The following is a 141,048-nucleotide window of genomic DNA, read 5'->3' as shown; positions in this document are numbered from 1 at the left end:
GTGACAGCTGCCAGCTGAATGTGGCACCATTCACCACCACTCTCTGGGCTTGTCCCTCCAGCCAGTTCCTAACCCAGCACAGAGTGTTGCCATCCAAGCCATGGGCTGACAGCTTAGCCAGCAGTTTGCTGTGGGGGACAGTGTCAAAGGCCTTGCTGAAGTCCAGACAGACCACATCCACAGGCCTCCCCACATCCACCAAGCAGTCACCTGATCATAGAAGGAGATCAGGTTGGAGAGGCAGGATCTGCCCTTCCTAAACCCATGCTGGCTGGACCTGAGCCCTTGGCCATCCCTCAGGTGCGCTCTTATTGGCAAGTATGGGCTGAGGAGCATTTCAATAACCTGCTATTCTGCTAGTGGAACATGGCAGAGGAGAAAACAGTGCTAGTGGTCTTGTCAACAAGCTTCTTAAAGCAGACACTAAATGACTTTGCTCTCAAGCCTCCCAAATTCGAGTGGCTCTCTTGGCCACCTGGGCACACTGCTGGCTCATGTCAATCATTATCTGAAATGAAAGAACTTCACTGATGAACAGCAATATTATTTTTTTCCTTCATTTTGCCATGGATTCAGTGTGTACTTCTGGAAGCCTCCATTAAAATATTACACTGTTAACATTGTCAGTTTGGCCATACATTGATATCCAAAGCTTCTGCTGGGGGGGACACAGGGGACCTTGCAGTAAGACCACTTTACCGTGCAATTACTGCTTGCTGTAGTCTGTGCCACCATAAAAAAGTACTTAATCTATTCACCATTAAAAAATGTACTTAATCTATTTATGTTCAGCTTCTTTTTAGGAGAGTTGGAGAAGTGCCTTGAAGATCCAGAAAAGCTGGGATCTCTGTTTGTTAAGCATGTAAGTCCAAGAGTCTTCATTGGCAACCTGCTATTGCTGCTACTGACCAACACGTTCGGTTATTGAGGATTTATCTGGGGTACAACATGGCTAAGAAAAGATTGTAACATACTCTTTGCTGTGAGGTGGAGAGATACCTTATAACAGCTTACAAACAGACTAAGATAATGTCTCATTTCTGTCCCAGATATCCTCCTGTACAGAGGAAACAGGAATGAGGATCTCCTTTTTCAGTCAGTCCCAGCTCAGTGAAAGGGAATTGCCATTTCATAGGACACCTGCCTTCTAATCCCAGGTATCCATGGAGTAGCATGGAACACACAAAGATAGGAAAGAAGCTCGGTTTTCTTTACAGTTGTAGTGCATTCCACTTCATGGAACACAGGAAACAAAGATAGAGGTAGGAAAGAGGCTCAGTTTTCTTTACAGTTGTAGTGCATTCCACTTCATGGAGCACATGAAACAAAGATAGGAAAGAGGCTCAGTTTTCTTTACAGTTGTAGTGCATTTCACTTCATGGAACACACAAAAGAAAGATAGGAAAGAGGCTCAGTTTTCTTTACAGTTGTAGTGCATTTCACTTCATGGAACACACAAAACAAAGATAGGAAAGAGGCTCAGTTTGATTTACATTTGTAGTGCATTCCACTTCATGGAACACACAAAACAAAGATAGGAAAGAGGCTCAGTTTGATTTACAGTTGTAGTACATTTCACTTCATGGAACACATAAAACAAAGATAGGAAAGAGGCTCAGTTTTCATTGCAGTTGTAGTACATTTCACTTCATGGAACACACGAAACAAAGACAGGAAAGAAGCTCAGTTTTCTTTACAGTTGTAATGCATTCCACTTCATGGAACACACAAAACAAAGATAGGAAAGAGGCTCAGTTTTCTTTACAGTTGTAGTGCATTCCACTTCATGGAACACAGGAAACAAAAATAGAGGTAGGAAAGAGGCTTGGTTTTCTTTACAGTTGTGGTGCAATCCACTTCATGGAACACACAAAACAAAGATAGGAAAGAGGCTTGGTTTTCTTTACAGTTGTAGTACATTCCACTTCATGGAACACACAAAACAAAGATAGGAAAGAGGCTCAGTTTTCATTACAGTTATAGTGCATTCCACTTCATGGAACACATAAAACAAAGATAGGAAAGAGGCTTGGTTTTCTTTACAGTTGTAGTGCATTTCACTTCATGGAACACATAAAACAAAGATAGGAAAGAGGCTCAGTTTTCATTACAGTTGTAGTGCATTCCACTTCATGGAACACACAAAACAAAGATAGGAAAGAAGCTCAGTTTTCTTTACAGTTGTAGTGCATTTCATTTCATGGAACACAGGAAACAAAGATAGAGGTAGGAAAGAGGCTTGGTTTTCTTTACAGTTGTAGTGCATTTCACTTCATGGAACACATAAAACAAAGATAGGAAAGATGCTCAGTTTGATTTACAGTTGTAGTACATTTCACTTCATGGAACACATAAAACAAAGATAGGAAAGAAGCTTGGTTTCCTTTATAGTTGTAGTGCATTTCACTTCATGGAACACACAAAACAAAGACAGGAAAGAGGCTTGGTTTTCTTTACAGTTTTAGTGCACTCCACTTCTGTGTCCTTTCTCCTTCTGAGAATCACAGTAATGGTTGAATTTCTCCCCTCTTCACTTGGAAGGAATTGAAAGTGCCAGAAATGTGTGGGGTTTAATTTTAGCCCAGCACAGTTACCTCTGATAGTTTTATTTGTCACATTTCTTTATTAGAAAGAATTGTCTGTGTGATACATGTGAATATTTAGCACTTCAGAAGGAAACCAAATTAACAAGTTCTCTAGAAACCAGGTTTTGAAATTCAAGGCACATTAGACATGCCACTAATCAGTCTACTCTTTGTGTAGAAGTACAAGCTAGTATTTGTTTGGCATGGTGTCTCAAGGTACTCCATGAAATGCAGCAGCAGGGAAACTTGCCTGCTGTGATGGCTTAGGTGTTCCCTGCCCTCTCACACTTAAGAAAATCACCCAGGCTAGACTCAGTAGCTCTAAAAAAACTGAATGAAGGTTCATATTTACAGCTCAGCACAATATCCAAGCAGGTATTTACAGTATCTACAGTTAGAGACAGAAATAAGTTAAAAAGTAATACAGAAACACAGCAGCCCTCCCAGAAACCAGAGTCCCCAGGAGGGGCTCCCAACCACCCTGCCACCTTCTCCCCACCCCTCTACCTTACCCTAGACTTTGCTTTATGATCAAAGTGAATTTGGAGGGTTGGCCAGGGGAGTTAGGAAGCAGATGGATTAGTCACACAGACAGCAGGTTAGGTTAGGTTAGGTTAGGTTAGGTTAGGTTAGGTTAGGTTAGGTTAGAGGGAAGTGCAGCCCCAAAGACAGAGAGCAATCAACTGCTTTATCTATGTTTGTGTTCTTGTTCTTATCCATCTCAGCAAGCCTATGAGTGCAGCAGACATCACCACTGTTTCCTTTTCACAAGATATCATCTGATTCTCCTCACCAAAATAACCCAGCTAGGCTCAAACTAGCACACCTGCTAAATATTATCATTTGCACAAGTGTGCAAGTAGATTTACTGGGTTTCAGGTTTTTCTCTGCAGCCTGTGTTTGAAATGAATACCAGGGTAGCAAAATAGCACAGAACCAAACAGTCATGGAACAGTAACACTGGAAGCCAGGCCTAAGTCCTGGACTAATGATGATGAATGAGGGGTTATTTAAAGGAAAAATAATCCAGAAGGCATGGAGGGGAGAATTCTGGCACTGGTAAAACAGGAAGCCTGGAGGAAGTGTCTTCTCTTCCTGCTGATTGCTGTTTTACTTTCTCCTGGTACCTTTGTGATTGAGTTGTCTGTGAAAGCCTTCCCTTACCACTCCAGATGGAAAGGCCAGCTGTGATGTTCTTGCAGCGTCTTCAACCACAACCCTGACTAGCAGCTAGAACATGATGACTCAGTTTCTGCTTTTAATCTGTGCTCCATGGCCTTCTGAATCTCTGATTTCTGCCTTTTTAGTTTGCATTTGTCTTTAATGATCAGTCCTTCCTAAGTCTGAGCAGCAAAGGCTCTTATGGAAAACTGATCTTAGCTAAACGCCAACATTTTTGGAGCAGGTAAGAGACTCAACTGTGCTGTTCTTCTTAACCAGCAGGGTCAGTAGTAAAGTTATCTTAGGCTGAAGTTACGTTCTCTCTCTTTTCTTGGTTATCTTGGCATTGAAAGCATATGCACAAAATGCAGAATCAGAGTTAAAAATACCAGAGCCACCATTTCCAGGCTGCAGCACCTGCATCTACACGACACGAGGACAGCAAGTCCTGAACAGAAGGCTTGCAGGATTCCTCCTAACTCCTGTGCACTTAAACAGGAGGAGGTTGCTTTTCTTATGTATTAGAGCACTAAACAGATTATTACATTAGTAATAGACTCTTTAGGCTCTCAGGGAGTGACAGGACTGGGGGGAATGGAGCAAAGCTGGAGGTGAGGAGCTTGACCCTAAATGTGAGGAGGAAGTTGTTGAGCATGAGAGTGGTGAGAGGCTGGAATGGGTTGCCCAGGGAGGTGGTTGAGGCCCCATGGCTGGAGGTGTTTAAGGCCAGGCTGGCTGAGGCTGTGTGCAGCCTGCTCTAGGGTAGGGTGTCCCTGGCCATGGCAGAGGGGTTGAAGCTGGCTGCTCCTTGTGGTCCCTTCCAACCCTGACTGATTCTATGATTCTAGTACATTTCAGTTCTCTGTTTGCTGCTTTTTGATTTGTGTTGCCTTTCTAAAACCTTTTCCCAAATCTTTCTCAAATCTATTCCCAAATAAACCTATTTTCAGGTCTGTCATTTCTGCATATGTAGCTGCTTTTTGTCCTCAGAAGTACATTCTAAAGTTCATGCTTTTGAACAGCTGTACTGCTTTGTACTTCACTTCAGACTGGATTGTTTTTTCCTTGCTGATGATGTATCTATCATTCTGTGTCTTTGTCCTTCTAGGAGAGAAGGTTGCACATGTACATAGTTTACTGCCAAAACAAACCAAAGTCTGAGCACATTGTCTCGGAATACATTGATACATTTTTTGAGGTAAGTTCCCGAGGGAGGATATGAGCAAAATGAAGGGTGGGTACTACTCATAAGCATCATCAGACCTGTGCAGCAAAACAAACACACACACACACCCTGAGGGAGCTGGGGGTGTTTAGCCTGGAGAACAGAAAGCTCAGGGCAGACCTCATTGCTGTCTACAACTCCCTGAAGGGAGGCTGTAGCCAGGTGGGGTTGGGCTCTTTTGCCAGGCAAGCAGCAACAGAAGAAGGGGACACAGTCTCAGGTTGTGCCAGGGCAGGTCTAGGCTGGATGTTAGGAGGAAGTTGTTGGCAGAGAGGATGATTGGCATTGGAATGGGCTGCCCAGGGAGGTGGTGGAGTCACCGTGCCTGGAGGTGTTGAAGCAAAGCCTGGATGAGGCACTTAGTGCCATGGTCTGGTTGATTAGATAGGGCTGGGTGCTAGGTTGGACTGGCTGAGCTTGGAGGTCTCTTCCAACCTGGTTGATTTGATAAATGTTCATAAACACCTGAGGGCTGCCAGGAGCAGGGGACAGGCTCTGCTGCAGCACAGGAGGTTCCACCTCAACACAAGGGGGAACTTCTTTCCTGTAAGGGTCCCAGAGCACTGGCACAGGCTCCCCAGAGAGGTTGTGGAGTCTCCTTCTCTGGAGCCTTTCCAGCCCTGTCTGGATGTGTTCCTCTGTGATCTGTGCTAGATTGTCTGGTCCTGCTCTGGCAGGAGGGTTGGACTCCATGATCTCCTTGGGTCCCTTTCAACTCCTAACATCCTGTGAGCCTGTGTGGTGAAAGATGTTTGGAGAGGGAATACTTTGGAAACAAAGCAGATGCAGATAAGAGGAAGGGGTCAAGCTTTTGTAAGCTGAAGATTAAATTCTATTCTGACTTTATTCAGTTTCTGCTCTGATAGCCATTAACAGTGATACATCCTACTTATATCCTCCTGCATTCCTAACTCAACAAAACAGAATTAACTAAAAAACCCTTGTTTTACTACCCTCAGGATCTAAAGCAACGCCTGGGCCACAGACTTCAGCTCACAGACTTGCTGATAAAGCCTGTGCAGAGAATTATGAAATACCAGCTGTTACTAAAGGTAAGGTGGCATCCATTTAACTGCTGAAATACAAAGCCTTTGACACCATCTGCCACAACAAGCTCCTGGCACAGCTGGCAGCTTGTGACTCAGACAGATTGACTCTGATATGGGCAAAGAACTGGCTGGAGGCCCCGGCCGAAAGAGAGTGGTGGTGAATGGTGCCACAGCCAGTTAGCACACACTGGTGGTGTGCCCCAGGGATCAGTGCTGGGCACAGTCCTGCTCAATACCTTTATTGATTATCTGGACCAGAGGATTGAGTTTGCAGATGACACCAATCTAGGAGCAGCTGTGGAGGTGTTGAAGGGTCAGAGAGCCCTGCAGGGGACCTTGCCAGGCTGGATGGGTGGGCAGAGGCCAATGGGATGAGATTGAACAAGGCCAAGTGCAGGGTTCTGCACTTTGGCCACAAGAACCCCAAGCAGCACTGCAGGCTGGGGACAGAGTGGCTGAGAGCAGCCAAGAAGAAAAGGACCTGGAGGTGCTGGTACATAGGAGCTGAAGATGAGCCAGCAGTGTGCCCAGGTGGCCAAGAGAGCCAATGGCATCCTGGCCTGCATCAGGAACAGTGTGGCCAGTAGGACAAGGGAAGTTATTGTTCCCCTGTACTCAGCACTGGTCAGGCCACACCTTGAGTGCTGTGTCCAGTTCTGGGCCTCTCAATTCAAGAGAGATGTTGAGATACTGGAAGGTGTCCAGAGAAGGGCAACAAAGCTGGTGAGGGGCCTGGAGCAGAGTCCTGTGAGGAGAGGCTGAGGGAGCTGGGGGTGTGCAGCCTGCAGAAGAGGAGGCTCAGGGCAGAGCTCACTGCTGTCTACAGCTACCTGAAGGGAGGTTGTAGCCAGGTGGGGTTGGGCTCTGCTGCCAGGCAAGCAGCAACAGAGCAAGAGGACACAGTCTCAAGTTGTGCATGGGGAGGTCTAGGCTGGATGTTAGGAGGAAGTTGTTGGCAGAGAGAGTGATTGGCATTGGAATGGGCTGCCCAGGGAGGTGGTGGAGGCACCGTCCCTGGAGGTGTTGAAGCAAAGCCTGGCTGAGGCACTTAGTGCCATGGTCTGGTTGATTGTTGAGGGCTGGGTGCTAGGTTGGACTGGCTGAGCTTGGAGGTCTCTTCCAAGCTGGTTGATTGTATGATTCTGTGTTTTCATGAATAGCTTTTCTAAGGATTCCTCGTTTTTTTCCATGCTTCTCCCAAACAGGACCCAGATTTGTAAGCAATGTCCTGTGATTGTTTTCCAAACTTGACTATAAAAATGGCAGTGCTGAGCTTGAGCAGAATTGTGCCTTTTCACTAAACAGTTAAAGACCCTGCTGAAGTCAGTGGCATGGAACAGTTTTGCACTTGTATCAATGTCACATGGCAGAGAGAAGGCTATCCCAACTGTCTTCAGATGCACATGTGATACGAGTTGTTTGGGTTCATCCCTGCTTTTCCATCTCTATCTGTGACTATTTTAGTATCACATAAGTGAGTGCTGAAGCACAACCCTGTGTACCACAGAGGTCATTGCCATAGGAGATGTTCTTTCCTGGGATAAACCAAGGAAAAGTGAATAGGCATTTAAAAGCCTTTTTTTTTCTTGTTGAGTCTGTGATGGTTTGGGTGTTCCCTACTCCCCCACACTTAAGAAAATCACCCAGACTAGTCTCAGCTTAGCATTGAGGAATGAAGCTTTATATTTACATCTCAGCACAATATCCAAGCAGGTATTTACAGCTAGAGACAGAAATAGACAAGTTAAAAAGTAATACAGAAACACAACAGCCCTCCCAGAAACAGAGTCCCCAGGAGGGGCTCCCAACCACCCTGCCACCTTCTTCTCACCCCTCTACTTTATCCCAGACTTTGCATGATGTTCAAGTGAGTTTGGAGGGGCGGCCAGGGGGGTTGGGAAGCAGAAGGGTTAGTCAGACAGGTTAGAGAGAGAAGTTCAAGGCAAGATTGGACGTGGCACTTGGTGCCTTGGTCTAGACTTGAGCTTGGTGGTAAAGGGTTGGACTTGATGATCTATGAAGTCTCTTCCAACCTTGATGATACTGTGATAGTGTAAATAATACTGTAAGTTCCTGCAGCCTCAGAGAGAGAGAGCAAACAACTCCCTTATCTATATTTATGTTCTTGTTCTTACCCATCTCAGCAAGCCTATGAGTGCAGCAGCCATCACCATTGTTTCCTTTTCACAGCCTATCAGCTAATTCCTCTCACCAAAATATCCCAGCTAGGCTCAGACTAGCACAGTGTCTTCTACAGGATATCATTCTCTGACAGAACATAGGAAATTCAGATGTTCTAAGCTGTCTCTTTTCTGATTACTGAGAAAATAACACATTATTTTATCTTTTCATTTTTCAGGACTTCCTCAAATATTCTAAGAAAGCAAATCTGGATACAACAGAACTAGAGGTATTTGACACAGCTTTTCTTGGGGACTTTCAAGCTCCCTTCTTTTTGAATGTCTCCTGTCTTCACAGGCACTTGCTCCTTCTAGTCTGCTAGAGAACTAGTTTTAAATTAATGAGATTCATTACTTACTTTAATTACATATTGGTGTTTAACCAGTGGAGCACCTGGGTCCAATGACTCTTTGCTCACCACTATGGTTAGATGGTCATAGTCCACTTTATTTCCGTGATGCAGAGACTTATATGCATTCTAGCAAGAGGCTGCTCCACCAAGATTGGTTACAGTCAGAGGGTACAGGGTTACCTGTGAGGCATGGATAGGTCAGCATACCATAACAATCTGAGGGTCAGCCTCTGGGGCTGGCTAAGCTCTGCCCACCTGCAGCTGTATTCCACCCCCTGCAGCTGCATGTGGGGGGAAGCTACCCTGTGCCTGGTATCTAACTCCCAAGCTTGCTCCCAGCATAGGTTGCTCATGTTTATAATGTCTGTGTCCTCAGCTGGCAAGAATTTATCCAACAATTAAATTAATTAACAGATTAATTACAACTACCTGAAGGGAGGGTGTAGTCAGGTGGGGTTGGGCTCCTCACCCAGGCAATCAGCAGCAGAAAAAGGGGACACAGTCTCAAGTTGTGCCAGGGGAGGTCTAGGCTGGATGTTAGGAGGAAGTTGTTGTCAGAGAGAGTGATTGGCATTGGAATGGGCTGCCCAGGGAGGTGGTGGAGCTGCAGTCTCTGGAGGTGTTGAAGCAAAGCCTGGCTGAGGCACTTAGTGCCATGGTCTGGTTGACTGGCTAGGGCTGGGTGCTAGGTTGGACTGGCTGAGCTTGGAGGTCTCTTCCAACCTGGCTGATTCTGTGATTAATTAATGTAATGTTAAACATTCACTTTTCACATTTCTGTTGTAACACAAACGTAGCAAATGAAGCAAAACTTTTTGCCACTGTCTCCTGTGGGAAATAAAGCTTTGACTTTTTCCTTGTCTTGAACAGAGAGCTGTAGAGGTCATGTGTATAGTACCAAAGCGGTGCAATGACATGATGAATGTTGGCCGCCTGCAAGGATTTGATGTAAGTTGGCTGCAGTAGTGCTTGGAGCTTTTGCCCTGTCCTCTAGACATTAACTGTTAACACTGTGGGGAGAAATGAGGTGTGGCCTTCACTTGCCATCTTGTTAGCTGCTGCAAAAAAAGCAGTGAATGAAAAATCAAATCTTAGCCATGCCAAAGACTTTTTGCTGGGAAATTCTACCTCCTGGGTCTGTCAGACTGCAGGCTCTGGGAAGAACTGGTGTGTTAGTACAGTGCTCTGATTGACAGGGGACGTGCAGAAAGCAGGGACAGAACCGTCTCTCAAAAGGCAACCAGATCTCTGTCACTACCATGGGCAGAGGCACTGAGTGCAGCCTCAGCAGGTTTGCTGCCCACACCAAGCTGTGTGGTGCAGCAGCCAGGCTGGAGGGCAGGGATCCATCCAGAGGGAGCTGGACAGGCTGCAGAGGTGGGCACAAGCCAAGCTCAGGAGGTTCAACAAGACCAAGTGCAAGGTCCTGCATCTGGCTAAAGGCAATGCCAAGCAGAAATGCAGGCTGGGCAGTGAGTGGCTGGAGAGCAGCCCTGAGGAGAGGGACTTGGTGGTGCTGGTGGACAAGAAGCTCAACAGGAGCCAGCAGTGTGCACTTGCAGACCAGAAAGCCAAGCAGAGCCTGGGCTGCAGCAGCAGGGGAACTGTGACCAGCAGGTGGAGGGAGGTGATTCTGCCCCTCTACTGCACTCTTCTGAGACCCCAGCTGGAGTACTGCATCCAGCTCTGGAGCCTCCATGACAAGAGGGATGTGGAGATGCTGGAGTGTGTCCAGAGCAGGGCCAGGAGGATGCTCAGAGGGCTGCAGCAGCTCTGCTGTGAGCACAGACTGAAAGAGTTGGGGCTGTTGAGTCTGGAGAAGAGGAGGCTCCCAGGTGACCTTCTTGTGGCCTTCCAGGATCTGAAGGGGGCTACAAAATAGCTTGGGAGGGACTTTTTAGGCTCTGAGGGAGTGACAGGACTGGGGGGAATGGAACAAAGCTGGAGGTGGGGACACTAAGACTGGCCATGAGGAGGAAGTTGTTGAGCATGAGAGTGGTGAGAGGCTGGAATGGGTTGCCCAGGGAGGTGGTTGAAACCCTGTCCCTGGAGGTGTTTAAGGCCAGGCTGGCTGAGGCTGTGTGCAGCCTGCTCTAGGGTAGGGTGTCCCTGGCCATGGCAGGGGATTTGGAGCTAGATCACCCTTGTGGATCCTTCCAACCCTGACTGATTCTATGATTCTATGATCTGACTTGTGTAAACAGAGGAGGAGTAAAAGGAGTAAAAGACCTGAGAGAACATTTAGCCCTACTTGTTATTTTGTGACCTCTAAGAGGTGGAAATTAGCTGTTAGAACAGAATGCATCAGGCTGAACTACAGTCACATGTTTTACTTGCAAAGCACTTTTTACTTTGTGATGCTGGTATAAGCTTGAATTCTTCCTGATTTTGGCACCCTGGAAGATGTTGGAAGGGTTGCCCAGGGAGGTGTGGTGGAGGCCCCATGGCTGGAGGTGTTTAAGGCCAGGCTGGCTGAGGCTGTGGGCAGCCTGCTCTAGGGTAGGGTGTCCCTGGCCATGGCAGGGGGGTTGGAATTAGATGATCCTTGTGGTCCCTTCCAACCCTGGCTGATTGTATGATTCTGTGAATATCTGAGTTACTGTGGGAGTTCCTGAGAAGGGAGCCAAGGCTCAGAACATTGCAGTGTGAGTTGCAGAGGCTGGCAGTGGATATTTTGAGGGATGTTTGTCAACTGTGTTTGTGTTTTTGAGAAAGGACACAACAATGTCTTGTGTCTGGTTGACTGGCTAGGGCTGGGTGCTAGGTTGGTCTGGATGAGCTTGGAGGTCTCTTCCAACCTGATTAATTCTATGATTCTATTCTATGATCAATGAATATGTAAGTTAGTGACACTCAGAAATTGGGAATCAGACCAAAGGAATTTTGGCACAAGCAGCTGGGGCAAGCAAGGAGGGCCCACCCTAACTGTGTTTCCATTTGCCTCTGTGTTCAGGGTAAAATTGTAGCCCAGGGTAAGCTCCTGCTGCAGGACACGTTCTTGGTTACGGACCAGGACACGGGACTTCTGCCGCGCTGCAAGGAGAGACGAGTCTTCCTCTTTGAGCAGATTGTCATTTTCAGTGAGCTGCTAGATAAAAAGAAAGGTTTCTCCATGCCTGGATTCTTGTTTAAAAACAGCATCAAGGTAACTGTTGTGTGAGTCTTCGTGTCCCCTGCACAAACGCGAAGGTAACGGCTGCGGGTTGAGTGTGGAGTGCCTGTTGCCATAATGCACAGTGAGGTGTCAGCCAGTTCCTGGCATGATGATTTCCTGCCAAATTTATGCTCACTCTGATGGTGAATTGAAATCTTTAGAGCTCAGTGCTCTGATGCTTCCCATGTGGAGCATACTAAAGAGGTGTCCTTGTACAAAGCTGGACAAGGACTCACAAATGTGCCGTGGTCTGGTTGATTGGATAGGGCTGGGTGCTAGGTTGGCCTGGATGATCTTGGAGCTGAAGACCAAATTCTCTGAATCATGGAATCAACCTGGTTGATTCCATGATTGAGAGAGTTTGGTCTTCATCTCTCCTGTGTGTACGCCAAATGGCAAAGTAAGTAGGAATGATGACTCTTTATGTATCGCTTCCTTTCCAGTTCAGCTGAAATTGGTCCAAATGTGTAGGTAACATTTTTGAGTAGTTCCACCTTCCTAGACATGTCAGTTCTTCCTCAAGCAGAAAGCATTCACCTTCCCTGGAAGCATTCTCCAAAAAGAGCCCTAATGATATTAATGCCCACCAGCCCTCCTCATGAAGTGTTTTAGGTGGACCCTGCTTCCATTAACTCACCTCAGTGCTGTCTGGAGAAGGGCCACGAGGATGCTCAGAGGGCTGGAGCACCTGTGCTATGAGGGCATGTGATGGTTTGGGCTCTTACCCGCCCCCCCACACTTTGTATTTGCCCCAGCTAACTCAGACGGACCCTGGGAATATAGATGAAGCAATTTATTTACAGCTAGCAGAATTTACAAGCAGCTATTTACAATCTATACAGTTATATACAATTATATACAGAAATATACAAAGGATAAACAATACAGAAGCACAACTCCCCTCCCAGAAACCTGAGTCCCCAGGAGGGGCTCTCAAACCACCCCAACACCTCCCCCGGCCCTCTCAACCTTACCCCAGTTATCAGGAAGAAGAGAGGTGCAGCCAAGAGGTTAGGGAGCAAGGTTAGTAGGAGCAAGGTTAATGAGATGTGACCAGGTCTGAAGGCAAAGGCAGAAGAGAAAAACAAAATGGAGAAAGTTTACTTCTTCTTCCCAGAGTTCTCAGCATGACTGTGAGAGAAGTTGACATCAATTGTTTTCATTTCACTGCCTGTTATCTAGTTCTGTTACCAAAACATTCTAGCTTGCTTCAAACTAGCACAGGGCAGACTGAAAGAGTTGGGGCTGTTGAGTCTGGAGAAGAGGAGGCTCCCAGGGGACCTTCTTGTGGCCTTCCAGGATCCAAAGGGGGCTACAAAATAGCTTGGGAGGGACTTTTTATGCTCTCAGGAAGTGACAGGACCGGGAGGAATGGAGCAAAGCTGGAGGTGGGGAGGTTCAGACTGGACATGAGGAGGGAGTTGTTGAGCATGAGAGTGGTGAGAGGCTGGAATGAGTTGCCCAGGGAGGTGGTTGAGGGCCCCTGGCTGGAGATGTTTAAGGCCAGGCTGGCTGAGGCTGTGGGCAGCCTGCTCTAGGGTAAGGTGTCCCTGGCCATGGCAGAGGGGTTGGAACTGGCTGATCCTTGTGGTCCCTTCCAACCCTGACTGATTCTATAATTCTGTGATATACAGCTCAGCACAATACACAAGCAGGTATTTACAATATCTGCAGCTATAGACAGAAATAGACAAGTGAAAAAGTACTGCAGAAACACAACAGCCCTGCCAGAAACCAGAGTCCCTAGGAGGGGCTCCCAACCACCCTGCCACCTCCTTCCCACCCCTCTACCTTACCCTAGACTTTGCCTTACGTTCAAGGTGAGTTTGTTGGCCTCTTCTCCCATGCAACCACCAATAGAACAAGGGGACACAGTCTCAGATTGTGCCAGGGCAGGTCTAGGCTGGATGATAGGAGGAAGTTGTTGTCAGAGAGAGTGATTGGCATTGGAATGGGCTGCCCAGGGAGGTGGTGGAGTTGTTGTCCCTGGAGGTGTTCAAGCAAAGCCTGGCTGGGGCACTTAGTGCCATGGTCTGGTTGATTGGCCAGGGCTGGGTGCTAGGTTGGACTGGATAAGCTTGGAGGTCTCTTCCAACCTGGCTAATTCTATTCTATTCTATCACTTGCAGACCACCTCTGAACTCCTCATCAAAATGCATGGAGTGCAGTGTCTTTTATTGATGTCTCTGTTTTGCCTCCACCCAGGTGAGTTGCCTTTCCCTGGAGGAGAACGTGGACAGCGACCCCTGTAAGTTTGCACTGACCTCTCGAGCGGGCGATGTCTCGGAGACCTTTGTGCTGCATTCTGCCAGCCCAGGAGTCCGCCAGTTGTGGATCCACGAAATCAACCAAATCCTAGAAAACCAGCGCAACTTTCTGAATGGTAACTCCTTTCCTCTCGCTCAAAGTCCCAAGGGAAGGACTGCTCTCTAAGCTCTTCTTAGCTTGGCTCTGATTTTTTTCCCTGCAAGTGTTGCTTGAGCTCACAGGGAACAGTTGGGGGATGTGTGCTGCGCTTCTGCTTCAGAACAGATGCTGCCGTTTGTTCTGGGAGTCGCACTCTGAGCTTACATGGTGTTCTCATGTGAAATGTCTCGTGGCTTGGTAGGAGTGAATCAGGACTGGCACCATCTGTTGACGTGGAGAGCTTGTGTGCTTCCTTTAATGCAATGGTTTGGGTGTTCCCCAACCCCCCCCACTTTAAAAATCACCCAGACTAGGCTCAGCAGCTCTGGAAACTGAATGAAGCTTTGTAGTCACTGCTCAGCACAATACACAAGCAGGTATTGACAGTATTTACAGCTAGAGACAGAAACAAGGTAAAAATTAATGCAGAAACACAACAGCCCTGCCAGAAACCAGAGTCCCCAGGAGGGTTTCTAACCACCATTCCACCTCCCTCCCACCCCTCTACCTTACCCTTGATCTTGCCTTATGTTTAAGGTAGTCTGGAGGGTCAGGCAGGGGGGTTAGGAAGCAGGTGGATTAGTCACACAGAAGGCAGGTTAGAGAAAGAGATGCAGCCCACAAAGCCCAGAGAGTGACTTTGTTATCTATATTTATGCTCTTGTTCTTACCCATCTCAGCAAGCCTATGAGTGCAGCAGCCATCACCATTGTTTCCTTTCCACAGCCTGTCATCTAGTTCTTCTCACCAAAACCTTCTTGCTAGCTTCAGACTACCACATTTAAACAAATGCAAGCCTCTAAAGGCTAAATTGATGTGGATTTGTAAACATGTATTCAGAAGGTGTTTTTGGCTTGTGTTATTTTGGTGTGTGCTGTTGTCACATCTTACTGTGGCAACAACCTGCAGGGAAAAGGGGGAAATGCAGCGTGGGTGGGAAGGGGGCAGATATGTTGGGAAAGGGGAGGTGGTGCTGAGAGGAGGGAGATGGAAAGGAAAATGGTGGAGATGAATTTGAGGGGAAAGGAGAGGTGGTGCTGAGAGGAGGGAGATGGAGAGGAAAGCAATGGAGATGAATCTGGGGGAAAGGGGAACATGCAGTGTGGGTGGGAAGGGGGCAGATAATGGTGGGAAGGGGGAGGTGGTGCTGAGAGGAGGGAGATGGAGAGGAGGGAAGAGGAAATGAGGGAGATGGAAGAGAAGTGTAAAAAAACCCTTGCCCTGGCAGGGGAGTTGGACTAGGTAATCTTTCAAGTTCCCTTCCAGCCCCTAACATTCTGTGATTCTGCAAGTAAAAAAGATTATGACATTAATGCCTACTGTGGCAGTAGAGTGTGTGATGTTTTGGGTGTTACCTACCCCACACACACTTAAGAAAATCACCCAGACTAGACTCAGTGGCTGGAAATAAAAGAAATGAAACTTTATTTACAGCTTAGCACAATATCCAAGCAGGTGTTTACAGTATCTACAGCTATGGACAGAAATAGATAAGTCAAAAAGTAATGCAGAAACACAACAGCCCTCCCAGAAACCAGAGTCCCCAGGAGGGGCTCCCAACCACCCTGCCACCTTCTTCCCACCCCTCTACCTTACCTCAGACTTTGCCTTACATTCAAGGTGAGTTTGGAGAATCAGCAAGGGGGGTTAGGAAGCAGATGAGATGAGTTACACAGACAGTAGGTTAGGGAGAGAAGTGCACGCAGGCAGAGCCCAAGAGCAACTCTGTTATCTCTGTTTGTGTTCTTGTTCTTACCCATCTCAGCAAGCCTATGAGTGCAGCAGACATCACCATTGTTTCCTTTTCACAGCCTGTCATGTAATTCTTCTCACCAAAATATGCCAGCTAGGCTCAAACTAGCACAGAAAGTTCTTGCCATATTTTAGTATCCACTGGTTCTGCCTCAGCCTAGATTATTCTTTTTTCCAAGAATTGTAATGGATGGAACAAGAAACTGAGAATTCAGTCACAGCTATCTTTTTTTCCCAGCTTGGCTCATGACTGACAGTGTGATCCTAGAGCAAAGCATTTCCTCTTGGATTCAGATTTTTCATCTTGAATGGAGATGTGTAAATAGCAGGTCATGAAGGTATGACATAGAAAAGTGATGATGAAAAGAAGAGTGGTATAGAAAAGAAGGGATTTACATCATGACCAGTATTGCTTAGGAAGACTAAGGCATGGCTAGAGCTGAACCTGGTGAGGGACACAAGGAATAACAAGAAGGGCTTCTATAGGTATGTCAATCAGCAAAGAAAGGTTAAAGAAAGCATTCCTCCCTCTGAGGAATGAGAATGGGGAGTTGGTGTCAGCAGATGAGGAGAAAGATGAGGTACTCAATGGTTTTTTGGCATCAGTCTTCACTGGTGGTTTTGTGCTGTCCCACTCCAAAGTCAATGCATCACCAGGTACAGGCCAGCAAGATAAAGTCCCTCCCACTATAAGGGAAGATCAAGTTCAGGACCACCTGAGGAACATACATAAATCTATGGGAGCTGATGAGATGCATCCCAGAGTTCTGAAGGAATTGTCTGATGTAGTTGCAAAACCACTCTGCATAGTATTTGAATGTGCTGGCAGCCAGGTGACGTGCCTGGAGATTAAAGAAGGGAAACATTTCATCCATTTTTAAAAAGGATAAAAAGAGGACCCTGGAAATGTCAGCCTCACCTCTGTGCCTAGGAGGGTCATGAAACAGATCCTCCTGGATGCTATACTGGAACACACGGAGGACAGGGAGGAGGCATCCAGTATGGCTTCACTAAGGGTTGGACTTGATGATCTGTGAGGTCTCTTCCAACCTTGGTGTTACTGTGATTACTGTGATACTGTGAATGTACTTTAACAGCACTCCCCTTTTGCCAGTAAATGTGTCTATTTTAAACTGTCCCCGTTCCCTTTCCTGCCCTCCTTTCCCTGATTGCCTCCCCTCCGACCCCCGTTGCAGCCTTGACGTCCCCAATTGAGTACCAGAGGAACCACGGTAGTGGTGGAGGCGGCACCGGGAGCAGCGGCGGTAACAGCAGTGGCCCCAGCAGCTGTAGCAGCATCCCCAGCTCCAGCCGCAGCCGGCCATCCCGGATCCCCCAGCCTGTCAGACACCATTCCCCAGTCCTGGTCTCCTCTGCAGCCTCGGCCCAAGCAGAGGGAGACAAGATGTCAGGTATGTCCATTCACAATCTCTCCCTGCCACACTACAACACCTCTTTAGAAACTGGCCTGAGCCAGCCAGACAGGCATCCTTCCAATGCAGAACTGGATGGTCCTCAGAGAGAAGCTGAGCAGATTCCCAAGATGAAAGTCATTGAAAGTCCCAGGAAGACAGCGGGAAACGTTTCTGGCTCAGCTGATGGAGCCCAGAAAGACTCACGTGGAATCTCAGAGGAGAGTCGGTCAAGGAACAGCGTAGCGTCGCTGACACTCGGAAAGCCAAGACCAGGAGCTGTCTCACCAATGAACTCTCCTCTCTCCACGACTTTCCCTTCTCCTTTTGGCAAAGAAGCCTTTCCTCCCAGCAGCCCCCTGCAGAAGGGCTCCTTTTGGAGCTCCATCCCAGCATCCCCTGCTAGCCGCCCTGGCTCCTTCACTTTCCCTGGGGACAGTGACTCCCTCCAGCGGCAGGTCCACCGCCACTCTTCACACAGCAAGGACACAGACCGCATGAGCACTTGCTCCTCGACCAGCGAGCAGTCAGTTCACTCCACCCAGAGTAATGGGGTAAGAGCGGAGCACCTCTGTCCTGCGAGCTCTTCTAAAACCTTCCCATGCTCCCTTTCTGTGCCTTACCATCACTCTCCGTACTAACTCCTGGCTCTCCGGTGCTGTACTGCTCTGAAATAATCAACTGTTTGAGTATCTTCTGCGTATTAAACAGCCCAAATTGCCTCCCTCTGTGTGTGTATACATAGGAAGGTGAGCATGTATACAGACACAAAAGCAGCTGCTAACACGCCGTTTCTGCCTCTGCTGAACACATAGATCACTAGGCTGCTACTAACTTGCTCTCCTTGCTCTTTTTTTTTTGTCTCTTAATTTGAAGGCACATAATTAACATGCTGAAGCGTGGCAGCCAGAGCACCTTGGGGTATGCATCGCAGCCAGCATTTAAATCTGACTTCAAGATTTTGGCAGATTGCCTTGGGGCTTTTTTTTCCCTTTCACGCACAAATCCGCCACTGTTGTCCTGTTGAGTGGAAACTTTGTGGAGACGTCTACAGAACTGTTCTCTGGGCTGCTTGATTTTTTTAATGATGATGATGATGATGATGATTAATTTATTATTCCCCTCCTCTTCTTTCAGCCTTAGTTGATGTACAACATTGTCTTTTTAAACCCTGTGTCTGACCGAGGAAGCTTCCTGCAACCCACTCAAAATAGACCGTAGCTAAAGTAATCCTCCTTTTTTACTACAACCCAAGCAAATAGTGGCTCCACTTGACTCTTCTGCCTTGCAAGAAGAACTGCTGTAGGGCATCTGGAGATTCAGCCTTTTAGTATGCACTCGATGAGCTTGTGCAGAAGCTGGGGTGTCATCAGAATCCACACTGCTCTGTCCTAACGTCCAGCAGGAAATGCAGTCGCAGCGGGCAGAAGGGGCATGTGCAAACAGAGCAAAGCAATGGCAGGCACTTGCCGTGGATGTGGCAGGCAGGCTACGGTGCCTTTCCTTTTAAACCTGCATTTGATTCTTCTCCTGAGGGTTGTGTCCACAGATGTGTGTCCTTCCACTCTCTCACAAAGAGTTTTCAGTGCCAGTTTTGCAAATCACTTCACCCTTGCCAGACTTTGTTGTCAGTGCATGCATTTCTTCGTAGGACTGTTTTAACACGCAGAGCTTTCTTTGACCTCTTAGTTCTTACACTTAACTTTTGTAGTAGTTTCAGAGGGAAAAAAAAAATTGAGCTTTGCATGTATTGTATTTATCTCGATATTCCTTCAGCTTTCCATTTGGTTTAGCTCTGTTGTGTTTATCTCCAGTCTGTCCAAATGTGATGATAATCTTGTATCTGTTACAACTTGAGTGATTAACGATTCCTACTCCTTTTATACACAGAGAAGGTTTGCAGAGTATTCACTGATGCCCTTCCAGTAAAAAAAAAGAGAGGAAAAATCAGATTATGGCACTGAGTTTTCAGAACATTTGAACTTTGATACTATCTCTGCAGAGACACCATGGCTTGTTTTTAATCTCATTGTAAACCAGTACCTGGATGCATGCCTTCTGTTCACAACTGTGTCCTTTTTGCAGAGATGGGTCATAGCTTTTCATTTGTCACCTCATTTATAGAACATACTTTAGCAGGGTTTCATACTACATTCAACAGGCTGGAGAAAATGGGTTGTGGAGGTTTATTTTAGCTTTACCATTTGGGGGGGTGGGTGAACTGTTTCTGGTTTGCCTGAGTCATGGAAAAGGCTTGCTAGTAATAAAGACCGTGCAAGCAGTCCTCCAAGCCAGACAAAATGAGTTCTTCCTCTGGAAGTATAGCATCTAGAATTGACATAAGTATCCTTTAGTAGAGGTACAATCCAGAGTGAGATCGTTCTGTGGTAGCATTTGCCTCATCACCCTCATGGGGGGGAAAAAAAAAGGCAGAATGCACTTGAACCACCCAGCTGAAGAAAATAGTCCAGTTAGAATAAAATACACAAACTCCCTGGAAGCTCAGGCATGGATGTGCAGAACATGCCATGAATGAGTCATCTGAGACTGCTCCTTTCTAAAGGGCAAGTTTCTCAGTCACAGCACTCACAGGCAAGCACAGGTGCCAAGAGATAGAGTGACTTGCCCCAGGCTGTTAGCAAATTGGAAGAGAATGTGCATTTCAGGGCTTCCAGTATACTGTGCTCTTCACTGACCCTTGCTGCATCACCACAGTGCTGAGGGGAGAAATATTTGACAGCTTTGAGAAGAAAGATGACACTGCATGCTAAGCTTTCCACTCCATACTAGCACACAGGTGGTTCCAAGGTGTGCTTATGCTATGTATACATAGATAGAGTGACCTGGAACAGTTTGAAGTAGGAGCAGAGATAAAGAACATCACACACAGAGAATATCACACACACATACATGCCTCATGCCATATCACTAATAAGCCATCCACCTTGGTTTTAACTTGTTTCAGGAAGGAGCAACTGATTCCAGGCAATAGGTTGTGTATTCTGATAACAGATTTCACACTTCCATTTATTAAACCTCATTGAGAAATGTGTGCAAAAGGACAAAATGAGTCCCACGTTAATAATTTTCAGCAGATTGATGATGATGATGATGATGATGATGATGAGAGAAGGTGGTTTTCTTCATAAAAGTAGTATGACTGTTAGTGTACACCTGGTCAGCCACAATTGGCTTTCTGCAAGTGCTCATCAGGGAAACTAAACATTCACGGGTGCTAACTGGAAGTGTCACCACTCAGCTGTCATAGTCACTCATCAGTTAGAAACGAGACTTGCAGCTTCATTCTCATAGTTCAGTGGCCCTGTTTTACCCAAGGAATGAGTCATGTCTTAGTTCAGTAATTGACCTCATCCTGTAGGTTGAAAGGACCCCATCATACAGCCAAAAAAGGGGCCAGGCCTCGTGGTTTTGAGACACACTGTCAAAAACTTCTTTTGTTCTTCTGTCCTTCATCATGTTTTGTGTGCAAAAGGCTGGTGTCTGATTTTAGTGTTTATGAGGTCATGATTATGGGTTTGAAGTCGCATCTCATAGACCACAAAAAACTGCCCTATGTACTGTGCTGCACTTTCATTGCCTGATCAAAATACAAGGTTCAGTGCATAAGCTTGAGAGAAGGACAACCTGAGATCTATGTCTAAGCCAACTAAGTTAAAGGAAGTAGTCCAAGTAAAATTAACAGCAATAAGTCTCTGCAGCATGTATATAGGAAGGTGTTAGAAGATCAGAGTGATTTGTACAAGCTAAGTAGACATAGACAGGGTGAAAAGGGAAATTGCAGCTCTTTTCTTTGGCTACAACTTAAGTTATGTGAATTAACCTACCAGTCCAAGACTGTCTTCATCATGATTTGTACAAGATGAGTAGACATAGACAGGGTAAAAAGGGAAATTGCAGCTCTCTTCTTTGACTACAACTTAAGTTATGTGAATTAATGGACCAGTCCAAGACTGTCTTCATCATGATTTGTACAAGATAAGTAGGCATAGACAGGGTGAAAAGGGAAATTGCAGCTCTCTTCTTTGACTACAACTTATGTGAATTAATGGACCAGTCCAAGAATGGCTTCATCATGATTTGTACAAGCTAAGTAGACATAGACAGGGTGAAAAGGGAAATTGCAGCTCTCTTCTTTGACTACAACTTAAGTTATGTGAATTAATGGACCAGTCCAAGACTGTCTTCATCATGATTTGTACAAGATGAGTAGACATAGACAGGGTGAAAAGGGAAATTGCAGCTCTCTTCTTTGACTACAACTTAAGTTATGTGAATTAATGGACCAGTCCAAGACTGTCTTCATCATGATTTGTACAAGATGAGTAGACATAGACAGGGTAAAAAGGGAAATTGCAGCTCTCTTCTTTGACTACAACTTAAGTTATGTGAATTAACCTACCAGTCCAAGACTGTCTTCATCGTGAGCTTTAAACTCTATTCTTTCCTCTCCCCATCTCTTTCTGCTTCCAACTGGCACTTGCAGAGTGAAAGTAGCAGCAGTAGCAATATCTCCACCATGCTGGTGACACACGATTACACGGCAGTGAAGGAGGATGAGATAAATGTCTACCAAGGAGAGGTCGTGCAGATTCTCGCCAGCAACCAACAGAACATGTTTTTGGTGTTCAGAGCCGCCACTGACCAGTGCCCCGCAGCTGAGGGCTGGATTCCCGGCTATGTCTTGGGGCATACCAGTGCAGTCATAATGGACAACCCTGATGGAACCATCAAGTGAGTGCCTGGGTGAATGTAGAAGGGGACTGGGAAGAAGAACTTCCAATTTAGGTAGGGCTTTGAGCATTTTAAACCGCCAGCTGAGGCAGGCTTTGAGAAACAGAGTTATAGAATGGTTTGGGTGAAGGGAAGATGGAGCAGAATGAGTACTTCAGAGGTCCCTTAGCAACTGCAAAATACATGCTAGTAAGAAAGAAGCAGATGCTCTTGATTTAAAAGCTGTAGTAGTGCATGCTTCTGAGTAAAGTTTATGAAGCAATACGTTGCTGTCTACAACTACCTGAGGGGTGGTTGTGGCCAGGAGGAGGTTGCTCTCTTCTCTCAGGTGGCCAGCACCAGAACAAGAGGACACAGCCTCAGGCTGTGCCAGGGGAGATTTAGGCTGGAGGTGAGGAGAAAGTTCTTCCCTGAGAGAGTCATTGGACACTGGAATGGGCTGCCCGGGGAGGTGGTGGAGTCGCCGTCCCTGGAGCTGTTCAAGGCAGGACTGGACGTGGCACTTGGTGCCATGGTCTGGCCTTGAGCTCTGTGGTAAAGGGTTGGTCTTGATGATCTGTGAGGTCTCTTCCAACCCTGATGATGCTGTGATACTGTGATCTAAGAGCAGCGACAGTTGCTGGTTTATTGAGCAGAAGGAGGTACCAGGCCAGACACCTTTCTTGAGGGAAACAGGAATTTCCTAAGTGAAAAAAAGATTTCAGAGTTCATGGAGATCTACTTTGAGTCCAGTGCCTATTGAAAATGACTGTGCTAGGAAGACCTTTCTCACACCTTCAGTGAGAGAACCTGACTACCTGAAGGGACACTGTAGCCAGGTGGGGTTGGTCTCTTCTGCCAGGCAACCAGCAACAGAACAAGGGGACACAGTCTCAAGTTGTGCCAGGGGAGGTCTGGGCTGGATGTTAGGAGGAAGTTGTTGTGATTGGCATTGGAACAGGCTGCCCAGGGAGGTGGTGGAGTCACCATCCCTGGGGGTGAGAGAAAGTGGATGTGGCACTTGAGGCTCTGGTCTAGTGATAAAAGATGTTGGGACAAAGGTTGGACTGGATGATCCTGGTGGTCCTTTCCAACCATAGTGATTTATAGTGATGAGATGTTGGGCGGAGGGATTTGGGTTAGTCAAGGACTTGTCAGGGTCAGTGCCTGACCACCTGCTCAGAAAAGAACTTCCTCACAACATCCAACTTAAACCTCCTCTGACGCAATTTGGGGCCATTTCCTCTTGTCCTAGCATTAGTAACTGGGGAGAAGAGACCAGCTGCAGCCTCACTACAACCTCCTTTTAGGTAGTTGTAGGGGACAGTAAGGTCCCCTCTCAGTCTCCTTCAGACTAAACCAGCCCAGCTCCCTCAGCTGCTCCTCACAGGCCATGTTTGCCAGACCTCTCCCCAGCCTCGTTGCCCTTCTCTGCACCTGCTCCAGCACCTCAGTGTCCCAAACTGACCCAAACTGGACACAGTACTCGAGGTGTGGGCTCACCAATGCTGAGTACAGGGGCATGAGCACCTCCCTGCTCCTGCTGCTCACACCATTGCTGATGCAGGCCAGGATGCAGTTTGCCTTCGTGGCCACCTGGGCACGCTGCTGGCTCATGTTCAGCCGGCTGAGTGCTGAGCGCAGGGACATGATCTCCTCCCAGCTCCTGCTGCTCACACCACTGCTGATGCTGTGAGACAATGAAATGACCTTTTGGCATACTTTTCCAGTGTCATTTTAAACTAGTGAGTATGACACAGTACCTGGAGTTGAAAAAAGCCAAAGAATGACCCAAGGTTCATATTCTGTGTTCAGGAAGTCAGCATCTTGGCACACAGCACTCCGTTTAAGGAAGAAATCTGAGAAAAAAGATAAAGACGGCAAAAGGGAAGGCAAGCTGGAGAATGGCTACCGCAAACCCCGAGAAGGACTTGCCAACAAGGTTTCTGTCAAGGTGAGTGTCACAAGGATGAAGCAGTTTCCAAAAGAAGTTGGGATGCTTTGGGTGTTCCCCACCCCCGCACACTTAGAAATAACCCAGACTAGACTCAGCCAAGCTGGAAATTGAAGAATGAAGCTTTACAGTCACAGCTCAGCACAATATCCAAGCAGGTGTTTGCAATAGCTACAGCTACAGACAGAAATAGACAAGTTCAAAAGTAATACAGGAACACAACAGCCCTGCCAGAAACCAGAGTCCCCAGGAGGGGCTCCCAACCACCCTGCCACCTTCTTCCCACCCCTCTACCTTACCCCAGACTCTGCCTTCCGTTCAATGTGAGTTTGGAGGGTCAGCCAGGGGGTCTAGGAAGCAGAAGGATTAGTCACACAGCAGGTTAGGTTAGAGAGAAGTGCAGCCCCAAAGACAGAGAGCAATCAACTCTGTTATCTATGTTTATGTTCTTGTTCTTACCCATCTCAGCAAGCCTATGAGTGCAGCAGCCATCACCATTGGTTCCTTTTCACAGCCCATCAGCTAATTCCTCTCACCAAAATATCCCAGCTAGGCTCAAACTGGCACATGCTGTCACTAAAGTTAATTACTGGTAAGGAGGGAACAACCACCCTCCCTTTCACCTTCTTCCCACCCCTGCTACCTAGGTTTGTGTTCTTGTTCTTATACCTCTCTGTGTTATCTGTGTTTGTGTTACTGTTTTTATACCTCTCAGCAAGCCTATGAGTGCAGCAGACATCACCACTGTTTCCTTTGCACAGCCTTTAATCTAATTCCTCTCACCAGAATATCCCAGCTAGGCTCAAACTAGCACAGAAGTTGTGTTGGGATTTCTTTAAAGATAGCTTCTGTCAGAATTTCACATGAAGCAATTAGAGGCAACAGTGGTTTTAACAGAGAGCATTTGCCAAATTATAAAACAGGAAGAAAATAATCTTTGAGCCTGCCAGCATGATGTGGCATAAGAATAGTGCAGAAGGAGTAGGGTGGTGCAGAAGTTCTGATGTTCAGATGTTTCTGGGATCTCTGTGGGTACAGCTAACTTCTGCTCATCACTGTGCTTTGTTTTCTGCAATGCTTTGAGTTGCTGCAAGGTTATTGTGGCATTAATTATTTATTTCCTCTTTTTTTCCCAGCTTCTCAACCCCAATTACATTTATGATGGTAAGTTGTCTGATCTTTTTGCAATAAGTATAATTTGATCAAAACAATATTTACCTGGTTTAAATTTGCCTGTTAGGAATTGTCAGGAACTGAGTGCTTCCTCTAAAGACATAGGTAGGCTCTTTTTGATACTGGTACTGGTAGACAGAAGGGTAAGCATGAGCCAGCAGTGTGCCCAGGTGGCCAGGAGAGCCAATGGCATCCTAGCCTGAATCAGAAGTAGTGTGGCCAGTGGGACAAGGGAGGTTATTCTTCCCCTGTGCTCAACACTGGTCAGGCCACACCTTGAGTGTGGGCTCCTCAATTCAAGAGAGATGTTGAGGTGCTGGAAGGTGTCCAGAGAAGGGCAATGAAGCTGGTGAGGGGCCTGGAGCACAGCCCTGTGAGGAGAGGCTGAGGGAGCTGGGGGTGTGCAGCCTGCAGCAGAGGAGGCTCAGGGCAGACCTCATTGCTGTCTGCAGCTCCCTGAAGGGAGGCTGTAGGCAGGTGGGGTTGGTCTCTTCTCCCAGGCAAGCAGCAACAGAACAAGGGGACACAGTCTCAAGTTGTGGCAGGGGAGGTCTAGGCTGGATGTTAGGAGGAAGTTGTTGTCAGAGAGAGTGATTGGCATTGGAATGGGCTGCCCAGGGAGGTGGTGGAGTCACTGTCCCTGGAAGTGTTCAAGCAAAGCCTGGATGAGGCACTTAGTGCCATGGTCTGGTTGATTGGCTAGGGCTGGGTGCTAGGTTGGCCTGGCTGAGCTTGGAGGTCTCTTCCAACCTGGTTGATTCTATGATTCCATGATTCTATGGTCTGGTTGATTGGACAGGGCTAGGGCTAGGTTGGACTGGCTGAGCTTGGAGGTCTCTTCCAACCTGGTTGATTCCATGATTCTATGAAAATGGAGACAGTTAATGCTCTATGTCACATTTATTTCTGTACTCATTTGTCTAATGGAAAGGAGAGAGTGCAAGAGAAACAGACAAACATGTTTATGAACTTCAAGTGACCCTAATGTCATTAATACTCTTTTCCAGTTCCCCCAGAGTTTCTAGTCCCATTGAGTGAGGTCACATGTGAGACAGGAGAGACCATCGTGCTCAAGTGTAAAGTCTGTGGTCGCCCCAAGGCGTCAGTGACTTGGAAGGGTCCGGATCACAGCACGCTGAGCAATGACGGTCATCACAGCATTTCCTACAGGTACGCTCCCTTGGCTGCCCTTTGGCAGCACCTGCTGCATGCTCTGCTTGCCCTCTTGCTCCTGCACAGCCTTGCTTTTCGAGCATGGAGGCCAGTTTGCTTTCTCTGTAATAGGTAGAAGACATCTTCTTAGAGGCCCAACTTACCTGCAAATGTGACTGCAGGTTTTAATATGAGTTTTAACCTTCTCCTGCTGCTGGTTTTTCTGAGTGTAATAATAATGCTTTTTCACTAAGTATAATTCTTTTCATATTCAGAGGAGACAGAGGCATTGTGGCACCTTTGCTACTGCATCCAGGACTGTTGAGAGATGCTTAAAGAGTTATTTTTGTTTAGTTGAATTCACTGTGATTCGTTGCTGGTAGAGAATTATATCCAGTAAATTGTTGTCTGTGTCTCACTGAGTTTTAGAAATCATAATCAGGACCTGTTCTTTGAGAGGAGGGAGGTCATAGAATCATAGAATCAGTCAGGGATGAAAGGAACCACAAGGATCATCTAATTCCAACCCCCCTGCCATGCCCAGGGACACCCTACCCTAGAGCAGGCTGGCCACAGCCTCAGCCAGCCTGGCCTCAAACACCTCCAGCCATGGGGCCTCAACCACCTCCCTGGGCAACCCATTCCAGCCTCTCACCACTCTCATGCTCAACAACTTCTTCCTCATGGCCAGTCTGACTCTCCCCTCCTCCAGCTTTGCTCCATTCCCCCCAGTCCTGGCACTCCCTGAGAGCCTATAAAGTCCCTCCCCAGCTTTTTTGGAGGCCCCTTTCAGATGCTGGAAGGCCACAAGAAGGTCACCTGGGAGCCTCCTCTTCTCCAGACTCAACAGCCACAACTCTTTCAGTCTGTGCTCACAGCAGAGCTGATGCAGCCTCTGAGCATCCTCATGGCCCTTTCTCTGGACACACTCCAGCATCTCCACATCCCTCTTGTAATAGGGGCTCCAGGCCTGGACGCAGTACTCAGGTGGGGTCTCAGCAGAGCAGAGCAGAGGGGGAGAGTCACCTCCCTCCATCTGCTGGCCACACTTCTGTTATGGTTCTAAAATTCCTTCTTCCTGTGTTCCTAAAATTTACATTCTTCTCTTTTTCTTTTCTGAAATGATGTGGAGGAGACAGCAGCAAATAGTTTTCAAGTCAGTCAAATAATTTGCAAGTGACTCAGATGAAGCCAATGGAAAGCAGGATAGAAAGTCTTGAAAACAACCATAATGTGAAAGAAGAACACAGTGTTAGGGTTGTTTTGAGCTCAGAATAGAAAAGCCTAGGAGAGGACTTGCCAAGTGTTCCAGTTTGTCGGAGACTTTTGTAAACAAAATGATCTACTGCTTATGTCTGTGGTGTAGGGTCAAAAAACACACTAGAATGGCACAGAGGAAGATTTAAGCAGACATTTAAAGAAATATTGCCAAAGAGAAAGGATGGTTGAGCAGGAAGAAAAAATAAGGAAGACAACAGAACCTTTTTTTTCTGGTCTTGCATAGTTTGTGCTGTTTCTGTCCTGGAGCAGAGGTAAAACTGAAGTCATTCTTAGTTTTCTCCCATCTTCATGTTTTCAGATTCTGAGGTTTGCAAAGCTGCAGTGATGTGTGCATTTTGTAGTGAAGAGGGGAAGCCCTCTTCACAGAATCACACAAGTTCTTAGATTGGCAAAGCCCTTCAGGCTCATCGAGTGCAATCATTGGTTTCACACTGACAAGTCCCTGACTAAACCAAAGCCCTCAGCACAACATCTCAGCACTGGGAATCACTATGGTTGCAAAGGAGCACCAGCATCAGCCAGTCCAACCTTCATCCCAGCAGCCTTCATCACCAGACCATAGCCTCAAGCACCACATCCACTCTCCCTTTAAACACCTCCAGGCATGGTGACTCCACCACCTCCCTGGGCAGCCTGTGCCAGTGCCTGAGCACCTGCTAAGGAAAGAACTTCCTCCCAACAGCCAACCTAAACCTCCCCTGTGCAACTTGAGGCCGTTTCCTCTTGTCCTATCATTAGTAACTGGGGAGAAGAGACCAGCTGCAGCCTCACTGCAACCTCCTTTTAGGTAGCTGTAGAGGGCAGTAAGGTCCCCTCTCAGCCTCCTCTTCTCCAGACTAAACCAGCCCAGCTCCCTCAGCTGCTCCTCACAGGCCATGTTTGCCAGACGTCCCCCCAGCCTTGTTGCCCTTCTCTGCACCTGCTCCAGCACCTCAGTGTCCCTCCTGTACTGTGCTGACCCAAACTGGACACAGTGCTCGAGGTGTGGGCTCATGAGTGCTGAGCAGAGGGGCATGAGCACCTCCCTGCTCCTGCTGCTTCTCCCTACCATTTGAAAGAGGCACTCCCTTAAAAATAAAGCAAGCTGTATTAGAAATACAGCAAACTGTATCATAAACAACAAAAGCTTGTGCATTTGATCACAGGCAGGGGTGAATTCTATGAAAGTACAAATGCTTCATCAAATTCTGCATGCTGGGAGTCAGCACTAGAATCTAGCACTGGAATCTCCTTAGTACTGGAAGCTAACCTTCCAGATAGAGAACAGTGATTGTCTTGATGTGGCTTTTCCTAGTGTGAAGGAATCAGAGGAGGCAGAAAGAAACCAGGGAAGCACTTGATTTCCAAGCACAGCTGAGCCTGGGGCGTGCTGAGACAGTGCCACTGAGGATGTTTTTCTAAGTCTGTAGGATATGCCAAGAAACTGAACGGACACAAAGTGCCCACATTCTGGTAGACCCTTCTGAAACGGCTGAGACAGGGTTTGTAATGTTTGTCCACAAAGAGATAGGGGCTAGAGAGTAAGAAACATTGACAGTATCAATCCAGCCTTATCCAATGTCCATAGCTTAAGGTTGTTGCAGAGGGGGATTCTGCCGCCTGCGCCAATTTTGGCGGAGGGGAGAAATTAATTGGGGTGAGATAATATTATATAACCATACATATTTATTAAACTCAATGTTCTGAACTCTGCCACCCCCCAACCACTGTATATTAATATTAAAATGGATTCTACACAGTTATGAAAACATTCTAGGATAAAATATGTACAGTGCCTTATCAATAACTAGCAAACATTCAAACTATGAACAGAGAGAGGAGTTTTCCCTGTGGCAAATTGTCTTGGGTTCAAATGCAGGTTCCCAGAGACTCTAATAAATTTAATAGACCCAATGACAATTTATAGAATTTATAGAGTGCCCTCCCCTCTTCCCCCTCCTTTTTCCCAAAAGACAGGGAGAGAGAGAAAGGTAGGGACATCCAAACAAATCAATCTCACTCGATTTGGAAGTAAAAAAGGAAAAGTTTAACAATAACTTAGAAAAGGTATTGGAGGTAGGGGAGTTTACAAAGGATAAGGAAGGGAAAAACAGCAAAATACAACAAGGGATAAAATACAACCTGAGCAATGTGATGGTGTCTCTGCCTCGTGGCTGCCACGTGGTGTGCTGGTATGCAGTGTGAGTGTGTGTGTCCAGAGGGAGCCAAGGCAAAAGAGGAAGAGACAGGGAGCTCCTGTCTCTTTTATAGCACAGGAAGTGGGGGGAGTGGGCTAACCATCACCTGGAGTGTGGCCCACCTCTGGGGAGAGGCCAAGACCCCTAGGGTCAGGTTCAGGGTTACTCCCCCTGGAGTGTTAACCCTATACACAAATACCACTTGGGGTCTATATGCTGTTTGCCCAGCAGAATGGGCTGGAAACTGTTTATATTACAGAGGCATCAAAACAATTACTCACAACTCTTATTAATCAATAATTACCCTCCGGGGCTACGTCACAGCATATGCTTAGTGTCCAAACTTCAGGGGATATCTGCCCATGGACTTTGAGGCTGGAATCCTCCCAGCTTGAGGGGAAAGGATGAATCTTCCCAGTTTCTGGGGAAATGATGGTCTCTGACCTAGTTCTCCTGGCGAAGAATGCAATCTCTGCCTTGGTGCTGCTGGCTTCTTCTGGATGCTCTGTCCAGGGATTCTTAGCAGGCAGAATCTCAGGTGCAGGAGGGGAATATTGTGCAGTCTCTGGCATGGTTCTCACACAGCTAGCAGGCCGATCGTGTGTGCAGACAATCCAGAGTCTGCTTCCTGGTTAACTCAGCAACAGTGGCACTTACCAGGCAATGATAGGCAGCAGGCATGCAGGATGTGCATGGCTGGCTTGGAGACTGTGAACTCCACATATATATATGGGCAGGCTTAAGTGAGCTCTGCAACTAAGGTACGCAGGCAGGCAATCAATTGCAGGGAGTCTGAGCTATGCAGGGGTTTGAGCATCTGAGCTGCAAGTGAGGCTGCGAGTGCGTGCAGTGGCGTCTGAGCAAGTTGTTTACCTGTGCACCCCCATCTATTGAATGTGGGCTGAGATTAATGGCCCCTTTGGCCACTAGAATGACCAATCAGGTTGGCAGTCAGCCAAACCTTACCACAACAGGCAAAAGCCACATGCCTGGACTTTCCCATCATCCCCTCTGACAGCAGAAGCTCTGCTCAAAATCCAGCATCCCCTTTACTTGTAGACCCCTTTTAGGCGCTGAAAGGCTGCCTAAGCTCTCCCTAATTATTAAGCCTAACTCCCTGATTATTAAGTCTAATTCCCTAAATGTTTAATCTAATTCCCTAATTATTTAGTCTAATCCTTTTCCACAAAATTCATGCCCGTGGCAGAGGGGTTAGAACTGGATGATCCTCTTGGTCCCTTCCAAACCTGACTGGTTCTATGATTCTACCTGAGAAGCCTTAAGCAGCAGTCATTTACAGCCCCAGGAAATGTCCCATGCCTGCACTTCAGCATAGGCTGGAAGTGGGAAGGAGGAGACTCATCTTGGACCAGATTGTTGAAGCTATTTCACTGCCATGATGCAAATGGGTTGTAGAGATGATGCAAATGAGTTTGGACTGGGTGATCTTGGAGGTTTCTTCCAACATGGCTGATTCTATGATTCTATGACCTCATTGCCATCTACAACTACCTGACAGGAGGCTGTAGCCAGGTGGGGTTGGGATCTTCTGCCAGGCACACAGCAGCAGAGGGAGGGGACACAGCCTCAAGCTGCGCCAGGGGAGGTCTAGGCTGGATGTTAGGAGGAAGCTGTTGTCAGAGAGAGTGGTTGGCATTGGAATGGGCTGCCCAGGGAGTTGGTGGAGTGCCCATGGCTGGAGGTGTTGAAGCCAAGTCTGGCTGAGGCACTTAGTGCAATGGCCTGGTTGATTGGGTAGGGCTGGCCTGGATGATCTTAGTTGGAGAGGTTGGACTGGATGATCTTGGAGGTCTCTTCCAATCTGATTGATTCTATGATTCTGTGATTCCCAAATATGGGGATCACATGGGCTTACCCCAGGGAGACACGAGCTGCGCGTGTGGGGGCTCACACAGCCTGCTTACAACCAGAGGTCCTGGCAGAAAAACATGTCCAGGCAGGGCAAGGCATAAATAAGCCTATTTTCAGGCCTACAGGCCCTCCACAACAAAGGTCTGTGAGGTGACTCTGCTGAAGTTAACAGGTGCCCTTGTGTTTTACAGTGACTTAGGAGAGGCTTCCCTGAAAATCATTGGCGTCACTGCGGAAGACGATGGTATCTACACGTGTACAGCTGCAAACGACATGGGTTCGGTTTCATCTTCGGCCAGTCTACGAGTTTTAGGTGGGTTGCACTCCAAGTGTCAGTTACCCATAGCACAAGAAGAACACCTCAGCTCTTGGGCATCTCTCTGTTGAGCAGTATCATAACAAATCTTTTCAGCTGCGTTATGTTATGTGGCTGAGTTGGAGGGCAGAAGGGCTCTGCAGCAGGACCTTGACCGCCTGGACAGATGGGCAGAGTCCAAGGGGATGGTGTTCAGTAGCTCCAAGTGCAGGGTGCTGCACTTTGGCCACAGCAACCCCATGCAGAGATACAGGGTGGGGTCGGAGTGGCTGGAGAGCAGCCAGACAGAGAGGGATCTGGGGGTGCTGATTGATACCCACCTGAACATGAGCCAGCAGTGTGCCCAGGTGGCCAAGAGAGCCAGTGGCATCCTGGCCTGCATCAGGAATGGTGTGGCCAGCAGGAGCAGGGAGGTCATTCTGCCCCAGTACTCTGCACTGGTTAGACCACACCTTGAGTGCTGTGTTCAGTTCTGGGCCCCCCAGTTTAGGAGGGACATTGAGATGCTTGAGCGTGTCCAGAGAAGGGCAACGAGGCTGGGGAGAGGCCTTGAGCACAGCCCTACGAGGAGAGGCTGAGGGAGCTGGGATTGGTTAGCCTGGAGAAGAGGAGGCTCAGGGGAGACCTCATTGCTGTCTACAACTACCTGAGGGGAGGTTGTGGCCAGGAGGAGGTTGCTCTCTTCTCTCAGGTGGCCAGCACCAGAACAAGAGGACACAGCCTCAGGCTGTGCCAGGGGAAATTTAGGCTGGAGGTGAGGAGAAAGTTCTTCCCTGAGAGAGTCATTGGACACTGGAATGGGCTGCCCGGGGAGGTGGTGGAGTCGCCATCCCTGGAGCTGTTCAAGGCAGGACTGGACGTGGCACTTGGTGCCATGGTCTGGCCTTGAGCTCTGTGGTAAAGGGTTGGACTTGATGATCTGTGAGGTCTCTTCCAACCTTGGTGATACTGTGATACTGTTACTTGCTGCAGCAGGAGTAGATGCTCTTTTAAGAGGTTCATGCAGACAAGATGCCTGTGCAGTGCTGTCCACGTGCATTTGCCTCATCTGTCAATGCTAGTCCAGACAATTTTAGTATCACATTTTGTCATCTGTACTTAGTTTAGTCTCAGTGGATGTTGCTGTGCTAAAATGTATGCTTTCCAAAGTGTGCAGATGGAATATTAACATTGCTCTCTATGTTCATGTGCCTCCATGCTAGAGTTGCAAAGCCACAGTGTTTAGGAGAATGTATAAACTATTACTTGTCTTTGCATCATGGCTCTACACTTCAATTACATTATTTCAGTGCTAAAAGTGAGACAACCTAAATCATAGAATGGTTTAGGTTGGAAGGGACCTCAAAGATCATTTGGTTCCAACCCCCTGCCATAGACAAGGACACCTCCCACAATGAACAGGTCGCTCAAGGACTCATCCAACCTGGCCTTAACACCTCCATTGAGGGAGCAGCCACAATCTCCCTGGGCAATCTGTGCCAGTGTCTCACCACCCTCACTGGAAAGAACTTCTTCCTAACATCTAGTTTGAATTTCCCCTCTGCCAGTTTAAACCCATTATGCTTGTGAGAGCAGAAGAAGGAAATCTGCAAATACAAACCGTGCCTGTGCTTTGAAGGCAAACAGGGTGGGGAAAAAGATTGTTTTTACTTGATGTATTTGACCTTATGTTAAGTTTCAGTGTGTTTGTGCATCCACTTACTTTCCTGGTAAGTATTCAGGATCCTCCATCTTTAGAAACAGGGAAAACACAAGGACACAGTGTCACAGAATCAAAACGTTAGGGATTGGAAGGGACCTCAGAACATCATCTAGTCCAGCCACCCTGCCAGGGCTAGACCACCTAGAGTACGTCACAGAGGAACGCGTCCAGGTGGGTTGTCAGTATCTCCAGAGAAGGAGACTGTACAACCTCTCTGGGCAGCTCATTCCAGCGTTTTGTCACCCTCACAGTGAATATTTTTTCCCTTGTGTTTACATGGAACCTCCTACGCTGCAGCTTACATTGCCCTGTCCTGTCATTGGACATCACTGAGTGGAGCCTGTCTCCGTCCTCCTGACACTCACCTTTCATGCAGTTATGAACATTCATAAAGTCACCCCTCAGTCTCCTCTTACAAGCATAGAATCAACCAGGTTGGAAGAGACCTCCAAGCTCAGCCAGTCCAACCTAGCACCCAGCCCTAGCCAATCAACCAGACCATGGCACTAAGTGCCCCAGCCAGGCTTTGCTTCAACACCTCCAGGGACAGCAACTCCACCACCTCCCTGGGCAGCCCATTCCAATGCCAATCACTCTCTCTGCCAACAACTTCCTCCTAACATCCAGCCTAGACCTCCCCTGCCACAACTTGAGACTGTGTCCCCTTGTTATGTTGCTTCCATCCATTGCTCCTTGTCCTGTCCCAGGAAGCAAGTGAGCAGTGCCTGTCCCACTCTTCTTTGAGCTTTATCAAAAGGCCCAGCTCCCTCAGGCTTTCCTCATAAGGGAGATGTTCCACTCCCTTAATCATCTGTGTGGCTTTGTGCCAGACTCTTTCAAGCAGTTCCTTGTGCTTCTTGAACTGAGGGTTCCAGAACTGAGCACAATATTCCAGAAGCAGCCTCACCAGGGCAGAGTACAGGGGGAGGAGAATGCCTCCACTAACCACACTCCTTCTAATCCACCCTGGATGCCACTGATCTTCTTGGACACAAGAGCATATTGCTGGCTCATGGTTATCCATCTGTCCACCAGGACCTCCATGTCCCTGTGCCTGTGCTGCTCTCCGCAGCAGGTCAGTCCCCAGCCTATACTGGTCCACAGGGTTGTTCTTTCACAGATGCAAGACTCTACACTTGTTGTATTTCATTAAATTTCTTCCCTCCAAACTCTCCAGCTTGTCTGGGTCTGGCTGATTTGGCAGCACAGCCTTCAGGTGTGTCAGCCACTCCTCCCAGTTTTGCATCATCACCAAACTTGGTGACAGTGCACTCCCTCTATTCCCTCATCCAGGTCATAGACTTTCTTACCTGCAGTTTGTAATCACTGATGCTATCTGGGTACTTCAGTCTGTTGAGAGGCCCATATGTTTATCCATTGATGAGAAGTCATTTCTAGATGTTAAGTGAATGGCTCTGCCTCAAACTGACTCACATAAAAGGAAATCAACTCTGAAGTGCTACTTTCTGTCTTCATATGTGGTTCCCAGCTGGAATTTGTACTGTTATTGTCCCTAACCACTCAAAATATGTTCTTCCTTCCTTTTCCCTCCCCCCACCCCCAAAAAAAAAAACCTTGCCATGTTCCTGGAATCCTGAAACCAGCCTCTGAAATAAATTTGGGGGCATTTTTAAGAGTGCTGCCACTTCCAAATTCTGCTTCTGGCCAATGGAATGAGATTGAACAAGGCCAAGTGCAGGATTCCCCACTTTGGCCACAACAACCCCAAGCAGCACTACAGGCTGGGGACAGAGTGGCTGAGAGCAGCCAGGCGGAAAGGGACCTGGGGGTACTGGTAGAGAGTAGCTGAAGATGAGGCAGCAGTGTGCCCAGGTGGGCAGCAGAGCCAATGGCATCCTGGGCTGCATCAGGAGCAGTGTGGCCAGCAGGATAAGGGAGGTTATTCTGCCCCTGTACTCAGCACTGCTCAGGCCACCCCTTGAGTGCTTGTCCAGTTCTGGGCCCCTCAATTCAAGAGAGATGTTGAGGTGCTGGAAGGTGTCCAGAGAAGGGCAATGAAGCTGGTGAGGGGCCTGGAGCAGAGCCCTGTGAGGAGAGGCTGAGGGAGCTGGGGGTGTGCAGCCTGGAGAAGAGGAGGCTCAGGGCAGAGCTCATTGCTTTCTACAACTACCTGAAGGGAGGCTGTAGGCAGGTGGGGTTTGGCTCTGCTGCCAGGCAAGCAGCAACAGAACAAGGGGACACAGTCTCAAGTTGTGGCAGGGCAGGTCTAGCAAAACAAAAACTCTGGAGCAGTAGCACAAAGTAAGGCTTCAACATAAAGCTATGAAGTCTACTCCAATTCTTTGAACTTTGGAGTTGAAATCCTTTGGACTTGAAGGACTTGCCACTTAATTCTAGGCAATTCTTGTGTGTTACCTTGTGCAAGGAGTAAATAGTACCTCTTACCTTCTCTTGCTGTCGTAGCCTTCAGAGACTATCAAGTAATTGCTTGGGCAATAAGAGGATGGGCAATAAGACACCCTGAGTCGTTTTTCAACACAGGCACATTCAGGTTCAAAAGAAAACCAGAGGAACCAGATGAAGTTCAACAAGGACAAGTGCAGAGTCCTGCATCTGGGGAGGAAGAATAAACTGCACCAGCACAGGCTGGGAGGTGACTGCTGGAGAGCAGCCCTGTGGAGAGGGACCTGGGGGTGCTGGTGGCTAACAAGTTACCCATGGCACAGCAATGTGCCCTGCTGGCCAAAGAGGCCAATGGGATCCTGGGGTGTATTAGGCAGAGTGTGTCCAGCAGATCAAGGGAGGTTCTCCTGCCCCTCTACTCTGCCCTGCTGAGACCTCATCTTGAATACTGTGTTCAGGTTTGGGCTGCCCCGTTTAAAAGGGACAGGGATCTGCTGGAGAGGGTCCAGCAGAGAGCTGTGAGGATGATGAGGGGACTGGAGGGCACTGCCTGATGAGGAGAGGCTGAGGGACCTGGGGCTGCTTAGTCTGGAGAAGAGAAGACTGAGAGGGGATTTGATAAGTGTTTATGAACACCTGAAGGCTGCCAGGAGCAGGGGACAGGCTCTGCTCACTGCTCCCTGGGATAGGACATGGAGCAATGGGGGTAAGCTGCAGCACAGGAGGTTCTGCCTCAACACAAGGGGGAACTTCTTGACTCTAAGGGTCCCAGAGCACTGGCACAGGCTGCCCAGAGAGGTTGTGGAGTCTCCTTCTGTACAGCCTTTCAAGGCCTGTGTGGATGTGTTCCTCTGTGATCTGTGCTAGATTGTGTGGTCCTGCTCTGGCAGGGGAGTTGGACTGGATGATCTCCTTGGGTCCCTTCCAGCCCCTGACATCCTGTGAGCCTGTGTGATGATAGGTTCCACTCTGGCTGAAGCAAATTCTTCCTGGAACCTATTCCCAAACTGAATGTGCAGTCTGAATGTTTCTTTCTGCAAACATCTGCAACAATACATTGGTTATAATTACAACAATTTAACTCTGAGGAGCATCTGAGTGTATTCAATGTTGGGCATACTCTCTTCTGATTTTTTGTAGGTCCTGGAAGTGATGGAGTCATTGTGATCTGGAAAGACAACTTTGATTCCCTCTACAGCGAAGTGGCTGAGCTTGGCAGGTGTGTTCCCATATGCTGATCTCCAGGCTATGTCAAAACTGTTTAACTTCTCTTCTGAAAACTGGAATTCTCTTGGAAAAATACTTCCATGTGCCTCAAAGTACCAGAATTGCACTGAATTAAATAGAAATGAGGAAGGGAACATGTGAGCAGCGCTAGAGGGCACTGCAAAACCAGGATGTATTTAGGCTGCAGTGGTCTCATGGACTCAGGGATTTATTTTAAGCATGCCTGAGGGTGACTTGGTGCTGCTTCTGTAGTGAAGCTCTCCTGAACTTTTTTAGAATCAGTCAGGTATCTGACAAGGAGCAGCCAGTTCCAACCCCCCTGCCATGCCCAGGGACACCCTACCCTAGAGCAGGCTGCACACAGCCTCAGTCAGCCTGGCCTTAAACACCTCCAGCCATGGGGCCTCAACCACCTCCCTGGGTAACCCATTCCAGCCTCTCACCACTCTCCTGCTCAACAATTTCCTTCTCATGGCCACTCTCAATCTCCCCATCTCCAGCTTTGCTTCATTCCCCCAAGTCCTGTCACTCCCTCAGAGCCTCAAAAGTCCCTCCCCAGCTTTTTTGTAGCCCCCTTCAGATCCTGGAAGGCCACAAGAAGGTCACCTGGGAGCCTCCTCTGCTCCAGCCTGCACAGCCCCAACTCTTTCAGTCTGTGCTCACAGCAGAGCTGCTGCAGCCTCTGAGCATCCTCCTGGCCCTTCTCTGGACACGCTCCAGCATCTCCACATCCTTCTTGTAATGGGGGCTCCAGAACTGGATGCAGTACTCCAGCTGGGGTCTCAGCAGAGCAGAGGGGCAGAATCACCTCCCTCCACCTGCTGGCCTCACTTCTGCTGCTGCAGCCCAGGCTCTGCTTGGCTTTCTGGGCTGCAAGTGCACACTGCTGGCTCCTGTTGAGCTTCTGGTCCACCAACACCCCCAAGTCCCTCTCCTCAGGGCAGCTCTCCAGCCACTCACTGCACAGCCTGGAGTTGTGCTTGGCCTTACCTTGATCCAGATGCAGGACTTTGCACTTGCTCTTGTTGAACCTCCTGAGCTTGGCTTGTGCCCACCTCTGCAGCCTGTTCAGCTCCCTCTGGGTGGATCCCTGCCCTCCAGCCTGGCTGCTGCACCACACAGCTTGGTGTGGGCAGCAAACTTGCTGAGGCTGCACTCAGTGCCTCTGTCCATGGCACCCACAAAGATGTGGAACAAGACTGGTGCCAGGACTGTTCCCTGAGGGACTCCACTTGTCACTGGCCTCCACTTGGCCATGGAGCCATTGACAGCCACTCAATGGGTGCTGCCATCAAGCCAGTTCTGTATCCACCCAGTGCTGCACCCATCAAACCCAAGTGTCACCAGCTTTTTTGTAGGGTACGAAAAGTACAGACAGGAAAAGTTCCAAAATTGACAACATGAAGTCACATGGGCTGGAAAGCTGGGTACTGCTGTGTCTGGGTACTGCTCTGACTGGGTACTGCTGTGTCTGGGTACTGCTGTGTCTGGGTACTGCTGTGTCTGGGTACTGCTCTGACTGGGTACTGCTGTGTCTGGGTACTGCTCTGACTGGGTACTGCTGTGTCTGGGTACTGCTGTGTCTGGGTACTGCTGTGTCTGGGTACTGCTCTGACTGGGTACTGCTGTGTCTGGGTACTGCTCTGACTGGGTACTGCTCTGACTGGGTACTGCTGTGTCTGGGTACTGCTGTGTCTGGGTACTGCTGTGTCTGGGTACTGCTCTGACTGGGTACTGCTGTGACTGGGTACTGCTGTGTCTGGGTACTGCTCTGACTGGGTACTGCTCTGACTGGGTACTGCTGTGTCTGGATACTGCTGTGACTGGGCACTGCTCTGACTGGGTACTGCTGTGACTGGGTACTGCTGTGTCTGGGTACTGCTGTGTCTGGGTACTGCTCTGACTGGGTACTGCTGTGACTGGGTACTGCTGTGTCTGGGTACTGCTCTGACTGGGTACTGCTGTGACTGGGTACTGCTGTGTCTGGGTACTGCTGTGACTGGGTACTGCTGTGACTGGGTACTGCTGTGTCTGGGTACTGGTGTGACTGGGTACTGATGTGTCTGGGTACTGCTCTGACTGGGTACTGCTGTGATTGGGTACAGCTGTGTCTGGGTACTGCTGTGACTGGGTACTGCTCTGACTGGGTACTGCTGTGATCGGGTACTGGTGTGACTGGGTACTGCTGTGTCTGGGTACTGCTGTGTCTGGGTACTGCTGTGATTGGGTACTGCTGTGTCTGGGTACTGCTGTGACTGGGTACTGCTCTGACTGGGTACTGCTGTGACTGGGTACTGCTGTGATCGGGTACTGGTGTGACTGGGTACTGCTCTGACTGGGTACTGCTCTGACTGGATACTGCTGTGTCTGGGTACTGCTGTGTCTGGGTACTGCTGTGTCTGGGTACTGCTGTGACTGGGTACTGCTGTGACTGGGTACTGCTGTGATCGGGTACTGCTGTGACTGGGTACTGCTGTGACTGGGTACTACTCTGACTGGGTACTGCTGTGACTGGGTACTGCTGTGACTGGGTACTGCTCTGACTGGGTACTGCTGTGTCTGGGTACTGCTGTGTCTGGGTACTGGTGTGACTGGGTACTGGTGTGACTGGGTACTGCTGTGTCTGGGTACTGCTGTGACTGGGTACTGCTGTGACTGGGTACTGCTGTGATTGGGTACTACTGTGACTGGGTACTACTGTGACTGCGTACTGCTCTGACTGGGTACTGCTGTGACTGGGTACTGCTGTGACTGGGTACTGCTCTGACTGGATACTACTGTGTCTGGGTACTGCTCTGACTGGATACTGCTCTGACTGGATACTACTGTGACTGGGTACTGCTGTGTCTGGGTACTGCTCTGACTGGGTACTACTCTGGCTGGGTACTGCTCTGACTGGGTACTACTGTGACTGGGTACTGCTGTGACTGGATACTACTGTGACTGGGTACTGCTCTGACTGGATACTGCTGTGACTGGATACTACTGTGGCTGGGTACTGCTGTGACTGGGTACTGCTGTGACTGGATACTACTGTGACTGGGTACTACTGTGACTGGGTACTGCTGTGTCTGGGTACTGCTCTGACTGGGTACTGCTCTGACTGGATACTACTGTGTCTGGGTACTGCTGTGACTGGGTACTGCTGTGACTGGATACTACTGTGACTGGGTACTGCTGTGACTGGGTACTACTGTGACTGGGTACTGCTGTGTCTGGGTACTGCTCTGACTGGGTACTACTCTGACTGGATACTACTGTGACTGGGTACTGCTGTGTCTGGGTACTGCTCTGACTGGGTACTGCTCTGACTGGATACTACTGTGACTGGGTACTGCTGTGTCTGGGTACTGCTGTGACTGGGTACTGCTGTGTCTGGGTACTGCTGTGACTGGGTACTGCTGTGACTGGGTACTGCTCTGACTGCGTACTACTGTGGCTGGGTACTGCTGTGTCTGGCTACTGCTCTGACTGGGTACTGCTCTGACTGGGTACTACTGTGACTGGGTACTACTCTGACTGGGTACTGCTCTGACTGGGTACTGCTGTGACTGGGTACTGCTGTGTCTGGGTACTGCTGTGACTGGGTACTGCTGTGTCTGGGTACTGCTGTGACTGGGTACTGCTGTGACTGGGTACTGCTCTGACTGGGTACTGCTGTGTCTGGGTACTGCTCTGACTGGGTACTGATGTGTCTGGGTACTGCTCTGACTGGGTACTACTGTGACTGGTCACTACTCTGACTGGGTACTGCTGTGACTGGGTACTGCTGTGACTGGGTACTGCTGTGACTGGGTACTGCTCTGACTGGATACTACTCTTTCTGGGTACTGCTGTGACTGGGTACTGCTGTGACTGGGTACTGCTCTGACTGGGTACTGCTCTGACTGGAGCCCTCTGCAGACACACTAAGGCAGATCTCTGTCGGGAGGCAGCTGTGTATACAAACACATTTTATAGAAGGTGCATGTGCTGGGAACTTGTTTATGTCCAGAGACTGCTCTGTGGGAGTAGCTTACTTGAGATCTAAAATGAGATCTCTCTCTGAAGTTATCTTTCAAGGTAAAAGTGTGTCCCTTCAGTTAACTCTTTCTTTTCAACTTTGCATTCCAGGGGCAGATTCTCTGTCGTTAAGAAGTGTGACCAGAAGGGAACCAAGCAAGCAGTAGCCACTAAATTTGTGAATAAGAAGTTGATGAAGCGAGACCAAGTTACCCATGAACTTGGAGTCATGCAGAATCTCCAGCATCCCCAGCTCATTGGCCTTCTTGATACCTTTGAGACCTCCACCAGCTACATAATAGTGTTAGAAATGTGTGTGGACTTCAGCAATATCTGTAAAATGCAATCTCTGCTGTGAACTTTCTGAGGCATTGATAGTGGTCCTATGAATAAGGAACTTCAAGATTTGATTGGAGTTTGAAAATACCTAAGTAAAATATTGCAGTTGTCTGATGCTGTTATGAAAATACTGAGCTGAATGCTCCTAAGGAAATAAGATGAGATGTTGAACTGTTGAGTGGATGATTAGCTGAGGTTGAAAGTCCAGCAGCTATTTTATACCGAGTGGTTGTACAAGTGAATTAGCAATGTTGTGTCCAGTTCTGGGCTCCTCAATTCAAGAGAGATGTTGAGGTGCTGGAAGGTGTCCAGAGAAGGGCAACAAAGCTGGGGAGGGGCCTGGAGCAGAGCCCTGTGAGGAGAGGCTGAGGGAGCTGGGGGTGTGCAGCCTGCAGAAGAGGAGGCTCAGGGCAGAGCTCATTGCTGCCTGCAGCTGCCTGAAGGGAGGCTGTAGCCAGGTGGGGTTGGGCTCTTCTGCCAGGCAAGCAGCAACAGAACAAGGGGACACAGTCTCAAGTTGTGCCAGGGGAGGTCTAGGCTGGATGTTAGGAGGAAGTTGTTGGCAGAGAGAGTGAATGGCATTGGAATGGGCTGCCCAGGGAGGTGGTGGAGTCACTGTCCCTGGAGGTGTTGAAGCAAAGCCTGGCTGAGGCACTTAGTGCCATGGTCTGGTTGACTGGATAGGGCTGGGTGCTAGGTTGGACTGGATGAGCCTGGAGGTCTCTTTCAACCTGCTTGATTCTATGATTCTATGATCTGGTAGCTTGATATCACATCTCCTCTTCCTACCTTAGTCCTGCCTTCTGGGTCCTGCAGGCTGCAGCTTTCCCTGTCATCTGTGGCCTGTTAGGTTTTTGCTCTCAGTTCTGGTGCATGAATTAACCCAAAGCACAACCCTTGTGATTCCCATAGGGCTGACCAGGGTCGCCTTCTAGACTACGTCGTGCGATGGGGAAACCTCACAGAAGGGAAGATTAGACTCTACCTGGGAGAGATTCTGGAAGCTGTGCAGTATCTTCACAACTGCAGAATAGCACATTTGGACCTAAAGGTGAGGAGTGAATGCAGTTCACCATTCCAGGCACAAAAAATGTCCACCTTCTGGGAATCTTGCAGCTGGGAACATAGAATTGTGAATTCTATGTTCACATTTGGACAGAATAGCACATTTGGACCTAAAGGTGAGGAGTGAATGCAATTCACCATTCCAGGCACAAAAAACGTCTACCTTCTGGGAATCTTGCAGCTGGGAACATAGAATTGTGAATTAGTTTGGGACCATAGGAATGTTATGGGTCAAGGCTCCATCCACAAATGCTTTAGTTCAGCCCTAGCCAGCAAAGCAGAAACTTCTAATTCCCTGTGCTTTCTCTTCAAAGCCTTGTGTGGTCCTTTGCACTGGAAATAGTTGCTGACAGGAACAGTTTTGGTTTATTTTGTATTTGTTTGTTTGATTTCCTTTCTGAGAAACTTGCAGCAGAAATCCAGCTCTTTCCCAAGAAGTTTAGAGTGTTGTGAAAGATGCTGCTGTTCCCCCATTCCTGCAGATCTGTTTCTCATCTTCACACTGGGGGGGTTATGCTATTAGGGCTGTTGTGGCCAAAGTGCAGAACCCTGCACTTGGCCTTGTTCAGTCTCATCCCAGTGGCCTCTGCCCACCCATCCAGCCTGGCCAGGTCCCTCTGCAGGGCTCTCCTACCCTCCAACAGCTCCACACCTGCTCCTAGCTTGGTGTCATCTGCAAACTTCCTGATGCTGGACTCAATCCTCTCAGTTGATTCTGTGATGATCAATGTGAATGGTACCTCTTTGGGCCTCTGTTCCACCCTTTGAATTTTGACATCCAGGATTTGGTGCATTCTCATAGGAAAAGCTCTGTAAGGTGGTCTTGATGTGAATAGTAATGTAAAACCTTTTTTTTCCCCACCTCTGTTTGAATAATAAGGAATTTTAGCACTGACACATCCTCTTTCTAGGCAGGGTCTCTTTAGCTGAACAGGTTCATAGTGAGGGAAGGCAAAAAGAACCTGCACATACTTCCATTTTCCAAGCAGAACCAGTCTGGTCTGCATATCATGGAGACCCAAAATGTCATTTTATTTCTTGTGGCATATGTACTTTTTTCAGTCTCAGGCTGCATGCAGATGAACTAGGTAAAAGCTTGATGCAGGTAAGTCTTTTTTATTGTGCTAATATCACAGTTGCAGCAGCAGGATCTTTGGAAATGAAGACATAAAAATGATTCCCTTTTCAGCTCACCAGTAGTGGAGTTTTGAAGCCCTTTGCATCCAATGGGATCTTCTGCTGCCATAGTCTTAGGACAGTGCTGGACTTCTTCACCTGTGCAGCTGCATTACATTAAACAATCAGCAACTAAAGCTGATCTCTGTTGAAAGCATAAAAGTTCTGACAAGATCTTTAAGTCTTCAAATAAAAGGGTTGTGTTGCCTCTGTCATCAAGCAACTAGAAGCATTGCTTTATTTACCCTCTATTTATAACTGCTGGTTTTTAAACTTCAGTTGCCAAATGCAGGTCCTTGGGAAACTTCACAGAGCTGCTGTTGTGAACATCTGCAGAGGATATTCCCTGCACAAACTATAGTGCCAGCAGCTGAAATACATTCAGAGCATACAGTAGTTCTAAGGGGGGAGCCTTGGCAGGACTGCTCCTAAACAGAGAGCCCTGCAGAGGGACCTTGGCAGGCTGGATGGGTGGGCAGAGACCAATAGGATGAGATCAGACAAGGCCAAGTGCAGGGTTCTACACTTTGGCCACAACAACCCCAAGCAGCACTACAGGCTGGGCACAGAGTGGCTGAGAGCAGCCAGGAAGAGAGGGACCTGGGGGTGCTGATAGATAGTAGCTGAAGATGAGGCAGCAGTGTGCCCAGGTGGCCAAGAGAGCCAATGGCATCCTGGCCTAGATCAGAAACAGTGTGGCCAGTAGGAGCAGGGAGGTTATTCTGGCCCTGTACTCAGCACTGCTCAGGCCACACCTTGAGTGCTGTGTCCAGTTCTGGGCCTCTAAATTCAAGAGAGATGTTGAGGTGCTGGAAGGTGTCCAGAGAAGGGCAACAAAGCTGGTGAGGGGCCTGGAACACAAACCCTATGGGGAGAGGCTGAGGGAGCTGGGGGTGTGCAGCCTAGAAAAGAGGAGGCTCAGGGCAGAGCTCATTACTGTCTACAACTACCTGAAGGGAGGCTGTAGCCAGGTAGGGGTTGGGCTCTTCTCCCAGGCAAGCATCAACAGAAGAAGGGGACACAGTCTCAAGTTGTGCCAGGGGAGGTCTAGGCTGGATGTTAGGAGGAAGTTGTTGTCAGAGAGAGTGATTGGCATTGGAATGGGCTACCCAGGGAGGTGATGGAGTGGCCATCTCTGGAGGTGTTGAAGAACAGACTGGCTGAGGCACTTAGTGCCATGGTCTGGTTGGCTGGCTAGGACTGGGTGCTAGGTTGGACTGGAGGATCTTGGAGGTGTGCAGGACTGCTCCTAAGAGCTTCACAGAGCTGGCCTTCAGCAGCAGTCCTGGTAGTTTTGAGCTGTTTGTTATACTCTTGAGCTGACAGTGCTCTCTGGGAAACAGCAGTGTCGAAATGTGTCTTAGACTGACTGGAAAAAAGCTAATTTTAACTTTTGCTTTTGTTTTCTAGCCTGAAAATATTTTGGTGGACCAGAGTTCCACCAAGCCAACCATAAAACTGGCTGACTTTGGAGATGCAGTCCAGCTCAATACCACTTACTACATCCATCAGCTACTTGGAAACCCAGAGTTTGCAGCTCCTGAAATTATTCTTGGAAATCCTGTTTCCCTCACTTCAGATGTTTGGAGCATTGGAGTGCTCACATATGTCCTTCTTAGTGGTGTCTCTCCTTTCCTGGACGAAAGCGTAGAGGAAACTTGCCTGAATATTTGCCGCTTAGACTTTAGTTTCCCAGATGACTACTTCAAAGGAGTTAGCCAGAAGGCCAAAGATTTTGTATGCTTCCTACTTCAGGATGACCCAACTAAGCGTCCCTCAGCTGCACTGGCCCTCCAGGAGCAATGGCTGCAGCTGGGGAACAGCAAAAGTGCTGACAGCATTGACATATCCAGACTGACTTCGTTCATTGAGCGGCGAAAACACCAGAATGATGTTCGACCCATCCGTAGCATTAAAAACTTCTTACAGAGCAGGCTCTTGCCACGAGTTTGACCTTGCTTGAAGTTCTCTCTCATTCTCTTTCACCTGCCAATCAGACTGGAGACGGACTCCTCCTGCCAATCAATCAGACTGGAGATAGACTCCTCCTGTTAATGAATCAGACTGGAGATAGACTCCTCCTAGGAATCAGCTGTTGACTTGAATTGCGAAGCGAGCGAGCCCCGAGCCAAGCAGCTGCTAGTGAATGTTCGTGTGCGAATGCATTCCAGGGTGCCCACACGGGGTGATGCGGGGGGGCTGGCGATGCAGGCTTCACTGGGGTGGAGGACAATAGCACTGTACTCTGCAGAAAGCAGTGGGGAGTGATACAGTAACAGTATTTTATTCAGGTTTCTGCAAAAAAACCCAACAAACAAAACCCAATTTTTTTTTAACAAGAGTTGAATTTTGCAAGTGAACTGAACCCATTTTCAAGATTTATTCAAGGAAGAAAATGCCTGTGTTCAAAGCACTGGTGTTTCAAAAAGAGACCATGGAAACCATGCCTGGAGAAGACTCAGCCAAAAGGCTGCCTGTTGATGCAGCCTCCATTTCTAACATCTGTTTTTCACTCGGTCCCAGAGCTTTCCGGTTGCCTCGCCTGTTGTACGTATCTCACATAGCAGTGCACTGAGATCAGACTCTGCTTTTAAGTGCATCCAACCTCAAGAGTTTTTGCATACAACTAGAATGAATCGTTTTGCTCTGATTAAAATGTAGGCCTTACTTGTACATAGACTGTTACCTTCCTTTGGTCTGTAATTTCCTCCTCCCCCCACCTCCCCCTGCTGCCCTTTTTTAACCCTCCTTCCTAACTGGTGGTACACCACTGTGCGGGTCTTCGGCGTGGGTCAGCACTCGCTGTCCCCTTGGGAGAGGAGTTGAGGTTGGTGCCCAGCTGGCTGACCCCCTCATCAGAGCAGTATACAACAGGATGGGATTCTGTAAATGCACTCATTTGGGGGTTGTTTTCTTTCATATCATGTGCAATGTCGTGGCTTTAACATTTTATGCAACTATTTATGAGAACCTCTGTTGTAACTGTAATAAATACATAGAAAAAGCACACAGGATGGAGAGCTTTATGGGTTGGGGGGTGGTGTTGGGGGAGAGGGGGGCTGGGTAGGCAGGGGTCGGGGGTGTGTTGTACCACTCTGTGTTGTACCACACTCTGTGTTGTACCACGCTCTGTGTTGTACCATGCTCTATTGTACCACAGTCTGTGTTGTACCACGCTCTGTGTTGTAACACACTCAGTTGTACCACACTCTGTGTTGTACCACACTCTATTGTACCACACTGTGTTGTACCACACTCTATTGTACCACACTCTATTGTACCACACTCTATTGTACTACACTCTGTGTTGTACCACACTCTATTGTACCACACTGTGTTGTACCACACTCTGTGTTGTACCACACTCTGTTGTACCACACTCTATTGTACCACACTCTGTGTTGTACCACACTCTATTGTACCACACTGTGTTGTACCAGGCTTTGTTGTACCACACTCTATTGTACCACACTCTGTGTTGTACCACACTCTATTGTACCACACTGTGTTGTACCAGGCTTTGTTGTACCACACTCTATTGTACCACACTCTGTGTTGTACCACACTCTATTGTACCACACTCTGTTGTACCACACTCTGTTGTACCACACTCTATTGTACCACACTCTGTGTTGTACCACACTCTGTTGTAACACACTCTGTGTTGTAACACACTCTGTGTTGTACCACACTCTGTGTTGTACCACGCTCTATTGTGCCACAGTCTGTGTTGTACCACACTCTGTTGTAACACACTCTGTGTTGTGCCACCCTCTATTGTACCACACTCTGTTGTACCACACTCTATTGTACCACACTCTGTGTTGTACCACACTCTATTGTACCACACTCTGTGTTGTACCACACTCTGTGTTGTACCACACTCTGTGTTGTACCACCCTCTGTTGTACCACCCTCTGTTGTACCACACTGTGTTGTACCACACTCTGTTGTACCACACTCAGTTGTACCACACTCTGTTGTACCACACTCTGTGTTGTACCACACTCTGTGTTGTACCACCCTCTATTGTACCACACTGTGTTGTACCACCCTCTATTGTACCACACTCTGTGTTGTACCACACTATTGTACCACACTGTGTTGTACCACACTCTGTGTTGTACCACCCTCTATTGTACCACACTGTGTTGTACCACACTCTGTTGTACCACACTGTGTTGTACCACACTCTGTTGTACCACACTCTGTTGTAACACACTCAGTTGTACCACACTCTGTTGTACCACACTCTGTGTCGTACCACCCTCTATTGTACCACACTGTGTTGTACCACACTCTGTTGTACCACACTCTTGTACCACTCTGTCATTATAAGTGTGGTTGATTGGCCAGGGCTGGGTGCTAGGTTGGACTGGATGAGCTTGGAGGTCTCTTCCAACCTGGTTGATTCTATGATGCTAAGGTTGAGAGTTAGCACAGGACTTACCCAAGTTTGAAGGATCATTGTGGGGGGGGGGAGGGGAGAAGAAAATATTTGTATCCCAAATCAGTTAAAAAAATAGGGTGACACTTTCAACAAGTGTATTATTACATTAAAAATAATGCCAAAGTCTGACTTCTCCTGAATCAGTCTCAACATGTTCTACCTTCTAGAGATTCAAAGATATGTTTTACTTCTTGCTGTGGAATGAACAAATGAGTTTTGTGCTCTTCGGTGAGGAGTGTTAGGAGAAGTTCTTCCCAGAGTGATTGGCATTGGAATGGGCTGCCCAGGGAGGTGATGGAGCTGCAGTCCCTGGAGGTGTTGAAGCAAAGCCTGGATAAGGCACTTGGTGCCATGGTCTGATTGACTGGCTAGGGCTGGGTGCTAGGTTGGACTGGCTGAGCTTGGAGGTCTCTTCCAACCTGGTTGATTGTATGACTATGATTCAGAAAGCAGTGGTCAGATGAGGAGAATCTGACAGGTGATCTAATGGTCTAGTAACTTTTTAAGATTGAAGTATTAGCATAAGCTGTTTGATGCTCAGAGGCTGCAGCAGCTCTGCTGTGAGCACAGACTGAAAGAGTTGGGGCTGTTGAGTCTGGAGCAGAGGAGGCTCCCAGGTGACCTTCTTGTGGCCTTCCAGGATCTGAAGGGAGCCTACAATAAAGCTGGGGAGGGACTTTTTAGGCTCTGAGGGAGTGACAGGACTGGGGGGAATGGAGCAAAGCTGGAGGTGAGGAGGTTCAGAGTGGCCATGAGGAGGAAGTTGTTGAGCAGGAGAGTGGTGAGAGGCTGGAATGGGTTGCCCAGGGAGGTGGTTGAGGCCCCATGGCTGGAGGTGTTTGAGGCCAGGCTGGCTGAGGCTGTGTGCAGCCTGCTCTAGGGTAGGGTGTCCCTGGGCACAGCAGGGGGGTTGGAACTGGCTGCTCCTTGTGGTCCCTTCCAACCCTGACTGGTTCTGTGATTCTCTGCCTGTCACCTGACTGTCCTGTTCAGTGCTGGCTACACAGCCAGTTCCAAGTCCAGGGCTGAATCTGCAGCAGAAACCTTCTCTGTGAGACAGTGTCAGACTGATTCTATGATTCTCTGCTTCTATTCAAAAAGGCAGAGATGGTTTTCCTGTGTCCTATGAGTGTGTTTCACCTTAATGTTTGAGTGAAAAACCATGTTTAAAGAACCCAAGCTGGCATCCCACAGCAGTTGGATAGATGGGTCCTAAGCTTGGGGTCGTTTTGACCTCTCTGTGGCTTTCACTGTATCCTGTTTATTCCTTTCTTTGATTTTTCTTTTGCTTGTTGTTGGTTTTTTTTTCATTTTTCTTTCTTTTCTTTTTCCTTTTCTTTTGTAAAGTTGTACAGAAACCTTTAAAAAGGAAACAACTGATGTCAAAACTGGCTGTGTATTCCTACCAACCTCATACCATTGTTTGTGCATCATTTCCTTTATTGTTTTAGGGTTTTTTTTCCCTTTATTTTGCATGTATATTTCCTTGTACAGTGACCTTTACAAGTTTGCACCCTGTGACATGATGTAAATTATTTCCTTTTGCCATCAGTTATTTTGAAGAGAATTAAACACATTTGACACATTTTGTCCCATCTCTTGCTTTAAATGAGTTTAAAAGGTTAGGATCTGTTGGAGTTTAATTGTTTAAGAAGAGGAAGAGAGTGTGTTGTTTTATTGCCATGAGATCAGTTTGGAGGTGCAGTGATGTGAGATTTAACAAGGCCAAGTGCATCAGTAAGTGTGCAGAGGACACCAAGCTAGGAGCAGCTGTGGAGCTGCTAGAAGGTAGGAGAGCCCTGCAGAGGAACCTGGCCAGGCTGGATGGGTGGGCAGAGGCCAATGGGATGAGACTGAACAAGGCCAAGTGCAGGGTTATGCACTTTGGCCACAACAACCTCAAGCAGCACTACAGGCTGGGGACAGAGTGGCTGAGAGCACCCAGACAGAGAGGGATCTGGGCATACTGGTAGACAGTAGCTGAAGAAGAGCCAGCAGCATGCCCAGGTGGCCAAGAGAGCCAATGGCATCCTGGCCTGCATCAGGAGCAGTGTGGCCAGCAGGACAAGGGAGGTTATTCTGCCCCTGTGCTCAGCACTGCTCAGGCAACACCTTGAGTGCTGTGTCCAGTTCTGGGCTGCTCAATTCAAGAGAGATGTTGAGGTGCTGGAAGGTGTCCAGAGAAGGGCAATGAAGCTGGTGAGGGGCCTGGAGCAGAGCCCTGTGAGGAGAGGCTGAGGGAGCTGGGGGTGTGCAGCCTGCAGAAGAGGAGGCTCAGGGCAGAGCTCATTGCTGTCTACAACTACCTGAAGGGAGGCTGTAGCCAGGTGGGGTTGGTCTCTTCTCCCAGGCAAGCAGCAACAGAAGCAGGGGACACAGTGTCAAGTTGTGGTAGGGGAGGTCTAGGCTGGATGTTAGGAGGAAGTTGTTGTCAGAGAGAGTGATTGGCATTGGAATGGGCTGCCCAGGGAGGTGGTGGAGGCACCATCCCTGGAGGTGTTGAAGCAAAGCCTGGCTGGGGCACTTAGTGCCATGGTCTGGTTGACTGGCCAGGACTGGGTGCTAGGTTGGACTGGATGATCTTGGAGGTCTCTTCCAACCTGGTTGATTCTATGATTCTATGATTCTATGAATGAGAGTGTAGGTCTGATGTAATTAACCAATGTATTTAGTATGCATGAGTTTTACTACCCATAGGTAGTAAAGGGTGCATATAGGGTGTGATCTGAAGACTATCTGTAGATTACCATGTGAATAGAACTGGAAGTGAATATAAGAAAAATAAGTTGAGCAAATAAATGTCTTCACAGGGGGGAAATGCTTTCTGAAGTCCATGCCTGATGCTGCCCCAACCAAATGCTACAGTTCTCCTTACAAGCTGAAGGAGAAACAACTGAATTCTGAGGCTTTACCCACTTGAGTTGTAAAGAAGAAGCAGCCACAATGTGGACTCTCATGCTAAGTATGAAGCATCTGATTTACAAAGAATTGTCCAGAAGCAAGGCCTGTCACAGACCTTGTAACAGGGACTCCAATTCCCAAAGATGTTGATCTCCTGTGCCCAAGCCCAGGTACTAGGAGGCAACTCTGCACTAACAATTTGCTTTATGCTTTCACAATCCTACTCTGTTCAGAAAGTAGATGGTATTGCTGCTAGTCCCCTTACTAGTCTTCAGAAGGAAAAAAAGATAACCCACTGAATCCCTGGTACACCTGCACAGGACAGCACCTCTCCTGCCATCAGCCTCTCCAGCTGCAGCAGAAGGCTGCCAACAGTAATTGTTCCTGAAAGGGCAACTTCCAGGAACCAACACACAAGGGTGGGACAACTTACAGCAGAATAGAAGTGACTACAGGCAACCAAAGGTCAGGGATGTTTGCAGATGACACCAAATGGAGCAGCAGTGTCAATCTGCTGGAGGGTAGGGAGGCCCTGCAGAGGGATTGAGACAGGATGGAGCCATGGGATGAGGCCAATGGCATGAGGTTTAACAAGGCCAAGTGCTGCTTTGGCCACAACAACCCCCAGCAGCCCTACAGGCTGGGGGAGCAGTGGCTGGAGAGCTGCCTGGCAGAAAAGGACCTGGGGGTGTTGGTGGCCAGCAGCTGAACATGAGCCAGCAGTGTGCCCATGTGGCCAAGAAGGCCAACAGCATCCTGGCCTGCATCAGCAGTGGTGTGAGCAGCAGGAGCAGGGAGGTGCTCATGCCCCTGTGCTCAGCACTTGTGAGCCCACACCTCGAGTACTGTGTCCAGTTTGGGTCAGCACAGTACAGGAGGGACATTGAGGTGCTGGAGTGGTGCAGAGAAGGGCAACGAGGCTGGGGAGAGGTCTGGCAAACATGACCTGTGAGGAGCAGCTGAGGGAGCTGGGGGTGTTTAGTCTGGAGAAGAGGAGGCTGAGAGGGGACCTTACTGCCCTCTACAGCTACCTAAAAGGAGGTTGTAGTGAGGCTGCAGCTGGTCTCTTCTCCCCAGTTACTAATGCTAGGACAAGAGGCAATGGCCTCAAGTTGCACAGGGGAGGTTTGGGTTGGCTGTTGGGGGGAAGTTCTTTGCTGAGCAGGTGCTCAGGCACTGGCACAGGCTGCCCAGGGAGGTGGTGGAGTCACCATGCCTGGAGGTGTTTAAAGGGAGAGTGGATGTGGTGCTTGAGGCTGTGGTCTGGTGATGAAGGCTGCTGGGATGAAGGTTGGACTGGCTGATGCTGGTGCTCCTTTGCAACCACAGCAACTCCTAGTGCTGAGATGTGCTGAGGGCTTTGGGTTAGTCAGGGACTTGTCAGTGTGAAACCAATGATTGGATCGATGAGCTTGAAGGGCTTTGCCAATGTAAGAGATTCTGTTCTTTTCCTCCTTCCTCCACAGTCAGTGGTGAAGTGCTTGCATGCTTGCTATCATGGGACCCAGTTTTTGAACTGGAGCTGGAAGAGCACATTTCACCTTTAAGTCCTGAGGGGCTGTTGTGGTAGGCCTGATAGGCCCCAAATAGTCTTACCTATGTCCTGCCTTGCCTAGGTGTCGGGGTACGGAGGCTGGCGAGAGGCGAGATCGGGGTACTGACGACTCGAGACAGCAGCTTCCAGGCATCTGTGCATCAGTACATCAGTACCACTTTATTAGGGTAGTGCAATGGCTTTTATAGGCCCCAGAGGGGGCGTCCACAACCAGCCTGGGGCTGGCAGAAGTGGACAGTACAGATTGGCCCCAAGTTAAGTGTAAGGCAGAGATAGGTTACCTGTGGTAAACAACCTGTGAGTACCACCCAGGGGGGCTGGCCAGAGTCAGCCCCCTGGACTGTGCCCGCCCCAGGGGCCGGCAGATTCCACCCCCTGACAGCTGTGCGTGGGTTGCTCATGGTTCCGTTAGGCCCCTGGGAATCAGTAAGACTCCAAGGACACTTCCCACCACAGGGCCTGATGTTTACATTCCATACCTCGTTGCAGGAGAAAGCTTCCCACACCTAGGCATGGTTTTCTGCTCCACCAGAGAGGCAAGCATGGGAAACAGACACAAAAGAACCTGTAGCCACTGAGTCTGGCCTGCCCAGGGCCCTGTGGTGTAAGGCACACACACTTAGCTTGTGCCTGCCTAGTGCACAGCCTGTGCTGTTCCCAAATTAGGGAAAAGTGAGCCTGTGGCTTTGGCTAATATGGTAAGGTTTGGCTAACTGCCATCCTGAGTGGCTGTGCTGTGTCCAAAGGGCAATGAATCTCAGCCCACATTGATAAAAGGAGATCGGCAGGTGAACAACCTGCTTTTGCTTCCCTGCTTAGCTCCCCTGCTCTGTGCCTGCTCTCTCTGCTGTGCCCAGCCCTGCTGCTGTTGCACACTGCCTTATTGCTGCCTGCTAAACTCCACTGCCGCCAGTTACCAGGAGCAGACCCTGGATGCCTGCACACAGTCAGCCTGTGTGGCCAGTGTGACACCGTGCTGAGACTGCACCACATCTGCCTCTGCACCTGAAGGTCCTGCTTAGAATTCCTGGACATAACAGATCACCCAGAAGAAGCAGGAGAACAAGGTCAGAGATTATCTGCCCCTTTCCCCAGAAGCCAGGAAGATTCAAGTCTCAATGTCCAACAAGACAGAGTCCTCTGAAAGCATCTGGGCACTGCCTGGACTGTGGCTAAGCCCCACAAGTGAGTAATAATATTTTGTGTGTAAATGCTTAAATGCCTCTCTGTAACTCTCCATTGCCTTCTGCCATAGCAGAAAGAGCTTCTTGAGCCCAGCTACTGGGCAAGTGGCACATTGACTGCAAGCAGTATTTGACCACGGGAATCTTCTCTTGCAGTTCAGTCCATGCTTATCTATTTTGCTGGTTATTACTAGAGCTAGATATTACCCACAGAATGTTTCCATGACTGTGTAAGAACTGAAATATTAATACAATTAGTGGTCAGGGGTTGCAGGGTTCTGAATATCAAAATTAATAATAGCCTTTGACACTGTCTGCCACAACAAGCTCCTGGCCAAGCTGGCAGCTCATGGCTTAGACAGATTCACTCTGATATGGGTCAGGAACTGGCTGGAATGCTGGGCCCACAGAGTGGTGAATGGTGCCACATGCAGTTGGCAGCTGTCACTAGTGGTGTGCCCCAGGGAACAGTGCTGGGCACAGTCCTGTTCAATATCTTTATTGATGGTCTGGACCAGGGGTTTGAGTCCAGCATCAGTAAGTTTGCAAATGACACCAAGCTAGGAGCAGCTGTGGAGCTGTTGGAGGGTAGGAGAGCCCTGCAGATGGACCTGGACAGGCTGGATGGGTGGGCAGAGGCCAATGGGATGAGATTGAACAAGGCCAAGTGCAGGGTTCTGCACTTTGGCCACAACAACCCCAAGCAGCACTACAGGCTGGGGACAGAGTGGCTGGAAAGCATCCAGGCAGAGAGGGACCTGGGGATACTAATAGACAGTAGACTGAAGATGAGCCAGCAGTGTGCCCAGGTGGGCAGCAGAGCCAATGGCATCCTGGCCTGGCTCAGGAACAGTGTGGCCAGCAGGACAAGGGAGGTTATTCTGCCCCTGTGCTCAGCACTGCTCAGGTGTGATGGTTTAGGCTGTTACCCGCCCCCCACACTTTTGAATTTGCCCCAGCTAACTCAGATGGACTCTGGGAATATGAATGAAGCTATTTATTTACAGCAGCACAATATACAAGCAGCTATTTACAATATATACAGTTATAGACAGAAATATACAAAGAAAAAGTAATACAGAAGCACAACTCCCCTCCCAGAAACCTGAGTCCCCAGGAGGGGTTCTCAAACCACCCCAACACCTCCCCCTGCCCCTCTCACCCTTACCCCCAATCCTGAGAAAGAATAGAGGTGCAGCCAAGAGCTTAAGAAGGAAGGTTAGTGGCAGTGGGGTTAGGAGATGTGGCTAGGTCTGAAGGCAAAAGCAAAGTGAGAAAATGGCGAATGTTATCTAATGTTTACCCTTCTTGTTCCCAGAGCTCTCAGCGAGACTGATGAGGGAAGGAGACACAACCATTGTTTTCCTTTTTCAGCCAATTATCTAGTTCTTTTCACCAAAAGATTCTAGTCTGCTTCAAACTAGCACATCAGGCCACACCTTGAGTGCTGTGTCCAGTTCTGCTCCCCTCAATTCAAGAGAGATGTTGAGGTGCTGGAAGGTGTCCAGAGAAGGGCAACAAGGCTGGTGAGGGGCCTGGAGCACAGCCCTGTGAGGAGAGGCTGAGGGAGCTGGGGGTGTGCAGCCTGCAGAAGAGGAGGCTCAGGGCAGAGCTCATTGCTGTCTACAACTACCTGAAGGGAGGTTGTAGCCAGGTGGGGTTGGCCTCTTCTGTCAGGAAAGCAGCAACAGAACAAGGGGACACAGCCTCAAGTTGTGACAGGGGAGGTCTAGGCTGGATGTTAGGAGGAAGTTGTTGTCAGAGAGAGTGATTGGCATTGGAATGGGCTGCCCAGGGAGGTGGTGGAGTCGCTGTCCCTGGAGGTGTTCAAGAAAAGCCTGGATGAGGCACTTAGTGCCATGGTCTGGTTGATTGGCTAGGGCTGGGTGCTAGGTTGGACTGGCTGAGCTTGGAGGTCTCTTCCAGCCTGGTTGCTTCTATGATTCTATGACTCTATGATAATGTTGGACATATATCATCTCACATCAGTTAATTTCCCCTCTGCAACAGGGGCCTATAAACAGAAAGCTATTGTAAAATAACTAATGGCTATCCCCCCAAACCCACCTTTCCAAATTTGGGTTGGTTTTTTCCTAGCAGCAGATGCTTCTGGTCCAAGGGTGGTGATGGAGAAATACAAATTTACACTAACTGATCAAAAATACTGTAATGAAAGACACAGGAATGGAGAGCAACACTTCAATGAAAGGGAAAATGTGACTCAGTGATCATACAAGTTCCAGTATGGTTTTTAAATCCATGTTTAAGGTGGAAGATGTATTTAGCAGGGCATGTGGCTGCTTCCACCTCTAAAACAAGAACTTGTGGGCATTTTTAGAGCATGAAACTGGATTTGAGGAACTTGTAAGCTATGGTATTGTGATATAGCTTCCAAGTGTGTCATTAAGAAGCAATTAGTAGCCTAAGAGAAATCACTGGTCTCATTTAACTTAAAATGATGAGTGATGGGGGGAGAGGAAAGAACCTCTTGAAGGACCCTTTGCTTAGTCTTCTTAAAAATCCTGAATCTATGAAGTAGATCCCATATTCTGTATCTGTTATTATATAAACTTTGCTTTCAGACAGCACAGTCTGGTTCTTAATAGAGAAGGGATGCTTGTGTGGACTACCTGGTTCCTCTTCAGGATCATAGAATCACAAAATCAACCAGGATGGAAGAGACAAAGCTGTGCTGAACTGGATGATACATGAGTTAACTGCCAACCTGTGGAACAACAAAGGTGCAGCACCTTCCTGTGTTTCATGAGCAGAGCAGCATTTTCCCAGCAACTGCAGCAGGCACTCCCAAACCTGCAGGCAAAATGGACTGCTTCATGCCAACAGTTGCTGGGGAAAGGCTGCTCTGCTCATGAACCATAGAATACAATCATAGAGTCAACCAGGTTGGAAGAGACCTCCAAGCTCATCCAGTCCAACCTAGCACCCAGCCCTGGCCAGTCAACCAGACCATGGCACTAAGTGCCTCATCCAGGCTTTGCTTGAACACCTCCAGGGACGGTGACTCCATCACCTCCCTGGGCAGCCCATTCCAATGCCAATCACTCTCTCTGACAACAACTTCCTCCTAACATCCAGCATAGACCTCCCCTGGCACAACTTAGAATTAGTCAGGGTTGGAAGGGACCACAAGGATCATCTAGTTCCAACCCCCCTGCCATGGGCAGGGACACTCTACCCTGGAGCAGGAGACTGTGTCCCCTTGTTCTATTGCTGGTTGCCTGGCAGAAGAGACCAACCCCCACCTGGCTACAGCCTCCCTTCAGGCAGTTCTAGACAGCAAGGAGGTCAGCCCTGAGTCTGCTCTTCTCCAGGCTAAACATAGTGTGTCTACAGGAAGAGCATGATAAGTAATGTCACACACTTAGCAATCAAATGTGATGTTGGAGTTGACAAGAGGAGGCTCCTATTCTCTGTGAGACTACTGGTAAGACAGAGCCCAAACATCACAGTTTGAAATTCAGCCTGCAATCTCCAGCCCTCAGCCAATTTGGAAGATGTGGATGGAGGTAGCAATGTGATGTTTATAAATACCTGAGTTATGCTTGATTCTTTTTTCTTCTCTTGTGGCTTGGATATGGAGAAGCATGCACAGCCTGTGTGACCTTATTGCTGTCTACAACTACCTGAAGGGTGGTTGTGGCCAGGAGGAGGTTGCTCTCTTCTCTCAGGTGGCCAGCACCAGAACGAGAGGACACAGCCTCAGGCTGCGCCAGGGGAAATTTAGGCTGGAGGTGAGGAGAAAGTTCTTCCCTGAGAGAGTCATTGGACACTGGAATGGGCTGCCCGGGGAGGTGGTGGAGTCGCCGTCCCTGGAGCTGTTCAAGGCAGGACTGGACGTGGCACTTGGTGCCATGGTCTAGCCTTGAGCTCTGTGCTAAAGGGTTGGACTTGATGATCTGTGAGGTCTCTTCCAACCTTGGTGATACTGTGATACTGTGATACTTCGAACACTTGGATGGAAATGAAACAGGAAGCCAGATCCTTTCACAGCTTGTTGATCTGTGAAGACAAGCAGAGCTGGAAAGACTCATTTTCTGTCCCCAGCAAAAGAAGTTAGGGGAGAGAAATCCTGTAGAGGAGACACACTGGAGAGGAGATGCAGAGGAAACATGACAGAAAGCCAAGTAAGAACAGAGACCAGTTCACAGAGCAAGGGGAAGAAAGCAGAACTAACCACTCAAAGAGAAGTGTTGGTAAGTTTGCAGAGCTGTGCTCTACATTTTATCATCTCACTCTAAGCTGCTGGTCAGCTATAGAAAGTTCCTGTGCTGCAGATCACAGGTTCATGGCCACTACTTTTATTGCATTGGACTAGACCTGACCTCGGTCATACTAATAAATGATGATAAACAGGGAAACGGTTCTTGGCTATTAATAATGGACCTGAAAACAGCAGGGTGATGCTTTCATCTGCCTTCTGCACCTGGGCTTCCTGCTTTTATTTTATTGGATGCTGCTGCCTTTGTCTCAACAGACACCTTTTGCACTGCTCTTAAAATGTTTACCTGCTTTGAGCTGTGGTTGTAGTCTTGCTGCTCACCTTCAGTGGGATGGAAGAACACAGTAGTTGCTTCTGCTGATGGTTTATGGGGTTGCACAGTCACTGTTTAAATGTCTTCACACTTGTTTACCAGCACAGCTTTCAGTACACACTTTTGCTGCTGTGGGTAGAAGTGGACAGAGGTAGCCAAAACTATGCCTGTAGCTTAAGATGCTGTGATCTGCAGAAAACCAAAACCAGGGGGATCGTGTTATAGACAAGTCCATCATGCTCCACTGAAGGAAGGAATATCCCTAGGCAGTAGAAGTTTGTCACCACTACATAGCCTTGTCTGAGTATCTCAAATATGCAAAATGCCTGGAGGACAAGAATCAAACCTGCTGCTTCTAGTCTGAGCTCTTGGGAGCTCTCCCCTCCTCTCCACAAACTGCTGGCTGCTTGGAGGCAAAGCAGGGGAGGCAGTACTTCTGCAGAAACATCTGAATGCACACTCCAAGCAAGGCTTTCTTGTTTCCCAAGATATTTTGGGGAAGTTCACATTTTCTGAAGCTTTCTGAACCCTTGCAGCAGCACATTTCCACTTCTGCAGAGCCTGTAACAAAACCTGCCTTCTAGTTAGCTATGGTTCCCCTTTGTGTGGTTGATCCCAGCTCAGACCTAGACCTTGACTGCTCTCTTTAAGATTATCTTAACTCATATTCAGCTAATAGGAATGCTATACCCAGAGCACATCAACACGGGGTGCAGGAGAGGTGTGTGTTACCTAGCTCCAGTCTCAGCAGAGCTATCTGCATCCCTGGCCAAAGAAGGGCTCACAGGAGAGAGAAGCAGGTACAAGCTGTCCCATCTCAGTGACTTGCGAGGAGGAGAGACAACATCTTCCTGATGAAAGCTCACTGATGGGAAAAGGTAGTTAGAGAGCATTTTGTATGTGTCTCAGGGAAGAGATCCAGCAAGAGATGAAGGGGGAAGAAAAGGCATATGGACAACGTTGGTTAAAACAATACAGCAAGTGACGTCAAGTAAGTGATCTCAGCTTGACTGATTGAGCCAAGGGGGGCCCAAGCTATTCTCTAGATTGCACTGGAGTGCTGAGTAAATGCTCTGAGAGCAGAGAGGAGAACCGGGAAGTGGGAAGGACTCTATGCATGTTTCGTCTCTGGTCTCTTAAGAGCCAGCAACCAAATAAATATTAACTTTCAGGGCTGTCTGCACAAACAAATTGCCTATTAAACCCTCAGACCTTACCACGGCTCAGAGACGGCAGAAACAGGCAGCTTCGGATTTGGCTGGAACATTAAACCATCAGGCAGCCCCAAAGCTGGTCTGGCCAAGGCATGGAGGAGGCTGGAAAGGGAAGCTGGAACATGTGTAGCTGCAGGCAAGATATGTCTCAGAAAGAAATCCCAAGTCGCTTGGAGACTTCACAGGTGGATGCTGTGGGAGCCAGAGCTGAACAGCGTCTCTGGGCTGTGCCTGCTGAGACATAGCTACGTTAAACCACAAACTGCATGTCCAAACAGAAAGCACCAGCTGGTGGGGCAGAAGACCACAGAGATGGCTCCTAGAAAACCCTTCCTTTTCAAAAATGGATTTCTTTGGTAGAGTAGCACACAGTGCTTCATAAGTGACAGCTTTAGGCCTCTTAAGTTAATGATTTACTTTTGCTGGGTTTAGATGGGTTTTAAGCCTAGATTTCCTTTAATGTGGGTAAGTGTGTTCATGGCTTTCTGTAGTGCACCTGAGCGAGTGCTTGGCACACAAATATAACAGGGGTGTCCCTTTCGTTCCTAGCCCAAATTAACTGAGATGGAGAGAAGAACTGGAGGGCAGGGATCCATCCAGAGGGAGCTGGACAGGCTGCAGAGGTGGGCACAAGCCAACCTCAGGAGGTTCAACAAGACCAAGTTCAAGGTCCTGCAGCTGGGTGGAGGCAATGCCAAGCACAACTCCAGGCTGGGCAGGGAGTGGCTGGAGAGCAGCCCTGAGCAGAGGGACTTGGGGGTGCTGGTGGACAAGAAGCTCAACAGGAGCCAGCAGTGTGCACTTGCAGCCCAGAAAGCCAAGCAGAGCCTGGGCTGCAGCAGGAGAAGTGTGGCCAGCAGGTGGAGGGAGGTGATTCTCCCCCTCTACTGTGCTCTGCTGAGACCCCACCTGGAGTACTGCATCCAGTTCTGGAGCCCCTGGGACAAGAGGGCTGTGGAGATGCTGGAGTGTGTCCAGAGCAGGGCCATGAGGATGCTCAGAGGGCTGCAGCAGCTCTGCTGTGAGCACAGACTGAAAGAGTTGGGGCTGTTGAGTCTGGAGCAGAGGAGGCTCCCAGGTGACCTTCTTGTGGCCTTCCAGCATCTGAAGGGACCCTCCAAAAAAAGCAGGGGAGGGACTTTTTAGGCTCTGAGGGAGTGACAGGACTGGGGGGAATGGAGCAAAGCTGGAGGTGGGGAGAGTGAGACTGGCCATGAGGAGGAAGTTGTTGAGCATAAGAGTGGTGAGAGGCTGGAATGGGTTGCCCAGGGAGGTGGTTGAGGCCCCATGGCTGGAGGTGTTTGAGGCCAGGCTGGCTGAGGCTGTGTGCAGCCTGCTCTAGGGTAGGGTGTCCCTGGGCATGGCAGGGGGGTTGGAACTGGCTGCTCCTTGTGGCCCCTTCCAACCCTGACTGATTCTATGATTCCATGATATTTAGTGCACATATAAATCTGGTTTAGAGGAGTTTACGATTCTGTTATTCTATTCTCTGGGTCTAAAAGCCACCCGTGTGACACCAAAGCACAGGCTGCCTCCAGTGCAGGCAGAGCTGCAGCGCCATGGCTAAGCCCGGCCGTTTCCTCAGCCGAAGACAGGTAACAGAGCGGGTTAGCCTTTCTCCCTGGAAAGGCACCAGCGAGCACCGCGCAGTGTGCGAGCTCAGCCGGGCTCTGGGGTCAAAGCAGGACGCCTGAGCCCTCCGCACCCCGCGCCGTGCTGCCCGGGCGGGCGAGGCGCGGGGCACGCCTCGGGGCGGCGCTGCAGGATGCCCGCCCCGGGCGGTGCGGGCGGTGCCGCTGTGCCGGGTCCGAGCCGCGGCCAGCGCAGCGGGGAGCGGCGGAGCGGGTGAGGCGCGGCGCGGTCCCTGCCTTCGCGGGCAGTGCCTGTGTTCGTTTCTGCTTTGTTTCTTAAGTCTTGTTTCTCACTTGCCGCTTCTGGGGCTTTCCTCGCCAAGCGGCAGTGCCCAGCAAGCTGCTCCGAAAGCCTTGGCAAAGGGGCTGCCGCGGGCGCCCACGCACCCGCACCCCCGCCCGCAGCCGTGCAACTGGCGGGGCCGGGCGGCTGTGGGGATGTCCTTGGGGAAAGCCCCGGGCGACGAGGCTCCCGGGAGGAGTTTTACCGGTGAGAGGGGGGTTTGGCCGTGTTCGGGACTGAGGCAGGCTGAGTGGTGCTCGCTGTGCCCCAGCCGCGGGTCGGGGCGGTGCGGGGGCGGCCAGGCGTGCCGCCGGCAGCTCCGGTGCTCGGGGACGGGAGCGGGGCCGAAGATGGGCTTGGGAGGGTTGGGTTTGGCGGGTTGGTTGGCTCGTTGGGCTGGGTTTTGTCGCGGTTTCCGTGTCGGGGGAGGGGGCTGTTGCTGGGTTGTTTGTTGAGGAGTGACTGTGGGATGCTTTGGGGTGGTGGTTTATTCGCTTTGGGTTTTTAACAGTGTGGAATCTGACGCTAAATGTTGCACCAGCTTCGGTTTCCATCTGAAAGGGGAAGGTTTCAGGAAGAAGGGGGTCAGAAGCCAGGGCATGATTCGGGAAGGTGCCCATGCCGTCCTCATGAGCTTTGCTTGCCACTTGCGCACAGTATTCTGCGTTCCCTAAGCCCCCCTCAAGTGGTCTTTGAGACTGAAGATGCTCTGCTCTCTTAGCTCGGTTTTCTGCTGTACATTTTAGGCTCCGAGTCTGATTTGATGCTTAGTGACCCACCTCTCATCAGGCAGTGCTTTTCCTGCTCACCAGCTGCGTTTTGGAGCAGCTGTATGAACCGTATTCGGGTTGTACTTTCATTTTCTGCAGCGGAGAAGGAGTCAGATGTCTCTGCTGCCTGCTGAGCTCTAGCAAGGTGGTGACAGGGCTGGGGGGAATGGAGCAAAGCTGGAGGTGGGGAGGTCCAGACTGGCTACGAGGAGGAAGTTGTTGAGCATGAGAGTGGTGAGAGGACGGAGTGGGTTACCCAGGGAGGTGGTTGAGGCCCCATGGCTGGAGGTGTTTAAGGCCAGGCTGGCTGAGGCTGTGTGCAGCCTGCTCTAGGGTAGGGTGTCCCTGGGCATGGCAGGGAGTTGGAACTGGCTGCTCCTTGTGGTCCCTTCCAACCCTGACTGATTCACAGTATCACAGTATCACAGTATCATCACCTCACAGATCAAGTCCAACCCTTTACCACAGAGCTCAAGGCTAGACCATGGCACCAAGTGCCACATCCAACCTTGCCTTGAACAGCTCTAATGGCTCTGTTGCCAATATGTGCAAACAGTGATTCCTGCTTCTGTCCTTTGGCCCACTCCAGTGTCTGCAAGAGATGAAACAAACAGGGGAAGTGTGTGGATGTGGTAGAAATGACCCATTTTGGGTTTAAGGCTCAGAAAACTTCGTAGTCACTGAAGTTTGTTTCTTTGAGCATTTTCTTTAGTGGTGGACAAATGATTTAATTACAAATTGCAGGGGCTGTGATACAGTAAGAGGAAAAGCAGCAGTTTTGCATTGCTGTGTGAAGTGCTAGGTGAAACAATCCTTGTGTTGGATTTTCAAGGGCAAAAGCAGCATTACAGTGCTGGTCAGCATATTAAATATGTGCTTTTATGTATAAGTATCTTCATTTGGGTTTGGAATTCTGAAAAAAATTATGTAATTTTTGCAGTTCTGAGTGGTTTTCCTATTGGAATATAAGGGTTTTTTTTTCATTATGTTGTCCTGCCTGAACATGAGCCAGCAGTGTGCCCAGGTGGCCAAGAGAGCCAGTGGCATCCTGGCCTGCATCAGGAATGGTGTGGTCAGCAGGAGCAGGGAGGTCATTCTGCCCCTGGACTCTGCACTGGTTAGACCACACCTTGAGTGCTGTGTTCAGTTCTGGGCCCCCCAGTTTAGGAGGGACATTGAGATGCTTGAGCGTGTCCAGAGAAGGGCGACGAGGCTGGGGAGAGGCCTTGAGCACAGCCCTACGAGGAGAGGCTGAGGGAGCTGGGATTGGTTAGCCTGGAGAAGAGGAGGCTCAGGGGAGACCTCATTGCTGTCTACAACTACCTGAGGGGAGGTTGTGGCCAGGAGGAGGTTGCTCTCTTCTCTCAGGTGGCCAGCACCAGAACAAGAGGACACAGCCTCAGGCTGTGCCAGGGGAAATTTAGGCTGGAGGTGAGGAGAAAGTTCTTCCCTGAGAGAGTCATTGGACACTGGAATGGGCTGCCCGGGGAGGTGGTGGAGTCGCTGTCCCTGGAGCTGTTCAAGGCAGGACTGGACGTGGCACTTGGTGCCATGGTCTGGCCTTGAGCTCTGTGGTAAAGGGTTGGACTTGATGATCTGTGAGGTCTCTTCCAACCCTGATGATACTGTGAGACTCTGACACTGTGATACTGGGATACTGTGAGACTGTGACTAGGTGGTGTGGATTTTTCTGTTCAGAAGTATGGCTTTTTGTCTACCTTGTTTTTAAATTACCCTGTCTGTGTTTCTTAAATGACCCTATCTAGCAAGCATATAGCAATGGACAATACAAGGGTTTTCAGTATTACCTGCAGTTTTTCTTAAGCTTAATCTCTATCTGAAAATGATTGACCTTGCATTGACCAAGGCAAAGGATGAGTGGTGGACAAGAAGCTCAACAGGAGCCAGCAGTGTGCACTTGCAGCCCACAAAGCCAAGCAGAGCCTGGGCTGCAGCAGGAGAAGTGTGGCCAGCAGGAGGAGGGAGGTGATTCTCCCCCTCTGCTGTGCTCGGCTGAGACCCCAGCTGGAGTACTGCATCCAGTTCTGGAGCCCCCATTACAAGAAGGATGTGGAGATGCTGGAGTGTGTCTAGAGCAGGGCCAGGAGGATGCTCTGAGGGCTGCAGCAGCTCTGCTGTGAGGACAGACTGAAAGAGTTGGGGCTGTGCAGGCTGGAGAAGAGGAGGCTCCCAGGTGACCTTCTTGTGGCCTTCCAGCATCTGAAGGGGGCTACAAAACAGCTGGGGAGGGACATTTGAGGCTGTGAGGGAGTGCCAGGAGTGGGGGGAATGGAACAAAGATGAAGGTGGAGAGACTGAGACTGGATGTGAGGAGGAAGTTGTTGGTGATGAGAGTGGTGAGAGGCTGGAATGGGTTGCCCAGGGAGGTGGTTGAGGCCCCATGGCTGGAGGTGTTTAAGGCCAGGCTGGATGAGGCTGTGGCCAGGATGATCCTAGGTTAGGATGTCCCTGGCTGTGGCAGGGGATTTGGAACTGGCTGTTCCTTGTGGTCCCTTCCACCCCTGACTGATTCTATGATTCTGTGAAAGGAGTTTGAGATTTCAGAACACCTCTGTGCTCTGCCTCCTCACCCTGTGCAGCTGAACAGTGGGAGCCACTGTGCCAAAATACATGTGGGGGAGAGGCAACTATGGTTATAATTCTGTTGTTTCAAACACGTAAAGGAAGAACTATTGCTTAGGAATCAAAACAGTTCATAATCAAAACACTTTTTAGGTATTCAGAGAAAGCCTGCATGAGGCACTTAGTGCCATGGTCTGGTTGATTGGACAGGGCTGGGTGCTAGGTTGGACTGGATGCTCTTGGAGGTCTCTTCCAACCTGGCTGATTCCATGATTCTATGATAATTATCACACAGTATCACAGTACCTCAGTATCATCAGGGTTGGAAGAGACCTCACAGATCATCAAGTCCAACCCTTTACCACAGAGCTCAAGGCCAGACCATGGCACCAAGTGCCACGTCCAGTCCTGCCTTGAACAGCTCCAGGGACGGCGACTCCACCACCTCCCCGGGCAGCCCATTCCAGTGTCCAATGACTCTCTCAGGGAAGAACTTTCTCCTCACCTCCAGCCTAAATCTCCCCTGGCGTAGCCTGAGGCTGTGTCCTCTTGTTCTGGTGCTGGCCACCTGAGAGAAGAGAGCAACCTCCTCCTGGCCACAACCACCCCTGAGGTAGTTGTAGACAGCAATGAGGTCTCCCCTGAGCCTCCTCTTCTCCAGGCTAACCAATCCCAGCTCCCTCAGCCTCTCCTCGTAGGGCTGTGCTCAAGGCCTCTCCCCAGCCTTGTCGCCCTTCTCTGGACACGCTCAAGCATCTCAATGTCCCTCCTAAACTGGGGGGCCCAGAACTGAACACAGCACTCAAGGTGTGGTCTAACCAGTGCAGAGTCCAGGGGCAGAATGACCTCCCTGCTCCTGCTGGCCACACCATTCCTGATGCAGGCCAGGATGCCACTGGCTCTCTTGGCCACCTGGGCACACTGCTGGCTCATGTTCAGGCAGGTATCAATCAGCACCCCCAGATCCCTCTCTGTCTGGCTGCTCTCAGCCACTCTGACCCCAGCCTGTATCTCTCCATGGGGTTGCTGTGGCCAAAGTGCAGCACCCTGCACTTGGAGCTATTGAAGCCATCCCCTTGGACTCTGCCCATCTGTCCAGGCGGTCAAGGTCCCACTGCAGAGCCCTTCTGCCCTCCAACTCAGTCACATCTGCCCCCAGCTTGGTGTCATCTGCAAACTTGCTGATGACTGACTCCATGCCCTCATCCAGATCATCTGTGAAGATGTTAAAGAGGATGGGGCCCAGCTGCTTCCATTACATTTGCTTAACTACATTTGTGGATGTGAATCGAATTGCTTTAAGTTTACCTTAAGGAGCTTCTCAATTTTTTCTTATTTTAGGCTGTGAAACATTAAAAAAAAAAAAATTACCATCAGGCTAAATTTGTCCAATCTTAATTAAGTTTTTACTCTTAATTAAGCTTTTACTCAGGCATTCTGACTTCTGAAGGAGATGTATTACTCTTTAACGCTAATCCGAGTCACTCTCTGAGTTGCTTCAGGATGTGTTTTCTGCTGTGAGGGAATTTTGGAAGGCATGGTGGATGCCCTGCATTCTTTCTGCAGATCCTGGACTGGTGGAGCTGGCATGGTGACAGCATGTAGCAGGAACAGGGAACTTTGCCCATTTGCTCCGTTGCTGGCATTCCTGGCATGGCAAGCACTGGTTCTTCTGTGCATGGTTGCCGCGACGGAGGGACGGGGAGGCAGCTTGATGCAAGCTAAGTTCCGACTTTATTAGGCAACATACAGGAATATTTATACTTGTCAGAAGGCTTAAGGCTTTTACCCATTGATTAGTCATTTCATCACATGCAAAATCATCTTTTCTTCCAATCTAAACTCTGTCTGCCACATCTGGTTCCCGGGGAGCAACAGACTTAGCATCTTCATCAGATGGCCGGACAGTCGTAGCATGTTCATCAGATGAGAAGGACAGGCATGTTCATCAGATGAGAAGGACAGGCATGTTCATCAGATGAGAAGGACAGGCATGTTCATCAGATGAGAAGGACAGGCATGTTCATCAGATGGCAGGACAGTCATAGCATGTTCATCAGATGAGAAGGACAGGCATGTTCATCAGATGGCAGGACAGTCATAGCATGTTCATCAGATGAGAAGGACAGGCATGTTCATCAGATGGCAGGACAGTTGTAGCATGTTCATCAGATGAGAAGGACAGGCATGTTCATCAGATGGCAGGACAGTTGTAGCATGTTCATCAGATGAGAAGGACAGGCATCTTCATCAGATGGCAGGACAGTCTCCTTGCTTCTTCTGATCAGATCACTCTGACTCAGACAGTCTGCTGCCATCTGATGAACATGCCTGTCCTTCTCATCTGATGAACATGCTACGACTGTCCGGCCATCTGATGAAGATGCTAAGTCAGTGTTGACACTGATGATTGACCATTGTTACATTAATGGCCTGTGATCCCACACATGGTTGCAGTGCTGGGATCAGACATGACAGTGTTGTGCCTTCCAGCAAGGTGCAGCTATTTACAAACTAAATTGTTGGTGTTTTCATGATATAAAATTGTCAGGACTTGTGTACTTCATTCACAGGCTGGTAGAATCTTAGAATCATAGAATCAACCAGGTTGGAAGAGATCTCCAAGATCATCCAGTCCAACCTAGCACCCAGAAGTGGTCAGTGACAGTATTCAAGAGTGAAGTTTGTAGCTATGGCTCCTATACCAGTTCTGAGGTAATAAAGAGTGTTCAATTTGTATATAACAAACTGAATGGAAAGTTTGCTGTTTTTCCCCCATGAACAGTCTGACATGGTTTGAGCTGGTACTTGCTGATGTAAACGATGTCAATGCCTCCACAGCAAAAGTGAGAGGGGAAAAAAAGAGATAAGGATGCTACTGTCATAGGATAAATCAGGTTGGAAAAGACCTCCAAGCTCATCCAGTCCAACCTATCCCCCAGCCCTATCCAGTCAACCAGACCATGGCACTAAGTGCCTCATCCAGGCTTTGCTTCAACACCTCCAGGGACAGTGACTCCACCTGGGCAGCCCATTCCAATGCCAATCACTCTCTCTGGCAAGAGCTTCCTCCTAACATCCAGCCTAGACCTCCCCTGGCACAACTTGAGACTGTGTCCCCTTGTTCTGTATCTGGTTGCCTGGCAGAAGAGCCCAACCCCACCTGGCTACAGCCTCACGAACTGAATGGAAAGTTTGTTGTTTTCCCCCATGAACAGTAAGTATGACATCATGTTTGAGCTGTTCCTCGCTGATGTCAATGATGTCAGTGCTGCCACAGCAAAAGTGAGAAGGAAAAAAAAGGAGGTAAGGGTGCTGCTGTCCATTTCTTCAGGAGGCTTTACACATGTTGTGCTATAAAATAGTCCCAACTGGCTGTAGATTGTACCATGAATTTTCTGAGAAAGTTTGAGGTCAGCAGCTTTTCATTTCTCTTCGGCCTTACTTTGTAGCTTCTTACTGGTATGGTCAGCAGGAGCAGGGAGGTCATTCTGCCCCTGTACTCTGCACTGGTTAGACCTCACCTTGAGTGCTGTGTTCAGTTCTGGGCCCCCCAGTTCAGGAGGGACATTGAGATGCTTGAGCGTGTCCAGAGAAGGGCGACGAGGCTGGGGAGAGGCCTTGAGCACAGCCCTACGAGGAGAGGCTGAGGGAGCTGGGATTGGTTAGCCTGGAGAAGAGGAGGCTCAGGGGAGACCTTATTGCTGTCTACAACTACCTGAGGAGAGGTTGTGGCCAGGAGGAGGTTGCTCTCTTCTCTCAGGTGGCCAGCACCAGAACAAGAGGACACAGCCTCAGGCTGTGCCAGGGGAGATTTAGGCTGGAGGTGAGGAGAAAGTTCTTCCCTGAGAGAGTCATTGGACACTGGAATGGGCTGCCCGGGGAGGTGGTGGAGTCGCCGTCCCTGGAGCTGTTCAAGGCAGGACTGGACGTGGCACTTGGTGCCATGGTCTGGCCTTGAGCTCTGTGGTAAAGGGTTGGACTTGAAGATCTGTGAGGTCTCTTCCAACCTTGGTGATACTGGGATACTGTGATACTGTTGCAGAGCAGCGATGCTGTACATTCATGGCATCCTCAGGCTCCAGGTCCCTGTACTTAGGATTTCTCTGTAGCCTGTGTGAAGATGCTGGAAGCTCCTTGGCAGAAGGAGATGTGTCTCTAGCACTTCTCCTGTGAGCACAGACTGAAGGAGTTGGGGCTGTGCAGGCTGGAGAAGAGGAGGCTGCGAGGTGACCTTCTTGTGGCCTTCCAGGATCTGAAGGGGGCTACAGAAAAGCTGGGGGGGGACTTTGAGGATATCAGGGAGTGATAGGACTAGTGGGAATGGAGCAAAGCTGGAGATGGGTAGGTTCAGAGTGGACATGAGGAGGAAGTTGCTGAGCATGAGAGTGGTGAGAGGCTGGAATGGGTTGCCCAGGGAGGTGGTTGAGGCCCCATGGCTGGAGGTGTTTAAGGCCAGGCTGGCTGAGGCTGTGGGCAGCCTGTTCTAGGGGAGCATGTCCCTGCCCATGGCAGGGAGGTGGAACTGGCTGCTCCTTGTGGTCCCTTCCAACCCTGACTGATTCAGTGATTCCTGTTCCCATGCCACTGGCAGGGACATGTGCCACTTGCACTGCATACCCACACAGAGATATGAGCAGCAAGGCAACTTGTCTATTGAAAGAAACGTTTGGGCAGCACATTTCCCTGGGGAGAGGGCTACTTACTGGCTTTTCCTGGTAGAAAGACATGCTGGATGTTAGGAGGAAGTTCTTGCCAGAGAGAGTGATTGGCATTGGAATGGGCTGCCCAGGGAGGTGGTGGAGTCCCTGTCCCTGGAGAAGTTCCAGAAAAGCCTGGCTGAGGCACTTAGTGCCATGGTCTGGTTGATTGGAAAGGGCTGGGTGCTAGGTTGGACTGGATGATCTTGGAGGTCTCTTCCAGCCTGGTTGATTCTATGATTCCATTGTGCAGTTATATATGATAAACACCCTGACAGGCCATGGCTGTGTGGAAGGGAGGCACCTCTCTCTCTCTCCACCTTCCAGTCAAGCTGCAATCTCCATGCCAAGAGTATAATCTATAGCTGCTTTTGAAATTTTACTCATTATGTGAGACAGTGTCAAGCCAATCTAATATAAACCCCAAGGATTCCTAAATCAACAATATATAAAGCCTGGCAGCAATAGAAAAGCTTCCATGACATGAAGAAAACCCCAAACAACAAAACAAACAGAACAACACACAAGCACCAAAAAAAAAACCCCCACCAAAAGTCTGGAGGAATCTTAATTTCAAAGAAGCAGTGTTTCTCTGAGTTGTCTGTTACTTAGACACCATTGCTTCTTCATGTGTGCAAGGCAGGCAGGGAGCCTGATTAGAAAGAAGCAGGCACAGTCAATAATGAAAGTGAGATTGACTCCTCTTTCCTTCCATCTCTGAGTTATATACCCAGTGTAAACTAACTGTGTTCCTGGGGAGATGTGACTTTGTTGGGATAGTATTCTGCATTTGGAGTACAACTGAGTGTGATGTTTCTTGTTCCTTTTTCTATAGAAATGAGGTTGCTTTATTTTATCATCACTTTCCATGCAAATGTTTGCCTCTCCTTGTGCATTGATGCCACTCCATGGCATCCTGGCCTGGATCAGGAATGGTGTGGCCAGTAGGACAAGAGAGGTTATTCTGCCCATGTGCTCAGCAGTGGTCAGGCCACACCTTGAGTGCTGTGTCCAGTTCTGGGCTCCTCAATTCAAGAGAGATGTTGAGGTGCTGGAAGGTGTCCAGAGAAGGGCAGCAAGGCTGGTGAGGGGCCTGGAGCACAGCCCTGTGAGGAGAGGCTGAGGGAGCTGGGGGTGTGCAGCCTGCAGCAGAGGAGGCTCAGGGCAGAGCTCATTGCTGTCTATAGCTACTTGAAGGGAGGCTGTAGCCAGGTGGGGTTGGGCTCTGCTGCCAGGCAATCAGCAACAGAACAAGGGGACACAGTCTCAAGCTGTGCCAGGGGAGGTCTGTGCTGGATGTTAGGAGGAAGTTGTTGTCAGAGAGAGTGATTGGCATTGGAATGGGCTGCCCAGGGAGGTGGTGGAGTCGCTGTGCCTGGAGGTGTTCAAGGAAGTCCTGGCTGAGGCACTTAGTGCCATGGTCTGGTTGACTGGCCAGGGCTGGGTGCTAGGTTGGACTGGCTGAGCTTGGAGGTCTCTTCCAAGCTGGTTGATTCTATGATAAATACCCTGCATTGTCTTGTCTGAGCTACATTATGTTAAGACAGAGGGCAAAAAATAGGGGCTGATGTGCTTGCATATGCTCAGTCTGTAGTCCAGCCACTAACTCTGCATGTGGGCTCGGGCAAGACCTCATCTCAGATTCTTTGTCCATAATCTGTTGCTGAGATTGTCCAGGTATTTTGCATGTTTAGCATTAATGTTTCCAGGGTGGCATGGCCATATTGAGTGAGTAGTGCTATGGAAATGGGGAACGTGTACCTGGCATCAGCCTAGTGCTTTGGTGTGTTGTGGTGTGCATGTGGCTTTGACTGTCATCAAGACTGGCCTAACATCTGTGCAGTGAAGAAGCACTGTGGTGCTCTGAGATGCTTGGCATTGGCCACAGGTCAGGTGCCACTGGGGAAATGCTGGCAGGGTTTTCATTGCTGAGTTTGTGCAAAATCAATCTTTTTGCTAACTTGCACTTGTTTCAGGTCTGTCTGTGTGAGACAGACTGGTTTCCCCCAGTTTTGCTCTGAGCACAACCCCATGCTGTGAGTTGTCTGCCCTCCTTGGGGAACACCACACACAAGTGGTGTTCCCCAAGGATCAGTGCTGGGTCCAGTCCTGTTCCATATCTTTGTTGATGAGAGAAGAGGTGTTCAAGAAGGTGTTCCTGCAGGTGTTCAAGAAAAGCCTGGATGGGGCACTTAGTGCCATGGTCTGGTTGATTGGACAGGGCTGGGTGCTAGGTTGGACTGGATGAGCTTGGAGGTCTCTTCCAGCCTGCTTGATTCTATGATTGACTAAGACTGGGTGCTAGGTTAGGCTGGCTGATCTTGGAGGTCTCTTCCAGCCTGCTTGATTCTGTGGTTGACTAGGACTGGGTGCTAGGTTGGGCTGGCTGATCTTGGAGGTCTCTTCCAGCCTGCTTGATTCTATGGTTGACTAGGACTGGGTGCTAGGTTGGACTGGATGAGCTTGGAGGTCTCTTCCAACCTGCTTGATTCTATGGTTGACTAGGACTGGGTGCTAGGTTGGGCTGGCTGCTCTTGGAGGTCTCTTCCAGCCTGCTTGATTCTTTGATTGACTAGGGCTGGGTGCTAGGTTGGGCTGGCTGATCTTGGAGGTCTCTTCCAGCCTGCTTGATTCTATGATTGGCCAGGGCTGGGTGCTAGGTTGGACTGGCTGAGCTTGGAGGTCTCTTCCAACCTGCTTGATTCTATGGTTGACTAGGACTGGGTGCTAGGTTGGGCTGGCTGATCTTGGAGGTCTCTTCTAGCCTGCTTGATTCTATGGTTGACTAGGACTGGGTGCTAGGTTGGGCTGGATGAGCTTGGAGGTCTCTTCCAGCCTGCTTGATTCTTTGATTGACTAGGGCTGGGTGCTAGGTTGGGCTGGATGAGCTTGTAGGTCTCTTCCAACCTGCTTGATTCTATGGTTGACTAGGACTGGGTGCTAGGTTGGGCTGGCTGATTCTAGAGGTCTCTTCCAGCCTGCTTGATTCATTGATTGACTAGGGCTGGGTGCTAGGTCGGGCTGGCTGAGCTTGGAGGTCTCTTCCAACCTGGTTGATTCTATGATTCTGTGATTTAGATGCAGCAAGGCATCAAGAATTGTCTGCTTGGGTTCTTTAAACTCGTAGAATAGAGTTGTGCCTTTGACAGTTCTGTTAACCCTCATTCAAAAAACACAACCAAGCAAAGCCCTACGATTCTGTGTTTGTCTGGAAGCAACCTGTGGCCGTGTTCAGCCTTCTGCAGTTCTGCTTTCGTTTCCTGTCACTTCCTGCGCACGAGTTTCAGCTGCCGCATGCTTAACAAAGGCTGAGGCTGTGAAAGTATTTCAGATCATGGCAGGTCTTTGCCAATGACATTGCTGGGTTCGAAGGTTAGAAGCAGTCCAGCACTCCATATTTAGTGTTCTTATTTCCCAAGTGAAACTCAGCCGTGCTTCTGCCAAGCGCTAGCTCCTCAAGAAGCGCCTGGTCTGCAGCTCCCACACACTGCTCTGGAGTCTCGACTCCCATTTTCATGAACCATTTGTCTTCTATTCCAGAAGCACTTCTGGTAGAGTCTGAGAAGCAGCTTGTTTTCCCCTGTGCTGCTCACATTTAGGTCTTTACCACAGATTTCCCCTCTTCCTTGACCCAGGTATGTGTCTCCCCTTCTCATGTGCAGCTTGGGGGCTCCTCTGCTTTGACACCTGCATTCCTCATCCAGGGCCAGCAGGGTGGCCACAGCTGTGGGGGGTGCTGGAGTTGCAGAGCCCCAGCAGACCATTCCTTTGGAGTAGTGGGCACCAGGCCAAAGAAGGTTCTGCTCTTCTGGGGTGGCAGTGACCCTGCTGCCAGTGCTGCCAGGTGTGTATTTGGGGAGGACTAGGAGTGCTTTCTCTGCTGGGGAGCCCCAAGGAGGGGACAGCTGCTGTTACAGCCTGCTGGATCTCTGGAGAGAGCTGGAAGGATGGTGCCTGTGCTATCACGAAGCTTCTGCAGTGCCTAATGAACACTTGTCATTAGAGGGTTGGGCTGCAGGTACAAGTCTTGTGCTGTCTAGCAAATGAGAACTGAAGAAATGAAGAGCAAGATAATTCTTACTGCTAAGTAGGGCTTCAGTGTTGTTTCCCATAACTAAAGCCTATCTAGAGGAATTGGCAGAAAATCCCAAGGTATTTAGCATAGAATCAACCAGGTTGGAAGAGACCTCCAAGCTCAGCCAGTCCAACCTGGCACCCAGCCCTGGCCAGTCAACCAGACCATGGCACTAAGTGCCTCAGCCAGGCTTTGCTTCAACACCTCCAGGCACAGCAACTCCACCACCTCCCTGGGCAGCCCATTCCAATGCCAATCACTCTCTATGCCAACAACTTCCTTCTAACATCCAGCCTAGACCTGCCCTGAACAGATTGAGACTGTGTCCCCTTGTTCTGTTGCTGGGTGCCTGGCAGAAGAGACCAACCCCACCTGGCTACAGCCTCCCTTCAGGTAGCTGTAGACAGCAATGAGGTCTGCCCTGAGCCTCCTCTGCTGCAGGCTGCACACCCCCAGCTCCCTCAGCCTCTCCTCACAGGGCTGTGCTCCAGGCCCCTCATCAGCTTTGTTGCCCTTCTCTGGACACCTTCCAGCACCTCAACATCTCTCTTGAATTGAGGAGCCCAGAACTGGACACAGCACTCAAGCTGTGGCCTGAGCAGTGCTGAGCACAGGGGAACAATAACCTCCCTTGTCCTGCTGGCCACACTGCTCCTGACACAAGCCATGATGCCATTGGCTCTCTTGGCCACCTGGGCACAAAGGTCACCCTTACAAAACTGATTTCATCTATGTAATCAAGGTGTTCACACACCCCTTAGCCTGCACGTTCAATTTCCTTGTCCCCAAATCCATACAAGGAGAAAAGGAAAATTCAGTTCTTGAGCTCCTGCATAATTCAGCTTCCTTTTCCTAAGGCCCAGGGTGCTTCACCCAGGACCTTCAGATTAATGAAGCTTGAGTACACTTCCATTTATGCAAGAAAAAAAAGGAGAGAAACCTTCACAGGTTTTTCAGTCCAGAACAATATGCAAAAACCAAGTGTCTCTTCAAAGATCTTATTCCTAAGCATGAGTGAACAACAATGAAAAACTAAAATAACCTCCTTTTAATGAAGGAGCCTCTGAAATTCCTCCTCCTGCGCTGGGTTGTTTCTTTTTTAATGTGGGGGGAAAAAAATCCACCCTCATCCAGAATTCATTTAATGCCTGTGCACTTCAAAAAGCCCATAGGTAAGTGCAGAGTATCTGTTACCTGAAGGAAGCCCACTCTAAGGGTTACGTTAGCTGTTGAGTTGCATGTTGAGTTGTCCCCAATACTGCTCATGTTTGCTCCTGGATTATTTATTTGCAAATGCAACTCTCAGAATGCCTGGTTGAAATTAGTTCTTTACAGACCAAGGAAATGTCCTTTGGGCTGAACGTTGTCTTACACTTAAATTTAGCTGACAGGCTAGGCAGTATAACTGCCTACAGCTCCCTGCAGGGAGGCTGCAGCCAGGTGGGGTTGGGCTCTTCTGCCAGGCATGCAGCAACAGCACAAGGGGACATAGTCTCAAGTTGTGCCAGGGGAGGTCTAGGCTGGATGTTAGGAGGAAGTTGTTGGCAGAGAGAGTGATTGGCATTGGAATGGGCTGCCCAGGGAGGTGGTGGAGTCCCTGTCCCTGGAGAAGTTCCAGAAAAGCCTGGCTGAGGCACTTAGTGCCATGGTCTGGTTGATTGGCCAGGGCTGGGTGCTAGGTTGGACTGGATGATCTTGGAGGTCTCTTCCAACCACAGTATCACACATTATCACAGTATCACAGTATCCCAGTACCACCAAGGTTGGAAGAGACCTCACAGATCATCCAGTCCAACCCTTTAGCACAGAGCTCAAGGCCAGACCATGGCACCAAGTGCCACGTCCAATCCTGCCTTGAACAGCTCCAGGGACGGCGACTCCACCACCTCCCCGGGCAGCCCATTCCAGTGTCCAATGACTCTCTCAGGGAAGAACTTTCTCCTCACCTCCAGCCTAAATCTCCCCTGGCACAGCCTGAGGCTGTGTCCTCTTGTTCTGGTGCTGGCCACCTGAGAGAAGAGAGCAACCTCCTCCTGGCCACAACCACCCCTCAGGTAGTTGCAGACAGCAATATGGCAATAGCCAGGCAGGTTCTGTCTCACCTGTGTTTGTGTCCTTGCTTTCATATGACCCAGCAGAGTGAATGGGTAATTTAGACATCACTACATTTTCTATTCACAGACAATAATCTGATTTCTCTCATTAAAATATTCCAAGTAGCCTCAAACCAGCACAGAGGGGTATGGGTGGGCAGCAGAAGGGTTGGAATAGAGGGATCCCAAATGACTGTCTTTGAAGGAGGGGATAACTGCTTTTCAGGAGCTAGGAACACAGTGTTTTATATGACAGGGGTGTGAAGCTTGGTGTGATGGCTTGGGTGCTCCCTGCCACCCCACACTTAAGAAAAATCACCCAGACTAGACTCAGCCCCTGGAAATTGAAGAATGAAGCTATATTTACAGCTTAGAATCTTAGAATCAGTCAGGTTGAAAGAGACCTCCAAACTCATCCAGTCCAACCTAGCACCCAGCCCTGGCCAATCAACCAGACCATGGCACTAAGTGCCTCAGCCAGGCTTTGCTTCAACACCTCCAGGCATGGTGACTCCACCACCTCCCTGGGCAGCCCATTCCAATGCCAATCACTCTCTCTGCCAACAACTTCCTCCTAACATCCAGCCTAGACCTGCCCTGGCACAACTTGAGACTCTGTCCCCTTGTTCTGTTGCTGCTTGTCTGGCAGAAGAGCCCAACCCCACCTGGCTACAGCCTCCCTTCAGGTAGTTGTAGACAGCAATGAGCTCTGCCCTGAGCCTCCTCTTCTGCAGACTGCACACCCCCAGCTCCCTCAGCCTCTCCTCACAGGGTTCGTGTTCCAGGCCTCAGCACAACACACAAGCAGATATTTACAATATCTACAGCTAGAGACAGAAACAGACAAGTTAAAAAGTAATACAGAAACACAGCAGCCCTCCCAGAAACCAGAGTCCCCAGGAGGGGCTCCCAACCACAGTTCCACCTTCTCCCACCCTTCTACCTTACCCCAGACTTTGCCTTATGTTCAAGGTGAGTTTGGAGGGTCAGGCAGGGGGGTTAGGAAGCAGATGGATTAATCAGGCAGCAAGTTAGGTTAGAGAGAGAGAAGTGCAGCCCAAAAGGCAGAGAGACTCCCTTATCTATGTTTGTGTTCTTGTTCTTACCCACCTCAGCAAGCCTATGAGTGCAGCAGCCATCACCATTGTTTCCTTTGCACAGCCTAATTCTTCTCACCAAAACATTCTGGCTAGCTTCAAACTAGCACACTTGGCCATTTCATGGTAGAAAGTACAGTGGCCTGCATTCAGTACCAGAAAGGCTGTGGAGAGGAATGTCCTGAAAAGAAGTCATGCAGGCAGCTTTTTCTTTTGAGAGACAGTCTGTTATCTTCCTGATGGCCTGGTTGCAGCAAGGGCAGAGAAGAACTGAACGGGTGAATGTGGCATTGGATACACTGGAATATTGGGTTGTCCTCCCCTGCTATGTACAGTGCTTCTAGCTAGTTCTGGAGCTGACCTCTTATATTTTATCTTAGAATCGTAGAATCAGCCAGGTTGGAAGAGAGCTCCAAGCTCAGCCAGTCCAACCTAGCACCCAGCCCTCAACAATCAACCAGACCATGGCACTAAGTGCCTCAGCCAGGCTTTGCTTCAACACCTCCAGGGACAGAGACTCCACCACCTCCCTGGGCAGCCCATTCCAATGCCAATCACCCTCTCTGCCCACAACTTCCTAACAACATCCAGCCTAGACCTACCCAGCACAACTTGAGGCTGTGTCCCCTTCTTCTGTTGCTGGCTGCCTGGCAGAAGAGCCCAACCCCACCTGGCTACAGCCTCCCTGCAGGTAGTTGTAGACAGCAGTTACACATTTGAGGTGGCAGCCTCCAAAAAGAGTGGCGAGGAACTCCAATGTGGAGCTAATCCTTCAGAGACCCTTGGTGAGTTACTCGTGAAAGAAGGAGATATTGCAGGTGTCTTACTCATCTGTTTTTCTGGTGTTTTTTTCAGCTGTCTCTCCTGCCAGCTTTGGGGTTGGAGGGTAAAAGCTGAAGGTTTGGCCCTAGCAGGAAGTTGATGTGGCATTAAAAAACCCTGGCATGTACTGCGTGCGCTGTAAGATAAACGCTGCTATCAGCTCCTGCTTCAGTGCTGTTCAGCCTCTCTTCATCCAGATTTCTGCCAGAAGCTGTGTGAGAAGTCTCAGGGCTCCCTTTCCCTGTGTGGGAGGGAATGCTTGCAGTAAGTCTTCAGAAAGATGCAATCAGAGCGGTTGTTCACAGCGCTCATGGATTGTCACCATCTACTGAGGAGCAGGATTAATTATGTCCATGGACTGTGGGTAATTTACTCCCACTGCCAGTGTGTTGTTAATTTAATTGCTCTTTGAGTTCTGAAGAATTTTGGAAGGGGGAGGGAGGGGGTGGAAAGGTCTATTTTGAGCTGCCTTCTTTAATTCACATCTTGTTCATCCTGTATTTTTACCATCAGCACTTTGTGATTCAGCTGCCACTTCGAAATGTCAATTACTTGGCTGGGGGGGAAAAAAAAAGGCAATTACATTTCTAAGTGTGGCATAAGCACTGAAAGTAGTAACTGAATGACAAAGTGCTGTTTGAACATCAGCTTTCCAGTGACTGGAGGGAAAATTTACCGAGCCTAGGGCATGCTGTAATACAAGTGTAGCAAAAGTACTCCAGAGGGCTTGTTTGCAGGTTTTCCTATTTCTCATTAGGCTTCTCTTAGGGAAATACCAACTGGTAAAGTCTCCCATATGAGGTAGAAATGGATGAACAATGTTTGGTTATCTCGTGTTCTCTGACAGCAGTTTCTGGTTCTGACTGAAATCAGTCAGTGCATCCCAGCACTCCTTGAAGAACTCTGCTCAGCAGGTTTGGTGACAACACGCAGCTGGGAGGCTTGGCTGAGACAGCCAAAGGCTGTGCTGCCATCCAGAGAGACCTGGGCAGGCTGAGAGCTGGGCACAGAGGAACCAGATGAGGTTCAACAAGGACAAGTGCAGAGTCCTGCACCTGGGGAGGAAGAATGAACTGCAACAGTACAGGCTGGGAGGTGACTGCTGGAGAGCAGCCCTGTGGAGAGGGACCTGGGGGTGCTGGTGGCTAACAAGTTACCCATGGCACAGCAATGTGCCCTTGTGGCCAAGAAGGCCAATGGGATCCTGGGCTGTATTAGGAGGAGTGTCCAGCAGATCAAGGGAGGTTCTCCTGCCCCTCTACTATGCCCTGCTGAGACCTCATCTTGAACCCTGTGTTCAGTTTTGGGCTGCCCAGTTGCAGAGGGACAGGGATCTGCTGGAGAGGGTCCAGCGGAGGGCCATGAGGATGATGAGGGGACTGGAGGGCACTGCCTGATGAGGAGAGGCTGAGGGACCTGGGGCTGCTTAGTCTGGAGAAGAGAAGACTGAGAGGGGATTGGATCAATATTTATAAACACCTGAGGGCTGCCAGGAGCAGGGGGACAGGCTCTGCTCACTGCTGCCTGGGATAGGACAAGGAGCAGTGGGTGTAAGCTGCAGCACAGGAGGTTCTGCCTCAACACAAGGGGGAACTTCTTTACTGTAAGGGTCCCAGAGCACTGGCACAGGCTGCCCAGAGAGGTTGTGGAGTCTCCTTCTCTGGAGCCTTTCAAAGCCTGTCTGGATGTGTTCCTCTGTGCTCTCTGTTAGATAGGATTGTCCTGCTCTGGCAGGGAGGTTGGACTCAATGATCTGCTTGGGTCCCTTCCAACCCCTAGCATCCTGTGAGCCTGTGAACAATTACAGGATCAAAGAATCACAGAAGGGCAGGGACTGGAAGGGACCTCGAAAGCTCATCCAGCCCAGCCCCCTGCCAGAGAAGGATCTCCTATACCAGATCACACAGGAAGGTGTCCAGGTGGGTTTTGAATATCTCTGGAGAGGGAGACTCCACAACCCCCCTGGGCAGCCTGTGCCAGGGTTCTGTCACCCTGACAAGGAAAAAATTCCTTCTCACATACAAATGAAACTTGTTGTGCCTCAGCTTCCACCCATTGCCCCTTGTCCTCTCATTGAGCATCACCCAGCAGAGCCTGGCTCCAGCCTTCTGGCACTCACCTTTTACATGTGTGCTGGTTTGAAGCAGGCTAGAGCCTTTTGGTGAGAGGAACTAGGTTACAGGCTGTGAAAGGAAACAGTGGTGATGGCTGCTTCGCTCATAGGCCTGCTGAGATCTATGGGAACAAGAAAAGCAAAACATAGGTAACCACTCTGGCTTGGGCTGCTGGCTGAGCTGCATCTCACTCTCTAACCTCACCCCTCATTTTGGGCTATCCCACTTTGCTTCCTAACTCCCTGGCTGAACCTCCATTCTGCCTTGGGACTGGGGTAAGGTTGAGAGGGGCAGGGGGAAGGTGCAGGGGTGGTTGAGAGCCCCTCCTGGGCACTCAGGTTTCTGGGAGGGGAGTTGTGTTTCTGTATCACCTTTTCCCTTGTCTATTTCTGTCTATAACTGTATATACTGTAAATAGCTGCTTGTATATTGTGCCAGCTGTAAATAAATAGCTTCATTCATATTTCCAGAGCTGTCTGAGTCTAGTCTGGGCGATTTCTAAAGTGTGGTGGTGTAGGGAACACCCAAACCATCACAACATTCATGAAGTCAGCCCTTAGTCTCCTCTTCTCCAAGCTAAAGAGCCCCAGCTCCCTCAGTCTCTCCTCAGAAGAGAGCTGTTCTTCTGTTCCATTCTCTTAATCATCTTTGTGGCTCTGCACTGGACTCTCTTAAGCAGTTCCACGTATCTCTTGAACCGGGGCTGGGGGGACAGAACTGGACTCCTATGCCTTGGCAGGGGGGTTGGTGGGATCCAGTAGATCTTTTTCTCAGGAATAATGCCACCAGAATATTTTTTTCCAGGAGATTACTTGTTCAGCTTAAGCTGATACACACCTCTGAACCCATTTGCCTGTAAATGGCCAAAGGGTGTGAGGAAGCAGTTTCGCATCCTCTTGTATTTCTGGTACTTTGTAAAGGAAAGGTTGTCACTGTAACAGATGGACAGGCTCTCAGTTTTAGTAGTCTTGGTCTGTTCAGAATCAGAAGAAGGGTCATGCATTCATTCTAACTTACAAAGTGAGTCTGCTGCATCTTCTTTTTGATACACTGTGTGCTCGTATTGCTGTTAGTGAATTTCATTTGAATAATCACTGATTTTCATGCAACAGCGTGACAGTGTAAATCCAGAATAGACACTGATGCACAGGTTGAACATCATTTGTAAGTGTTCAGGGTCTGTTCTAGTTAGCAGAGGCTTCAGTTATTTACAGTCTAGTGAAGGTTTTTCAGTGCTGATGCCTTTGTCTTAAGAGAAAAAATGAAGGTGGCTTGGTCCTGCCAGGACTGGAGAAGAGGAGGCTCAGGGGTGACCTCACTGCTGTCTACAACTACCTGAAGGGAGGCTGTAGCCAGGTGGGGTTGGTCTCTTCTGCCAGGCAAGCAGCAACAGAACAAGGGGACACAGTCTCAGGTTGTGCCAGGGGAGGTCTAGGCTGGATGTTAGGAGGAAGCTGTTGGCAGAGAGAGTGATTGGCATTGGAATGGGCTGCCCAGGGAGGTGGTGGAGTTGCTGTGCCTGGAGGTGTTGAAGCAAAGCCTGGCTGGGGCACTTAGTGCCATGGTCTGGTTGACTGGACAGGGCTGGGTGCTAGGTTGGACTGGCTGAGCTTGGAGGTCTCTTCCAACCTGGTTGGTTCTTTGATTCTGTGATTCTATGACTGTCATCTGTTACTCATTCTCCATTGTTGTTCTCTAGGTAGCAGCTTGGGTGCTTATTGAGACCGTGTCTATTGGTGTCCATCAGCCACAGGTGTGTGTGTGTGCTGTAATGGGAGTGTCATGGTGTTTCCATTGTCAAACCTTTGAGCTGCCTGCTGCTTGACATCACCCACAGATCTTTCCTGCAGCTTCAGATTATTGGTCTTTTTGGTTACATGTGAGTGCATGCCTTGTTTCTTTCCCACTCAGTGTGTGTCAGTGTATACATTAGTGCTGCCCACGAGCAGAAGGCTGGCAGAAGACCCATCTGTTGTCTTGCATGTCCACAGCATACAGGTTCTGTGTAAATGGGAACTAGCACCTCAAAAGCTTCTCTGATTACCTCTTTCAAGTCTATTAACACCTTTTCATTTACAGCTCTTGACTTGACTTTTGCTTGTGGGAGAGATGAGTTCTGGGTCTTGTCTCCAGACAATTTACATGTGACATCCTGTCATAACTATCTGAAGGGAGGTTGTGGCCAGGAGGAGGTTGCTCTCTTCTCTCAGGTGGCCAGCACCAGAACAAGAGGACACAGCCTCAGGCTGCGCCAGGGGAGATTTAGGCTGGAGGTGAGGAGAAAGTTCTTCCCTGAGAGAGTCATTGGACACTGGAATGGGCTGCCCGGGGAGGTGGTGGAGTCGCCGTCCCTGGAGCTGTTCAAGGCAGGACTGGACGTGGCACTTGGTGCCATGGTCTGGCCTTGAGCTCTGTGGTAAAGGGTTGGACTTGATGATCTGTGAGGTCTCTTCCAACCTTGGTGATACTGTGATAAAACTTTTTCAAACAATAGAGTATTGGAAAGGGCTAAATGTCAGCAGTGCTCTATATACATGCAGTGGTGGTTGTAAAAATGCAGGTGTAGCTGTTTATCTTGTTGCCAAGGTTGGGATTCATTTATAACTCTTAACTGCATAGTTGTCCACAGTGCACAGGCTTAACTTACTGGGAAACTTAAGCCTCTCTTACCTTTCCTGTTAAAGCCAGAAGGGGCAAAAGTTCACCTGCCATAAAGCTATGCTGGACTCTCTGGAGAAGCATCTCTGCAGCCTTCTCTGGGGATTCCTTTATAAAGAGTTGAATTCTCATACAGCTCTTACAAGTTTTGTACCAATTCAATAAATAAGTTAGTAATAGAGCAGCTGTTGATCACAGCCCATGGGAATTCCCATACTCAGATTTCAGCTGGAGGATAAATTTCTCACTTGGGGCACAGATGCTGCCTTTGCCAACTATTCAGTCTCCAAATCTAGGTTTTTCTGTCGACAAAGAACAACCAAAGCCTTCCCTATTGTGGTGGGTTAGGAACTTCCCCCCATTCCCTCCCCCCCCCCCATATTAATTAGCCTGGAGAAGAGGAGGCTCAGGGCAGACCTTATTGCTGCCTACAACTACCTGAGGGGAGGTTGTGGCCAGGAGGAGGTTGCTCTCTTCTCTCAGGTGGCCAGCACCAGAACGAGAGGACACAGCCTCAGGCTGTGCCAGGGGAGATTTAGGCTGGAGGTGAGGAGAAAGTTCTTCCCTGAGAGAGTCATTGGACACTGGAATGGGCTGCCCGGGGAGGTGGTGGAGTCGCCGTCCCTGGAGCTGTTCAAGGCAGGACTGGACGTGGCACTTGGTGCCATGGTCTGGCCTTGAGCTCTGTGGTAAAGGGTTGGACTTGATGATCTGTGAGGTCTCTTCCAACCTTGGTGATACTGGGATATTGTGATTCCAAGCTCAGATGACTTGGAAGTAAGATGAAGGTGTAATTACAGCAAAGCAAGATTTACAAGCATTTATACACAATATATTTACAATATATACAAATTAGAAGTAATTCAGAAATCCAAGCTCCTTCCCAGACAAATAAAGCTGCCCAGAAGGGCTCAAAGCTACCCTCTCTTTCTCCCTCTACTTTCCCAGACAGACAAACAAAACAACCAGCAAAGCTTAAGTTGTTTTCTGTTAGCCAAGATTAGTGGAAAGATATTAGAATGGAGTGAGGAGGAGGTGAGTAGTATCCCAGGCCAGAGTGGGCCAAACTGTTTGCATTTTGGGTTTTGTTATCCCTCTCAGCAAACCAATGAATGATGGAGACTTCAGCATTACTTTCACAACCAATGATCTAATATCTCTCATTAAAATATTCCCATTAGCCTCAGACCAGCACACCCATCTCTGCCTGTCATGACAAGAGAGTGACAGAAACATACCCTGATACATCACACAATCACAGAATGTCAGTGGCTGGAAGGGACCTTGAAAGCTGATCCAGTCCAACGCCCCTGCCAGAGCAGGATCACCTATACCAGATCACACAGGAAGGTGTCCAGGTGGGGTTTGATTATCTCCAGAGAGGGAGACTCCACACCCGCCCTGGGCAGCCTGTGCCAGGGTTCTGTATGTCTGTGAAGAAGAGTCAGAGGGCACTGCCTTTGTGATGATCTCCAGAGCTTTCTCTGAAGTTTTAAGTTGACCCTAAGCTTCACCCAAATTGAGGCAGGAATGTTCTGTTAATTCCCCAGGCAGCTGCATGATGCTTTGCCAATAATGCCTTAAATGACCTCTTTGTAAAGTACAGTATTGAAGAACCTGTGGTCTTTAAAACCTTGACTTAGTGACAAAGTAATGCTGGCAAAATAAAATAATAATAGAATAGAATCAACCAGGTTGGAAGAGAGCTCCAAGCTCATCCAGTCTAACCTAGCACCCAGCCCTACCCACTCAACTAGACCATGGCACTAAGTGCCCCAGCCAGGCTTTGCTTCAACACCTCCAAGGATGGCGACTCCACCACCTCCCTGGGCAGCCCATTCCAATGCCAATCAATCACCCTCTAAGTAACTATGACTCTCTAGTAGCTAGAGAGCAGGCTATAGTTACGTCTGGGGTCCATACAGCAATCAGACCTCCCAGCTGGTCCCATCGGATGCCCTGCCATGTACCTGAGCTGCTCCTCGCCCCAGCAGAAGTCATGCTTGCTCCTACCCTATCATAGGCCTCACCAACCCGTTGATACTAGGATTTGATGAAACAAATTAACAGTATCACAGGATCACAGTATCACAGTATCACCAAGGTTGGAAGAGACCTCATAGATCATCAAGTCCAACCACAGAGCTCAAGGCCAGACCATGGCACCAAGTGCCACGTCCAGTCCTGCCTTGAACAGCTCCAGGGACGGCGACTCCACCACCTCCCCGGGCAGCCCATTCCAGTGTCCAATGACTCTCTCAGGGAAGAACTTTCTCCTCACCTCCAGCCTAAATCTCCCCTGGTGCAGCCTGAGGCTGTGTCCTCTTGTTCTGGTGCTGGCCACCTGAGAGAAGAGAGCAGCCTCCTCCTGGCCACAACCTCCCCTCAGGTAGTTGTAGACAGCAATAAGGTCTCCCCTGAGCCTACTCTTCTGGACATGCCTTGGTCCTCCACCCACAGGAAGGTATAGTTGGGCCTGTGCATTGTTAGATGAAGGACCTGATGGACTTGGATGGGCCAGAGAGATTTACAAGAGAGTCATGATTGTGTAATCATTCCGAGATTCATCCCATTACAGTTCTGAACTGGGCCTTCCATCTGGTGCCTCCCCACCCACAGGAGTTCTCCTGGGCAAAGTTGATGCTTACCAGAGGGGGTTTGCCTTGGCTGAAGTCTGGCCCTCACATGGCTGTTGTGTGCTACTGATACTGCGTGCTACATGTGCTCTCTATCGCTGGTTAACCCCGGGACATAGACCACTTCGAGGGGATTAGGAAATCCCTGCTGGGCTTCTCAGCCCCGGAGACCCTGGCTACCAGCGTGGTTTAAATCCCGAGGAGACCGGAGTGGGGAGTGTTGATGCTGCTTTCACCTGCTCGTTCCATCCAGTGTCAACTCTTCATGCCCCCAAATTCTTCTCACGTGATTCATGGCTACTGGGGTGTACTGGAGGGGCTGCACCGCTGGAAGACTAGACATGTGCCTCCATGGGGTTATGCTGGGCATATCTTGGCTGTGTCTGGAGATGGTGGCCAATAGACCAGGCAGGCAGTGGGGTTAAAGTCTTGTAATGATTATGTGGGGGAGAATTCTCCCGCTAGCAGGACGTGAGCTGGTAAAGATGAGAACCCGTGCTGGGAAGTGTCCTTGGGGCTGCCTCTGGCTCAGGAAACCAAGCTGTAAACCATGAGAACCCCACACACAGCTGCGGGGGGCTGAGCCTGCCAGTTCCCTGGGGCGGACACAGCTGCAGGGGACTGAGCCTGCCAGCCCCTGGAGCAGACACAGCTGCAGGGGACTGAGCCTGCCAGCCCCCTGGGGCAGACACAGCTGCAGGGGACTGAGCCTGCCAGCCCCCTGGGGCGGACACAGCTGCAGGGGACTGAGCCTGCCAGCCCCCTGGGGTGGACACCGCAGGTTGGTTTGATACAGGGCAACCTATCTGCACCGTACACATAACTCTGAGCCAATCTGTACCATCCACTTGTGCCAACCCTAAACCAATTGTGCACGCCTCTTCTAAAGTAGTATATAAGGCATTGTGCTGCCTCAGTAAAGCATACTGCACTGCTAGCAGCTGAGTGAACTCGTCAGTACCCTGACCTCGCCTCCACCAGCTTCCCGCAGACCGCAGTTGTGTATCATGTAGCGGTCACAGGCTGCCATCTGATCGGTAGTGCCCCCTACCAAGTGGCAATGATGAGCAATGGGTGGACAGGCCACCCTCATCTAACCTGGAATGTGGCACACCTCGGTATGTCCCATGAGTAGCCAAATGCCTCGGCACCTCACTGGTGGCAGCGTTCTGTGGGTCAGGACGTGCTGGAGCAAAAGGAAAAGCCATGAACTTTATGTTTGTTGTTACTGAACGTTTGCTTTGATGTCGTTTTTGCTGTGGCTCCAATTTAATGGTGTGTCCAGCCTTTGCTTAGAAAAGTGACCTGTGTGCAGCAAAAAGCAGTGTATAAATACAGAAACATCACAGTACCACAGTATCATCAGGGTTGGAAGAGACCTCACAGATCATCAAGTCCAACCCTTTACCACAGAGCTCAAGGCCAGACCATGGCACCAAGTGCCACGTCCAGTCCTGCCTTGAACAGCTCCAGGGACGGCGACTCCACCACCTCCCCGGGCAGCCCATTCCAGTGTCCAATGACTCTCTCAGGGAAGAACTTTCTCCTCACCTCCAGCCTAAATTTCCCCTGGCACAGCCTGAGGCTGTGTCCTCTTGTTCTGGTGCTGGCCACCTGAGAGAAGAGAGCAACCTCCTCCTGGCCACAACCTCCCCTCAGGTAGTTGTAGACAGCAATGAGGTCTCCCCTGAGCCTCCTCTTCTCCAGGCTAACCAATCCCAGCTCCCTCAGCCTCTCCTCGTAGGGCTGTGCTCAAGGCCTCTCCCCAGCCTCGTTGCCCTTCTCTGGACACGCTCAAGCATCTCAATGTCCCTCCTAAACTGGGGGGCCTAGAACTGAACACAGTACTCAAGGGGTGGTCTAACCAGTGCAGAGTCCAGGGGCAGAATGACTTCCCTGCTCCTGCTGACCACACCATTCCTGATGCAGGCCAGGATGCCACTGGCTCTCTTGGCCACCTGGGCACACTGCTGGCTCATGTTCAGGTGGGTATCAATCAGTACCCCCAGATCCCTCTCTGTCTGGCTGCTCTCCAGCCACTCCGACCCCAGCCTGTATCTCTGCATGGGGTTGCTGTGGCCAAAGTGCAGCACCCTGCACTTGGAGCTATTGAACACCATCCCCTTGGACTCTGCCCATCTGTCCAGGCGGTCAAGGTCCTGCTGCAGAGCCCTTCTGCCCTCCAACCCAGCCACATCTGCCCCCAGCTTGGTGTCATCTGCAAACTTGCTGATGACTGACTTGATGCCCTCATCCAGATCATCAATGAAGATGTCAAAGAGGATGGAAACATATGCTTGCCTTTCACAGTCCTGCTCTCTGGTTTGTGTGAAGCAATGTGGTACTTGGATGATTTTTCTTTTTGCAAGAAAACAAACAGAAATAAGTAATATAAAGCAGTGATAAGATTCATTCTCTCTCTCTTTTTGTCCCTGTTTTAGGAAAGTATGAGGTGTGGTCCTGGGCAACAGCCACCAAGCAACTCGTGTGTCCTGTGTGGCAAAAAGTGAAAGCAAAGCTGCTGCAAAGCATGTCTTTCCTCGTTGTTGTTTTTGGCTACTGCAGAAGGCTATACTGCTTTTTAGCACAGCTAGTGAAACGGTAGGTTTGTGTGGTGCAGACTTGACCCTTCCATGCCTTCTCTTGTTTCAGTAAGTATTGTCCTCTGATCACTCCTCTTTGACCCCTGTTTTATCATTTGGATTTCAGGTGGAGCAACTACCTGCAGAGAAAACTCAGAAGTAATCTTTTGTTGTCTCTCTATATTCAGTAATTCCCACCCCCCCCCCCCAACCCTGCAACTACCTTTTAGACTCAGAACAGCAGAAGGTAACTAATCTGTGAATTGATCTCAATTTAGGGAATCTCAGTGTGCTGACAGAAGTTGATCTACTTGGTTATAGTGCAAGAGAATGGAAAGGAGAAACAAAGCAGGCCAAGCACATGAGGGAGGTAAGAACTAAATTTCAATCTCCCCATGAGGATGGGAAAGAAAAAGTACCTGGGAGTAGAAAAGCACTTCCAGTGCAAGCATCTGCCACAGCTCCCTGAGCCTGCTGCGCCAGCTGGTCGAATGGAAAGCAAAGTGGACAGCATGAGCATGGGTCTAAATAAAGACCACAGCAGGGCAGATCAAAATGTAGATCAGATTTTAGTCTTACTTCTCTGAATTCCCCCCCCATAGCACCAGTGACCTACACAACAGCTTTAATGGGAAAAAACATCCCCAGTGCTGCAGCCAAAATAACTTGGGCTTAGGTGCTGTCTTTTGGGCAGCCTTCTATTTAATGTAAACACTCTCATTCCAAGAGTAGATGAAACACACACATTTCTCTTCCAAGCTCTGAAGGTCCATGTGATAGCAGCCAGTGCCTGGCAGTCTCCCCAGCAGCTGCTGAATCCCTGTCTGGCTGCATCAGCTGCAGCTGGAGACAGTCAGGGAAGGAGATCTCCTCTGACCTGAGCCAGGTTAGAAAGTACTCAGTGGGTGTGAAGCCCATATGCTTGATAGTGGCCACCCCCTGCCTTTGCACAGCATCCATATGCTCCAGCTCTGTGTCTCAGTTGAGGCACTCTCGGACTGAGATGCTTCTGCTCTGGCATCTTCCCCTATGCAAGGTGCTGCAAGCAGGGCACACATAGACTAGCTACACCCAGCAATTCCTGCTGCCTCATACCACAGTAGCTAGGACTAACAAGCTACTGATCTCACAGTTTATGTCCTCATGTATCACAGTATCCCAGTATCACCAAGGCTGGAAGAGACCTCACAGATCATCAAGTCCAACCCTTTACCACAGAGCTCAAGGCCAGACCATGGCACCAAGTGCCACGTCCAATCCTGCCTTGAACAGCTCCAGGGATGGCGACTCCACCACCTCCCCGGGCAGCCCATTCCAGTGTCCAATGACTCTCTCAGGGAAGAACTTTCTCCTCACCTCCAGCCTAAATTTCCCCTGGCACAGCCTGAGGCTGTGTCCTCTTGTTCTGGTGCTGGCCACCTGAGAGAAGAGAGCAACCTCCTCCTGGCCACAACCACCCCTCAGGTAGTTGTAGACAGCAATGAGGTCTCCCCTGAGCCTCCTCTTCTCCAGGCTAACCAATCCCAGCTCCCTCAGCCTCTCCTCGTAGGGCTGTGCTCAAGGCCTCTCCCCAGCCTCGTCGCCCTTCTCTGGACACACTCAAGCATCTCAATGTCCCTCCTAAACTGGGGGGCCCAGAACTGAACACAGCACTCAAGGTGTGGTCTAACCAGTGCAGAGTACAGGGGCAGAATGACCTCCCTGCTCCTGCTGGCCACACCATTCCTGATGCAGGATGTGGTCTTCAGCACCCCAGTCAGCCACTGAAGGGTGGCTAGAGACAGCCCTGGGCTGCATGGGGAGGTGGCAGCCTCTGCTGCTTGTGCACATCAGGTAATCCTCAGTGCTGCTCTTTTCCAGTGTGGTTTTTTTGAGGTCTTTTTACTATGGTTTTTACTTATTTCCACATTAAGGCTTTTAAGGGTTTTTATGACAGGTCTCTTTCTTCCTTTTTGGGGTTCTTTTCCTCTTGTGTTTCTTTAAGTTGGTAGCTGTGACAAAGACCAACTTAATAATTACACTTCTCCCTGAATTTTTATTTCTCCTACCTTACATCATTTTACCTGAAATAGTTTGTCACAGCTTAGTGTGTTTTCTTTATAACTGTAAGCCAAGATGACAAGAGTTGTTCTGCATAAAACCAGGCTTTGGGTCATGGATAGCTGAGCCAAAGACCTCCTGAATTCCTGGTTCACTATGGCTCAGTACACTGTTTGCTGTTAGGTCACCAGTATGTGTTTCAGCTGCGTACATTGTGTGTGCATGCTTACACCTGGTCAGCAGAGCAGCTGCACTTCCCACAAAGACACATATTACTGCACATGCAGGGAGCTGCTAGCAGCTATATTATGGTGGCAATTAATGGAGGCAGCATGGCAAGAGACATGGTGGGACCAGTGATGCCCTCCAAAGGACTCTGGCTAGTGCTTGAATTTGGAGCAGTACTGTGATATCCTAAGCTGTGTTGAGGATGTGCCTTCAGGTACAAGACATGTTTTTGAATCATAGAATCATAGAATCAACCAGGTTGGAAGAGACCTCCAAGATCATCCAGGCCAACCTAGCACCCAGCCCTAGCCAGTCAACCAGACCATGGCACTAAGTACCTCAGCCAGGCTTTGCTTCAACACCTCCAGGGACGGTGCCTCCACCACCTCCCTGGGCAGCCCATTCCAATGGGAAATCACTCTCTCTGTGAAGAACTTCCTCCCATTCAACTGTGTTCAGCCTTAGTTAGCAGGGGAGGCTCAAAGACCACAGGCTGGATCTTTACTTTTCTCGTAACACAACTAAAGCTGATGGTAGAGTAGTAGTATCTGTTAAAGCAAGCTTAGGCTCAAATCCTATCAGTCAGCTAACTTAACTGTGACATTATGTCCTAGTGTCCTTGTGATGTGGAATTTCAGAGCAGCATAGGATGAATTTAGCAGCAAGCCCTTAGTTCTGATTATCTGATTATGGTGGAAACAGTTTCCATAATATGCTGAGAGAGATCAAAGAGGCATTGGGGGCAGGAAGTATAGCAGTAATGAGAGACACCAACTGGACAGAAGATGCTGTAGTAATGAGACCCCAACTAGCCATCTGCACTGTCAACAGCCATGGGGTTGGATGTCGTTGTGGTGCCCAGTGACTGTTTCCTGGATCAGCTTTGGGCAGGGAAGCAGCCCTTCTGGCCTTGGTCCTGTGTAGTGCACAGGACTTCATAGAATCATAGAATCAGTCAGGGTTGGAAGGGTCCACAAGGATCATCTAGTTCCAACCCGCATGCCATGGACAGGGACTCCTTACCTTAGATCAGGCTGGCCAGAGCCCCATCCAGCCTGGCTTTAAACACCTCTAGGGATGGGACCTCAACCACCTCCCTGGGCAACCCATTCCAGCCTCTCACCACTCTCATGCTCAACAACTTCATCCTCACCTCCAGCCTGAACCTATCCATCTCCAGCTTCTCTCCATTCCCCCCAGTCCTGTCACTACCTGATATCCTGAAAAGTCCCTCCCCAGCTTTTTTGTAGACCCCTTTCAGATCCTGGAAGGCCACAAGAAGGTCACCTTGCAGCCTCCTCTTCTCCAGATTCAGTAGCCCCAACTCTTTCAGTCTGTGCTCATAGAGGTGCTCCAGCCCTCTGATCAACCCAGTGGCCCTCCTCTGGGCATGCTTCAGCACATCCATATTCTTTAATGTCTCACACTTGCCTCAAATGTTGTTTCCTTCCAATTTCTGTCATCCTCTGGAGCAGGAGACAGCAGCCACTTGTATCCATGTGATGGTTTGGGTGTTCCCTACCCCCTCCACTTTGGAAAATCACCCAGACTGGACTCAGTGGCTCTGGAAATTGAATGAAGCTTTATAGTTACAGCTCAACACAATATACAGGCAGCTACAGACAGAAATAGACAAGTGAAAAAGTAATACAGAAACACAGCAGCCCTCCCAGAAACCAGAGTCCCCAGGAGGGGCTCTCAACCACCCTGCCACCTTCCTCCCACTCCTCTACCTTATCCTAGATCTTGCCTTATGTTTAAGGTAGTTTGGAGGGTCAGCCAGGGGAGTTAGGAAGCAGATGGATTAGTCACACAGATGGCAGGTTAGAGAGAGAGAGAGAAGTTTAGCTCAAAGCCCAGACAGCTACTCCTTTATCTATGTTTGTGTTCTTGTTCTTACCCATCTCAGCAAGCCTATGAGTGCAGCAGCCATCATCATTGTTTCCTTTTCACAGCCTGTAGTCTAATTCTTCTCATCAAAACATTCTAGCTAGCTTCAGACTAGCACATTAAGTTAGAGAAATCCATGCAGCCCCAGAGACAGAGAGCAACTCCCTTATCTATGTTTATGTTCTTGTTCTTACCCATCTCAGCAAGCCTATGAGTGCAGCAGCCATCACCACTGTTTCCTTTTCACAACCTGTCACCTAATTCTTCTCACCAAAATATCCCATCTAGGCTCAAATTAGCACAATGCAGCATCCTTGCAAAAGGATCAAGGGGGAAAAAATACAACTCTATCTACCTTTGGAAAGGGAAACTATATGAAAAGAAGGAAGCATGCTGAAAAGGAGCTAAAGACCAGCTAAGAGTCTTGAATGCTTATGGTCAGTGTATTTGACATGTATAGATTTAGGTCATGGCATTGCACTTAGGACAAAAGGAAGCTAATGAGGCTAAATGGCAGCGTAGGGGAGTTAGGAGAAAGAAGATCTTTTGTGTCCAAATGATGAACAGGGAAAGGATCCAGCTTTGCCATGAGAAATAGAGGAACACAGTAATGCCAAAAATATCCAGAAGAGGAAGGCCAAAAGTGTGTTGGAGGAGCAATTGAAAAAAGGTAGGAAAACTCTTGATACATTTGCAAATGCATACTGCACAACAAGCCTGTCAGAAAAACTCCTGAGCCTTCCAGGTGATCAGAGCTGCTCCTTTGTATGGAGCAGCCAATGCTTAGATCAGGCAGAAATTAGCAGAGTAAGGAGCACATTTTAGAATGAGATCTGCTGAGAGCCTGAACCAGGCTAACTTACTTGCTGTCCCCAGAAGGGGTAGGCATTTGCTTGTCTTGTCCCTCCCTTTTTCTCACCTCATTCAAGCTACACAGTCTCTTTTGTGCTGGCTCTTCTTATTCTTGGATGTGGTTCACCAAGAAGGTGAGCTGATAGAGCAGGCCATCTCAAATGCATCTACTCCAAGCCACCTGAGCTTGCTGAAGCAGCATGAAACTCCTCCAGGAGGTTGAGTTCAGTAAGATTACTATCACAACCAGACCAAAGTAAGAGTAGTGAAGGCTGTGCAGCTGAGAAGAGTGGGGTGGAATGAGGAAGCAACCATGATGAAAGTGGAACTCAGGAACTGAGTTTCAGGAAATAAACTGTAAGACTGATGCAGCAGCCTGTAGAACTGTGGAGTCACAGTATCACAGTATCACCAAGGTTGGAAGAGACCTCATAGATCACCAAGTCCAACCCTTTACCACAGAGCTCAAGGCTAGACCATGGCACCAAGTGCCATGGGTAGTTTATTGATCTGAATCATCTCAGCAAGGACTCAGAGGTAATGGAGAGGAAATGGAGCATGTAGGTGGAAGAGGGGATGGCCACTTCAGCACAGAGCTACCAGCTATGCTCAGTCTCACCTCACTGTTGCATGATGGACTCAGGCTGAGTGTAAGGAGATGGTTTCTGCCAAAAGGACTTATCTCCAGATGCCTGTTCCTGCCCTTTTGCTACTCCACGCTGTGTGTCAGCACAAGCTGTGAAGTGGTCGAGGCTAGAGCTGTTACATCAGAGAAGCCTTTGCTGACCTGCTCTGAAGCACTTGACCATGTGAATGTCTATGCTAGCAACAGTATGGACTTGAACAAGCCTTTGGGTTTGGAGAGAGGGTAGAATCATTTCTAAGAGGCAGTGCCATCTCTCAGCACCATGGTGGTGAAACTCTTCTGTGTCTATAAAACTCTAAAGTATTTTTCCCTTATTCACCTGGCTCCCTCTGCTATTTTGGAGTGTCCAGTAATGGGGCAGGGGGAATGATTTGAAGCTGAGGGAGAGCAGGGTTGGACTGGATCTTGGGAAGAAGTTGTTCAGTATGGGGGGTGTGTGTGTGTGAGGAACTCTAGGATGGGCTGCACAGGGAGGTTGTGAATGCCTCCTCCCTGGGGGTGTTCAGGGCTGGGCTAGATGAAACCTTGAGCAGCTGAGTCTGGTGTCCCTGCCCATGGCAGGGGGGTTGAAGCAGGTGATCTCGAGGGTCCCTTCTAGCCTGAGCCATTCTAGGAGAATTGGACTGCAATCAACCTGGGTTTTGTCAAAAAGTAAGATTTCTTATTGCTGAAGTTGTTTGGTCTCCCTAGGCATATGAAGAATTGTTTTGGAGCTGCCATATCAAATACCTGCGGCAAGTCAGGAAGGACAACTACTGTGTGCTAAGAGCAGTCCTTTTCCAGGTATTCAGTCAAGGCATTCCTTTTCCATCCTGGATGAAGGAGAGAGATATATTGAAGGTAAGACTGATTTCCTACATGAACACTGTTCAAGTAGCCTTGCACTTGTTGCAGAGGGGCGTTCTGCCTGTATGCCAGTTGTGGCAGAAGGGAGAAATTAATGAGTGCCAGAGGATATCTATAAATAGATCTATATTTATTAACTTCAATATTTCAACTCTCACCACCCCCAACCACTGAACTTTAATATTAATATTCATTCTACAGGGTTATGAAGACATTATGGGAATATATATCAAACATTAACTATTATCACAGTATCCCAGTATCACCAAGGTTGGAAGAGACCTCACAGATCATCAAGTCCAACCCTTTACCACAGAGCTCAAGGCCAGACCATGGCACCAAGTGCCACGTCCAGTCCTGCCTTGAACAGCTCCAGGGACGGCGACTCCACCACCTCCCCGGGCAGCCCATTCCAGTGTCCAATGACTCTCTCAGGGAAGAACTTTCTCCTCACCTCCAGCCTAAATCTCCCCTGGCACAGCCTGAGGCTGTGTCCTCTCGTTCTGGTTCTGGCCACCTGAGAGAAGAGAGCAACCTCCTCCTGGCCACAACCTCCCCTCAGGTAGTTGTAGACAGCAATGAGGTCTCCCCTGAGCCTCCTCTTCTCCAGGCTAACCAATCCCAGCTCCCTCAGCCTCTCCTCGTAGGGCTGTGCTCAAGGCCTCTCCCCAGCCTCGTTGCCCTTCTCTGGACACGCTCAAGCATCTCAATGTCCCTCCTAAACTGGGGGGCCCAGAACTGAACACAGCGCTCAAGGTGTGGTCTAACCAGTGCAGAGTCCAGGGGCAGAATGACCTCCCTGCTCCTGCTGGCCACACCATTCCTGATGCAGGCCAGGATGCCACTGGCTCTCTTGGCCACCTGGGCACACTGCTGGCTCATGTTCAGGTGGGTATCAATCAGCACCCCCAGATCCCTCTCTGTCTGGCTGCTCTCCAGCCACTCCGACCCCAGCCTGTATCTCTGCATGGGGTTGTTGTGGCCAAAGTGCAGCACCCTGCACTTGGAGCTATTGAACTCCATGCCCTTGGACTCTGCCCATCTGTCCAGGCGGTCAAGGTCCTGCTGCAGAGCCCTTCTGCCCTCCAACCCTGCCACATCTGCCCCCAGCTTGGTGTCATCTGCAAACTTGCTGATGACTGACTCCATGCCCTCATCCAGATCATCTATGAAGATGTTAAAGAGGATGGGGCCCAGCACTGATCCCTGAGGGACACCACTAGTGACAGCTGCCAGCTGGATGTGGCACCATTCACCACCACTCTCTGGGCTCAGCCCTCCAGCCAGTTCCTAACCCAGCACAGAGTGTTGCCATCCAAGCCATGGGCTGACAGCTTAGCCAGCAGTTTGCTGTGGGGGACAGTGTTATAACAACTTGCATACATTTAAACTATTAACAGAGAGAGTTCTCCCTGTGGCTTAATGCCGCTTGGGGTCTATTTTCCCAGCAAGAGTGAGCTGAAAGCTGCTTTCTGTTCTATGGCAGAGGTAATAGAAATTACAGAGGCATTCAAGTATTTACTCACAGTTCAGATTAATCAATAACCACCCTCCAGGGCTACATCACAGCCTATTGCAAGTGCCAGTTCTTCAGGGTCTCTGCCTGTGGATTTTAAGGCTGGAGTCCTCTGGCGTCAGGGGAAATGGCAGTCTCTGACCTTGTGCTGCTGATTTCTGCTGGCTGCTGTCTCCAGGGGTACATAGGCAGGATCTCAGGTGCAGAGGCAGGATTCTGTGCAGTCTGAGCACAGGTCTAATGCTGGCTCCTCAGGCCAGTCGAATGCAGACAAGTGGCTCTGCTCCTGGCAACTTGTGGCAATGGCACACACCAGGTCATCATACAAAGGCAGACATAAAGCTGCAAGGAAGCACACAGGCAGGCAGGCAATGTGGCAGAGCTGCAAGCAATGTGGGGCAGGCTGCACATGAGCCTGTGCACCCCTGTTTATTAACTGTGGGCCGAGAATTAATGATCTCATTGGCCACTGGAATGACCAATCAGGTTGGCAGTCAGCCAAACCTTACCATACTGGGCAAAAGGCACTTGCCTGGACTGTCCCAAATCTGGGGATCACATGGGCTTACACCAGGGAGACACGAGCTGGGCGTGTGGGGGTTACACAATCAGGTGTCCTGGGCAACTGACTTTATGGCCCTGGTCTGTTGTGTCTCTTTGTGCTCATTACCCCTGGTGCAGGCAGAGAAACATGTCCAGGCAGAGCAGGCATAAACAAGCCTGCTTTCAGGCCTACAGGCTCTCCATGAGAGCACTGCAGAAAGAAGCTTGGTGCAGTGATAAAACCGACATGCCTGCTGTGGAAGTAGAGTATAATCATTAGCAGAATTCCAAGAGTTTTTCAGTCTCTTTGAACTACACTTAGTGTCCCTGATTTAAGCATACTGATGTGAACAAGAGTCTAAATGGGCAATGTGTTTGAAGTTAAACTAAAATAAAAGGGCAGATGCCTATTGATTAAACTAGAATAATAGGCTGATGAATAAATGTTACTGCCACCCTCTATGTCACTCCCTGAATGCAGAAGGATATCTGAATTCTGGTCCACATCTCTCCAAAGTCCAGTGGCTCCCTTGAAAGTTGCTGAGCATGTTGCTAAAGCAGCAGGAAGGAGAGACCTGGACAGACTGAAGAGTAGGGCACAGAGGAACCAGATGAGGTTCAACAAGGACAAGTGCAGAGTCCTGTACCTGGGGAGGAATAACAAACTGCAGCAGCACAGGCTGGGAGGTGACTGCTGGAGAGCAGCCCTGTGGAGAGGGACCTGGGGGTGCTGGTGGCTAACAAGTTACCCATGGCACAGCAATGTGCCCTTGTGGCCAAGAAGGCCAATGGGATCCTGGGCTGTATTAGGAAGAGTGTGTCCAGCAGATCAAGGGAGGTTCTCCTGCCCCTCTACTCTGCCCTGCTGAGACCTCATCTTGAATACTGTGTTCAGTTTTGGGCTGCCAAGTTGCAGAGGGACAGGGATCTGCTGGAGAGGGTCCAACGGAGGGCTATGAGGATGATGAGGGGACTGGAGGGCACTGCCTAATGAGGAGAGGCTGAGGGACCTGGGGCTGCTTAGTCTGGAGAAGAGAAGACTGAGAGGGGATTTGATAAATGTTTATAAGTATCTGAGGGCTGCCAGGAGCAGGGGACAGGCTCTGCTCACTGCTCCCTGGGATAGGACAAGCAGCAATGGGGGTAAGTTGAAGCACAGGAGGTTCTGCCTCAACACAAGGGGGAACTTCTTTACTGTAAGGGTCCCAGAGCTCTGGCACAGGCTGCCCAGAGAGGCTGTGGAGTCTCCTTCCCTGTAGTCTTTCAAGGCCTGTCTGGATGTGTTCCTCTATGACCTGTGCTAGATTGTGTGGTCCTGCTGTGGCAGGAGGGTTGGACTCGATGATCTCCTTGGGTCCCTTCCATCCCCTAACATCCTGTGAGCCTTTCAATGCTAACCTGAGCTCCAAGAGCTCCAGCAGTAGGCAGCACAAGAAGTTGGGGGAATTGTGGCTGCTGCCTGTTGGTGTGCACACTGAAACGTGTCTCTAATCTTAAATCCCTCACTGAATTTGGATGTGTCTGGCTTTTCCAGAGTGTGGGTTATATATATATATATATGTCTCAGCAACTGACAGCATATTTTATTTTCTGGGTGACCCTAGTTTAGAAGTTTCTTAAGCACTTGTGGGTCAAAAGGAGCCTCCTTAATGTTTGTTAAGTCTGCTTGTTAGAATCATAGAATCAGTTAGGGTTGGAAGGATCCACAAGGATCATCTAGTTCCAATCCCCCTGCCATGGGCAGGGACACCCTGCCCTAGGATCAGGCTGCCCACAGCCTCAGCCAGCCTGGCCTGAAACACCTCCAGCCATGGGGCCTCAACCACCTCCCTGGGCAACCCATTCCAGCCTCTCACCACTCTCATGCTCAACAACTTCAGCCTAACATCCAGCCTGAACCTACCCACCTCCAGCTTTGCTCCATTCCCCCCAGTCCTGTCTCGCCCTGATAGCCTGAAAAGTCCCTCCCCAGCTTTTTTGGAGGCTCCCTTCAGATCCTGGAAGGCCACCAGAAGGTCACCTTGCAGCCTCCTCTTCTCCACACTGCACAGCCCCAACTCTTTCAGTCTGTCCTCACAGCAGAGCTGCTCCAGCCCTCTGATCAACCCAGTGGCCCTTCTCTGGACACTCTCCAGCATCTCCACATCCATCTTGTAATGGGGGCTCCAGAACTGGATGCAGTACTCCAGGTGGGGTCTCAGCAGAGCAGAGTAGAGGGGGAGAATCACCTCCCTCCACCTGCTGGCCACACTTCTCCTGATGCAGCCCAGGCTCTGCTTGGCTTTCTGGGCTGCAAGTGCACACTGCTGGCTCCTGTTGAGCTTCTCCTCCACCAGCACCCCCAAGTCCCTCTCCTCAGGGCTGCTCTCCAGCCACTCCCTGCCCAGCCTGGATTTGTGCTTGGCATTGCCTCCACCCAGATGCAGGACCCTGCACTTGGTCTTGTTAAACCTCCTGAGGTTGGCCTTTTGTTTGGCTGGGTTTGGTTTGGTTTGGTTTGAGTGGTTTGTTTGTTTGAGCTGTACAACCAGAGGGTAGGAATACATTATAAGTTAAAATGTGTGTTGTCAAAGTTTATCTAACTTTATCTTCTATTTCTTGTTGCAGTTATGATTTGCCTTTTTTTTTCCCTCTCTTCAGCTCCCTGAAAAGCTTTTGTATTCTCAAGGATGCAACTGGATTCAGCAATACAGTTTTGGGCCAGAGAGATACACAGGTCCTAATGCCTTTGGTAAACTGCGCAAGTGTATGGAGGCACTGAAGGCAAATGTGAGTACTTATGACAGGGCTGGCTGAGAGGAGAGCACTGAGAAAAGAGTTATGACAAGAGTTCTAGAACTGTGCTTGGCTCTGTGTTTCTGTGGCAGTCAGCATCCCTCTCAGGTTCAGAGTGCTGAGCTGCTGGGAAGTCCATCACCTCTCCTGCAGGGGAATGCAGCTTGTGAGGATACACTACGCTAAGTAAAGAAAAACAGCCTGATCTAGGGGAGGGTGTCCCTGCCCATGGCAGGGGGGTTGGAACTGGAGGATCCTTGTGGTCCCTTCCAACCCTGACTGATTTTTTGATTCTAATTTTAAGCACTTGAGTGTCCCTCTGCGAGTAAGGGAGGTTCTCCTCCCCACAGCTGCTGTTGGATGGCTAACTACCCTTGCTGTCAAGTGGCTCCTGCTGTATCAGGTCATTTCAATTGTAAGTAACAACATGCTGTATGAGATCTTCCTGGCTCATAGGATGGAAGTTAGGAGGATGTTCTTCACAGAGAGAGTGATTTGCCACTGGAATGGGCTGCCCAGGGAGGTGGTGGAGTCGCCACCCCTGGAGGTGTTCAAGAAAAGCCTGGATGAGGCACTTAGTGCCATGGTCTGGTTGACTAAACCAAAGCTCTCAGCACAACATCTCATCACTAGGAATCACTATGGTTGCAAAGGAGCACCAGCATCAGCCAGTCCAACCTTCATCCCAGCAGCCTTCATCACCAGACCATAGCCTCAAGCACCACATCCACTCTCCTTTTAAACACCTCCAGGGATGGTGACTCCACCACCTCCCTGGGCAGCCTGTGCCAGTGCCTGAGCACCTGCTCAGGAAAGAGCTTCCTCCCAACAGCCAACCTAAACCTCCCCTGTGCAACTTGAGGCCATTTCCTCTTGTCCTAGCATTAGTAACTGGGGAGAAGAGACCAGCTGCAGCCTCACTACAACCTCCTTTTAGGTAGCTGTAGAGGGCAGTAAGGTCCCCTCTCAGCCTCCTCCAGACTAAACCAGCCCAGCTCCCTCAGCTGCTCCTCACAGGCCATGTTTGCCAGACCTCTCCCCAGCCTCGTTGCCCTTCTCTGCACCTGCTCCAGCACCTCAGTGTCCCTCCTGTGCTGTGCTGACCCAAACTGGACACAGTACTCGAGGTGTGGTGTCAAGAATGGTGAGTACAGGGGCATGATGCCTTCTCTACTCCTGCTGCTCACACCATTTCTGAGACAGGCCAGGATGCTGTTGGCCTGCCATACAATTAATATCCTCTTGACACCTGCCATGCAATTAACTAGGTGTTGTGGACCAGGTGTCTGATGCATTATGCTGTTACTGGGCATGAGGTCCAGCTCCCAGCCTCTCTATTTTCAGAAACAGTGCTCTTTGGCCAGTGAAACAGATCTTTGCTTGCTTTCACTGACAGAGATCTCCACTGCCTTTCCCAACTCCATCAATCATTATCTCATGGGCTGCTGCCTGTGGGTGCTGTTCTACCAGACTCTGTTGGTTAATATGTGTTGAGGACAGGTTTTTACTTAGGTAGTAGAGATCCTGTAGCAAATGGATGTAAGTGATTTGTGCAGTTAATCTTGTTTTGAACTGGTAAGGAAAGTCTTCTGGAATGCTTAAGGAGAGGGGGGAACCTGTTTCTCATGAGTTGGATTCTTTTTTCCTGTTTCAGTTAACAGTTTATGGCCTCTTTGGCATATAAATGATACAATCACAGAATTAAATTCATTCACCCTCAGTAAATTTGCAGTTAACACCAAGTTAGGTGGGAATATTGATCTGCTGGACTTGGACCAACTGGATGGATGGGCTGAGGCCAGTGATTAATGGGCTTCATATGATCCAGGGACAATGCATCCTGACAAAGAGAAAAGTGGGCAAGAATGCCAGGAGGCCTGAAGGGATGAACAGGGAGCTCCTGGATTCTATGAGTTGCAAAAAGAAAGTCTGCAGATGGTGGAAAGAGGAACATATAACCAGGGAAGAATACAAAGAAGTCATCCAAGAAGCCAGGGATTGGATTAGGAAAGCTAAGGCCCAGGCAGAATTAAATCTGGGAGGTGACTGCTGGAGAGCAGCCCTGTGGAGAGGGAGCTGGGGGTGCTGGTGGCTAACAAGTTACCCATGGCACAGCAATGTGCCCTTGTGGCCAAGAAGGCCAATGGGATCCTGGGCTGTATGAAGAAGGGAATGTCCAGCAGATCAAGGGAGGTTCTCCTGCCCCTCTGCTATGCCCTGCTGAGACCTCATCTTGAATGCTGTGTTCAGTGTTGGGCTCCCCAGTTGAAGAGGAACAGGGATCTGCTGGAGAGGGTCCAGTGGAGGGCTACAAGGATTATTAGTAGACTGGAGGGCACTGCCTGATGAGGAGAGGCTGAAGGACCTGGGGCTGCTTAGTCTGGAGAACACTGAGAGGGGATTGGATAAATGTTTATAAGTAACTGAGGGCTGCCAGGAGCAGGGGACAGGCTCTGCTCACTGCTCCCTGGGATAGGACAAGGAGCAATGGGTGTAAGCTGCAGCACAGGAGGTTCTGCCTCAACACAAGGGGGAACTTCTTTACTGTAAGGGTCCCAGAGCCCTGGCACAGGCTGCCCAGAGAGGTTGTGGAGTCTCCTTCTCTGGAGCCTTTCAAGGCCTGTCTGGATGTGTTCCTCTGTGCTCTGTGTTAGATAGGATTGTCCTGCTCTGGCAGGGGGGTTGGACTGGATGATCTCCTTGGATCCCTTCCAGCCCCTAACATCCTGTGAGCCTGTGAAATCTGGGCACATGAAGGACAACAAGAAAAGGTTTTGTAAGTACATCAGTGAAAAAAGGAAGAGCAGGGGAAAACATGGGTCCTGTCTGGAAGGAAATGGTGGAGCTGGTCACACAATGTTTATCAAGGCTACTGTGCTCAGGACTTCATGACCCATTTTCTGTGTGTGAGTACTGCACTTTGACCCTACAGAGCAACAGAGATCTCAAGACCTCATTATCAACCCCAAGCACAATGAGAAACTCCTACCCAGTCCATGTCCCATGCATGTCTTTGTCTTGTTCCATCTTCTGCAGTCAACTTACCTTGACTTTACAAAGCAGAACACACTGAAGGCACCCATATGTGTTATTGTGCTGACTTGTCCAGATTCTGTAGTTTCCACTTAATTGATGCACTTCTGAGCTGGCCTCAGCATCTAAAGAATTCAAACTAGGATTGCTTTAGTATCAAGAGAACTACAAAGGAGAGTCACAGAATTTTGGAAGCTCTAAGTTAAAAAATCATCTTTAACTGAATGGTTTGGCTTGGGAGGGAAGGACTTCCAAAGGTCATCTAGTCCAACCCCTGCAGTCAGCAGGGATGTCCTCCACTAGATCACAGGCTCACAGGATGTTAGGGGGTGGAAGAGACCCAAGGAGATCATCAAATCCAACCCCCCCTGCAAGAGCAGGACCACACAATTTAGCACAGATCACAGAGGAACACATCCAGACAGCATAGGTTGCTCAAAGCCTTGTTGAGCCTGATCTTGAGTATCTCCAGGGATGGGGCCTCAACTGCTTTCCTGGGCAACCTGTTCCAGTGTTCCACCACCCTCACGGGAAAGAACTTGTTCCTAACATCCAACTTAAATCTACTTTTCTCTGCTTTAAAACTATTTCCCCTTGTTCTATCACTGCAGGCATTTGTAAACAGTCCCTTTTCAGCCTTTTGTAGGCTGTCTTCAGGTACAGGAAGTTCTCCTCAGAGCCTTCTCTTCTTCAGGCTGAACAACTCCAGGTCCCTCAGCCTGTCCTCACTGGACATGTGTTCTAGCCCCCTCATCATCTTCATGGCCTACTTCTGGACCTGCTCTATCAGCTCCATGTCCTTCCTGTGTTATCACAGTATCACCAAGGTTGGAAGAGACCTCCTAGATCATCAAGTCCAACCCTTTAGCACAGAGCTCAAGGCCAGACCATGGCACCAAGTGCCACGTCCAGTCCTGCCTTGAACAGCTCCAGGGACGGCGACTCCACCACCTCCCCGGGCAGCCCATTCCAGTGTCCAATGACTCTCTCAGGGAAGAACTTTCTCCTCACCTCCAGCCTAAATCTCCCCTGGCACAGCCTGAGGCTGTGTCCTCTTGTTCTGGTGCTGGCCACCTGAGAGAAGAGAGCAACCTCCTCCTGGCCACAACCTCCCCTCAGGTAGTTGTAGACAGCAATGAGGTCTCCCCTGAGCCTCCTCTTCTCCAGGCTAACCAATCCCAGCTCCCTCAGCCTCTCCTCGTAGGGCTGTGCTCAAGGCCTCTCCCCAGCCTCATTGCCCTTCTCTGGACACGCTCAAGCATCTCAATGTCCCTCCTAAACTGGGGGGCCCAGAACTGAACACAGGACTCAAGGTGTGGTCTAACCAGTGCAGCGTCCAGGGGCAGAATGACCTCCCTGCTCCTGCTGGCCACACCATTCCTGATGCAGGCCAGGATGCCACTGGCTCTCTTGGCCACCTGGGCACACTGCTGGTGTTGAGGGCTCCAGAGCTGGATGCAGTGCTCCAGGTGAGGTCTTACCAGAGCAAAGTGGCAGAATTGCCTCTCTCCATCTGCTGGCCACACTTTTGGTACAGCCCAGGAGGTAACTGGCTGCCTGGGCTGCAAGAGCATTGTTGGCTCGTGTCCAGCTTCTCATCCACCAAAACTCCCAAGTTCTTCTCCACAGGGCTACTTTCTGTCACCTCATCCCCCAGCCTGTATTGATAATGAGGATTGTATTGGCCCAGGTACAAGATCTTGCACTTGCTCTTGTTGAATCTCATAAGGTTCACCTGGGCCCACCTCTCCAGGTTGTCAAGGTTGTTCTGGATGACCTCACATCCATCTACCATATCAACAGCATCACTCAGTTTGGTGTCATCTGCAGACATACTGATGGTGCAATCAGTGCTGCTGTCTGTATCATTGATAAACATATTAAACAGTACTGGTCTCAGCACAGACCCCTGAGGGACACCAGTTGTCACCAGTCTCCATCTGGAGTTTGAGCCATTGGCTGCTACGCTCTGGATGTCACCATCCAGCCAATTCCTTATTCACTGAACAGTCCACCCATCAAATCCCTATCTCTCCAACATGGCAAGTAGGATGTTGTGGGGAACCATGTCAGAGGCTTTGCAGAAGTCCATAGGTTGTCCCTTGTCCACTGCCATAGTCACTCCATCAGAGAAGGCCACTGGGTCATCAGGCAGGATTTGCCCATAATGAAGCCCTGCTGGCTGTCTTTGATCACCTCCCTGGCCTCCATGTGCCTCCTAGGAGAATCTAGATTTCTTGCATTTCCTGGAACATGAAGATCTCCCAGCTCTGTTCTGCACCTTTTTTCCCTCAGGACTGTTCCCCAGGGTGTCCTACTGGCTCAGCCCATGAAGAGCTGGAAGTCTGCACATTCAGGGGCCTGACTATGCTCCTTGTCTGATTTGTGTCCTGCTTTGTGTACTGCAGCTTCCACCAGTGCATGGATCACTGCAGCCCAGACTAGCACCACTCTTGACATGCCTGATGAGCTTGCCTGCACTGCTGACCCACAGATCCAGTACTGCATCCCCTCAAGCAGGGGTGTGTCTGTTCCTTCTCTTCAGAGTTATCATCAAGGCACTCCAGGAGCCTTTGACCTTTGCTTATGACTTACTGTGTATGTCTGGTGCACCCACACAGTCTTGCTGTAACTTTCTGAGGTCCTCTGGGTGGTTCAGCACCTTTCAGGCAGACAGTCATTTCCTGCAGTGGTGGTAGGTGGGTTTTGTATAGGGAGTTGACATTTGCTTTCCCCAGACTAGCAATAACATTGCCTTGGTTCTAGTTTAGATTTCCCAGAGACTCAAATATAGTTAATAGAACCAATAAGAATTTCTAGGATGCTTTTCCCTCCTCTCCTTTTTTTTTCCAACTGAAAAGGAATTAGATGTAGAGAGGAAGAGATATAGCACAGCAAAATAAATGATCTCACTTCAATTGGGAAGTTAAAAGAGAAAACTTTAACAATAAATAAAAGATATTTGAGGTAGGGGAGTTACAATAAAGGTATAATCATAGAATCATAGAATCAGCCAGGTTGGAAGAGAGCTCCAAGCTCAGCCAGTCCAACCTAGTACCCAGCCCTGTCCAGTCAACCAGACCATGGCACTAAGTGCCTCATCCAGGCTTTTCTTGAACACCTCCAGGGACGGTGACTCCTCCACCTCCCTGGGCAGCCCATTCCAATGCCAATCACTCTCTCAGGCAGAAACTTCCTCCTAACATCCAGCCTAGACCTCCCCTGGCACAACTTGAGACTGTGTCCCCTTGTTCTATTGTTGGTTGCCTGGGAGAAGAGGACAACCTCCACCTGGCTACAGCCTCCCTTCAGGTAGTTGCATCAGGAGCAGTGTGGCCAGCAGGACAAGGGAGGTTATTCTGCCCCTGTACTCAGCACTGGTCAGGCCACACCTGGAGTACTGTGTCCAGTTCTGGGCCCCTCAATTCAGGAGGGATGTTGAGATACTGGACCATGTCCAGAGAAGGGCCTATGAGGAGAGGCTGAGGGAGCTGGGGTTGTTTAGCCTGGAGGAGGCTCAGGGCAGAGCTCATTGCTGTCTACAACTCCCTGAAGGGAGGCTGTAGCAAGGTGGGGTTGATCTCTTCTCCCAGGCAACCAGCAACAGAACAAGGGGACACAGTCCCCCTGCCAGGGGAGGTCTAGGCTGGATGTTAGGAGGAAGTTGTTGGCAGAGAGAGTGATTGGCATTGGAATGGGCTGCCCAGGCAGGTGGTGGTGGAGTCGCTGCCTCTGGTGGTGTTCAAGCAAAGCCTGGCTGAGGCACTTAGTGCCATGGTCTGGTTGACTGGCCAGGGCTGGGTGCTAGGTTGCACTGGATGATCTTGGAGGTCTCTTCCAACCTGGTTGATTCCATGATGATTCTATGATGCTCACAGGATCACAGTGAGGGGTTTAAGATTAGAGACACCCTTCAGTGTGCACACCACCCGTCCCCAACAGGCAGCAGCCACACTTCCCCCACATTCTTGCGCTGCCTCCTGCTGGAGCTCCTGGAGCTCAGGTTAGCATTCAAAGGCTCACAGGATGTTAGGGGTTGGAAGGAACCCAAGGATATCATCAAGTCCAACCCTCCTGCCACAGCAGGACCACACAATCTAGCTCAGGTCATAGAAGAACACATCCAGACAGGCCTTGAAAGGCTCCAGAGAAGGAGACTCCACAGCCTCTCTGGGCAGCCTGTGCCAGTGCTCTGGGACCCTTACAGTAAAGAACTGATTGTGTGATGGTATAGTACAGACTGGCACAACTGTTCCTGGTTTAAGACTATTTTGAACTAAATATAATTCTTAACAATTTGATTAATGTTCTTCTGTGCTTTCCAGTGGGCTGAAATAAGTGCTACTAAAGACAGTGAAGAAAGAGGAAACCTGTGTAATACCCTATTTTCTGATGAGAGCAAGGAGCACAAACTCTACGAGGCCGTAAAGTTCATGATGCTCTACGAAGTTGTGGAAGCCTACGAGCGGATAAAAAACAGGGGAGAATCTGTGCACAACCTTTTTAGAGTCCTCCTTGCTCGTGAGTCTTCATCTGACCCTTTGAGCTTCATGATGAATCATCTGAACTCCATAGGTGACTCTACTTGGCTAGACCAGGTAATGATACAAATAAGAAACAAAACTTGCTCTATCTTTGTCATCATGACTATATGTGATGGTTTGGGCTCTTACCCGCCCCCCACACTTTGTATTTGCCCCAGCTAACTCAGATGGACCCTGGGAATATAGATGAAGCAATTTATTTACAGCTAGCAGAATTTACAAGCAGCTATTTACAATATATACAGTTATATACAATTATATACAGATATATACAAAGGATAAACAATACAAAAGCACAACTCCCCTCCCAGAAACCTGAGTCCCCAGGAGGGGCTCTCAAACCACCCCAACACCTCCCCCGGCCCTCTCAACCTTGCCCCAGTTCTCAGGAAGAAGAGAGGTGCAGCCAAGAGGTTAGGGAGCAAGGTTAGTGGGAGCAAGGTTAATGAGATGTGACCAGGTCTGAAGGCAAAGGCAGAAGAAGAAACAAAATGGAGAAAGTTTATTTCTTCTTCCCAGAGCTCTCAGCGAGACTGTGAGAGAAGTTGACATCAATTGTTTTCATTTCACTGCCTGTTATCTAGTTCTTTTACCAAAACATTCTAGCTTGCTTCAAACTAGCACACTATATCATACATCCTCTCACAGAGTGTGGGCAATTAGGCAATATTAATAACCTGTGTTAATTTTGATAGCCAGGTGATGATTGTTAATAACCATGAAAACTGTTTATGAACATTAAAACTCACCAGAAAGCTTATTCACAGGTTCAAAAAATGCAGAGGTTGGAAATTTAGACACGCAGTGCAGACAAAACCTGAGCACTTATTTCTTAAATTGGCAAATGCAAATATTGTATTGGAAGAGACTTTTAAGTATTTACTCACAAAATTATTATTACCTGACTTGCAGGGGCCAGCCACAGTCCCAGACAGTGCCCAAATGCTGTCAGGGAACTCTGTCTTGTCAGCCACTGAGACTTGATTCTTCCCAGGCTTCTGGGGAAAGGAGGCAGACAATCTCTGACCTTGTCTCCTGGCTCCTTTGGACAATCTGTCTATCTCTAGGACTTCTTGTCTTAGGAGCAGACTTTCAGGTGCAGGCAGGATGCAGTGCCATGTGCAGTCTCAGCACGGTGTCACACTGGCTATGCAGGCCAACCGCATAGCATATCCCTGGTAAGCTCTCCAGGCAAATTCAGGATGCAAAATGAAACAGCAGCAGCCTCTGTGCTACCTGCTTATCCATTTTATCAATATTCAGCCTGCAACTAATGGAGCATTGGACATAGATTAGCCAATCAGAATGGCACTTTGCCAGGCCTCACCATATTAGGTGAAGCCAGGGCTTTAGACCTCCCCTCCTATGGTTGCCTCCCCCAGCACAGGAGGAGCAGGGGAACAGAGGAACATGGTTGGGCAAGTGTGACGGTTTGGGTGTTCCCTGCCCCCCCACACTTTAGAAATCACCCAGACTAGACTCAGCCAGCTCTAGGAATATGAATGAAGCTATTTATTTACAGCTGGCACAATATACAAGCAGATATTTACAGCATATACAGTTATAGACAGAAATAGACAAGGGAAAAGGTAACACAGAAGCACAACTCCCCTCCCAGAAACCTGAGTCCCCAGGAGGGGCTCTCAACCCCCCCTGCACCTTCCCCCTGCCCCTCTCAAGCTTACCCCAGTCCTAAGGAAGAATGGAGGTTCGGACAGAGGTTTAAGAAGCAAAGTGCCACCAAAGAGCACCAGAACAAGAGGACACAGCCTCAGGCTGCACCAGGGGAGATTTAGGCTGGAGGTGAGGAGAAAGTTCTTCACTGAGAGAGTCATTGGGCACTGGAATGGGCTGCCCGGGGAGGTGGTGGAGTCGCCGTCCCTGGAGCTGTTCAAGGCAGGACTGGACGTGGCACTTGGTGCCATGGTCTGGCCTTGAGCTCTGTGGTGAAGGCTTGGACTTGATGATCTATGAGGTCTCTTCCAACCTTGGTGATACTGTGATACTGTGTGATACTGTGAAATGCCTTACAGACATCTTTTGTCTCCAGGTTGAACTGTTTCTTCTTGGATACTTACTTGAAGTAAAGATAAGAGTTTACAGACTGCATAGGTTTAATACTGAGGAATTTCAAGTGAACTATCCAGATGAATACCGAAGGGAATGGAATGAGATTTCTCTCCTGACTGAGGATGACTGCTACTATCACATCCCCCTCTACAGAACATGAAGGACCAGTGACTTTTTTTTCCCTTTGTGAACATATTTATATATTGAGTGACCAGTTTCAGTGAATTAGATCTTTAATTGTCAGCAGTAAGATTGTTGAGAATGCTTATTAATGATTACATAATCATTCATGGTTTATTGTGTAAATGTTTAGTTTCCCATTGCAGCTCAATTCACCATCAGTCAGACATGAAAAACATAGTAGTGTCTAGGGAAAAAGAAATGTGTTTTTTTGGAGGGTTGTCAAACAAAAGAGAATGAACTGCCTGACAAAGAAAGCCAAGGTAATTCTGCTGAGGGATTTAGTTTAGTCAAGGACTTTTCAGTATGAAATTAATGATTGGACTTGATGATAGAATCATAGAATCAGTCAGGGTTGGATCCAGCTTGAACCTCCCCACCTCCAGCTTTGCTCCATTCCCCCCAGTCCTGTCACTCCCTCAGAGCCTAAAAAGTCCCTCCCCAGCTTTTTTGTAGCCCCCTTCAGATCCTGGAAGGCCACAAGAAGGTCACCTGGGAGCCTCCTCTTCTCCAGACTGCACAGCCCCAACTCTTTCAGTCTGTCCTCACAGCAGAGTTGCTCCAGCCCTCTGATCAACCCAGTGGCCCTTCACTGGACACACTCCAGCATCTCCACATCCTTCTTGTAATGCCGGTCCAGAACTGGATGCAGTACTCCAGCTGGGGTCTCAGCAGAGCAGAGTAGAGGGGCAGAATCACCTCCCTCCACCTGCTGGCCACACTTCTCCTGATGCAGCCCAGGCTCTGCTTGGCTTTCTGGGCTGCAAGTGCACACTGCTGGCTCATGTTGAGCTTCTTGTCCACCAGCACCCCCAGGTCCCTCTCCTCAGGGCTGCTCTCCAGCCATTCCCTGCCCAGCCTGGAGTTGTGCTTGGCATTGCCTTTTTAGCCAGCTGCAGGACCTTGCACTTGGTCTTGTTGAACCTCCCGAGGTTGGCTTGTGCCCACCTCTGCAGCCTGTCCAGCTCCCTCTGGATGCATCCCTGCCCTCCAGCCTGGCTGCTGCACCACACAGCTTGGTGTGGGCAGCAAACTTGCTGAGGCTGCACTCAGTGCCTCTGTCCATGGCACCCACAAAGATGTTGAATAAGACTGGTCCCAGGACTGATCCCTGAGGGACTCCACTTGTCACTGGCCTCCACTTGGCCACGGAGCCATTGACAGCCACTCTTTGGTGCAGCCAAATTTTACTCAGTTGTGTTTTCTGAAGGAATTAACTGTTTTGATTATTTTGGAAGAATTACTAAAATGGTATGGGCAAAATCTTTGTGAAGATCTTTCTAATCCCTTAGGCATACAGGTGCACTGCAGAGAGTGGGTTTACTAAGAAACAAAGCTGCCCTTTTCCTTATCATAAGAGATATGAGGACAGGCAGGTTTGGTGTACACCAGGAGTAGATACAAGCCAATAACTGATGTGAACAGGGCCTGCAGGAGCTGAAGTAGCTGCATCAGGTAACTAAATGTGGGAAATGCACAGAGGGAGAGCAGTTCCTTTGCATAAAGGAAAGCAGTTTTATTCCTTACAGTCTTCTTCTATTTGTATTTATCTGTGTATATATATTTATAAACACAAACACCTGAGTTTGGTATTGTAACACTTCTTCCAGAGTCAGTAATTTGTAGCTTTTCATTTAGAAGGCTTTATACTTACAATAATTTCATCTCCTCAAAACCTGCATATCAAACACCTTATTTATTAAAATAAACTCTTTTTTGCCTTGAATGAAATAATTTGTCTACTTTAGATTTGGTTCTGCTTTGCATGGGGAAATGTTATAATGCCTGATCATGGGATGCTGCTATCATTTTAGCATCAACAGTAACATTTAACAGCTATCAATAAACTTCACTACCTTTTACTGTTGTTTTGGTACAAGCAGGCACACCAAAAAATGATGCATTTTTATCTTGAGCTTTTAATTGTTTGCATATTATTTATGAAGAGGAATAAAACCGACATTACATCTGACTGTTGAATTGTCCAAATGTATGCTTCTGTTACATTGAGCATATGAATAGCAGGGAGTTAATAAAGATCTAAACCAGACAGCATTATTTTGCCAGTTTGGATGTTTGCATCTGAGTGAGGTCACAGTTGCCTCTCTGCCTTATCAGTGGAGGGCAGTGGCATGCAGTCAGAGGAGTGAGTCTCTGGAAGGAGCCTGATTCACCTCACTAACGGTAGTGGGACTTGGCAATTATCAGCAAAGATGTAATGGTAATTATCAGTGCAGATCTGGCCCCAAGAATTCAGAAGGGACACATTGAAACAGATCTCCTCATAGAATCATAGAATCAGACAGGGTTGGAAGGGACCACAAGGATCATCCAGTTCCAACCCCTCTGCCATGGGCAGGGACACCCTACCCTAGATCAGGCTGCCCAGAGCAGCATTAGTAGCCCACTAAGGACACTGAATACTGGAGAGAATAAATACAGATTCAGGAATCAAACTAGAGCTGTTTGAGCTGCAGCTGCTGTTGGCCCTGTACTTTGGAAATGCAAGAAGGAGAGGTGAAGAAAGTAAGGAACATGGGATGAAGACCACCACCAGTGTGGTAATGCCACCAGCCTACTCATTGGTGGGTATTTTGTTGCCCTTTCAAAAGAAGGCAAGAATAAAATTCCAGTACAAGTAATTACAAAATAAAATCATAGATCATTTTAGTATCCCAAAGACTCGCTACAGAGCAAGTAATTCCTCCCACTGATACACCACCAGCAACTGGGAATTCCCCCTTTCTTGCCATGCATTAAAGCCTGTAGCCTTATCATAAATCATAGAATCAACCAGATTGGAAGAGACCTCCAAGCTCATCCAGTGCAACCTAGCACCCAGCCCCATCCAGTCAACCAGACCATGGCACTAAGTGCCTCATCCAGGCATTGCTAGAACACCTCCAGGGACGGTGACTCCACCAGCTCCCTGGGCAGCCCATTCCAATGCCAATCACTCTCTCTGCCAACAACTTCCTCCTAACACCCAGCCTAGACCTCCCCTGGCACAACTTGAGACTGTCCCCTTGTTCTGTTGGTGGTTGCCTGGGAGAAGAGGCCACCCCCACCTGGTTACAATGTCCCTTCAGGTAGTTGTAGACAGCAATGAGGTCACCCCTGAGCCTCCTCCAGGCTGCACACCCCCAGCTCCCTCAGCCTCTCCTCATAGGGTTTATGTTCCAGGCCCCTCACCAGCTTTGTTGCCCTTCTCTGGACACGTTCCAGCATCTCAACATCTCTCTTGAATTGAGGGGCCCAGAACTGGACACAGCACTTAAATTGAATCTACTTATTCTGCCTTTCTAAACTCAACTAAGGCTCTTTTTCATAACTTGCTTCAACTTGCACAAAGAGCACGAACAGAAAAAGGGACAGTCCTAAGTATTTTTTCATCTCTGTCTGAGATATAAATTTGCTGCTGCTTTACTGCAATCTTGGCATATGACCTGTAGTCCCTTTTTTTGCATTCATTGCTTTTTGTACTAACACAGAGTAGAGTTAGAAGTTGTGATGGTTTGGGTGTTCCCTACCCCCCCCACACTTTGGAAATCACCCAGACTAGACTCAGTGGCTCTGGAAATATGAAATGAAGCTTTATATTTACAGCAAACACACTATACAAGCAGGTATTTACAGTATATACACTTATACAAATGATTTATCTTACAAAAGATAAATTTGGCTATTTAGGAGGTCAGGAAATGGAAAAGGCTAAGTTATAAACACAGCTTTACCTCACTATCAATCAGGCTGAGCAGAAGATTAAGGGAAAAGCTTACGGACATGAGCTAGGCACTCAGCTGTGGTCCCTTAATGAATTCCTCTGCAGGAGCAGGCTTCTGACGTTGCAGGCAATATCCAATAATAGAGATCCGTGCCACAGAAGTCCCAGATGAGTCACAGAGCTGCCAAACTCAGAACTGTCTTGAGCACTTCTTCCCTAGTGGGATGGTCACAGGATGATGCTGCCCTCACAATGGCAGGGGAGAGCCAAAGCTGCTAGGGTCCCCAGTCTGGGACGCAGCCCTCAGCACAACATCTCATCACTAGGAATCGCTATGGTTGCAAAGGAGAACCAGCATCAGCCAGTCCAGCCTTCATCCCAGCAGCCTTCATCACCAGACCATAGCCTCAAGCACCACATCCACTCTCCCTTTAAACACCTCCAGGGATGGTGACTCCACCACCTCCCTGGCAGCCTGTGCCAGTGCCTGAGCACCTGCTCGGGAAAGAACTTCCTCCTAACAGCCAACCTAAACCTCCCCTGTGCAACTTGAGGCCATTTCCTCTTGTCCTAGCATTAGTAACTGGGGAGAAGAGACCAGCTGCAGCCTCACTACAACCTCCTTTTAGGTAGCTGTAGAGGGCAGTAAGGTCCCCTCTCAGCCTCCTCTTCTCCAGACTAAACAACCCCAGTTCCCTCAGCTGCTCCTCACAGGCCATGTTTGCCAAACCTTTCCCCAGCCTCGTTGCCCTTCTCTGCGCCATCAACGAATGCTCCACACACTTCCTTCTCTCTCTTAGCTTTTATATCTGGTCAGTTTAGGTCAGCTGGCATGGCTGTGTCCCCTCCCAAGATCCTGCCCATCCCTCAGCCTACTGTTGGGGGAAAAGTGTTGGAAAAGCACAGCCTCATGCTTGACTCATTAGTAGCCCAAACACTGCTGTGTTACCATCACCCAGCCACATCACTGCAAAACACTGCACTATGAAAGAAGCTCTGGGGAGAATTAACTCTGACTCAGACAAACCAAATTCATACACATTCCTTTAGCAATGATTCACAGCTTCAATGCACGTTCTCTGCTGTGTGCTGTGTGGAACAAAGTTTAGAGGGCAATGAGCTTTGCTCCTTTCTTTTTACAGTTCTTTTTCTAATGCCCAGGTTTTCCACATGAAAACCAAGCTCCCCTGAGTGCCACTTTATTTCCTCCTTGCACCTTGTCCCTCTTGGTACCTACATTTTGGCAAGTTTTCAGGTATTCACCAGTGACCTGGGGTTTTCCCTAGCCTGGTGCAAGCATCACTTGATGGTCAGTGCTGGCACCACCATATGCTAGCTTTTATAGCAGACTGCTGGCTGTCTCAGGGCTGTTGAGAGATCACCACCTATCAATAATCTATAAATTGCCAATGTAATCCCTGAGGTCCTTGTTGGATAGTGGCAAGAGAACCTGTTTTGCATTCCCCATCCAATATCTTTCCTCACAACAGTCGAGTAGCTCAGGAGGCCTGGCCACATGTGCCTGTCCAGCTGGGCTTGGACACAGGGTTCTATATCCTGCTCTTCACCAACCACTATTTCATAACTTATTGGTATCTCATTAGCCTAATTCACCCTGGCTTGCTGAGCACAAAGCTTCTTCAGAGAGCATACTGTGCTGGTGTTAATGCCATTTTCAGCAGCTCTTTCCAATCACATGGGAGGAATTGATACCCACTCGAGATTCCCTCCCAACACCCTACTCTGACCCCCATTCTCACTAATGCTTCTCTGCAGTTCTTTATAAAGCGAGTATGGTAGGTAGGCACTGCTACCAGGGCTCATCATAGTCTCCTGCAACTACTGGGAATGCTAAAGCATTGCCACGATTTAGTGCCTCCTTAAAACACGTTTGTAATCTAGATCCATGTTGTGCTGCTGGTAGGAGTGCCCTGAGTTCCCCTGCTCATGCACTCCCTTGACCTGTTTGGCTCAGCCTTCCTCCTGTGGCCATGTCAGTGAACCATACCCCTTTAAGATGGCTATGCTCTTTCAGTTGAGCTGCATGCCTTACAAGAGATGGTTTGCTTGCTTGGGTTTGAAATAACAAATTGTTATCCCCCCAGTTTAGGAGGGACATTGAGATGCTTGAGCGTGTCCAGAGAAGGGCGACGAGGCTGGGGAGAGGCCTTGAGCACAGCCCTACGAGGAGAGGCTGAGGGAGCTGGGATTGGTTAGCCTGGAGAAGAGGAGGCTCAGGGGTGACCTTATTGCTGTCTACAACTACCTGAGGGGTGGTTGTGGCCAGGAGGAGGTTGCTCTCTTCTCTCAGGTGGCCAGCACCAGAACAAGAGGACACAGCCTCAGGCTGTGCCAGGGGAGATTTAGGCTGGAGGTGAGGAGAAAGTTCTTCCCTGAGAGAGTCATTGGACACTGGAATGGGCTGCCCGGGGAGGTGGTGGAGTCGCCGTCCCTGGAGCTGTTCAAGGCAGGATTGGACGTGGCACTTGGTGCCATGGTCTGGCCTTGAGCTCTGTGCTAAAGGGTTGGACTTGATGATCTGTGAGGTCTCCTCCAACCTTGGTGATACTGTGATCTGCATCTTTCTGTAGTTTGGACACTTAAATGTTGCCTTCTGTAATATGCATGGTTTCATTTCATTGGAGAGGTCCTCAAAGACTGGAAGCTGCCAATGTGATCCCAACCACAAGAAAGGACGGAGGGAGGAACTGGAAAACTGCAGACCTGTGAGCCTGACCTCAGTGCCAGGCAAGGTGATGGAACAGGTCATCTTCGGTGCTGTTACAAAGCACCTACAGGATAGCCAAGGGATCAGGCCCAGCCAGCATGGGTTTAGGAAGGGCAGGTCCTGCCTCACCAACCTGATCTCCTTTTATGATCAGGTTCCTGCCTGGTGAATGTGGGGCAGGCTGTGGATGGAGTCTGCCTGGAGTGCAGCAAAGCCTTTGACACTGTCTGCCACAACAAGCTCCTGGCAAAGCTGGCAGCTCCTGGCTTGGACAGATTCACTCTGACATGGATCAGGAACTGGCTGGATGGCTGGGCCCAGAGAATGGTGGTGAATGGTGCCACATCCATCTGGCAGCTGTCACTAGTGGTGTTGCCCAAGGATCAGTGCTGGGCCTGATCCTGTTCAATCTTTATTGATGATCTGGACCAGGGGATTGAGTCCAGCATCAGTAAGTTTGCAGATGACACCAAGCTAGGAGCAGCTGTAGGAGATCCCTGCAGAGGGACCTGGCCAGGCTGCATGGGTGGGCAGAGGCCAATGGGGTGAGATTTAACAAGGCCAAGTGCAGGATTCTGCACTGTGGCCACAACAACCCCAAGCAGCACTACAGGCTGGGGACAGAGTGGCTGAGAGCAGCCAGGAGGAAAGGGACCTGGAGAGGCTGGTAGAGAGTAGCTGAACAGGAGCCAGCAGTGTGCCCAGGTGGCCAAGAGAGCCAATGGCATCCTGGGCTGGCTCAGGAACAGTGTGGCCAGCAGGACAAGGGAGGTTCTTCTGCCCCTGTACTCAGCACTGCTCAGGCCACACCTTGAGTGCTGTGTCCAGTTCTGGGCTCCTCAATTCAAGAGAGATGTTGAGGTACTGGAAGGTGTCCAGAGAAGGGCAACAAAGCTGGTGAGGGGCCTGGAGCACAGCCCTGTGAGGAGAGGCTGAGGGAGCTGGGGGTGTGCAGCCTGCAGCAGAGGAGGCTCAGGGCAGAGCTCATTGCTGTCTGCAGCTCCCTGAAGGGAGGCTGTAGCCAGGTGGGGTTGGTCTCTTCTGCCAGGCAAGCGGCAACAGAAGAAGGGGACACAGCCTCAAGTTGTGCTGGGAGAGGTCTAGGCTGGATGTTAGGAGGAAGTTCTTTGCAGAGAGAGCGAACAGAGGAACTCAGGTTTTGAATGTGTCCAGAGGAGACCCCACAAGCTCCCTAGCAGCCTGTTCCAGTGTTTTGTCACCTTCACAGCGACGAAGTTTTCCTTTAAGTTCACGTGGGTCCTCCTGTGCTCCATCTCCCATCCACTGCCCCTTGCGGACACCTCATGGGACAGCACCGCGCAGAGCCTGGCTCCACCCTGCTGGCACTCACTCCGTACGTGTTTATAAACACCAGTGAGGCCAGCCCTCGGTCTCCTCCAAGCGGCAGAGAGCGAACCTGGCACCCTAACCTACCACCGAGGCGACCACCTGCCGCCGCTGGGGGCTGGCGGCTCCGCGCCCGCTCCCGGGGCGGGCTCAGGCGCAGGCTCTGGCGAGCCCGCGCAGGCCGAGGCTGCGCAGCATCCCCGCCCGCCCCGCTGCCCGCTGTGCCCGGCGCCCTTCGCCCCGCGGCGGCGCAGCGGCAGGGAGGCGGCGAGAGAGCCAGGCCGGCGCTAGCTGTCATGCGCGGATGTTGTTTCCGGCGCTGCCCGCAGGCGGAAGCGGCTGCGCGGCTCCGGCGAGCTGGGCTCGGTGCTCCTGCGGCCGCTGCCCGGGCGATGGGCGCGCTCGGTGCCTGTGGGCGGCCGCTGTAGCTGGCCTGCGAGCTGTGTGAGGCCGCTTCGGCAGCGGTGGCTTCGGCCCGCGGTGATCATCCCGGCCCCGCCGGCATGAACAGCGAGCGGAGGACGGGCGGGGGCCCGGCGAGAGGAGGCGAACTGCGCGCCCCACACGACCCTGGCGAGCGGGCGACAGGAGCAGAGGCGCCCTGCTGCCTTCGGCGGGGTGCTGCTGCTGCCGCAGGCGGTCCGGAGCGGAGTCGGGTCCGCGGTCCTGCGGGACAGAGGGAGCGGGGAAGGTGAGGCCTCGGCTGCCCTGCATGCTACCCAGTGTGCGGTGGGTGGTGCATTGCACGCACCCTGCTGCGCCCTTCTCTGGGAGGGGGGCTGGAAGTAGCTGCACAAGCACCCGAGTGCAAGGTCCTGCAGCTGGGTGGAGGCAATGCCAGGCACAACTCCAGGCTGGGCAGTGAGTGGCTGGAGAGCAGCCTTGAGGAGAGGGACTTGGGGGTGCTGCTGGGCGAGAAACCCAACGTGAGCCAGCAGTGTGCACTTGCAGCCCAGAAAGCCAAGCAGAGCCTGGGCTGCATCAGGAGAAGTGTGGCCAGCAGGTGGAGGGAGGTGATTCTCCCCCTCTGCCGTGCTCTGCTGAGACCCCAGCTGGAGTACTGCATCCAGTTCTGGAGCCTCCATTACAAGTGGGATGTGGAGATGCTGGAGTGTGTCCAGAGCAGGGCCAGGAGGATGCTCTGAGGGCTGCAGCAGCTCTGCTGTGAGCACAGACTGAAAGAGTTGGGGCTGTGCAGGCTGGAGCAGAGGAGGCTCCCAGGTGACCTTCTTGTGGCCTTCCAGGATCTGAAGTGGGCTACAAAAAAGCTGGGGAGGGACTTTTTAGGCTGTGAGGGAGTGACAGGACTGGGGGGAATGGAGCAAAGCTGGAAGTAGGTAGGTTCAGATTGGACGTGAGGAGGAAGTTGTTGGTGATGAGAGTGGTGAGAGGCTGGAATGGGTTGCCCAGGGAGGTGGTTGAGGCCCCATGGCTGGAGGTGTTTGAGGCCAGAGTGGCTGAGGCTGCGGCCAGGCTGATCCTAGGGTAGGGTGTCCCTGGCCGTGGCAGGGGGGTTGGAACTGGCTGATCCTTGTGGTCCCTACCAACCCTGACTGATTCTGTGATTCTAAGCTGTGTGGCCCTCTTCATGAGTGGGACATATTGGCGTAGAGCAGGGCTGAAGTGCAGAAGGATGGTAGCATCTGGAAAAGAAAGATTTCTGGTGTGGAAGGCTTTAAACTGAAAATAGAAATGTACCTTTTTAAGGTGTGGATAGTGGCTCTTAAAACTGTCAGTTCTGAAGTGACAGGCCTGGGCAGCAGTGATAAGAACTGTGTAGCATAAGAACATGGCTGCCACAAAGCACTGACTTTCTGTTAATCCTCTGTTATTTAGGTGATAATGAAAGTGGTCAGTAAGGGCCTCAATTCTAGCATTGGCTGTTGTGGTTGAGGAACTGTCACAGATTAGCCTTGGGAAGAAATTAAATTGGTTGACTAAGAAGATGAATTTTGAAATGTAGAATTATAGAATCAGTCAGGGTTGGAAGGGACCACAAGGATCATCTAGTTCCAACCCCCCCTGTCACAGCCAGGGATCAGCCTGGCCACAGCCTCACCCAGCTGGGCCTTAAACACCTCTAGGGATGGGGCCTCAACCACCTCCCCCAGCAACCCATTCCAGCCTCTCACCACTCTCATGCTCAACAACTTCCTCCTCACATCCGGCCTGAACCTCCCCACTTCCAGCTTTGCTCCATTGCCCCCAGTCCTGTCACTCCCTCAGAGCCTAAAAAGTCCCTCCCCAGCTTTTTTATAGGTCCCCTTCAGAAACTGAAAGGCCACAAGGTCACCTGGGAGCCTCCTCTTCGAACTGCACAGCCCCACTCCTTCAGTCTGTCCTCATAGCAGAGGTGCTGCAGCCCTCTGAGCATCCTCTTGCCTCTTGAGTGCTGTGTTAACAAAATTATTCTGGATTTTGTGCCTGCTTTTGAGTAATCTTAATACTTTGTGAATCCTTAAGAGTATAGCTGCTGAGCTAGTGTATTTTTCTGAAAGACATGCTGTTACTGTTCTGTGAGAGAGACTTTTCATGGGCTTCTCCATTCTTCAAAGCCAGGATAATTTCCAAGGGTGGATGACAGAAGCAGCCAGCCTTCCTGCAGGTGCAAAACAGATGCAGAAAAAAGTGAGTGTTGCCATACACTTAATGAAGCCTGAAAGGGAAGTCCATGTTCCTTCTAAGAAACTTGCTTCAGCTGCTGCCAAGAAAGAGCATCCTACAGCAGAACTAAAGGAAGACTATGTACATGGAAGTACTGGGAGAACTGAGAAGACAGATACTGTTAAATCACTTGTGTCAGACCAGACTGCATCTAGAACTTGTGAATTCTATTTACCTGTGTCTTGTGATCCTTCAACAGTGGAGTCATCTGAGGACAGGTGTGGATTTATATTGTTTTGATACACTAAGAACTTGTCTGTAGAAAGGGATACTTTTGGTTTGGAGCACTGAATTTCTTGGCCAAATGTCATAAGTGTCTTAGTGAAATTGGCTTAAATGTCAAAACTTAAAATTCTGTCCTTCATTTTTACATCAGCTGCCACTTGACATATTCATTCTACTGATCTAATATACCTATACCGGAACTATTAATAGCAGTGAGCTTAACCTGAGATGAAAAAGAAATATTTGTCCTTTTCATAGAATCATACAATCCACCAGGTTGGAAGAGACCTCCAACTTATCCCCCAGCCCAATCCAGTCAACCAGACCATGGCACTAACTGCCTCATCCAGGCTTTTCTTCAGCACCTCCAGGGACGGTGACTCCACCACCTCCCTGGGCAGCCCATTCCAATGCCAATCACTCTCTCTGCCAACAACTTCCTCCTAACATCCAGCACAGACCTCCCCTGGCACAACCTGATGCTGTGTCCCCTTGTTCTGTTGCTGGTTGCCTGGTAGAAGAGCCCAACCCCACCTGGCTACAGCCTCCCTGCAGGTAGTTGCAGACAGCAGTGAGCTCTGCCCTGAGCCTCCTCTTCTGCAGGCTGCACACCCCCAACTCCCTCAGCCTCTACTCACAGGGTTTGTGTTCCAGGCCTCTCCCCGGCTTTGTCGCCCTTCTCTGGACACCTTCCAGCACCTCAACATCTCTCTTGAATTGAGGAGCCCAGAACTGGACACAGCACTCAAGGTGTGGCCTGAGCAGTGTTGAGTACTGGGGCAGAATAACCTCCCTTGTCCTGCTGGCCACACTCTTCCTGATGCAGGCCAGGATGCCATTGGCTCTCTTGGCCACCTGGGCACACTGCTGGCTCCTGTTCAGCTACTGTCTACCAGCACCCCCCAGGCCCCTTTCTTCCTGGCTGCTCTCAGCCACTCTGTTCCCAGCCTGTAGTGCTGCTTGGGGTTCTTGTGGCCAAAGTGTAGATCCCTGCACTTGGCCTTGTTCAGTCTCATCCCCTTGGCCTCTGCCCACTCATCCAGCCTGGCAAGGTCCCTCTGCAATTGATAATAATGATAATAAATAGAAGACTTGAGCATTGTTTTTGCTTTTGTATGGTTGGACTTGATGATCTATGAGGTCTCTTCCAACCCTGATGATACTGTGATACTGTGTGATACTGTCATAATAGCAGGACTTCCATACCTGCAAAACTGTTAGTATGAAACTATTTTTTCCCTGCCCTTCACTCCCTCTTAATTTTGCTTCCTGTTGTCTTAACTTGTTATAGTTTTGGTTTTTGTGGTGGTGTGACTTTCTTTTGGTGTCTGCTTTTAAAATGCAAAGTGTAGGATATACTTTGTTTTGCCATCTTTGGTTCAGTAGAATGTGATTTACTAGTTCAACAATGTGTTTTCACACACAACTATGGACTGTTGCTCATGCATGTCTTAATTAATGTGTTCTATGTATTATTTTCACACTTGCCAAATATTAATAGGGGAAGGCTTTTGTTTTCATGTGCTTGTTCCCACAGATTTAAGCAGTTGCCATGCTGGAACGGTGTTAAAGTGCAGTTTCAACTATGAAATGAGAGTGCCTGTGCAGGTGGATTGCATCTGGTTTTTGTCTTGTTTTCAGTGCAACTCAGTTACTTGGCTAATGCTTGATGTTAAATCTGTCATGCTCTGGACCTGTTGGTTCTGTTTTGTCAGCTCCCAGAAGGAAGACCTGGCAGTATCATAGAGAAGGAGCATCATGCTGCTTACTCTGCACCAGACTTAGAATCATAGAATCAACCAGGTTGGAAGAGACCTCCAAGATCATCCAGTCCAACCTAGCACCCAGCCCTAGCCAGTCAACCAGACCATGGCACTAAGTGCCTCAGCCAGACTTTGCCTCAACACCTCCAGGGACAGTGACTCCACCACCCCCCTGGGCAGCCCATTCCAATGCCAATCACTCTCTCTGACAACAACTTCCTCCTAACATCGAGCCTATACTTCCCCGGCACAGCTTCAGACTGTGTCCCCTTGTTCTATTGGTGGTTGCCTGGGAGAAGAGACCAACCCCACCTGGCTACAGCCTCCCTTCAGGTAGTTGTAGACAGCAGTGAGGTCACCCCTGAGCCTCCTCTTCTGCAGGCTGCACACCCCCAGCTCCCTCAGCCACTCCTCATAGGGTTTGTTGAGCAACCCCACTATTTTACTGATCTGAGTACTTTTAGTATGTTATAACTTAAATATATTTGAGGATGTATCCCAGGTAATGCCTCCTCCAAGTAGTGCTCTGCCACTTCTCATGGCATTGTGCTCACGTTCATGCTCCTGGAGGGGGACTCTTGCTCTGTATTTTAAATACTTTGTGTATAGATAGGCTAGGTAGCAGATCACTACTGTCAGATAGTGAGTTGCTTTTGTTGTTTGCTTAGCATTTTCAACTGTATGAGATGGATTGAAAGTCTTTGTGCCCAGGTGGGCAGGAGAGCCAATGGCATCCTGGCCTGAATCAGGAACAGTATGGCTAGTAAGGGAGGTTATTCTTCCCCTGTACTCAACACTGGTCAGGGCACATCTTGAGTGCTGTGTCCAGTTCTGGGCCACTCAATTCAAGCGAGATGCTGAGGTGCTGAAAGGTGTGCAGAGAAGGGTGACAAAGCTGGGGAGAGGCCTGGAACATAAACCCTGTGAGGAGAGGCTGAGGGAGCTGGGGGTGTGCAGCCTGCAGAAGAGGAGGCTCAGGGCAGAGCTCATTGCTGTCTAAAACTACCTGAAGGAAGACTGTAGCCAGGTGATGGTTGGTCTCTTCTACCAGGCAACCAGCAACAGAACAAGGGGACACAGCATCAAGTTGTGGCAGGGGAGGTCTAGGCTGGATGTTAGGAGGAAGTTGTTGTCAGAGAGTGATTGGCATTGGAATGGGCTGCCCAGAGAGGTGGTGGAGTCCTTGTCCCTGGAGGTGTTGAAGCAAAGCCTGGCTGGGGCACTTTGTGCCATGGTCTGGTTGACTGGCTAGGGCTGGGTGCTAGGTTGGACTGGCTAATCTTGGAGGTCTCTTCCAGCCTGGGTGATTCTATGATTCTTCACAAACCTTAATGGACTGTAACCTCTGCTGAGAAGTAAGATTATATATGGACATGAGGGTTTACCCTGTGGCACAGTGTGACAAGGATAAGGCCTTGGCATAAGTATTTCTGTGATTTTCCTTCTCAGCAGGTTGTACTCTTTATGGAGTGCTGTGTATAATGTCTACTGTATTGATTATTTCTCTTTTTTAATCATTATTTAATATTGTCAAGAATCAGATTTCAAGCAGCTGTGTAAACATCCAGGAAGTCCATTTTGAAAGCTGAAGGCTTGAACCTTGATTAAATTGTGGGTTGGTGACTTCACAATAGAGGACTGTGTTAACAGTTCCTGCTGTTAACCTCTGTTTCGTCTTTATGCTAAACATTTTTTTGCAAGGGAAGTATGTGCAAATGGGTTACCATTTGAAAGCTGTTTAATATTGTGATGGTTTGGGTGTTACCCAGCTTCCACACTAAAGAAAAATCACCCAGACTAGGCTCAGTCGATGTGAACATTGAATGAAACTTTATACTTACAGCTCAGCACAATACACAGGCAGGTATTTACAATATCACAATATCACAGTATTATCAGGGTTGGAAGAGACCTCACAGATCATCAAGTCCAACCCTTTAGCACAGAGCTCAAGGCCAGACCATGGCACCAAGTGCCACATCCAATCCTGCCTTGAACAGCTCCAGGGACGGCGACTCCACCACCTCCCCGGGCAGCCCATTCCAGTGTCCAATGACTCTCTCAGGGAAGAACTTTCTCCTCACCTCCAGCCTAAATCTCCCCTGGCACAGCCTGAGGCTGTGTCCTCTTGTTCTGGTGCTGGCCACCTGAGAGAAGAGAGCAACCTCCTCCTGGCCACAACCTCCCCTCAGGTAGTTGTAGACAGCAATAAGGTCACCCCTGAGCCTCCTCTTCTCCAGGCTAACCAATCCCAGCTCCCTCAGCCTCTCCTTGTAGGGCTGTGCTCAAGGCCTCTCCCCAGCCTTGTCGCCCTTCTCTGGACACACTCAAGCATCTCAATGTCCCTCCTAAACTGGGGGGCCCAGAACTGAACACAGGACTCAAGGTGTGGTCTAACCAGTGCAGAGTACAGGGGCAGAATGACCTCCCTGCTCCTGCTGGCCACACCATTCCTGATGCAGGCCAGGATGCCACTGGCTCTCTTGGCCACCTGGGCACACTGCTGGCAGCTAGAGACAGAAATAGACAAGTTCAAAAGTAATACAGAAACACAGCAGCCCTCCCAGAAACCAGAGTCCCCAGGAGGGGCTCCCAACCACCCTTCCACCTTCTTCCCACCCTTTTACCTTACCCCAGACTTTGCCTTATGTTCAAGGTGAGTTTGGAGGGTCACCCAGGGGGGTTAGGGGACAGAAGGATTAGTCAGGCAGTAACTTAGGGAGAGAAGTGCATGCAGCCCAAAAAGCCCAGAGAGAGATACTCTCTTACCTTTGTTTATGTTCTTGTTTTTACCTATCTCAGCAAGCCTATGAGTGCAGCAGCCATCACCATTGTTTCCTTTTCACAGCCTATCATCTAAATTCTTCTTACCAGAAGAAGGGCATGGCAGGGGAGTTGGAACTAGATGACCCTTGTGGTCCCTTCCAACCCTGACTGATTCTATGAGAACTCTTGTTGTTTTATGAAAATGTGTAAGGTGAAAAGCCAACAGACTTGAAAAATTACTTGGAGAAAGATTTAAGTACTTGCTTGTGGTTGTAAAAGGGAGAAAGGGACTCAAGTCTGTGCTGTTACTTGATGTGTGTACTGATTTTTTGTTGCAGTGGGGAGGAGGACATGTATCGTGATGCAGAAGAAATAGAGAGAGAAAAAGTCTTACTTTGTCAGACGAGCTCTTCAGGTAGGTCTGAACTTTGGTATTTTAAATACAGTTCACTGAATTTGTGATGCTTTGACACCCTCATTATCAAGGTCTTAGTACACGAATGTCTGCAGTAGGTGTTATTTGTTGTGACTTAGTACAGTGTAATGCACAGAAAAATCCTATTTCTGTAAAACTATTTGCTCTTAAAGCCTGGCTGAGGCACTTAGTGCCATGGTCTAGCTGATTGGCTAGAGCTGGGTGCTAGGTTGGACTGGATGATCTTTGAGGTCTCTTCCAACATGGCTGATTCTGTGATTCTATGATTCTTAGTATATTTTTCCCCTGATTCTATACCTAATTTACAAAGGAATATGAAACCTTTGGAAAGCATTCTTATGTGTCAGGGCTTGGAAATGGGCCAGCCACTAGATAAATGACAGGTGCTCTCCATTAACCCCTCTGCCCTCCTAAAGCTGAAGAGAAAGGGAATAAGGGGGAGAGACTTATGGTTTGGAAAAGAAAGGTAAAACTACTTTAATGAAAAGAATAACACTGAAATGAAAGACCCAACAAACCCAACATAAGCCCCAGTCCGTGATGGCAGTGGTGTTGCTGTCAAAGCATGCACTCTTTGCAGGCGCTGGCGAAGCCCCAGGCTAGGCTCAGAGGCAGACAGGAACTAGATTCAGGATCTGTGCTAGTTTGAAGGCAGCTAGAATGTTTTGGTGAAAAAAAGAACTAGATTCCAGGCTGTGAAAGGAAAACAGTGGTGATGTCTACTTCCCTCAGAGTCTTGCTGAACAAGAAATGAAAACATTAAATAACACTCTCATTTTTTTTCTCTCTCTCTTGCTTGGGCTGCTGGCTGAGCAACATCTTACTCCCTAACCTCACCTTCCATTTGGGCTAACCCACTTTGCTTCTTTAACCTCTGGCCGAACCTCAGTTCTTCTTTAGGACTGGGGTAAGGTTGAGAGGGGCAGGGGGAAGGTGAAGGGGTGGTTGAGAGCCCCTCCTGGGGACTCAGGTCTCTGGGAGGGGAGTTGTGTTTCTGTATTACCTTTTACCTTGTCTATTTCTGTCTATAACTGTATATACTGTAAGTATCTGCTTGTATATTGTGCCAGCTGTAAATAAATAGCTTCATTCACATTTCCAGAGCCAGCTGAGTCTAGTCTGGGTGATTTCCAAAGTGGGGGGGGGGCAGGGAACACCCAAACCATCACAGTTCTGAAACCGGATTCAGGAACTCTTGGGTCAGAAGTGTGGGCAGAATGGACAGAGTCCTTCTGGGACACAAGCTGTTGAAGAAGACACTTGCCCTTCGTGGTCCCTCAGCTTATACCAAATATGATTTATGTATATGGAATGGAATACCTGGTTGGTCAGTTCAGGGTTGCCTGAGCTGTCCATTCCTTGCACATGCAGCTTTTTTGCACCCCTCATGCAGTACACAAGATTTGGCAGTGCTCTTGGCTTGCATGCCTGCCCTGGGTGCTAACTACAAACACTGAGCATTAGGACTACTAGAAGCAGACAGGGTCAGTGAAAACGTGCTGTTAGTTAGAAGAGGCTGAGCTCAACTGTAAACATCACTGAACAGAATTAGTTCTGTTCTAATTCAAACCAGAGCACCTATGTTGTAAGTACCCTGTTTGAGAATTACTGATTTAGGACTATTATAGCAGCATCTGTGTCTGGGATCCCTTGGTCACCTGAGTGCAATGTCTTAGTTCTAGTTTAAATTTCCCAGAGACTCAAATATAGTTAATAGAACCAATAACAATTTCTAGGATGCCTTCTTCCTCCTTCTTTCCCAAAGAAAAGGAATTGGATGTAGAGAGGAAAAGGTAAAGCACACCCAAATAAAGAATCTCACTTTGATTTTGGAAGTTAAAAGAAGAAAACTGTGACAATAAATAAAAGATATTTGAGGTAGGGAAGTTACAAAAGGTATAGGGAAGGGAAAAACAAGATATAAAATATGTAAATAGAGCCAGATTTGATGGCAGTGGTTTGTCTGCCTTGTGGGTTATGGCCACGTGGTGAAACAAAGAGCAGCAGGAAACAGGATGGTGATGCTGGCAAGCAGGGAGGTGGGGAGAGAGAGAAGCAGGAAGATCCTCTGGTTTTGCAGGGATCTTAGACAGGCAGTGGGAGTGGGCTAACCACCACACCTGGTAGTGTTCAGACCCAGCCCTGAGGAGGGGTCAGGACCACTTCCCCAGGAAGGTTAACCCTTTACATGCAATCTGTATTGCAGTGGAGGCTTGTCATGGGTTGAGTTCAACCTGCTGACGTGTATTCAATAGCACACTGCAGTCATGCCAGCTTCAAAGTGAAAGTGGTGGCAGGAGCAAAGTATCACGGGCCTTGGAATTCAGATTGTAGCATGAGAGGCTTCCTGTAGGTTAGGGAGAGCCATGTTATTCCTTGCTTCTGCTGCTGCTTTTGCTAAGGTGATTGTATAGTCTATGATCTCGTTAAAATTCCTTACCTCAACTCAGAGGGGGCTTTTTGTGCTACTTTCCCTCCTGTCTGTGGGGAGAGGGCTGTCTTGTGAGCACAGGCTGTATTAACCTAGGACAGGGCTGATGGGGTTCCAAGAGCAAACTGTTTCTTCTTTCCACTATTATTTCAAGCTTATTCAGAAAGATCTGTGTGATGGTTTGGATGTTCCCTGCCCCCCCCCTACACTTTGCAAAATCACCCAGACTAGACTCAGCCAAGCTGGAAATTGAATGAGGCTTTATATTCATAGCTTAGCACAATATACAAGCAGGTATTTATAATATATACAGGTATAGACAGAAATGTACAAGTTAAAAGGTAATGCAGAAACACAGCAGCCCTCCCAGAAACCAGAGTTCCCAGGAGGGGCTCCCAACCACCCTCCCACCTTCCTCCCACTCCTCCACCTTACCCCACATCTTGCCTTATGTTACAGGTAGTCCTGAGGGTTGGCCAGGGGGATTAGGAAGCAGGTGAATTAGCCACACAGACAGCAGGTTAGGTTAGAGAGAGGTGCAGCCCAGAGCCCAGAGAGTGACTCTGTTGTCTATGTTTGTTTTCTTGTTCTTACCCACCTCAGCAAGCCTATGAGTGCAGCAGCCATCACCATTGTTTCCTTTGCACAGCCTATCAGCTAATTCTTCTCACCAGAGCATTCTAGCTAGCTTCAAACTAGCACAGTCTGTTACCTGTCTCTCTTACAGTCTGAAAGAAGAACAGAAATTTTAATCAAATATTTTTCTGATTGATAAGAAAATAAAGATTATTAATTGGCAGAGTACCAATTACTCTTTTTCAGGGGAGAGAAGCAGTATTTTCTCTTCTGTTGGACTGTATAATTATTTTTATTCACTTACCATTTTTAGAGCAAGTGGGACTTTTATCCCTCTGATGCTAATAATTAGTAGTCATGCTGCCAGCCTCCTTTTCAACTCATGTTCTATAGTCATAGATTGAATTTAGAAATTCAGTGCTTTTTTGATGTTGTTCTGTTTTATAGTTCTGGATATTATGTTACATATTGTACAGTGTGGCCAGCAGGACAGGGAGGTTATTCTTCCCTTGTACTCAGCACTGCTCAGGCCACACCTTGAGTGCTGTGTCCAGTTCTGGGCTCCTCAATTCAAGAGAGATGTTGAGGTACTGGAAGGTGTCCAGAGAAGGGTGACAAAGCTGGTGAGAGGCCTGGAGCACAGCCCTGTGAGGAGAGGCTGAGGGAGTTGGGGGTGTGAAGCCTGCAGAAGGGGAGGCTCAGGGCAGAGCTCATTGCTGTCTACAACTACCTGAAGGGAGGTTGTAGCCAGGTGGGGTTGGGCTCTTCTGGCAGGCACCCACCAACAGAACAAGGGGACACAGTCTCAAGTTGTGCTAGGGGAGGTCTAGGCTGGATGTTAGGAGGAAGTTGTTGTCAGAGAGAGTGATTGGCATTGGAATGGGCTGCCCAGGGAGGTGGTGGAGTTGCTGTCCCTGGAGGTGTTCAGGCAAAGCCTGGCTGAAGCACTTAGTGCCATGGTCTGGTTGATTGGCCAGGGCTGGGTGCTAGGTTGGACTGGATGATCTTGGAAGTCTCTTCCAATCTGGTTGATTCTGTGATATTCCATTTTGACAGAACAGAAACTAAGTGTTGCACCTGAAATGGACATCATGGAGTATTGCAGAAAAGAATGGAGGGGAGATACACCAGTAGCAAAAAAGATGAGAAAGGTATTAGTCTCTTTTTGTTGTCTTTTCTTCTGTGTTGTTTTCATTGCTACGTTTAGTAGGCAATTTCTAGTAGGAGCAATCTTTAAAATGGGAAATGTAATAAGAGTGTTTTCTAGTGTCTGGTCTTAGAAATGTATGTCAGCTGTGTGATGGTTTGGGTGTTACTTCAGCAAATCACCCAGACTAGGCTCAGCCAATCTGGAAATTTAAGAATGATGCTTTATACTTACAGCTCAGCACAGTATCCAAGCAGGTACTTACAATCTAAACAGCTCTAGACAGAAATAGACAAGTTAAAAAGTAAGACAGAAACACAGCAGCCCTCCCAGAAACCAGAGTCCCCAGGGGGGGCTTTCAACCACCCTTCCACCTTCCTTCCACCCCTCTGCCTTATCCCAGGCTTTGCCTTACGTTCAAGGTGAGTTTGGAGAGTCAGCCAGGGGGGTTAGGAAGCAGATGGATTAGTTAGACAGCAGGTTAGAGAGAGAAGTGCAGCCCAAAGCTAGAGAGCAAACTGTGTTTTCTGTATTTATGTTCTTGTTCTTATCCATCTCAGCAAGCCTATGAGTGCAGCAGCCGTCACCATTGTTTCCTTTTCACAGCCTATCAGCTAATTCCTCTCACCAAAATAGCCCAGCTAGGCTCAAACTAGCACAGCTGGAAGACTCTTTTGCTCACTTTTTTTTTAGTAAGGCTACTTGTTGCTAGTGCAGGATTTTGGTCATTACTGTCTTCATTACTGTTTTTGGCTGAAGTTTTAAATTCAGTGCATTGCCCAAAATTGGCAATTTTGAGGGCTGTGGAAGTGGCAGAGCAGATAATGAAAATTTTTGGCCAAAGGGAGATGAGTTTCTGTAAACAAAAAGATCTGTGTGATCTTCAGGTAATTAGTAAGGGGAATATGGATTTGAAGGGTGGATTAACTGAAGAGATGTATTGAGCTTGTTAATCAAATAAATACCACAACCAATTATCTGGTTGTCTGTCTTGTTTGTTATTTAGGAGAGTGAAAAAAATTGGTGTTTTTTTCCTGGGATGCTTTGGGTGTTTCCCACCCCCTTACACTTAAGAAAAATCACCTGGACTAGGCTCAGCCTGTCAGGAAATTGAATGAAACTTTATATGTACAGCTTAGCAGAATATACAAGCAGGTCTTCAAGCAAAGCCTGGATGAGGCATGTAGTGCCATGGTCTAGTTGACTGGCTAGGGCTGGGGCATAGGTTGGACTGGATGATCTTGGAGGTCTCTTCCAACCTGATCGATTCTATGAATCTGTGATTCTAAATACACAAGTTGAAAAAACTAATACAGAAACACAGCAGCCCTCCCAGAAACCAGAGTCCCCAGGAGGGGCTCCCAACCACCCTTTCATCTTCCTCCCACCCCTCTACCTTATCCCAGACTTAGCCTTATGTTCAAGGTGAGTTTGAGGGGCTGGCCAGGAGGGTTAGGAAGCAGATGGATTAGTCAGGCAGCGAGTTAGGTTAGAGAGAGAAGTTCCTGCAGCCCCAGAGACAGAGAGCAAACAACTCCCTTATCTATGTTTATGTGCTTGTTCTCAACCATCTCAACAAGCCTATGAGTGCAACAGACATCGCCATTGTTTCCTTTTCACAGCCTATCAGCTAATTCTCCTCACCAAAATATCCCAGCTAGGCTCAAACTAGCACATCATAGTATCATGCTGTCACTAACATTAATTACTGGGTAAGGAGGGAACAACCACCCTTTCACCTTCTTCCCACCCCTGATACCTCTGTTTGTGTTCTTGTTCTTATACCTCTCTGTGTTATCTGCGTTTGTGTTACTGTTTTTGTGCCTCTCAGCAAGCCTATGAGTGCAGCAGACGTCACCATTGGTTCCTTTGCACAGCCTTTAATCTAATTCCTCTCACCAGAATATCCCAGCTAGGCTCAAACTAGCACATGCTGTCACTAACATTAATTACTGGGTAAGGAGGGAACAATCACCCTTTCACCTTCTTCCCACCCCTCTTATCTATGTTTGTGTTCTTCTTATCCACCTCAGCAAGCCTATGAGTGCAGCAGCCATCACCATTGTTTCCTTTGCACAGCCTATCAGCTAATTCCTCTCACCAGAATACCCCAGCCAGGCTCAAACTAGCACATTTCCATGTATAATTCGTGACAAAAACATTTGAGCTTCCAAAATGGGTATTGGATCGTAACTTTTGTTTCCAGGGAGCATTAGCATTTGGATGATAATATTCCTGTTTATTTTGTGGTACCAATTTAGGATCTTAAAATGTTTTCATAGTGCTTTCCTGATATTTGGACTTTATGTCTTTCTAGGGATATGAAGCAGTGGCTCAGAAGTTTCAATCGATAAGGAGAGTCCGAGGTGACAACTATTGTGCTCTCAGAGCAACTCTTTTTCAGGCACTAAGCCAAGCTACCCAGTTACCAAGCTGGCTGCACAGTGAGGATTTCACTATGGTATGTTCAGACTCTGATCCTCTGACATTTGGTCAGAATCTACACTCCACTGTTTTGTAATTTTACTATATGGTATCTGTGTTGTGCTATATATGTTCACTTCTCAATATCCTGTGAATTGAGAACTCATCATGTTCAGTTTTAGTGTATATTTACAGTGAGCCTTTCACCTTGGAATTGAGTCCAGTTCTGATTTGTGATGTATAAATCTTAATGTGCTGCTTACACACGGTAGTGTGACTTGCCTCTCTTCACCTTGCCCTCTTGGCTTTGTCTTACTTCATATGATATGACGGTAAGAGGTTTCAGAGAATCACAGACTTTCATAGATTGGCAAAGTCCTTCAAGCTCATTCAGTCCAATCATTAGTTTCACACTGACAAGTCCCTGACTAAACCAAAGCCCTCAGCACAACATCTCATCACTAGGAATTGCTATGGTTGGAAAGGACCACCAGAATCAGCCAGTCCAACCTTCATCCCAGCAACCTTCAACACCAGACCATAGCCTCAAGCACCACATCCACTCTCCCTTTAAACACCTCCAGGGATGGTGACTCCACCACCTCCCTGGACAGCCTGTTCCAGTGCCTGAGCACCTGCTCAGGAAAGAACTTCCTCTCAACAGCCAACCTAAACCTTCCCTGATGCAACTTGAGGCCTTTTCCTCTTGTCCTAGCATTAGTAACTGGGGAGGAGAGGCCAGCTGCAACCTCACTACAGCCTCCTTTTAGGTAGTTGTAGAGGGCAGTAAGGTCCCCTCTCAGCCTCCTCTTCTCCAGACTAAACACCCCCAGCTCCCTCAGCTGCTCCTCACAGGCCATGTTTGCCAGACCTCTCCCCAGCCTCGTTGCCCTTCTCTGCACCTGCTCCAGCATCTCAGTGTCCCTCCTGTGCTGTGCTGACTCAAACTGGACACAGTACTCGAGGTGTGGGCTCACAAGTGCTGAGTACAGGGGCATGAGCACCTCCCTGCTCCTGCTGCTCACACCATTGTTGATGCAGACCAGGATGCTGTTGGCCTTCTTGGCCACCTGGGCACACTGCTGGCTTATGTTCAGCTGCTGGCCACCAACACCCCCAGGTCCTTTTCTGCCAGGCAGCTCTCCAGCCACCACTCCCCCAGCCTGTAGGGCTGCTGGGGGTTGTTGTGGCCAAAGTGCGTGACCCAGCACTTGGTCTTGTTAGCCCTCATGCCATTGGCCTCAGTCCATGGCTCCAGCCTGTCCCAATCCCTCTGCAGGGCCTTCCCACCCTCCATCAGATTGACATTTCTGCTTCATTTGGTGTCATCTGAAAACTTACTGAGGGTACATTCAGTCCCCTCAGCCAGGTCACTGATGAAGAGATTCAACACAACTCGCCCCAAAACAGAGCCCATCAAAAGGGATGGTAATAAGGTAAAAAAGAACACAGGCAACTTATCTAAACATGTTTGAAAAAACATCAGCTTTTCAGAATGACAGTGGCATTCCTCTCTGCCATATGTGGTTTCTGGAGATCTCTCTAGGGATTAACAATGGGATGCTACAGACTTTTCAGAAAGCATTTATTACCCATGTCTTTTATGTTACTCAAAATAAGCATAAAAGTGACTCCAACCTGACAGGAAGACCAGTTCTTAGGGAACAGTGATGGTAAGCAAAGCAAGGTGTCTTAATAAGAGTAGAGGAAAAATACTTCTGGAATTGTCTTGCACCAACAATTTCTATTTGCTGGCATCAGTGAATATGTAAGAAACTGCCTGTAAGGAAGTGGCCAGCGTCAGGGGCTGAAGGTTCCAGTTGTCGAGGTTGCTGCTGAAAGTGCAATTGATGAACATAGAATCATCAAGGTAGGAAGAGACCTTCAAGATCATCCAGTCCAACCTAGCACCCAGCCCTGGCCAATCAACCAGACCATGGCACTAAGTGCCTCATCCAATCTCTTCTTGAACACCTATAGAAATGGTGACTCCACCACCTCCCTGGGCAGCCCATTTCATTGCCTCTCTCTGTCAGGAACTTCCTCCTAACATCCAGCCTAGACCTCCCCAAACACAACTTGAGACTGTATCCCCTTGTGCTGTTGCTGGGTGCCTGGCAGAAGAGACCAACCCCACCTGGCTACAGCCTCCCTTCAGGTAGCTGCAGACAGCAATGAGGTCTGCCCTGAGCCTCCTCTTCTGCAGGCTGCACACCCCCAGCTCCCTCAGCCTCTCCTCACAGGGCTGTGCTCCAGGCCCCTCACCAGCTTTGTTGTCCTTCTCTGGACACCTTCCAGCACCTCAGCATCTCGCTTGAATTGAGTGGCCCAGAACTGGACACAGCACTCAAGGTGTGGCCTGACCAGTGCTGAGTACAGGGGCAGAAGAACCTCCCTTGTCCTGCTGGCCACACTGCTCCTGATACAGGCCAGGATGCTTTTGGCTCTCTTGGCCACCTGGGCACACTGCTGCCTCATCTTCAGCTACTCTCTACCAGCACCCCCAGGTCCCTTTCTGCCTGGCTGCTCTCAGCCACTCTGTTCCCAGCCTGTAGTGCTGCTTGGGGTTGTTGTGGCCCAAGTGCAGAACCCTGCACTTGGCCTTGTTCAATCTCATCCCATTGGCCTCTGCCCATCCATCCAGTCTGGCAAGTTCCCTCTGCAGGGCTCTCCTACCCTCCAACAGCTCCACAGCTGTTCCTAGCTTGGTGTCATCTGTAGAACCCTACACTTGGCCTTGTTAAATCTGTGCTGTGTTGTAGGGTAGCAGCCTAGGCAGAATCTCGTTGCAGTAGCTTTTGGTATAACTTTAGAAGCCACCTTAAAATTTCTCATTTTGCTCAGTAATTGCTGAATAAACTTCTGATACATTCTTGTAATTGCTATAAAAATGATTCTTACTGAAATGATTCTTACTGCAGCAGTTTATTGTAAAATATTCCCTTGTTAAAAAAAATCTCCCAGCTGATAGCCATCTTCACATTACCAAACTGATTTATAGAGGGAAATGTGTCTGTCAGCTGGTAATTAACTGCTTTTAAAACAGACAGTTTACAACTACAAAGTAAGTCAGTTGAAGTGTATAAAGTATTAATGCATCAAAGATGCATTAACATTTGAGATGTTGAGATACTGGAACCTGTCCAGAGAAGGGCAACAAAGCTGGTGAAGGACCTGGAGCACAGCCCTGTGAGGAGAGGCTGAGGGAGCTGGGGGTGTGCAGCCTGCAGAAGAGGAGGCTCAGGGCAGAGCTCATTGCTGTCTACAACTACCTGAAGGGAGGCTGTAGCCAGGTGGGGTTGGTCTCTTCTGCCAGGCAACCAGCAACAGAACAAGGAGACACAACCTCAAGTTGTGCCAAGGGAGGTCTAGGCTGGATGTTAGGAGGAAGTTGTTGTCAGAGAGAGTGATTGGCATTGGAATGGGCTGCCCAGGGAGGTGGTGGAGCTGCCATCCCTGGAGATGTTCAAGCAAAGCCAGGATGAGGCACTTAGTGCCATGGTCTGGTTGACTGGACAGGGCTGGGTGCTGTGTTGGCCTGGATGATCTTGGAGGTCTCTTCCAACCTCTATAATTCTATGAGGGGTCATTTTAAGGTGCAAAATGTTTATAAATAGATGTTAAGATGTGTAAGTTGTTGGCATTTCCTGCCAAGACTTCTGCCTCATGCTGCCTTCCCTTCTCTCAACTTCCAGCTTTCTGAAAACTTACTGAGCAAGTACGACTGGATCAAGCAGTGGCAGCTGAAAGAAAAACTGGGCAGGAAGATGGGAAAAATAAGTGATGAAATAAAAGAATATTTAATACTTCTAAGGAAAAAGGTTGGAAATGCATTAACAGATGAATATTTTACCTCTGTTGTATTGATTTGAAGGAATTATGTCTGTTATGCATCAGTGCTGTTGCTGCCTTGAACAGGTCACGGAAAGAACTAAACCAAATCGAGTCATGGTGAAGTAGTTTCAAAGTAGTTTTTGTTCCATGTTTACAGACTTTTGTTCTGGATCAATCTAAGTGCAAAATGATTGTGCCCTTTCAGTGTTCATCCTGGCTTCATGCTTGAAACTCTGGAACCTATTTAATAACTTTTCAGTTGTTCCTTTCTTACTGGCCATGCACATTGTCTGCTTTTAAAAGTTTTAAAGGCTGCATTCTAGCAGTTTGATGCCTCAAATGAAATGTGCATTCTGAGTAACAAATGTAAAGAATGATGAAGGATACAGGATTTATCACAGTATCACCAAGGTTGGAAGAGACCTCACAGATCATCAAGTCCAACCCTTTACCACAGAGCTCAAGGCCAGACCATGGCACCAAGTGCCACATCCAATCCTGCCTTGAACAGCTCCAGGGATGGCGACTCCACCACCTCCCCAGGCAGCCCATTCCAGTGTCCAATGACTCTCTCAGGGAAGAACTTTCTCCTCACCTCCAGCCTAAATTTCCCCTGGCGCAGCCTGAGGCTGTGTCCTCTTGTTCTGGTGCTGGCCACCTGAGAGAAGAGAGCAACCTCCTCCTGGCCACAACCTCCCCTCAGGTAGTTGCAGGATGATGCAGGAAACAAGTTATTACCCTTATTGCTTATTGGCAATATTTGGCCTGTGTGCAGCAATTTCCAGCATCCTTTTTTGGTTTGCTTAAGGAGTAACTTAAGCAAAATCAGACTAATTGAACCTGACAGCACTGTAGCTGTGCAAATGTTCTTGATTGTGTGTAAAAAGACACAGAGTCCCTCATAAATTTAATTCAGTGCTGGCTATTGCTGCAAGATGTGTGTGTTTTTGTTCTCTTTTTTCATAGTGGAAGAATATAAGTGAAATCAAAGGTCCTCTTGAGAAACAAGAAGCTTGTGATAAGTTGTTTAAAAATGAAGAGGAGGAATATAGCCTTTTTGAAGCACTGAAGTTTTTGATGCTTAACACTGCTATCAAGCTATACAACGATGATAAAAATGGCATGAGAGTTCCTGTCTTCTCCTGGTTGCTGTTTGCACGGGATACATCCAGCAACCCTTGTCAGTTAATGCATAATCACTTGAATCATATTGGTCACAGTGGAGGCCTTGAACAAGTAAGCATGAGTGTTGTTTTCCTGCTTTGGAGATTTTAGTTTCAAATGGTTTTACAAAGCAAGCAGCTTTTCTTGGATTAACTGTAATGGTCTAATGTCTGCTCTTTTGCTGGGGAAAAATACAGTGGAACTGCTTGCTTTGTAGTAGAAGCCTCTGAAGGCCTTTTAAACCTTTTTTGTAGCCTGGCAGCTGACACTTGGGTAGCATTCTTTGAACGTATGGTGTCCTACTCACAGTAACATTTGTATTAGTCTCTTAATTGTTAAGGGCTTACAAATATGATGATGGAAGCTAGTATTTAAGTTATCTTGAAGGTCATTTGTAGTGCCTGTACTGGGTGAATTCTGATAAACTGAAGACGTTGCAGAAGTGGTATCACAGTATCACAGTATCACAGTATCATCAGGGTTGGAAGAGATCTCGCAGATCATCAAGTCCAACCCTTTACCACAGAGCTCAAGGCCAGACCATGGCACCAAGTGCCACGTCCAATCCTGCCTTGAACTGCCCCAGGGACCTCCCCGGGCAGCCCATTCCAGTGTCCAATGACTCTCTCAGGGAAGAACTTTCTCCTCACCTCCAGCCTAAATCTCCCCTGGTGCAGCCTGAGGCTGTGTCCTCTCGTTCTGGCGCTGGCCACCTGAGAGAACAACTTCCTCCTGGCCACAACCACCCCTCAGGTAGTTGTAGACAGCAATGAGGTCATCCCTGAGCCTCCTCTTCTCCAGGCTAACCAATCCCAGCTCCCTCAGCCTCTCCTCGTAGGGCTGTGCTCAAGGCCTCTCCCCAGCCTCGTCGCCCTTCTCTGGACACGCTCAAGCATCTCAATGTCCCTCCTAAACTGGGGGGCCCAGAACTGAACACAGTACTCAAGGTGTGGTCTAACCAGTGCAGAGTCCAGGGGCAGAATGACCTCCCTGCTCCTGCTGGCCACACCATTCCTGATGCAGGCCAGGATGCCACTGGCTCTCTTGGCCACCTGGGCAGGATTCTCTGTCTAAGGTAGCTTTTGTTTAGAACCTTGTGCTAGTTTGAAGCAGGGTAGAATGTTTTGGTGAGAGAAAGTAGATAATTGGCTGTGAAAGGAAAAGAATGGTTGTGTCTCCTTCCCTCACAGTCTCGCTGAGAGCTATGGGAACAAGAAAGTAAACATTAGATAACACTTTTTGCCATTTTTCTCACTCTGCTTCTGGCTTCGAACTGAGCCTCATCTCCCTAACCTCACTGCCACTAACCTTGCTTCTTAACCTCTTGCCTGAACCTCTCTTCTTTCTTTGGACTGGGGTAAGATTGAGAGAGGCAGGGGAAAGGTGCAGGGGTGGTTGAGAGCCCCTCCTGGGACTCAGGTTTCTGGGAGGGGAGTTGTGTTTCTGCATTACTTTTCCCTTGTCTATTTCTGTTTATAACTGTATATACTGTAAATATCTGCTTGTATATTGTGCTAGCTGTAAATAAATAGCTTCATTTATATTCCCAGAGCCCATCTGAGTTAGCTGGGGTTCTTTCTAAAGTGCGGGAGGGCAGGGAACACCCAAACCACCACAAACCTATACCCTACTAGGCTGTTGTTTGGTCTGAAGAGCTTCACATTAAAGGTGTGTGGTCTTAGAGGAGTGTGGTTGAGATACTGAACTGGAGTTGCTTGTATATATATATGCATTCTCACATCATATTTTCTTCCTTAAAAAATTACATCTAATGAGTATTACTTGAGAATTCTTACAAGAGAAGTCTTACCTAAAATGTATGTTTGAGTATTACTTGAGAATTCTTACAAGAGAAGTCTTACCTAAAATGTATGTTTGAGTATTACTTGAGAATTTGTTCAAGAAAAGTCTTTTATAAAATGTATGTTTCATTTTACACATCACATCTCTGCTTTTCTTCCCAATGTAGGTGGAAATGTTTCTCCTTGCCTATACCCTGCAGTATACTATCCAAGTGTATCGACTCTATAAGTACAGTACGGATGAATTCATCACACTTTATCCCAATGACCCAGAGGAGGACTGGCCTGTGGTGACTCTCATAACTGAAGATGACAGACACTATAATATTCCAGTCAGAATGTGCCAAGAGACTATGCTGTAACAACTGATTTTTGGCAGACAAACCTGTGCTGCTTATTGAGTCTTCCCAGTGCTATTCTGAAGCAAGACGGTGATGAAATCTGCATTATTAAACCTACAGCACTTGAAATCCATTTTGGAAGTTTACATCTGAAACAAAATATCACATAAGCAGCAGCTTAAAGAGTAGAACATTTGCAAGTATAGCTCTTGTTGCCCATTAAAAAGAAAAGGAATCTTCTGCAGTCTTTTTGAAAGGGAATGAAGAAGATAGATGGTACTCTGTAGTAAGGCAGAAGCTGGCCATGTGCTCTCTGAAATAATAAGGTGATGATGAATTGGCTTTCCTGGAAAAGTAAGCTGAGAGTATTCTGACTACTTCTAATGCAGATTAGAAGTGAATCCTGGGTGTTTTGGGAAGTAGTTTAGTTCTTTTGCAGTTTGAATTTAATGCCTGCCATGAGTTATGCTGTAGGAGATACTACTTAATTTTTTCTAATGCTTTGGTGTGTTTTTCCTGACCTGAATGTCAGATATTTAGAAGCCAGGTTGTCTGTTACACTGAAAATGAAGAGGTTTTCTCCTTTCAACTTGAGAGGATCATGGCAAAGAGACTTGATAATAAGGGAGTACAAAAGTTTTTTCTTAGTAGGGCACAAATTCAAAACCTGCCCAGTCTTCCCTCTACAGTTGTGATAGCCCATACAAGGCAACCAAATGCCCAGCAGCTTCCATGCCTGTTCCTCTCATGCTAATCCTCACTGATAGCTGCTGTGGGGAACATCAGGATTTGAATATGCCTAGGGAGTGCAGCAGGTGGAAGTAAACTGGGTGTGGTGCCTCCACTCTTGGGAGGGCTGTGTGTGAGGTTCTTTCTGCTTAGAATTACTTAACGTTGGAGGAACACAGAATATAGCTGGGACTGGGAGTGCTGACATGCCTAAAAGCAATTAATCATAACCCCCTTCACCTCTGAGCTTACAGTGGAAGTGTGCCCTGCACTCGATGGAACATCATTGCCTCTACAGTTGTGATAGCCCATACAAGGCAACCAAATGCCCAGCAACTTCCATGCCTGTTCCTCTCATGCTAATCCTCACTGATAGTTGCTGTGGGGAACATCAGGATTTGAATTTGCTTAGGGAGTGCAGCAGGTGGAAGTAAACTGGGTGTGGTGCCTCCACTCTTGGGAGGGCTGTGTGTGAGGTTCTTTCTGCTTAGAATTACTTAACGTTGGAGGAACACAGAATATAGCTGGGACTGGGAGTGCTGACATGCCTAAAAGCAATTAATCATAACCCCCTTCACCTCTGAGCTTACAGTGGAAGTGTGCCCTGCAGTTGATCATCTTGGAACAACAGAGTGAAAGTTTATTTAAATGACTTGCTGGTTTATACAAAACCCACACCTTTCACCCAAATATTCTAGAGGAAACAACATGCAAAAAACTTCTGGCATGTAGAACTTCTGATTCTTTCTGGTTTGTATTATGTTGTGGAGTTTCTGATTTATGAATGTGAATTAGATTATTATAAATCATAATCTAAAATATACTAATTTTCTTATCAAACTATTTACAGTTCCACCTTTTTAAAGGTTTGGGTACTGAGCTATGGCTGTCTTAGGCACAGAATAGGCTGCAATGAACAAAGCCATTTATAACAAGTAGAAAATGAAACTACAAGGAAATGAAGGAAGGCTGTAATTTTAAGGGCAGTCACAAGAGGGACTCCCTCGACTCACAAATGGAGCAGAGCCCAAAATGGGAGCTTCAAAGAATTTCTAATCAAATTCCTCACAAAAGGAGAATCAGAGTTAGAAGACATGCTGGCATCTGGCTATTTGCCTCCCCACCAAAACCCTATCTCTGGTACTAAGAAGGGGGTTTATGCCTGGACATAGAGAGGCACATATTGTATAGGGTTAACACTCCAGGGGGAGTAACCCTGAACCTGACCCTAGGGGTCTTGACCCCTCCCCAGGTGTGGGTCTGAACACCACCAGGTGGTGGTTAGCCCACTGCCCCTTCCTGTCCCATAAAATGAGGGGGACTTCTGTTCCTCTCTCTCTGCACCTCTCTTCGCACCTCTCTGCATTTCCCTGCATACCACGTGGCAGACAGGAGGCAAAGCATCACAAACTCAGGTTGTATTTCTACATTCTGGATTTTGCTATTTTCCCTTCCCTATCCTTTGTAAACTTCCCTACCTCAGATACCTCTTCTAAGTTATTGTTCAACTGTTCCTTTTAACTTCCAATTGGAGTGAGATTGATTTATTGGGGTGTGCTTAACCTTTCCTCTCTACTTCTAACTCCTTTCTTTTTAGGAAAAGAGGGAGGAGAGAGAGGGGCACTCTACAAATTATTATTGGTTCTATCAAATTTATTAGAGTCTCTGAGAATTTAAACTAGAACCCTAGACACATATACACCCAGACAACAACCCACCCCATGCTGATCTGGGCAGTATGGTATTCGATAAACCATTGCCTTGCAAATTGATTAGCATATACTCCCTGAGGAGTCTTTTCTTACATATAGAATATAGCCATTTATTTAACACATGAGCATTGTGAACATGGAAACACATCACACCTTGAGTATTGAGTCCAGTTCTGGGCTACTCAGTTCCAGAGAGATGTTGAGGTGCTGGAAGGTGTCCAAAGAAGGGCAATGAAGCTGGTGAGGGGCCTGGAGCACAGCCCTGTGAGGAGAGGCTGAGGGAGCTGGGGGTGTGCAGCCTGCAGAAGAGGAGGCTCAGGGCAGAGCTCATTGCTGTCTACAGGTACCTGAAGGGAGGTTGTA

General features: G+C 48.9%; 3 protein-coding genes across 8 annotated transcripts in view; all 3 read left to right on the top strand.

Moving 5' to 3' along the window:
• TRIO (trio Rho guanine nucleotide exchange factor) overlaps positions 1 to 46,817 on the top strand; it is a 244,562-nt gene extending 197,745 nt beyond the window's left edge. The window contains exons 34-50 of one of the 4 annotated variants that reach the window (XM_064160782.1): positions 793 to 862; positions 4,855 to 4,944; positions 5,931 to 6,023; positions 8,380 to 8,430; positions 9,424 to 9,501; positions 11,507 to 11,698; positions 13,913 to 14,090; positions 17,062 to 17,831; positions 21,782 to 22,029; positions 23,824 to 23,962; positions 25,099 to 25,126; positions 26,143 to 26,305; positions 31,809 to 31,930; positions 37,140 to 37,218; positions 41,340 to 41,540; positions 42,480 to 42,618; positions 45,219 to 46,817. In XM_064160782.1, the coding sequence (XP_064016852.1) occupies positions 793 to 862; positions 4,855 to 4,944; positions 5,931 to 6,023; positions 8,380 to 8,430; positions 9,424 to 9,501; positions 11,507 to 11,698; positions 13,913 to 14,090; positions 17,062 to 17,831; positions 21,782 to 22,029; positions 23,824 to 23,962; positions 25,099 to 25,126; positions 26,143 to 26,305; positions 31,809 to 31,930; positions 37,140 to 37,218; positions 41,340 to 41,540; positions 42,480 to 42,618; positions 45,219 to 45,761 (3,184 nt within the window). In that variant the 3' untranslated portion in view covers positions 45,762 to 46,817. Of the gene's footprint in view, positions 1 to 792; positions 863 to 4,854; positions 4,945 to 5,930; positions 6,024 to 8,379; positions 8,431 to 9,423; positions 9,502 to 11,506; positions 11,699 to 13,912; positions 14,091 to 17,061; positions 17,832 to 21,781; positions 22,030 to 23,823; positions 23,963 to 25,098; positions 25,127 to 26,142; positions 26,306 to 31,808; positions 31,931 to 37,139; positions 37,219 to 41,339; positions 41,541 to 42,479; positions 42,619 to 45,218 lie in introns of those variants that run through there. The other 3 variants (XM_064160785.1, XM_064160783.1, XM_064160786.1) reach the window with 3 other exon arrangements.
• Positions 46,818 to 61,550: 14,733 nt separating this feature from the next.
• OTULINL (OTU deubiquitinase with linear linkage specificity like) lies at positions 61,551 to 110,927 on the top strand. Its single transcript, XM_064160781.1, has 8 exons — positions 61,551 to 61,786; positions 87,569 to 87,728; positions 87,837 to 87,868; positions 87,988 to 88,079; positions 94,056 to 94,205; positions 98,911 to 99,039; positions 106,404 to 106,676; positions 108,673 to 110,927. The coding sequence occupies exons 1-8, from the start codon at positions 61,735 to 61,737 to the stop codon at positions 108,850 to 108,852; spliced, it is 1,068 nt and encodes a 355-aa protein (XP_064016851.1). The 5' UTR covers positions 61,551 to 61,734; the 3' UTR covers positions 108,853 to 110,927.
• Positions 110,928 to 116,936: 6,009 nt separating this feature from the next.
• Positions 116,937 to 139,813, top strand: OTULIN (OTU deubiquitinase with linear linkage specificity). Of its 3 annotated transcripts, none has more exons than XM_064160778.1 (8): positions 116,939 to 117,362; positions 119,227 to 119,553; positions 124,428 to 124,504; positions 128,589 to 128,683; positions 130,997 to 131,140; positions 134,799 to 134,924; positions 135,904 to 136,173; positions 138,071 to 139,813. In XM_064160778.1, exons 1-8 carry the CDS (start codon positions 117,175 to 117,177, stop codon positions 138,263 to 138,265), a joined length of 1,422 nt encoding a protein of 473 aa, XP_064016848.1. In that variant the 5' UTR covers positions 116,939 to 117,174; the 3' UTR covers positions 138,266 to 139,813. The 3 variants fall into 3 exon arrangements, with proteins under 3 accessions (XP_064016849.1, XP_064016848.1, XP_064016850.1); XM_064160780.1 differs by having other exon boundaries at positions 117,286 to 117,362; positions 119,231 to 119,553; XM_064160779.1 differs by lacking the exon at positions 134,799 to 134,924 and having other exon boundaries at positions 116,937 to 117,362.
• The last annotated feature ends 1,235 nt before the right edge of the window (positions 139,814 to 141,048 follow it).

This window comes from Pogoniulus pusillus, chromosome 21, assembly GCF_015220805.1.
Source record: "Pogoniulus pusillus isolate bPogPus1 chromosome 21, bPogPus1.pri, whole genome shotgun sequence".
In the NCBI taxonomy this organism is placed as follows: Eukaryota; Metazoa; Chordata; class Aves; order Piciformes; family Lybiidae; genus Pogoniulus; species Pogoniulus pusillus.
This window is presented reverse-complemented; position numbering and strand designations above follow the sequence as displayed.

Excerpts from the sequence above, each read along its gene's own strand:
- OTULIN (XM_064160778.1), top strand. The coding sequence starts at position 117,175 with ATGAACAGCGAGCGGAGGACGGGCGGGGGCCCGGCGAGAGGAGGCGAA. Across the intron at positions 117,363-119,226 it reads GGACAGAGGGAGCGGGGAAG|CCAGGATAATTTCCAAGGGT; the intron begins GTGAGGCCTCGG and ends CATTCTTCAAAG. Across the intron at positions 136,174-138,070 it reads ACAGTGGAGGCCTTGAACAA|GTGGAAATGTTTCTCCTTGC; the intron begins GTAAGCATGAGT and ends TTCCCAATGTAG.
- OTULINL (XM_064160781.1), top strand. The coding sequence starts at position 61,735 with ATGTCCTTGGGGAAAGCCCCGGGCGACGAGGCTCCCGGGAGGAGTTTT. Across the intron at positions 61,787-87,568 it reads TCCCGGGAGGAGTTTTACCG|GAAAGTATGAGGTGTGGTCC; the intron begins GTGAGAGGGGGG and ends TCCCTGTTTTAG. Across the intron at positions 99,040-106,403 it reads TGGAGGCACTGAAGGCAAAT|TGGGCTGAAATAAGTGCTAC; the intron begins GTGAGTACTTAT and ends TGTGCTTTCCAG.